The following is a 135,212-nucleotide window of genomic DNA, read 5'->3' as shown; positions in this document are numbered from 1 at the left end:
CTTTGCCATCACCAAGAGAGCTGCTATAACTATTTTAGAACATATAGGCTCTTTTCCTTTTTCCCTGATCTCTTTGAGAAACAGACCCAGATAAGAATACACACAGATTTATAGCTCTCTGGGCAAAATTCCAAATTGATCTCTAAAATGGTAAGATATCAATCCACAATTCTACCAATGGTGTGTTAGTGTCCCCATTTTTCCATCCCCTCCAACATTTGTCATTTTAGCCAATCCAGTGGGTATGAGATGAAATCTCAGAATTCTTTGTTTTTATTTCCCTAATCAATAGTGATTTAGAGCATGTTTTCATATACCTATATATGATTTTGACTCCTTCATCTGAAAACTGTTCATATCTTTTGCCCTTTTATAAAATAGGTGATGACTCTTATTCCCATAAATTTTACAAAGTTCTCTATAGATCTTAGGTATGAAATTCTATCTGAGAGACTATGAAAAATTTCCCCCTATTATCTGATTTCCTTATAATCTTTTTTTGTACAAAACTTAAATTAATGTACTCAAAATTATCTATTTTACATCTCACAATGCTCTCTGTCTCATTTACTCATACATTCCTCTTCTATCCATAAATCTGATAAGTAATATGCTCCCTCTTCTAATTTGCTTGTAATATCTCCTTTTATGCCTAGATCATGTATCCATTTTTACTTTTTCTTAGAGAATGGTATAAGATATCAGTCTCTACCTGGTTTCTGCCAAACTACTTTTCAGTTGCTCTAGCAATTTTTACCAAATAAGTTTACTATAATCTTTTACTACTGTTTGTAGTATATTTGTTCTATTCTACTGATCCACCTTTCTACTTCTTTGCCAGTACTAGATAGTTTGATAATTACTGCTTTATAATATGGTATAAAATCTGGTACTGTTAGGCCATTTCCTTTAGATTTTTTTCATTAATTCTCTTGATATTCTTGATCTTTTGTTCTTCCAAATGATTTTTGTTCTTATTTTTTCTAGCTCAATAAAATATATATTTTTAGTAATTCAATTGGAGTAGAATTGAATATGTAGATTAGTTTAGGTAGGAATGTCATTTTAATTATATTGGCTCTGCCCATTCATGATGTGACTCTCTTTTCTAAAGACAAACCCTATAACAAACTACCAAAAAAATTATTTTCTAGAACTAGAAAAATAATAACAAAATTCAGCTAGAAGAACAAAAGATCAAAAATATCAAGGGAATTAATGAAAAAAAAATGTAAAGGACAGTGGTCAAGCAGTACCAGATCTCAAACTGTACTATAAAACAGTAATCATCAAAACATCTGGTACTAAGGAATAGAATGGTAGATCAATGTAATAAATTAGATACACAATATACAGGATAAATGACCTTATTGACCTAGTGTTGGATAAACCCAAAGATCCCAGCTTTTGGGATAAGAACTTGCTATTTGACAAAAGTTGCTGGGAAAACTAGAAAACAGTATTGCAGAAACTAGGTATAGATCAATATCCATGATAAGCTCAAAATGGACATATTATTTAGACATAAAGTATAATATCATAAGTAAATTAGGGGAATATCAAATAGTTTGCTTGTTATATCAGTGGAGAAGGGAAGAATTTATTACCAAATAAGAGATAGAGAACATTAAGAGGTATTAAATCAATAATTTTGATTATATTAAATTTTAAAATTTCTGTACAAACAAAACCAACATAACCAAAATTAGAAGGGAAATAGCAAACTGGAAAATTTTTATAGCAAATTTTTCATAAAGGTATCATTTTCCACATATATAGAGAACTAAGTCAAATGTATTAAAATGCAAATTATTCCCCAACTGACAAGTAGTCAAAGGATATGATAATCAGTTTTCAGATGAAGAAATCAAAGCAATCAATAATCATATGAAAACATGTTCTAAATCATTCTTGATTAGAGAAATGCAAATTAAAGAACTCTGAGGTATCACCTTATACCTTTCAGATTAGTCAATGTGACAGTAAAGAAAAGTGATAAATGTTGGAGGGGATGTAGCAAAATTGAGACACTAATGGTTGGTAGAGTTTTGAACTGATCCAACCATTGGAGCTTTACCCAAAAGGCTATAAAACTGTTCATACCCTTTGATCCCATAATACCACTACTAGGTCTGTATCCCAAAGAGATTTCTAGAGAGGGGATGGTGGGGTGGTAGAAGAAGCTACTTGTACAAAAATATTCATAGCAGCTCTTTTTGTGGTAGCAAAGAATTGGAAATTGAGGAGACATCCATCAACTGGGGAACAGCTGAACAAACTGTGGTATAATATTATGCCATAAAAAATGATAGAGGGCATCTGGGAGGCTTAGTGGATTGAGAGCCAGGCTTAGAGATGGGAGGTCCTAGGTTCAAATCTAGCCTCAGACACTTCCTAGCTGTGTGACCCTGGGTAAGTCATTTCATCCCCATTGCCTATTGATTCTGAGGCAGAAGGTAAAGGTTTATTAAAAATTTTTTATAAAATGAAATGAAAGACAAGATTTTTCAGAAAAAGCTGGACCTACATGAACTGATGCAGAATGAAATAGATGGAACCAAAAGCACACTGTACATAGTAACAGCAGTATTGTATGATGATCAACTATGAAGAACTTAGTTACTCTCAGCAATACAATGGTCCAAGACAATTGTGAAAGACTTATGACAAAGAATGCTATCCACTTCCAGAGAAAGAACTGTTGGAGTCAGAATGTAGATCAAAGCATACTATTTTTCACTTTAGTTTGTGTTTCCATTTTGGGGTTTTGGTTTTATATTAATATTCTCTTACAACAATGACCAATATGGAAGTATGTTTTTGCATGATAATCCATGTAGAACCTAGATCAAATTGTTTACCTTCTCTGGAAGGGGAGAGGAAAGGGAAGGTGGGAAATAATTTGGTTTTTATAGTCCAGAAAACATTTCTGTAAAATTGTCATTACATGTAATTGGGAAAATAAAATGTATTAAAAAAAATTTAACCTATCCTCTGATTTATATCACCAGATCTGCCATAGTCCTTTCTGGTCACTGTTTATGACTTCACACTTACAAGAGGTTTACAATCCAGATGCTATGGCTATTGAATTAGTACTATGTATTGGTTCTGAGGCAGAAGAGTAGTAAGGACTAGGCAATGAGGGTTAAGTGACTTGCCCAGGGTCACACAGCTGAGGAATTTAAGCAATGCTGCCAACATGATCCATCAGAGAGGTTAAGTGATTTGACCTAGTTTATACATAACAGATTTTAAAGCCTTCTTATATAATGTTGGTCCCGCATATGGATTACTATCCAGATAGATACTGATTCACTATCTAGATCAGCTGGCCCATGTGTGGCATGGATAGATATCTGATTTAGAATCTGGCCCATCTTTGATTTCCACTTCTTTGGGAAATACGAAGACTGCATTGACTTTGGTAGGAAAAACCTTTTTTAACTTAATACAATTAAAATTATCCATTTTATAATCCTTCCTATTTCTTGTTTAGGCATAAATTCTTCCTTTTTCCTTAGATCTGACAGGTAAAATTTTCCATGCTCTCTTAATTTCCTTATGATATTACCCTTTATGTCTAAATCATGTGCCCATTTTTTACCTTATCTTAGCAGTGTGAAATATTGACCTATACATAGTTTCTGTCAATTTTTGTCAAATAGTCAATTAACCAGAAAGTTATTGCGATAATCCAACCATGAGGACATGAGAGCCTGTACTAAGGTGACTGCAGTATTAGAAGAGAGAAAGGGATACATTTTGAACTTTTGTACTTTTTTGATAATTCTGTACTTTTTTCCTATGTAAATATTGGGCTTTTTGGAGCCTTATTAAAAATAATAATTACAAAAAAATGTTACAAAGGAAAAATCCACAGTCATTGACAACACATTTGGATTATGAAGGGTGAAAGTAAGATGATCCAGGGGAACTGGGAGGATAGTAGCATCCTTAACAATAACAGGAAAGTCTGGAAACATGGAGGGCTTGGAGAAAAAGATCATGAGTTCAGCTTTGGACATGCTAAGTTTAAGATTTTTAAGACATCTAATAAACAATTGGAGATAGAAGGCAAGGTCTTTTAGGGGTTTAAAAAAATTAATTTTCCCTGTTTATCCCTCAAGGGAAAGGCTAATAGTTACCTTAGTCTCACCAGTTTAACTCCCTCCAACCAAATGATTGTTACACAAAAGACAAACACTAATAGTGAATAACATACTTATCAAAATTAGTAGGAAACAGGGCAGCTAGGTGGTTCAGTAGATAGAGAGTCAGGGCTAAAGATGGAAGGTTTTGGGTTCAAATGTGATCTCAGACACTTCCTACCTGTATGATCCTGAGCAAATCACTTAACCCCAACTGCCTAGCCCTTACCACTCTTTTGTCTTGGAATCAATACTCAGTATTGATTCTAAGATGAATGGTAGGGTTTTAAAAAAAAACTAGTAGTAAGCCAGAAACTAGGAAAGACAATAAGATTCATAAAAATAAATGAGCTCGACTCATTAAAACAAAATCCTAGCTCAACCAACTTCTCCATGTTAGTGGTTCTGGAAGTTCCCCATTCAAAAGTTAACATCTTCTTTCTCCTTCATGTCTCTCTTGAACCCCATTTCTCTATTTCTTCAAAGTTTCTTTTCCTATTTTGGGCTCGACTAATCAAAAGTCATGTCTCAGTATCACAAGGTTGTCCCTCAGGCAACCATCCTACCTCCTGAGATAAGGGGATGATACAGAATGATGCAGAAAATGCATACATCAAAACACTGGTTAATAAATATGCCTAGCCCCTTGGAATTGATTCTAACCCCAGAAATAATTTAAAGGTATATTGTACATTTCACTATTTCATTCTGTCAATATGCAATTCACTTCCCAATTCCTGGTTCTTAGTTTTCTCTTTTGTAAAATGAAGAGGATGGACTAAAAATGTATAAGGACTTAATTTTCTATATCTGTAAGATCTATGTAACAAAGATGCATATGAAAAGGACTAAATTCCATAGCATACCTGATCCCAAAGCACATCCACTCATTGGGGACATTACTGTGACTTCATTTCTTATAAGACTCTGCCTAGATGTAGGAAGATTAGCTCACAGTTTGTAGAAGAGGAGAAAGCTTGTCAAAAGCTACAATCAATTAGGGAATAACTAAACGGATTTTATTGTATTGCTATATGGAATGGTATTTTTGTTGTAAGAAATGATGGAAGAATTGGTTTTCAGAGAAAAAAGGAAGACTTGTATGAACTGATGCAGAGTAAAATGAGCAGAAACAAAAACATTTTATAAGAAAAACATTGTAAAAATGAACAATTTTGAAAAAACTTAGTTTGATCAGCAGGAAGTAAGGAAGTTTTTTAAACTTTGATCTACATTCAGATTCCATCATTTCTTTCTCTGGAGGTGGATAACATTTTTCATTTCATTTCAAATCCTTCAGAATTGCCTTGGATCATTGTATTGCTGAGAATAGCCAAATCATTCACAGTTAGTTGATCATTCTACAATATTGCTGTTACTGCATCAGTTCATGTAAATCTTTTCTGGTTTTTCTGAAAGCACCCTGCTCATCATTTCTTATAGCACAATAGTATTGACTATAATTGCTAATTTTAAAAAAATACAAAGACCCTTGACCTCAAGCAGGGCATCATGACAATGAACATGGCCATGGATAGTTTCATGGCCCTTTGAGCCTAGTTCTATATTGCTTTCCAGAATGGTTGTTTCATTTCACAACTCCACCAACAGTGTATTAGTGTCATGGAGACTAGTTTTTTTTTGAGCATTGATGTCTCAAGGTTGTTTGCATTAAAAAGTCCAAACCCCACCCTGATCATACAAAAGATTGTTTCCCAATACTCTGGAGGGAAAGGGAGGAGATATAATCAGGAATGCATTTAATCTTTTTTTTTCTCTATGATTTCATTATTTGTTTCTAGCCTGTTGAAAAGCTTTACTCAGCCAATTCATGTCCCTTGCCTGACCTGTTAGTAGAAGAAAACCAAATTTAGAAAACACTGAAAATTCCCACTTGAACTGGATGGGGGCAATGAATGAAAACAGATGAATGACCTGCACAAATAAATAACTTGATTCTCTACAGCTTTTGATACTATGAATCAGCCTCTCCTTCTAGATATTTTCTCCTATCACTATTTTTATAACAGTATTTCTCTCTCATCTCCCCTCCTACCCATATGACCTCTCCTTCTCAGTCTCCTTTGCTAGAGCATCATACTTGCCCTGCTCCCAAATCTTATATTGCCCAAGGTTCTCTGTTGAGCCATCTTCCCTTTTCTTTATATTCTCTCCTTTGTTAATTTCAACAGCTCCTGTGAACCCCTGGTTATTACCATCTTTGTGCAAATCACTTTCAAATCTATATATTCAGGCTAACTCTCCAGTTTTATTTCTTATTAATCCCCTTTGCAAACTCTCCTGTGAGCTATCCTCCATGCATGACCTCCATCTCCCACGTAGAGAAGAATAATGATATAAAAAAGAAAGCCTTTTATTTCAGGAAGAAATCTGAGGTGCTTAAAAGAACTTTGCAATTTTCCAAAGGCAATCCAGGCTGCTATCTTGCTTCTGTTTAGTTCTGGGCCTAATTCATTGCCTCTTTTCAGTATTTGTCTAATACACACACACACACACACACACACCCACACACATATATATATACATATACACAAAGTCTGCAGTTTCCCCTTCCAACTAAGTATCAATGCCTTTGATGTAGACATTTTTCATCCATTCATTTTTTAAAATTGTTATATCAATTCAAAGCTCCACCAATGACGTATTGGTGTGCCTGTTGGCCCATGATCATGCCATTTTTTTGGCCATCATTGTCAATTTGAGGAGTATGAGGTCAAACATGGGAGGTTTTGTTTTTTTTTTAAACCTTTACCTTCAGTTATCAATTTTAAGATTTGGGTTAGGTGAGTTGCCCAGAGTCACACACCTAGGAAGTATCTGAGGTCAAATTTGAACCCATATCCTCCTGACTCCAGACCAGTTACTCTATCTACGATGCTATCTAGCTTCCCCCCATGGTTATTTTTATTTGTGTTTCTCTTATTATTAGTGTTTTGAAGCAATCTTTCATGTAGTTAATACTTTGCAATTCTTATTCTTTTTTTTTTAATCTTTACCTTCCATCTTAGAATTAATGCTGTGTATTGGCTCCAAGGCAGAAGAGTGGGCTAGGCAATGGGGGTCAAGTGACTTGCCCAGGGTCACACAGCTGGGAAGTGTGTGAGGTCAGATTTGAACCCAGGACCTCCCATCTCTAGGCCTGGCTCTCAATCCACTGAGCTACCTAGCTGCTCCCTTGCAATTCTTCTTTTAAGAGTTATTTGTTCATATCCTTTGTCCACTTATCTATTGGCTCAGTCAATTAGTGATTAGATCTGAGATTTCCCCTCTGTGGCTTTGGTGTTTCTCCTTCCTTCATATATGCTGAGAAATGTATACTTCAGTGTCATTACAATTACACTGCCCCTATCATGGCCTGCTTCTGTGTAAACATTTGGTCTAGTCCAGCTGCTTTACCTATCTTTGTTCTTTTCAGTGCTTTTTCTATTTCCTTGATAGGCAAATCTAGTACTGTGATGTAAGCATTCCAATATAATGACTCCATTTTTCTTGCTAGTGAAAAACATTTTTTTTTAATCTCTACAGAACTTTTCCCTATTTTGTATGGGCAGCTGGGTGGCCCAGTGAAATAAGAGCCAGGCCTAGAGAGGGGAGGTCCTGAGTTCAAATCTGGCCTCAGACACTTCCTAACTGTGTGATCCTGGGTAAGTCAATTAAACCCCCATTGTCTAGCCTTTACTACTCTTCTGTCTTGGAACCAATGCACAGCATTGATCCTAAGATGGAAGGTAATGGTTTAAAAAAAAGACATGTTTTGTATGTTTGTTGTCCTCTTCCTATTTCTACCTTAAATTTCCTTGAGATGACTGAACCAAAAAGGAAACAATTGTCCATATTTTACAAATGAAGAAACTGAGGCTCAGTTTGAGAGAATTGTCTAGATTATATAGCTAGTCTATATAAGTCAGTATTTGAACTCAGATTTTTTTTTACACTAAGTCTAGCAATCTTTCCACTACCCTTTGAAAACTTGCCTCAATTGCCCTTACCCCAACATAAGGACTTGGAAGACAATTCAAAATGTAGTCTGAATTCTGTTTTGTCTGCCTTTCACTCACTTTTATTACAAGAGCCAGCTAGGAATTATCTGCACCCTTACATACATGACTTTTTTTCATGAAGGAAGTATCTGTGATGGTTTGAGAATTTCTCAAAGCTAAAGCTGGTGTGAAGACGTGAAGAAGACAGAATTAATATTTCATACATAGTCAAAAACAACCCTGGTACTCAACACACTGAGCATGAAAAATTGTGAATGAATTCTTTGCTCAAAATCAGTCCTTTTTGACTACTGCTAGCTAATTCAGGATTGTATTTGCTACTTGCTTCTTTGAGTTTGTTAATACTAAATTGCTAACCCATTTCTGTTCTTGCTTCTACTTCTTACTTCTACTTCTACTCCCTGTTTGCTTAGTGTTTTCCTATTTATTTCACAAGATTCTATTACCAACTATTCAGGATTGTTGAGATAAAAGCAACTTGTAAATTATAATTATTATATTGTCATAATTGACAATTGTTAGTGCTGTTATATGCCAGTAACTGATCTGTCTCATCCATAAGAAACACCTAATTAGGGCCCCTCATATGCTGAAACTTTACTGTTGTGGACTTCCCTGCCCTGACTGACCTGGCCCCATTAGTCTCATATCCCCTGTACCTCAGTTAGTGCCATGGAGAGCTCTAGACTACAGTTCCTGGCTAACATCAATCACAGCCTGTGATTCTACTCTGGGTGGAACTGGGTGGAACACAGAAAATGTGGACCAGAGCCCAGGTTTTCTGGAATAATTCCTATATCAAATATTTTGGCCCATAAACCACACCAGAAATTCCCAAATTTCAATAAATAATAACTGAATGGATCCTTGGTGAAAATTGTAATAAAAATACACATATTACAAAAGATTGTGCTGTACATGGAAATCTTCTCCTGAGAAGCTGATAATGAATCTCTGGAGACATGAGCTTGCCAATGCAGCCCAAATGGAAAGATACTGAAAATACACTTGCCTAACCTCATTCTGGCAGATTTCCTCCAGAAATTCTTGTCAAGCAGGCTCAAAATATGATGGCCTTCTAAGGAGACTCTATGAGCTCCCTGGATACATTTATGTGTTTTCTGTATCTGTTTTTGAGTACTTGTACCTTAGATGATACCTCTATCAGTTGTTGGACTTCTAGGGATCCTTCATATCTTCTGTATCGTTTGTGGGATGAAATAAAAGTTATCCTACTATGACACCTATATTATTTCCTTTGGGTGCTTTACAGAAGCCAATCCCTTTTATCCATGTGAAAGGACAAATTACCTTCCACTCATCTTTTCTGAGGCTGTTTCTTTCTCACACGTACAACTTATTTGGCCCCAGCTTCCTGATCTAGGAACATTAAAAAATCCCAGTCACCTGAAGACTTGGACTTTCACAGACTTGTGATGCACCTGAAACAATGAGACCACAAGTGGTCATACCCTGATGACTTAATTGATGAGGTGGGAGGGCTGAGACCGGAGAAGAGAAGTATTACTGAATCCTTTTTGTATATTATTGCTGTTAGAGTAAAGTAAACTTTGACATAAAAATTGTCCAAGGATTCATTGATAAGTACTACTGCCAATCATACCTATCAACAAGCAGGGAAATTTTAATAACTGGCTTATTATATACTCTGAACCCAATCCCATAGTACACAAAAATCAATGGGTCTGGATCATTTTAGTAATCTTTTATAGATTTTAATTACAAGGCAGGATGGACACAATTGGAATTTTATGAAGGGCAAAAAGAGTAGGTAAAAATATCTGTATCAGAAAATAGATAGCAAAAAAGGGAAGATCTATATCAGGTGAAGCAGGAAAATAGCCAGTAAAAAGGAGGAAACTAAAGTTGATATCCCAAACTAGAATTCTGCAGAGAAGGAACAGATAGCACTAGAGCTAAAGTTGATATCTCAGTTTTATTTTTTTCTTCCCCATGAATATTTTATTGTATTTTTTCCTAATTCCACATAGAAACAATTTTTAACATTTGTTTTCTGATAATCTGTGATCCAAAATCTATCCCTCCTTCCCTCTCATGCTCCCTCCTCAAGACAGCAAGTAATCTGATATAGGTTATACATGTGCTATCAGGTAATACATATTTCCATATTCATCATATTGTAAAAGAAGTCACATATCACACATATGAGAAAAAACTCATGAAGGAAATCAAGTGAAAAAATGGAATGTCCATCAATTCCTTCTATGGTAGTGGATAACATTTTTCATCTTGAGTTCTTTGGAGTTTCCTTGGATTCTTGCATTGCTGATAGTATTTCAGTCTTTCACTATTGAACACCATACAATATTGCTGTTATTGTGTACATTGTTCTCCTGGTTCTCCTTATTTCACTTTGTGTCAGTTGCACCTTTCATTTAGCTTCAACTTCCTTTTGTCTTCTGGTTTCAGTTATGACAACAAGTATAATCTGTTTCGGGACTTGCAGTACCTGGACAGTTTATTGCTTGTTAGGCAGGCAGATCTGTGTGTATGTGTGTGTGTGTGTGTGTGTATGTTTCTCTCCCCCAATGTGCAATGTTTCCCAACAAAAACCTCCATTAGCATGGGCTCAGCTGTTACTGAACTTGGAAATCTCAAAACTTAATAGTAAGACTTTGAAGAGCAAAAAAAAAAAAACTTCCTCTCAGTTTCCAATTCTTTGCCACCACAAAAAGAGCTGCTAGAAATATTTTTGTACAAATAGGTCCTTTTCCCCTTTCTTTGATCTCTTTAGGATACAGACCTAGTAGTGGTATTGCTGGGTCAAAGGGTATGTACAGTTTTATAGTCCTTTGGGCATGATTCTGAATTGCTCCATAGAAGGCTTATATCAGTTTACAACTCCACCAACAGTGTATTAGTATCCCACTTTTCCCACGTCCCTCCAAAACTGATCATTTTCCTTTTTAGTCATATTAACTAGTCTCAGCTTGATTTTGCAGATTCTAGCTAGTTGCTTTAACCTTTTCATCTTAAGTAAATAGAGATAATAAAGCAGAGCCAGAAATTCTTTTGAATTGGGGGAAGACTCTTGTAAATAACAAGAAAGTGGTATGATCTGATGGTGGGACAATGCCTGGCTCCCTATCACTACATTCCTCCTGATGGTGTATGAGGAGTCCTCTCTGTGGGACCTGGAACAATTACAAGCTCCTACTCAGGAAGAGGGAGTATTAGTTCAATAGATGCTGAAGGGTGCTACCTAGGAGGGCAAAGAAAGCACTAGGGGCAGCCAGATGGAATAGTGAATAGAGTGCCAGGCCTGGAGTTAGGAAGGCTCATCTTCCAGAGTTCAAATCTGACTTGAGACACTTATTAGATGAGTGACTCTGAGGTAGAGTGACTCTAACCTCGTTTGCCTCAGTTCCCTCACCTGTAAAAATGAGCTAGTGAAGGAAATGGCAAATCATTCCACTGTCTTTGCCAAGAAAACCCCAAATGGGATCATGAAGAGTCAGATGTGACTGAACAACAGCAACAAAAGTTTGGTGTTGCAATTAAATTCAAGTTCTAGTAATGTGACTTACTGTCTTAAGCACATGGTGGCAATACTAAAAATTTCCTGACAATCTCTTTAAACTGTTCAGTGACTTACAAAATTCCTCATTTCATGCCAACATTAAACCTGAAGTAAGAGGGTACTGGCATTAGAGTTAAACCTCCAACACTTGTTCTTGGTGGGTTGGGACAAGAGATCTGGCTTCATGGCTCACATGGTGGTTGAATTGGGGGAAGACTCTTGTAAATAACAAGAAAGTGGTATGATCTGATGGTGGGACAATGCCTGGCTCCCTATCACTACATTCCTCCTGATGGTGTATGAGGAGTCCTCTCTGTGGGACCTGGAACAATTACAAGCTCCTACTCAGGAAGAGGGAGTATTAGTTCAGTAGATGCTGGAGGGTGCTACCTAGGAGGGCAAAGAAAGCACCAGGGTCATCATTTAAGATGTCATTGACTGTACTACATAAATTGGTCACATAGAAAAGAAACTGATCTGGCATAAACAAGTTACAGCACTGGCTTTCAGAAATCATAAAATGAAAGCTTGAGGGACATCTAATGGAACTGGTGACAATTCAAGTGAAGTGCTTGCTCTCTTCTGATAGGGTTGGACACTGAGGGGCCCCAGCTAAGAGGATCCTATGGTCTCTCACCCAGAGGTTCAGGTTCCTACAGAGATAGGAGTTCTGAGACTAGAAAAGCGCATACCTGGGGCAGAGACTAGGGAACTCCCACTTGTGGTAAGAAGGCTTCAAATATATCACTTTAATTTGGAGAAGGACAGACTTTACTACCTGAGGGATAGAGGCTGGGTCAAACCTCTCCATCAAGGACTAGGGATGTCTACAGAATTTCAGACAGAAACCTGAGAAGTCCCTGGAGAAATTACTCCCGAAAAAGTGTTCTAATAGAGCCAATGAGGAGATATTCTCTGTGATGAATTTTCATAGACTAAAAACTCTCTGATGATGTACTTTTACAAAGCCAGCTAACTTTATTGACACTTCCTGAAAGTGAATGCTCTGTTACTTATTTAGGTGATGGTGTTGGGTAGTCATTTGCACGGCCTTGTAAAGAAGAATCTCCCCTTGTTTGTGGGTGGAAATCTGCAAGGAAGGGGATGGAATTGCTAAAAGAAAAAAGTCTAGATAGATTGGACTTATGCTGCCCCTTTCTATAGCTGGCCAGTCTGAGGGGGAATTAGATCCTGCCTTTAGATGGAATATAGAGCTAGGTGGTACAGTAGAGTGCCAAGTTTGGAGATAGGAATATTCATCTTCCTGAATTCTAATCTAACCCCAGACATTTACTATCTGTGTGAGTCACTAGTTGGGTGAGTCACCTAACTGGGCAAGTCACTTAAATCTGTTTGCCTCCGTTTCCTAATCTGTAAAATGAGCTGGAGAAGAAAATGGCAAACCATCCCAATATCTTTGCCAAGAAAACCCCAAATGGAGTCATGAAGAGTCAGAAACAACTGAAAAAGACAAAATAACAACAAATCTAGGTGGAATTCAACCAGAATGGTTTCAGACTTTAGCTATGGGTCTACTCCACCCCCAAACATACAGATGTGGACTAATCAATCAGTGAAATTTGAGCCGGAGGTTGAGATAGTTGTGGTTTAGGGAAGTAATACTGTCAGTGCAAACTGACCATCTGGAAATAGAAGAAGTCAGAATTCACCTCTGTCCTACTAAGTGGGAAGAGGTAGAAGACACCTTCCCTAGGAGGGAGATTTGAGAGTGACTCCTGAAACACAGGACTGAAAGGAAAGTAACCAATGGCCAGTCCCTAAGGGTGCTAGTAAAATTGTGCAAGGAAATTATACATCTGGGCACTAGGGCCCATTCAACCCCTTTCAAGCCTGAGATATCCTCTAGCTAGTTATATGACCCATTTAGATGGTTCAAGGGAGATTACAGAAGACATTCCCTAGAGGAAAGGGGTACTATGGGCTTAGTATCTGTGCAGTCTCTTTCTGTTACTGTGGGTAAGGCCAAATGGGAACCCTTAAGAGTTACATGAACCACCCAATGGAGAAAATACCATACAATCTGGGGTCTCCAAGGCAGTGAAAGATATTTCTTCTTTAGTGATGGAGATGAAGGAAGTTGGAGTACTCTGTTATACTACATCCTCTCACCACAACCCTGTGTTACCTTTGAGGAAGGCGGATGGTACCTGGCAGTTTACTGTGGACAACAGGAAGCTGAACAAGTCATCATACTTATTTCTACAGTTGTTCTCAATCTTGTCAATGTTGAAGACCAAGTAGCCCAGATCCAGAGTGAGTGCAATGGGGCTATCAACAACATTGCTGATATTTTTCACTATTCCTGTGCTGAGATTAGTCAGGAAGTTTGCTTTCACCTGGGAAAAAGTCCAATATATCTTCACCATCCTTCCCTAGGACTCACTCCTAAACTCTCCTTCATATTGACATTACAGTGAACAGAAATCCAAAAGGGATCTCCCTTCCTGAGAGGATTGATGACTATCATTATATTGATGACATAATGTTGATGGGGGTCACATAAAGCCACAGTGGCAAAGGTCCTAGATCACATGAAAGAGAAGGGGTAGAAAATGAAAAATTAACCTTAAGAGAATTTAGATTTCAGTCTGTTCAGACAAGTTTTAGAGAACACAATGAGCAGGAAAAGCCCAGGATTCTAGGCACAGTCTGGAATAAGCCAGCGAGACTTGTTTCCCCATGATCTAAGAAGAAAATCCACAGACTTGGGAGTGGTATATGTATGTGCAGGCTATATGCCTTCTGGTGGCCAGTTGGGGTACAACAGCTTTTTAGGAGGTTACCCCACATTTATAAAAGAACTCAGATGGGTTCAACAACAGCTCCTACATCATAGGATTGTGGTGAGAATCAAAAGCAAAATGCTTCCAATTTTTCAAGTGCTATACACTAATTATTATTATTAGGATGACGACCAAATGGAAGAGATGATCTCTAAGGGCCTTGACAGTAAAATCTTATAATCATGTTGTCCTATAAGTGAGATATAGGAAGTACATGGGGTTCAAAACCTTTGAAACCTAATCTAAATAAAGGATATTATTTATTGAAGCCTTACCTTCCATCTTGGAATCAATACTGTGTATTGCCCAGGGTCACACAGCTGGGAAGTGTCTGAGGCCAGATTTGAACCTAGGACCTCCCATGTCTAGGTCTGGCTCTCCATCCACTGAGTTACTGTATATCCTGTGTTACCCTAAAGGGGAACTACATTTCCAGGGAGCCCACTGACTTCCTGTCATTATGTACTTCCTGTAGACAGGGGATAAAGGGAGTGGACATTGAGGCTCCTGGCTCTTTGGGGATGATACAGCAATCAGCAGTGATGGTGGTAAATGGGGATTTTGAAAATGGCTAACCAGCCATGGACACGTGGTTTTTATTTTGTATTCTCTTTATTCCTTGATTTCTAATGATCATTTAATAAACCTCATAAAACATAATATTTTCATTATTAGAGATTATAATTTAATTTTTATACTATCTAGCTGCCCCCAAGGATGGTATTTATTATTAATATTTTGTGAACACCTATTTTGTGACTCTGCTGGGCCTAATGGGATGCAAATATGCTTACAGAAGAAAAATTAGGGATGTTTCTGCCTTACAAAAAGAAGCCCGAGACATAACCCAGCCCTTAGGAGTTTATAATTTCATCTTGGTGCATCAGGTTTGAACCTGATCATAGTTCTCTTTGAGGAAATGCAGGGGGGGTTTGGAAATACGAGGGAAGTGGTACTGACAAAGGGAATATGTTTGTGTGGGTGATGTTTGCTGCAGTCTAATCTTGCACAGTTCTAGGAGCTCTTTCTGCAGAAATGTGAAATCACTAAATCCATTATTAAGCAAGGGGGTGCAATAGCTAAACTGTCCAACAAGTGGCACTATACTTGGACCACTAGCCATCTAAAGTCTTGTAAATGTGGGGTAACCTCCTAAAAAGCTGTTGTAGCCCAACTGGCCACCAGAAGGCATATAACCTGCACATACATACACCACTCCCGACCCCCCCATCCCACCCCACCAAGTCAGTCCTGGGCTTCAGCAGAAGTGCAGTGCAGTTGGAGTCAAACCCATGTCAGCTGGGTCCAGAATTAATCTGCAATATAAAATGGAACATTGCTCAAAATACTTAAAATGTAAAAATGTATGGTCAGCCTCCAACTTGTTTTAGCTCCAGGCCTCTCTGGCCATAACCTCCACCCTGCTGCCCCCATGTTCCTGAATTAAGGGTATATTAGCATTCTATGACCTCCTTCATCTTCATCGTACCTAGTGGAAAAGGAAAGAAACAGATCAAGATCAAGATAGGGAAACATTGGTCTCTAGTCACCTCTTAAATTTCCTCCCACTCGCCTACCTCCAGGGATCTTTGGGTGGACAGACAGAAATTCCTGAGTTACCTGTGTTCTTGACTCAAGGAAAGGAAGAGAAGAAAGGCATGTCCTCCACCCCCACCCCATCCCACCCCCATCAGGGTCATGGAATAGAAATGCAGAAATATAATGAGAGGACTCACTTTCCCCATCCAGCTCACTGACCCAAAGGAATCAACAATAGCTAGCAGTTTCAACAACTCAGGACCCTCTTGTCTCTGGATCTGCTTTGGAATCTGGATTTCTCTTGTGGTGCTAGTTCCTGATTAGTTCCCTCACTAGGCACAGTGCTGGATTCTTCCCCATTAAGTCCTGGAAGCCTAGCTGTCCAAAAGCAGTGGCAATAAGCAATCATCCCAAACACCATCCTGATAGTTATGACATTTCAATCCAAGTTCCATGCAAGGAAGATGAGAAGTCAACACTATACACATCAATATATATATTGGAACTGCCTCTTTTTCCCTTGCAGGAGCTGCCTGTCCATTCCAAGAACATGCTCCTCAAGATCCCTGACAAAAGGAGAGAACCAATCATCATCTTGTAAACCAGGATCATAACACCGACAGTCTGCCCTCTCCAAATCATCACTCATGATCCAGGGGAAAATAAAAATTCAAAAAGATAAGAAGGAAGGGCAGGAGGGCAAAAATTACATATGTGTCAACTTTGGTGGGGTTAGCACCCCCAATAGCCTGGAAGAGGCAGACAAGAAGACACTTCCTCTCTTCATTTACTATTCTCTGCTCTCTGTTATCACCCCAAATTTGTTCAGTCTCTGGGCAGTTGTAGTTATTTGGGATGGAAGGAAAAATAGAATGGAATATACCTTTAAGGGGTTTAGAAATCTCACAACCCCTCCTCACCCTAGACTTTTTTTTTAACTCTTACCTTCCATCTTAGAATCCATACTGTGTATTGGTTTGAAGGCAAAAGAGTGGTAGGCAGTTGGGGTTAAAAGATTTGCCCAGGGTCACACAACTAGGAAATGTTTGAGGTCACATTTGAACCCAGGAACTCCCATCTCTAAGTCCAGCTCTCAATCCACTGAGCCACACAGCTGCCCCCTAGATACTTAATCAACAAACAAAAAACATTATGTACCTCCTAAATTCCACACAAAAAAAGAAATCGTCCTTGCCCTCAGAGAACTTATATAGACCTTCCTGGATATCCAATTTAATGTACACTAGAAGGGAGTTTAAAAATACCAAAACTAACTGTGGCAACTAAACAGATTCCAAAGCATATAGGATCCTTGACAGTAGAACTTGGTGGTTAAAATTGTTAATATAGCATGTCCCTCTAGACTTATTCTTCCAATTACATTGGAGTAACAGGTTAGCTTCCCAGAGGCCTACCAACTACTTCTCCCTCAAGGTTCTAAGGGTAAAAATGAAGGGTTGGGGTTTCTATTATAGATATTGATAAGGCTTCACCCTATATATTTTCATATCAGTTGATACCATTTAGCTTTTTGTTGCTGTTTAGTTGTATCTGCCTCTGTGACCCCATTTGGGATTTTCTTGGCAAAGATACTAGAGTGGTTTTTCATTTCCTTCTTTAGCTCATTTTACAAATGAAGAAACTAAGGACAATAGAATTAAGTGACTTGTCCAGGGTCATCCAGCTAGTAAGTATCTAAGGTCAGATTTGAACTCAGGGAAGATAAGTTTCAGCACTCTGTCCAGTGTACCTTCTAGCTGCCCTAATTAGTTTTTTTAAGTATAAAAAAAATTTATATAAGTATAAATATTTACAAGTAGGTTTTTACCTTAAGGTAGAGTCCAAACAGAAATTACAAAAGAATCCCTCCAAACTAAAGGGTACAAACTCCTCTCACACCAGGTCCTGAAGAGAGTGGGTTCAATCTTAAAATTATCAGGTGCCCATGTGGAGATTGGTCTGGGGGATACCTAGTGATTCTCAGCCCTGGGAGTCCTGAAAAAAGTTTGTTTCAAGATATTTTATCAATGAAGAGCAAATCACTCCTGTGTTTAGCTAGACTGGGATCCTTACTGATCGTGGTGTGTTGGTTAATGGGACAATCTTCTGCTGGACTGGCTCAAGCAATTTACTCACAGTTGGTCAGACTTGGCTGCTGCTAACAACTCTGATTGGCTTTGATGACTGTCCCAGCTTCATTATTCCTCTTCTGAAAAACTCATTAACTTAAGATCAGGAAAAAAAACACAAAAGAAACAGAAATAACATGGGTTCACAGACCCATGGCACAGGACAGGGGAGAAGGCAGCCACTGCCCCTTCCCAACCCAAGTGGCTCTCAAAAGTTCTTGTCTGTCTCCCTCTTACCACCAAGAAATAAAATCACAGAAAAGGGCTGAGGGAGGAAAATAGGGAATCTTTTGTACACAAACTCCATTAGGGTTGCCTGCCTTTCTAGCTCCTCTGCCAACCTGAAGACTCTGGAAGTTGCAACTTCCCAGACACTCATGGCAGGAAATAAGTTTGCCAAACTTCCATGTGTTGAATAAGAATCAGGTAAGGAATATTCCATCTACTCTGTATAACACACTCGGCAATTCTAAGGACTAGGTCTCATCAGCTAGTTATCTCATGATGCCATTAAGGACATAGAGAACCAGTCTTGACAAAGCCATATAGAGGAATAGAATGCCTTGTAGAAGGAAGTGGGGCTGTAAGAATAACATGTATAACCCAGATTGAATTGCTTGTTATAACGATCGTCCAGCGATTGCTATATACTATTTACCTGTGAGTGAGAACTTGAGAAGGAGAAGGGAGCCTGAGGGAAATGAGTGAATAATAATGACTCAAAGACAAGTTAAAAGATATGGGGAGAGGCGCTTTTCTCCTTAATATTTTCCTTTGGATATTTAATTAAAGGAAAATATGAGAAATAAGAAAACACGTGGGAGTAAGAACTCCTAGATAGGAAGCATGGGGGCGACAGTGAGGAAAGATAAAGAAGAGATTAGAACAGAGGATTCTGAGGATCCAGGAGATAAGAGAGAGATTAGCGCTTCTTCCCAGTATTTATTGAGGCATGTGGATTGGGAGGTGTTCAATGAATACGTAACATAGCATAGGTCTTAACAGTGGCTGAATAGACAATGACAAGATCCAAGAGGCGGAGATTAATGGAACCAGCGGCTGAGGCAGCGTGGCTCATCAAGAGGTCTGACCATGTGTCTGGTAACACATTATCAATACATCAATCATACTTCCCAGATGCTAATATGCCTGGCATGCTACACTTGTCAGCTTTGGGAAAGGGAAGAAAAGAAGGGAGGGAGACAATATGGATCATATAACTTCGGAAAATTCATGTGAAACTTTATTATTAAAAGAATAAAAGAGGGGGCATCTGGGTAGCTCAGTGGATTGAGAGCCAGGCCTAGAGATGGGAGGTCCTAGGTTCAAATCTGGCCTCAGACACTTCCCAGCTGTGTGACCCTGGGCAAGTTACTTGACCCCCATTGCCTAGCCCTTACCACTCTTCTGACTTGGAGCCAATACACAGTATTGACTCCAAGACGGAAGATAAGGGTTTAAAAAAAAAGAATAAAAAAGGAAAAAAAAAGAATAATACAGTTGCTCACAGTGTCCTGCCTCCTAACCCTAACAAGATAAGCATCACTGAATCCCCAATCCAAGAGGAGATCACAGGCTTATGACACATACACAAATAGCTATCCCACAAAATGAGCCATAATTTTCTCCATCAATGTTCATATCAGCCCTGGGGCTGGAGAGGTCTTATGTCTATAAGATGGGAAGGAAGGAAGGAAATAAGCATTTATTATGTGCCAGACACTGTGCTAAGCACTTTACAAATATTATCTCATTTGATCTGCACAATAACATTGGGAATAAGGTGCAATTATTATCCCCATTTCATAATTGAGGAAGATGAGGCAGATAGAGGTTAATTGACTTGTCTGGGATTACACAGTAACTGAGGTGGCTTTGAACTGAGTCCTGACTCCAAGCCTAGAGCTCTATCCACTGTGCCACTATAGATGCTTAGGTATTACCCAAAGATGAACATAGAACATAGATGATCCAACTGGGATAGGACCATTATTTACCAAGGTCTTCCCTCCCCAACAAGTTGTTTAGGCTGGTTTTTTTCCCCTGAAGGGAGATGAAAATATACCCAGGATTTTCATTGAACCAGGGGGCTAAGGCTTAAGTTGTACCTCTCTTAAGGCAATTTCCTGATAGCTTCTGGTCATGTTGGCAAGGCTTCCTGGTCATATAAGGTCATAAAAAGCTGATTCCACATGGAGTTGGGACCCTTCAGACTTGGTAGATATCTCAATATGGGACAAGTCATCAAACCCTGCCCTGATAACTCAATACATTTCTATTTTGGGATATGGAGGAGGTCTATACCTACCCAAGCTAAACCCTAGTATATTCTTATTCTTGTTAAATATCCTTTCTGTTGTTTTTTGTTGTTGTTGTTGTTGATTTGTTTTTTTTTTCAATCATTTTCTACTCTCTTGACCCCATTTGGGTTTGTTTGTTTTTTTTTGGGGGGGGGGTTGGCAAAGAGTAGAGTAGTTTGCCATTTCCTTCTTCAGCTCATTTTACAGATAAGGAAACTGAGGCAAATGGGGTTAAATAACTTGTCCACTATCACAGCACTAGTAAATGGTGTGATATCACCTATCTATCTAAGGGCACCACAATCTAAGGGCAGATTTGAACTGGAAGATGGGTTTAAGACCCAGCACTCTATCCATTGTACCACCTAGCTGTCCCCATAATATCCTTTGGCTAAGTAAATCTCTTATTGTTAACTGTTGAATGACCTATGAGAATCTCATTTCCTTTCAGCACTGAATCTAAATTGCCAGCAGACCAGCCTATGCCCAGCCTTCCTATTTCACCAAGATTATGAAAATAAGAAGCAAGGTAAATGGCGGTGCTACAAAGAAATATAGTGAAGGCACACAGAAGAATAAGCTTAAGTGAGAAAGATAATGAATTCAATTCTTAACAAACTGAGTTTGAGGTACCAGAGGACACCAGGTAAGAGATGCAAACCAAATGCTTTCCAAGGTCTAAGTGAGGAATGATCTTTACTGAATAGAAGGCTTCCTATTTTGTCTATTCGGTAGGCAAACAGGAGACACAGGAGGGAAGGAAATAAGCACTTATATAGCATTTACTATGTGCCAGGCAATGTAAGTGCTTTTACAAATATTATTTCATTTGATTCTCACAATAATAACCCTTCCAGGTAGGTGCTATTATTATCCCTATTTTTTAAATAATATTTTATTTTCCACAATTACTATTAGCCCCCATTTAATTTTTAAAAAATATTTTTCCATGTTTACATAATTCATTTCTTTCCCTCCCCTTTTCCTTAGCACTCCCAGAGCCGATAAGCAATTTCACTGGGTTACACAAATGTTATCACTTAATACCTATTTCCATATAGCTCCATTTTAAAGATAAGGAATTGAAGCAAACAGAGGCTAATAATCAATTACTGAAATTGGTTTTGAAAACAGCCCTTTTTGATTCTAGGCCTAGCACTCTATCCACTATGGCACCAGTTGCTTCTGGGTTTTGAGACATGATTAGACCTATATATAAGGAAGTTTGGTTTGATTTAAGGAAAACCCCAATGTTTACCTCTCTGCCTGGTCTCCCCTCCATCAATTAATTCCCTCATCATCAAATTCCTATTCTGACAGTTTGGGACAAACCAAGCTATAAAAACTAATGGGAAAGGCATCTAGGTGACTCAGTGGATAGAAAGCCAGACTTAGAGATGGGAGGTCATGAATTCAAATCTGACTTCAAACCACTTTCTAGTTGCATGACCCAGGACAAGTCAATTGATTTCCACTGCCTAGTTCTTACTGTTCTTTTGCCTTGGAACCAATATTTAGTATCATTTCCAAGATAGAAGGTAAGGGTTTCAAAAAAAAAGAAGAGAACAGAAAAGAGAAGGGAAAAAAAGAAAAGAAAGAAAGAAAAAGAAAAGAAAAGGCTAATGGATTGCTGAGCCATTGTCAGTGATCTCTGAAACATCTTGAAGAATGAGAAAAGAGAACTTTGTAGACTTCTGGCCAAGTTGGTTGCCTAAACAGAGGCAGACTACCCAGTTTCCACTCCAGCAAAAACATAAAACTTGTTCCAGACTGAATAATGCTCAAAAAATCCAAAGAGAAACTACAATATATTGTACAATTGTCTTGTACTGTAGAATTACACATGTGCGCACACACACAAACATACACATAAAACATTCAGAAGCTTGTGGGAAACAGGAAGTGAGGTTGCTAACACAACCAGTGTAGACATAGGCAATCAAGCATGCAAAGGTCCAAGGCAACCAGAGATATATGTGGCCAGTAAAGTTCTGTCCTTAGGCAGCAAGAATGGAAAGTATTTCCTGGAAATGTAAAATGTAAAAAATGTATTTACATTTACAAAAATGTAAAAAAAGCTGTCTGGTGGAGACTTTGGAAGCCTTGAGGAATAGCAGAGACTAGTGTGGCATCTCAATGCATAATCAGAACATCAGGGGCCCATGGACTATGAGGTCCCTAGTTCTTGGTCCTGAAATAACAGTGAGGGCCTTGAAAATTCAGCACTCTAAAACTCAAAGATCCAAGGTGCCCTAACCTTGAGATGTAGAGATCAGCTCTGGAACTTAGTTGACCAAAGGTAAGACCAGGCAAGGCTAACCATCTCACCCTAAGGTATAGCAGGAAGCAGAGTCCCAATTTGGGTATTAAAGCTGGAGAAATGAATAAACCAAAGTATTAAAATTATTAATTCCAACATTATGAATTATTCCCAATAAATTAACATATATCTAGAGAATGTAGGACAGAATAACTCCATAATAACTATAGGTAAAGACCAAAGGAAAAATTTATTTTCTACAAAAATTATATCAGTAATAAGAAAAAATAAAGATAAAAATAAAGACTTAGAAAGAGAAAAAAATAGCTTAGAAAGAAAGTGGTAAGCCTTATCCAAATGATGGACTTCTTGAAAATTAGAACAGACCAAACAGAAACTGACAAGTCCATGAGACAGCAAGAGTAATTAGGACAAAATCAAAAGTTTGAAAAAATAGAAGTAAATATAAGATATCTGATTTTCTTAACTAACTCAAAAAACAGGTCAAGAAGACTTAAATATTTAAGATCATTGGACTTTCCCAAAACTATAATTTTTTAAATAAATAAAAGCTTGCATATCATATAAAAAAAATTCTCAGATCTATTGGAACCAGAGGAAAAATCAAAGATGGAATCTACTGATAACTTCCTGAAAGAAACCACAAAACTAATAGAGATACATTAAACTCAACAGCGAGACAAATGAGGAAAGGGAGAAAATTTAGAAGGATAATGATACCAGGAACTGAAATAGTCACAAGCAAAACAAACTTCTTAATCCTGAAAGAAATATTAAAAATGAAGGGGGTGGAGCAAAGCACCAAAATATAATTGGGGGGGGGGAGTAGATTCCTATCAATTAGGAAATCTGAAACAAATGGCTATATACGAATACAATGTTGTTTCATCATGAAAAATTATGAAAGCAGATATAAGAGAATCATGGGTAGTATGAGTTGATACAGAGGGAGCAAATCCAGAACAGTTTATACAATAATGGCAACGCTATAAAGACAAATAACTTTGAAACACTTAAAAACTCATCAATGCAATGACTAATCACGTCTCCAGATTACATAAAGAATGTTACCCATTTTCTGATGAAGATGATGGACACAAGGTGCAGAAAGGAATATATATTTGTTGGAAATGGCCACTATGTGCATATTTTTTTGCTTGATTCTGCTTATTTGTTATAAGGATTTTATCCTGTTTTTAAGTGGGAGGGAAGGAGAAGAAAAGAAATATTAGCAATAAGGAGGCCCAAAAAGGAGGGTCAACTAGAGCATTTCAAAAAACAGAAGACAGATAGAAGACAACCAAAGGAAGTTCAGAAAAAAGTCCTGACAAGCAGGATAGTTTTAAAAGCAAGATGTAATTTGTTATATACTTTTTTTTTTAAGTGAGCAGCTAGGTGGTTCAGTGGAGAGATCCCTGGAGATGGGAGGTTCTGGGAACAAATCTGACCATAGAAACTTCCTAGCTAGCGCTCTTTGTGGTGGCCAAAAATTGGAAAATGAGGGGATGCCCTTCAATTGGGGAATGGCTGAACAAATTATGGTATATGTTGGTGATGGAATACTATTGTGCTAAAAGGAATAGTAAAGTGAAGGAATTCCATGGAGACTGGAACAACCTCCAGGAAGTGATGCAGAGCGAGAGGAGCAGAACCAGGAAAAAATTGTACACAGAGTCTGAAACACTGTGGTACAATCGAACATAATGGACTTCTCCATTGCAATGTCCCTGAACAATCTGCAGGGACTTGGAAAAAAAACACCATCCACAAGCAGAGGACAAATTGTGGGAGTAAAAACACTGAGGAAAAGCAACTGCTGGACTACAGGGGTTAAGGGGACATGACTGAGGAGAGAGCTAAATGAACACCCTAATGCAAAGACCAACAACATGGAAATGGGTTCAAATCAAGAACACATGTGATTCCCAGTGGAATTGCCCATTGGCTATGGGAGGGGTGGTGGGAAGGGGGGAGGAAAAGAAAATAATCTTTGTTTGTTTCCAAGGAATAATGTTTGAAAATGAACAAATAAAATAATGTTTAAAAGTAAAAAAAAAAAAGAAACTTCCTAGCTGTATGACCCTGGGTAAGTCATTTAATTCTAATTGCCTAACTCTTACTATTCTTCTACTTTGGAACTGTTAACTCAGTATGGATTCTAAGACAGAAGATAAGGATTTTAAAAAATAAAAAGAATAAAGTAGTGCTATGAAATGGAGATTCACAATTCACAAAAAAGATTTACAATCTTTCCATTCCACTGTGTATATGAAGATGCTCATTTTTAAAAATATTATCTTCAAAATTAAAATTAAAAATTTTTAAGAGAATAGAAACAGAGTAAAGCAAATGCGTAATTTTTTTTTTAACCCTTACCTTCTGTCTTGGAGTCAATACTGTGTATTGGCTCCAAGGCAGAAGAGTGGTAAGGGCTAGGCAATGGGGGTCAAGTGACTTGCCCAGGGTCACACAGCTGAGAAGTGTCTGAGGTAGGATTTGAACCCAGGACCTCCCATCTCTAGGCCTGACTCTCAATCCACTGAGCTACCCAGCTGCCCCCGCATAATTTTTACAAAGAGTAAAATTAGTAAAGTCCACTGACTCTAGTGAGCCTTGACTTCAATTCCTGACAAAATTTTAGAATATATAACTTAAGAGAATTAGTGACGATTCCTAAAAACTAGTATTACTTGATTAAGAACAAGTCATACTGTAGTAACCTCATTTCCTCTTTGACAGAGTTGCTAGACTGGTAGTTCAGGTGAAAACTATAGATACAATTTTGCTAAATTTAAGCAAAACATTTGACAAAATATCTCAATCTATTTTATGGACAAGGCAGAGTATTGTGTTGCTAGATCAGTGTTCTCCAATTTTTTTCCCCTCTTACCTATCTGGCTGGCTCCTCTCAGTATCCTGCTTCCTAACCATGGATGCCCTACCCCAAGTTTCTGTACCCAAGTCTCTGTCATGGGGTCTCTTATAGTCTAACTTTCAGTGATGCTGTCTGTTCCCATGAATTCAATTATCATTTCTGCAAATGGCTTCCACATTTATGTATTTAGGTCCATTTCTCTTTTGAGCTCAAGTCCTGAATCACCAGCTACCTGCTAAACAACTCTTCCTGGATATAAGCATCACAAATTCAACATATACGAAGAAGAATTCATTATCCTGTCCCTAAACCCAAACCTCCAAAATTCCCAATTTCTGTTGAGGGTTCCACCAGCCATTTTGTCATCCAAGTTTGAAACTCCAAAATCAACCTCAATGCTTGCTCCTTCTTTCTCTTTCCTACCATATTTATCACTTTTCAAGACTAAGCCAATTTTATATATACAATTTTCATATTTCTTCAATAGTAAAAAGAATATCTACCAGAGTCCTTACCATGTGAACTAAGCTATCTTTTCCTTAAAAAGTATCAAAACCATTCTTAATTGGCAGGCACAGTAATATTGCTATTACTGTGTTCAATGTCCTGGTTCTGCTTATTTCACTCTGTATCAGTTCATGTAGGTCTTTCCATCAATATTCTATCACCATCATATTTATTCAGACATTCTCCAACTGGTAGACATCCCTTCAAATTATCACAAAAAGAACAGCTATAAATATTTTTGTACAAGTAAGTCCTTTACCCCTTTTTAAAAAATCTCTTTTGAATACAGACCTAGTAGCAGTATTACTGGCCAAAGAATATGCACTAACTTTCTTATTTTTGTCAATAGTCCTTATCCTTCCAGCTACCCAGGATCACAACCTTAGAGTCATCCTGAACTCTCCCTAATTTCCTTCCTCTAGATCCAATCAGTTTGCCAAGATTTGGGCAATTCCATCTCCAAAATATGTTTTATGACTATCCCATCCTCTCTGTCAACACAAGACCAACACTGTTCACCTGAATTTCAGCAAACACCCTCTTTTTAAAAAAAATACATTTATTTCATTAAATATTTCCCAATTATGTATAAATTTTATTTAAATAATCAAATGTTGAGTTCCAAATTCTCTCCCTCCCTCTTATCCCTCACCCTTCCTTAAGAAAGCAAATAATTTTATTTTAATTATACATGTGAATTCATGAAAAATATTTCCATGTTAGCCATGTTATAAAACACAAACAAAATAAATCAATAAAATAAAGAAAGGTTTTAGAAGTATATTTCAGTCTGCATTTAAAGTTCATCAGTTCCTTCTCTGGAGGTAGAGAGCATTTTTCATCATGGATTCTTTGGAATTATCTGGAGTCATTGTCTTGATCAAAATACCCATAACTTTCACCGTAGGTCATCCTTATGATATTGCTATTATTGTGTATACTTCTCTCCTGTTTCTGCTCACTTCACTTTGTACCAGTTCATATAATTATTCCTAAATTTTTCTGAAACTATTTTTATAGCACAATAGTATTCCATCATAATTGTATACTACAACTTGCTTAGCCATTTCCCGATTGATGGGCATACCTTCAATATCCAATTCTTTGCTACAACAGCAACAACAAAAAACTACTATAAATAATTTTATACATATAGGTCTTTTTTTATTTCTTTGGGTTAAAGATATATTGAAAAATTATCACACAGTCTCCAAGCTAAATGACAGGTTTATTGAGAGGTGGCCAGTGTCACAATAAAGCCAGATTCTAGTCAATGCCAAGACCAAAGGAGACCAGAGTCTTAGGAGATAGCCTTTTTTATGCCAAGAAGTAACAGAACATACTATCTAAATTAAAATAGAATGGATGCAAAAATCTTTCACATAGGCTGGTCCTAACCAATGAAGCAAGTGCTAAATAAGCTGGAAAGTATAAAAAAAATCACTATGGCAGGTAGCTTATGTCTATTATTATAGTTGACCTTTCCAAGTCCTCTGCAATAATCAATCAGAGTCAAGTTTTTTTGCTGACAATTATGGTGTAATATTAGGAGTTAGCAGTTGGGTGACTGATATTTGTACCCAAAAACAGCCCTCCACCTCCTGTCTGACTCTCCTGTCATATACAGAGGGGAGTGTGGTGAGCTAAATAGAAGCTTTTGGGTTACAGGCTTAAGGTCAAAATGCCTGTCAGCAAGATTTGGTATCGCCCTTAACTGTATTTTTCTTAGCTAATACTTATAATCCATATAAAACAAATTATATTATTTGACTACTAATGATTGTGTTATAGAAATAATCATAAAGGCTAATATTATTATAATCATAAAAGGCAGTAAGGGGTTTCACACTCACAGAGACCTAGTAGTAGTGTTGCTAAATCAAAGAGCATACAGGTTTTAAAGCCCGTTGAGCAAAATTCCAAATTGTTCTCCAGATTGGTGAGACCTATTCACAACTCCACCAACAATGTATTAGTGTGCCTATTTTCTCACAGTCCCTCCAGCATTTGTTATTTCCTTTTCTATCATCTTAGTCAATATGAGCAAGGTATTATCTGAGTTGTTTTAATTTGCATTGCTTCTGCCAAAGCCTTCTAATTGACTTCTAACTTCTTCCCTCTACAATCTATCCTCCACATGTCTAGCCATATCACTTCTAAAATACCTCAGGAACCACTGCTCATAAAGTTTCAGTGGCTCCCTATTGTCTCTAAGAAAAAATGAAAAGGTGGATTTTTTGTTGTTGTTGTTGTTTTCTCATTTAAAGACCTGAAAAATGTTATTCCAGACTATATTTCCAGACTGTTTTCATATTACTCCAGCCTCCCTTGCAGAATGTTTCCCAAGTAGAATGCCTCATCTCTTACCTTTGTGCTGCCACATGATTCAGGTATTCTAGCCTTAAAAGGCCTTTCTAGATTCCCCCAATTATTAGTGTTCCTCCTTCCTTGAAATTTCTTCATCTTTTTACATACATTTTACATTTCTTTATCTCCATAACTTTTGTTTCTCCCCACTTCAAGCAGGATGTAAGCTCCTTTTGGGTTGTTGTTATTCAGTGATTACCTCTAATTCTTCCTGATCCTAATTAGGGTTTTCTTGGCAAAGATACTGGAATGGCTTGCCATTTTCTTTTCCAGTTCATTTTATAGATGAGGAAACTGAGGCAAACAGGGTTTAGCCAAGGGCACAGTCTTGAGGTCAGATTTGAACTAAAGAAAGGAAAGTCTTCCTGATTCTAGGCCTGGCACTCTATCCACAGCACCACCTAGCTGCTCTTCCTGGAAAATGACTGCTTGATTTTTGACTGTAGCCTTAGGTTCCAGCATATTGTCTTTAGTATTTAGTAGGTGCCAAATAAATGCTTGTTTCATTAAATCAAATTGAATTGGGAAAAGCACATGAATCATTAGTTTCTGGTGGTCCTTCAATTGCTTTCATTCAATATTACTCCTGTCTATGATTTTTGCAATCACTTGCTAGCTTCCCCTCTTTCATATATGTTGAGAATCAACCCTAACTTAGGCTTTCCTCAAAATTGCCACCTCCAGCATAGACCTCCTCTATGTATTTTTTTTGGTCAGGTCCTACCACTCTGTCATTTTCATTTCCTCCTGATGTACACGGAGTCCAAAGCAAATGTCTAATGAAGAAAAATGTGTCCTAGAAATTTGGCACTAGCAAGAGAATTAGCAACTCCCTCGACCTGGCCCCTACTGAATCTGTTTTAGATTTGCCTCAGGTCAACTGAGGCAATAATTACAGAGGCTCAGAAAGAACTTCTCAGTGAGCCTTCTTCCCACCAGAATATGAATGATTAGCTCATTCAGTGTCTAGGACTGGATTCAATTGGGCTTCTTTGGGGGGAACTAAATAATATGTTTCCCATAAGAATCTCTTTACTTTGTTTTGAGCCCCTGAGGGAAAATTCCAGAAATTTGTGAAAGTATCTCCCCCTATTTCCTGAGGAGATCAGTCAAATTTAATTACTTTTAGCTTCCTTTAGGAAACACACACACACACACACACACACACACACACAGAGTGAACAGTACGTTGAAGGGAATGATTTATTTAAAGATGAATGACAGGGGACAGCTGGGTGGCTTGGCTGGGTGGCTCAGTGGATTGAGAGATAGGAGGTCCTAAGTTCAAATCTGGTCTCAGATACTTCCTAGCTGTGTGACCCTGGGCAAGTGCCAATACACAGTATTGACTCCAAGATGGAAGGTAAGGGTTTAAAAAATTTTTTTTTATTTTTTTAATTTTTAAAAATAAGTAAAAATGAATGACAGGAGAATAGAAAGCCAGGTCCTTGGTTCAATGTCCTGGGCTCAGACATTTCCTAGCTGTGTGACCCTAGGCAAGTCACTTAACCCCAGTTGCCTAGCCCTTACCACTCTTTTGCCTTAGAACAGATACTTGGTATCAATTCTAAGACAGAAGGAAGGGGCTTTAAAAAATCAATAAATAAAATGCATGCCTGATACATATTCCAAAAAGGTCATTAATAACTCCCTGTTACCAATCCAAAAATTTCAGTTACACTTTTTGTAATAGCAAAGTAGAAACAAAGTAGATGTTCATTAATGGCTCTGTGGATGTCACTCTCCTCTACATGAGAGAGAATGTCTACCTCAGCCAGAGTACAGTTGCAGAGTCGTGGCAATAGGAGTAAATCAGGACAGATCCTGGAGAACACCTCCCATGTTTCAGTGGTGAGAGAGATCAGGAATACCATGATTCACCAACATGGTGAACAAACCAACCAACAAAGGGTTAGGCTAAAGGCTTGTCATGAAACCTTAGCCACTGTTGAAGTCAGTACAGAAGTATTCCAACGCCTGGCACCCTCTCCCACTTCCTTCCAGTTGTTTATATACCCCATCCTATAGGTTACTACAATGTAACTGTCCTTAAACCTTTCTCTCTATTACCTAGGAATGATGGAGAAGGCATAGGGGAGATTGTCAAGAAAGATAATATACTTACAATTTTGCTAAGAACAACTGTTCTACTGTGTTTTAGTGAACCATATGCCACTAAAAAGTTAATTTTATGCATCTGTGAATTAGGTTGGACAGTGAAAAGCAGATTTCCTAAATACAGAGTGGGAATGAAAGTTCCCCCTTTTTTTCCCCCCACACTGAAAGTCAGATCAAGATTTTAATAATTCTCAATTTCAGAGAGATATTTAATCTCTTTTCCCCAAGGTTAAAATTTGAATTGGTTTAACATAGGCAGTCCTAGCTGTGTGAACTGGAGCGATAGTCTGGCAAACTGTAGATTGAGTTCCTTCTGGTTGAGCAGTGAGGATGGAAGCCTTTGGGAAAATCAGCACAGATCCACAGAATATTTGCTGAGGAAGCCATAGTGCCAAGATTAGATAGATAGATAGATAGATAGATAGATAGATAGATAGATAGATAGATAGATATCTTCCTTTGCTATTCTCTGCACTCTGTTCGCCTCCCCAAATTCATTCAGTCTCTGGGCAGCTTTAGCTATTTGGGATGGAAGAAAAAATAAAAGGGTACATGCCTTTAAGGGGTTGAGAAGTCTCACAACCCCCCCTCGCCCTAGACTTTTTTTTTTTAAACCCTTACCTTCCTTCTTAAAATCAATACTATGTATTGGTTCTAAGGCAGAAGAGCAGTAAGAGCTAGGCAACAGGGATTAAGTTCCTTGCCCTGTGTCATATGGCTAGGAAGTGTCTGAGTTCCGATTTGAATCTATGGCCTCCCATCTTTAAACCTTTAAACTTATATATTGCTTTCCATTTGGTTTATTAGTTATGTAATAGGTGGCAAAGTAAATAGAGTGCTTGGACTGTGGTTGGGAAGACCTGAGTTCAAATGTGACCTCAGACACTTATTAGATGTGTGACCCTAGGCAAGTCACTTAACCCTATTTGTTTCAGTTTCCTCATTTGTAAGAAATGGTAAACCATTCCAGAAAATCACAAATTGGGTCAGTCAGACATGACTGAAAATGACTGAGCCTGCTCTTTAAAAAAAATATTTATTTATTATATATACTTCTTTAAATGTAGATTGAAGAAAGCAGGGAAACAAGGCTAGTATGGGTAGCTATTACTACAGCAGCATTCACCAAATATAAAACTAGCTCTTGTCACATATATTTAAATGCATGTTATGATCTTGTTTCATTAGGTTACTTTCAGGGAACTCCTGCTCCCTTCCACAATTTTTTGCTATATTCCAATACAATTATATCTATCCAATCCAATACAATCATAATCTAGATGGCATAAACAAAGCAGCTAGGTGGCAAAGTGGGCCTGGATCAGGAAGATCTGATTTCAAATCTGGTCTCAAACATTTGCAAACTATGTGATCTAGCCAAGGGAAAAGAGAAGGGAATGACTATTTACATAGTAACTACTAAAAGTGTCAGGTCTGGAGTCAGAAAGGCTCATTTTCCTGAGTTCAAATCACTCTTAGATACTTACTAGCTGTGTATCCCTGGGCAAGTCACTTAACTGTTTGCCTCAGTTTGTCTGTAAAATGGCAAACCATTCCAGTATCTTTGTCAAAAGAACCCCAAAGGGGTTATACAAAGATATACAACATGAGCACTTTACAATTATTAATTCATTTTGTCCTCAAACAACTCTGTGTTGTTTGAGTGAAACATACCTGAGAGGTAGGGGTTGTTATTATCTCCATTTTATAGGCAACAAAACCAAGGCAAACAGTGGTTAAGTGACTTGCCCAAGATCATATAGCTAGCATCTGAAACTAGATATGAATTCCTGACTCTGGGACCAGATACACTATGCTATCAAACTGTCCATTGACAAGTCTCTTAACCTGCTTTAGTTTCCTCATCTGTAAAATGAAGATGATAATTTTACTACATCCCAGGGTTGTTGTGTGAGGATAAAATGAGATATGTGTTTAAGTGTTTTGCAAACTTTAAAGTGCTACCTTAAAGCATTAACTATAATTACTTTCCACTAGTTTCTTTTAAAAGGTTTTGCAAATGATTTTCTATTTTAAACTAGTATTCCTTTTGGCCACCATACTTTTCAACTTGGCAAATGGGACCAAGGTTTCCCACTACTTCTGGAATTCACTACCTTCTCATCTCTGCCTTTTAGATTCAGCTCTGGATAATACAGTGCTGAAGTCAGAAAAACCTAGTTCAGATTTTGCTTCCGAAACTTACTTTTGATGTAATCCTGACAAGTAATTCACTCCAACATAGATTTTCACGTCAGGAAAAGAAATATAATTCTAGTACCTATCTCATAGGGTTGCATTGACGTTCAAATGAAATTATATATATATATATATATATATATATATATATAAGTGTTTATTACTGTTATGATGAGAATCCCTAGTTTCTTCCTATCTATCCACCCTGGACATCTTGCTCTATACTCTGCTTTTTCCCCACTCTTTTCTCATCTGACACTGCACCCCCAACTGCTACCCCAATTTTCCAATCCTCTCTGGAGAAGTAGAAAGAAATATATTCACTAGGGTTATGAAGCCCTGACTAATGAGTGAAAATTCATCTAGCTGCTATATCTAACTGGTCCCAAATCACATTTCATGTCAGCATTGGTTCTGGAATTTCTATTTTAAAACTAATTCTTTGTTATACAGGATGGCTTTCTAGGAGAAGGTAAAGAGGTAGGATATAGGGGGAAATTTAGGTAATTTTTAAAAAATAGATAACATTTGGGTTTTTTTTTAAAGAGTGACCCATCAGACTGTCACACCCCCACCACCATTTTCCAAATTGAAGCAATAAATAGTAATAAAAGTAATTTGTCCAATATTACATAGGAAGTAAGAATCAAGATTTAAGCCCAAGTCCTTTAACTTTAAATTGAATCTTTAAATTTAAATTCATTGCTTTATGTGTTTAATTTTAATAAATTATTATTTTCTTCTTTTTTCGTTGTTTTAAAAATAGCTCTCAGGGACAGAATATTGGGAATTGTAGTTAATATAAAAACAATATATTAATAAAATTCTATTTGGAAAAAATTGGAGTTGGGAGTCTTGCTTCTGATGCTTATGTGACTGGCTCTGGGCAAGTCACTTAACTTTTCTTGGGCCTTAGTTTCTTGATCTGCAAAAAGATGGGGCTGAACTAATGACTTCAGGTCCCTTCCACTCTGTAACACAATCTGCCAGGTCCAGGACAACCCCTCCCTAACTCCCATTTCTTTCACAGGCTCTGGGAAGAGAATCAAATTTGTAGGAGGACGGTTCTGGAAAGGGTGTGACAATCACCTGCACAATAGTTCCCTGAATGACTCACCAGATCAAAAATCCTTTTCTGGCCACTCTCGATATCTCGACTAATTAGGGGGCTGCCTCCTTTGTATTTGTATGCTGTATACTGAACTATAGAGGGAGGTCAATACAGTATTTAATAAATCTCAGTGTAGGTGCTAACTCTCAAGAAAAGCCATTCCTGATCTTCCCAACAATTAAAAGCTTTCTCCTTATTCATATTTTTAGAGTTATTATATGTTGTATCGCCACCCCATCCCCAAACCAATATTGGCTGTTGTCTTCATGGTCTGGACGGGTGAGAAAAAAAAGATCTTTGCCTAAAAGACATACCTGCTCCCATATTCTCCACTGAGTATAAATTGTACGAATATGGTTCACTTTGTTCAGTTCCTAGTATACTGCCTGGCTCACAGACTCTGAACATGATTTTTAGTTTAATCGAATGCTATCCCGGGCCCCATTCCCCCCCACCCCCCCACAAATTCCACTTGGCCACCAGGGGTGGCAGCTTTTTCTGGAAAGAGGGAGCAAAGAACCACCTTACAGTTCATTCTCTGCAAAGATTGTGCACCGGGTTCCGCGCTACCCTAACTCAGCTAGCACGCATGCGTAACCCTATTCCAGAGGGAGGGGAGGCAACCCGAGTGAGTCGGGAAGAAGTGCGGGCGTAGAAAGAAAAGAAGGAGGGAGGAGGGAAGACGGACGTATTTCCGCTCCAGCGGACAAATAATACTGGCCAAAGGGGAGGAGGCCAGTACTCCTGGCTCCTTTAACAGAGTGGGGAACGGGTGGAAAAAAGTGGGAAGGAAAGGGAGGATCGGACCCCTTTAATCATACACACAGCCCACTTTTTTTTTTCCTTCTAGCCTCCTCTCCGAGCTGCAGCCGCCGCAGTAGCCAAAGCCGCGCGCGCGGGGCCCAGGCGGCCCGGCACGAGCCGCCCCCGCCCCGGCCCCTCCCCCCACAGCCCGCCCACGCGGAGCCGGAGTCGCGCGTCGGAGCGCGCGCTCAGGCGCGCACGTCCTTGCGCCTGCGCGTCACTCAGGCCTGCCAGTGCGTGGTGGGTGCCGCCGGCCCCCGGGGGGGGTGGGGTGGGGGAAATTAAGGAAAAAAAAACTGCGCGTGGAACCGAGCCAGGTGAGAGGCGCGCGTGCCAATGGGGTCATGGGGTTCAGGGGGGGCAGGTTCTGCGGAGCAATTGGGTCCTAAGTGTTGGGGAGCTAGGGAGGAAGGTGCTGGGGGAGGGGGCCTGCGCGGCGCGTACGGGGGGGGCGGGAACGGCGCGTGTAAACGTGCCCAGGGGGGCGGGGAAAGGCGCGAGCGTGCCCCAGTGTGGGGAACCCTCAAACCTCGTCCCCTCCCCCACACACTCCACCAGCATACCTAGCCCACCCCTCCTTGCCCTGGCCCCCATATCGTGGGCGGGACGCTTGGGGAAGAAAGTATGCGACCCCGCCCCTCAAGGGACTGCGCTTCTTCCCCCCCACCCCCTCGGATGGGATGAAGCAAAAACTGGGGGGGAAGGGGGTTTGGGTACGGAAATTGCAGTTCTGCCTTAGGGGAGGGGGTAGAGGAGGGGGCCGAGGTTGGGGAAGGGGTGAGGAACCGGCTTCCTAACTAATTCATCCTCCACCAAACACAGGAAACACTCTCCATCACACCCAGCACCATGGCATCTGGAGTGGAAGTCTTGCGATTCCAGCTCCCAGGGCATGAGGCTGCCACCCTTCGAAATATGAACCAGCTCCGGGCAGAGGAGCGCTTCTGCGATGTCACCATCGTAGCTGATAGCCTCAAGTTTCGGGGCCACAAGGTAATCTTGGCGGCCTGCTCCCCGTTTCTTCGTGACCAGTTTCTCCTCAATCCCAGTTCAGAACTACAAGTGTCACTAATGCACAGTGCCAGAATCGTGGCTGACCTCCTCCTCTCCTGCTATACTGGAGCTCTAGAGTTTGCTGTCCGTGACATTGTCAACTACCTGACTGCAGCGTCCTACCTCCAAATGGAGCATGTGGTAGAAAAATGTAGAAATGCCTTGAGCCAATTCATTGAGCCCAAGATTGGCCTAAAAGAGGATGGAATTGGTGGAGGGATTGGATTGACTGGACTCACTTCTACCAAGTCACTCCTCCCACCTGCCCGAACCCCAAAGCCAGCTCCCAAGCCCCCACCTCCACCTCCTCCACCTCCTCTTCTCCGACCAGTGAAGCTGGAATTCCCCCTAGATGAGGACCTTGAACTAAAGGCAGAAGAGGAGGAAGAAGATGAAGAAGAGGATGTATCAGATATCTGTATTGTCAAAGTGGAATCAGCATTGGAGGTGGCACAGAGGCTTAAGCCTCCTGGAGGCATTGGAGGGAGCCTTGGTCTTGGAGGGAGCCTTGGTCTTGGGGGGAACCTTAACCTTGGAGGGGGTCTTGGCCTTGGAGGGAGCAGTGGACTCCTCATCAACGAAGTTGGAGAAACTATTGATGCCCCTGATGATAGCACAGCACCTCAGGGGGTAGTGAAGGCCTGCTACAGTCTGACAGAAGACACAGAGGGGGAGGGTCTTTTGCTGTTTCCTGGAGGTCGTGTGGGTGAGGGCATAACCCTCGGGTTGGGAGATGAAGCCCTGGCAGCAGCCACTATGTCTCGAAGCAGTGGAGTTAGTGGGAGTTATGGGGGCATCAGGAGCCCTATACCAGGGGGCTCCCCAGTGGGCAACCCACTGAAGAACATCAAGTGTACCAAGTGCCCAGAAGTATTTCAGGGTGTGGAAAAACTTGTGTTCCACATGAGAGCTCAACACTTCATCTTTATGTGCCCTCGATGTGGGAAGCAGTTCAACCATAGCAGCAACCTCAACCGTCACATGAACGTCCACCGAGGTGTTAAATCACACTCCTGTGGTATTTGTGGCAAGTGCTTCACGCAGAAGTCTACCCTACATGACCACCTCAATCTGCACTCTGGGGCTCGGCCATACCGTTGCTCTTACTGTGATGTGCGCTTTGCCCATAAACCTGCCATTCGACGCCACCTCAAGGAGCAGCATGGCAAGACCACAGCAGAGAACGTCCTTGATGCCAGTGTGTCTGAGCTCAATGCCCTCCTCCACTAGTTGGAGGAGGGATAACTAGGGGAGGGAAAGGGGTGAGGTGAGGAGATTGCTGGTAGAAGGGGGTGTGACCTCTCCCCAAGGGAAGGAAACTGAAGGGGAGAAAGGGCTTTTCTGTTTGCCAGAGGGTTAACATACATGCTGTAGTTAAAGGTAGAGGCACACAAAGGTCAGGGCTTCCTTGGGGAATAAGAAAGGGTTAGACCTAGCTGAGGGGATTATCAAACCTTTCCTTTTGATGAGAAAAGAAAAAGTTCCTGTATTTTAGGATAAAAGCACAGGTTGGGAGGGAAGACTTTTTCTGGAAGAGGTAGATTTTATTGTCATGAGGACGTGAGTAGTAAAAAGAAAAATGGCGGACAAGATGGTTTTATCATAGGGTAAGAAAGCTATAGAGAAGACTATCAACTCAGTTGGGATAGGGTGGGTGGGAATTGGGAGGGAATCTTACCAAAGGTATTCCTGTCTTTTGGTGGGAATAGAGCAGAGGAAACCTCTTAAATTTTTAGAAGGGCAACCGTTAGGAAAAGTTTATTTAGTCCCTTGGGAGGAAGGGTTAGAGAATTTTTTTTGCATGCTGGGGAAGAGGGGAGGACAGGATTTTTGTCTATGGAGACAAAAAAGAAAGAAAAGGTGAGATGGACAAGTAGAATAGAAAACAAATAGAGGCAAAAAGAGGATGAAAGAAGTTAGTAAGGGTTGGGGAGGGGGAAGGAGGAAAATACCTAGAAAAGGGCTCTTGGGGAGAGGGAAGGAGGGAGGGAGGGAGGGAAACAAAGGGGAGGGAAGGGGAGGATGTGGTAGAGACTTATACAGTATTTTTTAAGGAAACAAAGACATATTTTTCAGGAGTTTTCTGGAATCTGGGGTCTCAGTTTCTGCTTTTATTTTCCACAAAATAAATTTTTTTTCTTTATATTTTGTTGTATGTAAATCCAAGTGTTCCCTTCCCCAGTTTTCCAGTATGGGCATCCTGGTACAGTTCAGCTAATAATTCTTCCCCAGAGTACCCACAGCACCCCAGCTTCTGCTCCCAGTGTTGTGCCTATCCAGTATTTTTAGTCCCCTCTTTTTCTCTTTCGCCATGAGGCAAAAGACCATACTTGTTGCAGCAGCACTTTGCAAAATTCCAAGTACTCTTCTTATCCGATGAAGTCGGTAAATCGTTGTTTCCGTCCAAGCCCTGTCACTATCTAGCTGTAGGAAGTCACATCAGAGCTTTCTTCCCTCCACTACAAAATAAGGGAGAGTTAGACCAGATCAGGGTTCTCAAATGGGGGTGCTTGGGATTGGGGGTGGGGGGTGGGGAGCCATGCATGTATCTTTTTCACTAAACTCAAACAAACGGCATTTCCTGTAATTACGAATTTTTAAAATGATTGAGAAGGGATCCATTGCCTCACTAGACTGCCAAAAGGGGAGGGGGTATTCAAAACACCCACACAAAAGGTTAAGGTTCCTCAGACTAGATACTTCCTGGGGCCCTCTCCAATATTACTTTGTTTGCGGATAGGAAGAAAGCTTTAGAAGCCACTCATCCTGTGTAAACTACAGCTCCCAGGAGGCCTCGGAGTCGGCCCCGGGTGCCCAGTCCCAACCCACAGGACCTGGGGCTGTCGAGTCGGCCGGGTTCGAGGGCAGTGGTTCAGGAGGCTGAGGCGGGGCGTCTGTGAGTGCTGGGACTGCGGCGTCGGCGCTTCTGGTCGTGATGTCATTAGCGAACTTGTGATTGTGTTAAGTTCTCGGAGGTACCCGATGCCGGCAGGGCGTGATTGGAGTGGTCTTTAATTAAGCCCTAGTTACTCACAATAAGAGCCGAGAGTAAAAGCCCTAGGTAAAGGGGAGGAGCGTCTCGGAGCACCCCCATCCCCACCTCCAGGGGCAAAGGCTTCTCTCCAGCTCTAGCCCGAACCGAGACCAGAGGCAGAGGCACGGTCCTGCCCCTTCCCGGGACGTCCGGACCTGAAGAACCGCGGCCCCCGGGGTTATTGAGCAATAGACTGGCACCACAGCGGAGGCCCCCAACCCCAGTCCCGGCACTCCAGCGGAGCGCCCGCGCCCGCCACCCATGGGGAGGGCCAAGACGGCCAAACAGAGGTGGCCTCCGGGCCTCCCCCACCAGCCCCATCCCGGGCGTCCTGCGCAGCCCTCCGAGCTCCTATCCCGGGAAAATGGCAATGGAATAGGCCACGGCTCCTTTAAGGGTTCTCTTCCTCCTCCCTCCTTCCACAACCCCCCCATCCCCCTAGGCCCACGTGACCCGGGCGGCCGCGCGCCTCCTGGGCCCCCCGCGCAAGCGGCTATGGCGGCGGCGGCGGGAGCTGCAGCGGCGGCGGCCGCCGAGGTGCGGAAGGGGAGGGGGGGGAGGCGGGTGCATGCCCGCCCGCGCGCGCGCCCGGGGGAAGCGCGCACTCGTGCAATGCTCCGGGGGTGCAACGGGGCCGGGGGGCCCGAGCTGGGCTTGCAACAAGCCGGGGGGCCAGCGCCGGGGGCCGGGGAGGGGACCAGGGGATGGGAGGCGGGGGAAGTGGGCACGGAGGTGCGCGTGCAGCCGCTGGCCACCCCCGAATGGGTGGACGGAGCCGGGGTCCCAGGGGCACGCGCACGGGGTGCGCGGGGCAGGCCGCCAAGCTGGGGGGGAGTGGGAGCTGGAGGGGGTGTCGCTCGGGGCCCCCGCGGCCCCGGGGACAAAGGGGGAGCGTCTCGTGCACCCGGGAGGAGGGGGCGGGGCCGGGGCGCTTTGGCCACGCCCCCTCCCCTCCTTTCTGCTCCCGGGATGCGGGGGCTACCGAGGGGGAGGGGGTCCCTCCGGGCCCGGGGGAGAGGGCGAGGGCCACTTCCTGGGAGCCGAGGGAGAGGGCGAGGGGCAACCCATCGGGGCCGGGGGAGGGGGCGAAGCCTGCTCTCTTCCGCCCGGACCCAGGCGTCCTGGGCTCCTCTGTCTCCAGCCGGGTTGACCAGTCCCCCTACCCCTTGTCTCCCCTCGCAGGGGGAGGCCCCTGGTGAGATGGGGGGGGCGCTGCTGCTGGAGAAAGAACCTCGGGGAACTACAGAGAGAGGTAAGCATGAAGTGCATGTAGGATGTCTGACCCCAAGCTCCTTCCTCTTTCCTATTGAGAAAGCACTTTTATTCCCACCACCTCCTTTTTTTCCCCTACCTGGAAAGGACCCTTTCCCATAACCTGGCAAGAAGGTAAGCTACCTTTTTCCTTTAGACTTCTTCCCTTCTTCCTTACTGGAAGATATCCTGTGTTTCTTAGGGATTTTGGTGTTTGTGACACCCTTTCTTACTTCCTAACCTTTCTTTTATCTTTTCAGGTCTTAGCTCCTCAGGAGATAAATCTCCTGGAGAGGAGACCCCACCTCAGGACCATCCAGAGCCTGTAGAACCCACTGGTCCCTCATCTCCTGTCTCAGTCACAGTGACTGTAGGGGATGAGGGTGCTGACACCCCAGTGGGGGCCACACCCCTCATTGGTGATGAGCCAGAGAGTCCAGAGGGAGAGGAGGGCATTCACAGTGGTAGGATGTTATTAGGTAAGGAGGCTGAGGGGGCTTGAGACTGGGGAATTCAAGGAACAGGGAGAATTGGGCTTTCAGGTCATACATTTTTCCCTCCTCTCTCTCCCAACCATGTTGTCCAGGCCATGCCACTAAGTCCTTTCCCTCGTCCCCCAGCAAAGGGGGCAGCGTCTGCCCAAGCCGGGCGAAGATTACCATGACAGGGGCCGGGAAATCACCTCCCTCAGTCCAGAGTTTAGCCATGCGGCTGTTGAGCATGCCTGGGGCACAAGGGGCTGGAGCTGGGCCTGAGCCTGCCCCTACCCCTGCCCCTACCCCCACCCCTACCAGCCCTGAAGGGAAGCCCAAGGTCCACCGAGCTCGAAAAACCATGTCCAAACCAGGGAATGGACAGGTAAAGGGCCTATACAGGGAAGGGAAGAAGTATCTCTTGTAATAGGGAGAGGGAACTAGGGAGGGGGAGAAGAATCTTATTTTCCTTTCTGTGTGTTCCTCAGCCTCCAGTTCCTGAGAAACGACCCCCCGAAGTTCAGCATTTTCGAATGAGTGATGATCTTCACTCAATGGGGGATATAGGAACAGGTACATCTTTCAACCATAGATTTTAACTTCTTTTTCATTCACACCATTGGGACATCAGTTAATTTTGGTGTGGAACATCAAAAAGCTTCCTGAGATTGAGAAGAAAAATCTCACTTGATCTCTTTACCTCTAGATGTTGCCAAAAGGAGGAAGCTGGATGTGGGAAGTGGAGGCCCCCACAAGAGAGGACCCCATGCCTTGGTAAGGATGCATCAGGGACAGGACCAGGGGACCATAAGGAAGCTAAGAACAGAATGACAGCTCCTTTGAGGGGAAAATAAGACATAAAAAAGAATGGAACAAAAGAAGGCAAGTGTGGAGGTTGAATATTTTAGTCCCATAGAGAAAGGCAAGACAATTCAGGGATCCACTTAGTTGAAGCAAGGCAGGAGAAGGGAAATTTTGGGGTGGTTCAGATCTCTACACTTGGGTCTCTTTTATGGGTAGAGTACACTAGGTGATACAAATAAGAAGGATAGTTTCTGTCATCAAGAAAACTTTACTATGTTAATCAATCAGTCAACATTAAGTTCCTACTATGTACTGTGCTAAATGCCAAGCACAGAAAAAGAGACAAAATATAGCCCTTGCTCTCAAGCAACTTGCATTCTAATGAAAAATGTCATGTATATAAATATATCCAAAGCAAGCTATATACAGGACAAATAGGAAATAATTAATAGTGGTAAGGCTAAGAGGGGTCAGGAAAAGGCTTCTAGTAAAAACTGGGGTTTTAGTTGGTATTTAAATCAGGCAGGTCATTAGACAGTTGAGGAGGAAGAGCATTCTTGGACTAGAAGACAACCAGGGAAAAAACCTGGAGCCTGCAGATGAATTTCTTGTCTATAGAATAGCCGGGAGGCCAGTGTCACTGGATTGAAGAATACATGTTCAGAAATAAGGAATAAGAAGACAGAAGGCTAGTTTATGAAGGGCTTTGAATGCCAAACAGCATTTTGAATTTGAATTTGGAGGCAATAGAAAGCCACTGGGATTTATGAAGTAGAGGAAATGATCAGACATGAGCATTTTTGAAAAATCACTTCATTGGCTAAAGGTATAATAGAGAGAAGTGGGGAGAAATTTGAGGTTGGCAGATGCACTAATAGGCTAGTGCAATAGTCTAAGCAAGAAATGACAAGGACCTGTATTGGAGTGGTGACAGTATCAGAGAAGAGGTAATATACGGAAGATGTTGCAAAGGTGAAATTGACAGACCTTGGCAGCAGAATGGATATGGGGAGTGAGAAGATGAGCAGTTGTGGATGACTTCCTAGTTGTCAGCATGAAGGACTGGGAAGATGATGTTGCCTTCTTCAGGAAAGGTTAGGGCTCTGGGGGAGAAATATGATGAGTTCCATTTTGGACAAAGTGAGTATAAGATGTCTACTCGACATCCAGTTCAAGATGCCTAAAAGACAGTTGTAGATAAGAGATTGGAAATCAGAGAGAGATTGGGGACAGGATAGATTTGAGAATGACATGGTAATTAAATCCACAGGAGCTAATAAGATCATTAAGTACAATAGATATATAGAGAGAGAGGGAAGAGGGCCCAGGACAGAACCCTGAGGGATATCTTAGACTTAGACTGTTATCTGGAAGAGAATCCAAATAGATGGAACAAGAACCAAAAGAGAGGGGTACCCTGAAGAGCCAGAGAGATGAGAGTATCAAGGAGAAGGGGGTGATGACCAACAATGTTACAAAAGCTACAGAGAGGCCAAGAAGTACAAGGGGAAAAGGCGACAGATCATAGTAACTTTGGAAGAATAGATTCAGTGGAATAAGGTCCTAAATTAGATTTTAAGGGTTGAAGAAGACATTGAAAAGAGAGAAAGTAGAGGAACCTCTTATAGATGATTTTTTAAAAGAGTTTAGACACAAAGGGCAGAAAAGGGAGAGGAGGATAGTAGGGATAGAAGGGTCAAGTGAGGATTTTTTTCAGGATTGGGAAGACATGGGCATTTTTGTGGTCAGTAGGGAAGGAGACAGCAGTCTAGGGAGAGATTGAAGAGAAGTGAAAGAGTGGGGATGACGGGCAATCTGTTGAAGAGACAGGATGCAATAGGTTCACTTGAACAAGTAGAAGAGCTAGCCTTGGTCAGATAGCCACTTCATGCAAGATGAGTGAAAGAGAAGGAAGTCATCTTATTAATACTGTACCTGTACTCGGCAAACTCCAGTGGCTCCCTATTGCCTTTAGGATAAAATAAACACTCTTCAGTTTTTAAAGTCTGGCCCTTTAGATATATCTAATATAAATAATATTTATATTTAATATTTAGTTAAATTTAATATTTACACTTAACATAAAATAAATATAAATTTTATTTATATATGTATATATAAAGCCTGGCCCTTATTTGCCTTCTGTAATGTATAATGAGGCTTCCTTTCCACTCTGAGATACAAACAGGCCTTTTCTCTGCTCTTCACTCTTGGCACTCCATCTCTAAACTCCTTACTTTGCTTTGAAATCAATTTCCTCACCTTCACTCTTTCTGATTTACCCAATTGCCAGTACTCTTTGTCAGATTACTTTGTGTTTATTCTGCATGTGTGTGCTTATGTATATTTGTCCCCTCCAGGTAAAATGAGTTTCTTTAGAAATAGTTTCATTCTTCATATTCTCAGCACCTGGTACAGTGCCTGGAATTTTATAAGCTTGCTTGCTTGCTTTTTAATTAAAACTCTTAACCTTCTCCCTTAGAATGGATACTAACTATCTATTTCAAGGCAGAAGTTGGGGAAGGGCCAGGCAATAGGGATTAAGTAACTTGCCATGAGTTATAGAGCTAGGAACTGTGAAGCCACATTTGATCCCAGGTGATCCTGACTTCAGGGGGGGGCCTGGCACTCTATCCATTGTGCTACCTAGTTGCACCTTAATAAGCACTTTTTTTTTAACCTTTACCTTATGTTTTAGGATTGATACAAAATATCCATTCCAAGGCAGAAGAGTTATAAAAGCTAGGCAATTGGGGTTAAGAGACTTGCCCAGAATCACACTAGGAAGTGTCTGCTGCCAGGTTTGAGCCCAGGACGTCCTGTCCCTGGGTCTGGCTCTTTTATTCACTGAACTACCCTTAGTAAGTTCTTAGTAAATGTTGGTTAGTTAATTGTTCGACATACACATCAATAGAATTAAGGTAGAAATTGATAAAGGCAGAGGAGACATCTTGACAAAATATAAGAATGTGGAAGAAGGGAACTGATGGGATCAGGAAATCTTCATGGAAGGGGACCTCTTTATTTTCCAGTTGGAAGAACTGGGGCCTGCTGGGGGATCTGAGGACATGACCCTAGAGAAAGAAAACCAGGAGGCCATGGAAGACTGGGATACAGATGTAGGAGAAGGCTTCAGTTTGTACTACGATTCCTACTCTGTGGATGAGCGAATTGACTCAGACAGTAAGGTAAGAAGCCCCTGGGTCTGAGGTGAGGTGGCCTCCCTGTTACCAACTTCATGTTAACCTTTATGATGCTCCTTCCAGCCTTTAGAGTGTCTGTCCCCCTGCTTCTCTGTATACCTCCTGATGCTTAATGATTAATCTTTCTCTACTGACTACCTCTTGTCCTTCCAAACATCCTTTCACAGTTACCTACCTGGAATCCTTCCATGATTTACCTTACAAAACTGCTCACACACACACAGACACAGAAGAGAGAGAGAGAGGAGGGGGAGAGAGAGAGAGTGGAGAGGGAGAGAGAGGAGAGGAGGGGGAGAGAGAGAGGAGGAGAGAGAGAGAGAGGAGGGGAGAGAGAGAGGAGAGGAGGGAGAGGAGAGGAGAGGAGAGAGAGAGAGAGAGAGAGAGAGAGAGAGAGAGAGAGAGAGAGAGAGAGAGAGAGAGAGAGAGAGAGAGGAGAGAGAGAGAGAGAGAGAGAGAGAGAGAGAGAGAGAGAGAGAGAGAGAGAGAGAGAGAGAGAGAAGGAGAGGTTTCTGCATGCTTCCCTGAAACTTGAGACCACAGTTGTCCTGTCTTGAGTTTTTCAAGACTCCCCACCAGATCAGCCAAAGGACAGAGCCTTTGACCCTCATGAGGGTCACCTTCCCAAACAGCCTCAGCCTCTCCTCCCTTTTCTAGTCTGAGGCAGAGGTCTTGGCAGAACAGTTGAGTGAGGAAGAAGAGGAGGAGGAAGAGGAGGAGGAGGAGGAAGAGGAAGAAGAAGAGGAGGAAGAGGAGGAAGAAGAAGAGGAAGAAGATGAGGAGTCTGGCAATCAGTCGGATAGGGTAAGGATTTGCTATCTGGGTCCAGTAAGGAAGTCTAGGCTTAGGAACAGAGAAGACAAGTCCACATACCCAGGTTCCGATTCTTCCCCCTCCCCTTCATCAGAGTGGCTCTAGTGGTCGACGAAAAGCCAAGAAGAAATGGCGGAAGGACAGCCCTTGGGTGAAGCCCACAAGGAAACGTCGAAAGCGGGAAACACCTCGTGCCAAGGAGCAGCGAGGTAAGAATCTGGAATTCAGTTCCTGTTCCCTTAGGGCAGCAGATGCCCAGATCTTTGTTCTCCTCACACACACACCATCTCATGCTCTTTCTCTGTAAGGGGTGAATGGTGTTGGTCCCTCCGGCCCCAGCGAGTACATAGAGGTGCCTCTGGGGTCCCTGGAGCTACCCAACGAGGGAAACCTTTCTCCCAACCATGCTGGTAATTGAGGAAATGGGGAGCATTCCCTGATACAGGGAGCCTGTGGGGGGAGGAGTTGAGGATAAGAATAATAATAACTCACCTGTGGAAGGAGTAACTATTGTTGACAGAAGGAAAGGGTTCTTGTTATTGGAGGGGATGGGGTTAGGAGCAATTTTGATCTATGACCCAGTAGACTAGAGAAAGGGAAGAGTATTTCATTGATTCTAACTGAATCAGAGAACTAGCCAATAAGATGAAAGGATTTGGGTAGAAGTAGTATCTGGGTCTTCCTGTGACTTCCCTCTTTCTGCATCTCCTTACCCCAAGGGGTGTCAAATGACACATCATCCCTGGAGACAGAGCGGGGGTTTGAGGAATTACCCCTCTGCAGCTGCCGTATGGAAGCTCCAAAAATTGATCGGATCAGCGAGAGGGCCGGTCATAAGTGCATGGCTACTGAGAGTGTGGATGGAGAGGTAGGGGGAAGAGGATGAACTCACAGAGAATACAGAAGGAAAACTGGGGAAGTGGGGAAGATCCAATATCATCTAATATGAGTTGAACTCTCGAAGTTCCTTCTAACTAAGGTTTGGTGGGTGACCAGTGGATGGAAGGGAAAGGATTATGGTGGAGGGGAAAAACTAGGGAAGAGTAACGGGGACTGCCTCACCTTTCCTTGTCTTCCTTCTTTCTTCTCCTTGGTTCACATCTTATCCTCCTAGCTGTCAGGCTGCAGTGCAGGAATCCAAAAGCGGGAAACAATGAGGCCTTCCAGCAGAGTAGCTCTGATGGTACTCTGTGAAATGCATCGAGCGCGGATGGTTAAGCATCACTGCTGCCCAGGCTGTGGCTATTTTTGCACAGCGGTGAGAAGGGATATTGGTAGGGCTATGCAAATCCCCAGGATCGGGTAGGGGAGGGAAGTTGTTGGGCAAACAACCAGGCCTCCATGGGGAGGGAGGAATTGGAGGGAACCGTGAAGCTGGGTCATTTATTTGGGTCCTAATGCCATTGCCCCCAATCCCCCCCCCCAACAAGGGCACATTCTTGGAGTGTCACCCTGATTTCCGAGTGGCCCATCGATTCCACAAAGCCTGCGTGTCCCAGCTGAATGGGATGGTTTTCTGCCCCCACTGTGGGGAAGACGCTTCTGAGGCCCAGGAGGTGACAATTGCCCGGAGTGATGGGGTGGCCCCACCTCCTGGCACTGCTGCTCCTGTCCCCCCACCCCCTGCCCAGGATGCCCCTGGACGGGCCGACACTTCCCAGCCCAGGTACCCCTCTCCCCCAGAAAAGAAGAGCCCTTTGTAGGCTCTTCTTCACCTATTTTTCTTCACTTCCATTTCTACTTGAACCTATTATCTCTTTATCTCACTTTCTCTTACTGTCCTCTTCCTGTTCCCTCCCACTGTTCTTTCATACCTTCTCTGACTTTTCAGTGCTCACTTCTCTGTCTTTTCTGCTGGCTTTCTTCCCCCCTCCCTCCCCTTTCTCTTTTCCCCTTTCTTCTCTTCCTTCCCTCCCTCTTTCTCTTCCTTTATTTTAACTTTCTTTATATCTCTCTTTCCTGCCTTCTTCCCTTCTTTCCTCCTTCCTTCTCATCCTTTCCTTGGGATATGAGAGTCTTTCCCTTTCCCTAGTCTTTTTTTTTCCCTCCCCAGAACACAAGAGCCCTCTCCCCACACTCTTTGTTTTCTCAGTGCCAGGATGCGGGGTCATGGAGAACCAAGGCGCCCCCTCTGCGATCCCCTGGCTGACACCATCGATAGCTCAGGCCCTTCTCTGGCATTGCCCAATGGCAATATCCTCTCAGCTGTAGGCCTAGGGGCTGGGCCGGGCCGAGAAGCCCTGGAGAAGGCACTCGTCATCCAAGAGTCCGAGCGGTAAAAGAAACTAATGGCTAGAGAGTAGATGAATATCTTGTCTCTTAAGGGAAAGGGATCTGTTTGTAATAGGTTCAAACTTAGGGAGGAGCAAAGGTTGGTGTCTGAGGGAAGAGTCCTTACACCGTCCCTATTCCATTCCTCTCCCGGCAGGCGGAAGAAGCTTCGCTTCCATCCCCGTCAGTTGTACCTGTCAGTGAAACAGGGGGAGCTGCAGAAAGTCGTCCTGATGCTCTGTGAGTGTCCAGCCCAACCTGGGTTCTTTCTCCATACATCTGTCCCTCTCCCTCAGTCTCTGTAAATTACATTCTTCCCCACCCCCCTCCATAGTGGACAACCTGGACCCCAATTTTCAAAGTGACCAGCAGAGCAAGCGTACACCCCTGCATGCAGCTGCACAGAAGGGCTCTGTTGAGATCTGCCATGTGCTCCTGCAGGTAAGAGCAAACCAAGTTCTCAGTATCTGGTAATTCCTTCTCCTTGACCCCAGAATCTATAGTCTAAGCTCTTTTCTCCTACCCTCTCCCTTTATCCTAGTCACTGAAGGAGACTCCCACCCTTATCTGATCATCTTTTCCAACCTTCAGCCCTTATTTCCCTGGCCCATCTCCCTGTTCTTGCCTCCTCTTTCCTGGAATACATACATACATACATACATTCTCTCTCTCACTCTCTCACTCTCCTCTCCTTCCTCTGTCTCCCTCTCTGCTCTCCCTCCCCTCCCCCCTCTCCTTTTCCCCCCTCTCCTCTCTTTCTGTATCCCCCACTCTGTCTCTCTCCTTTTCCTCTCCCCACTCCTTTCTCTTTCTCTCTCTCTCCTCTCCCTCTTTCCCCTCTCTCGCCTTCTTTTCCCCTCTCCCCTCTCTCTCCTTTCTGTCTCTCCCACTCTGTCTTTCCTTTCCCTCTCTCTCCCCACTCCTTTCTCTCTTTCCCTCCTCCTCTCCTCTCCTTTCTCTCTCCTCTCCCTCTTTCCCCCTCTTTCTCCTTCTTTTCCCCTCTCCTCTCTCTGTCTCTCCCACTCTCTATCTGTCTCACTCCTTTCCTTCTCTCCCCACTCCTTTCTCTTTCTCCTCTCTCCCTCCTTCCCTTTCATTCTCTCTCCCTCCCTCTCTTTCTCTCTCCCTTTCCCTCTCTCCTCCCCCTGCCTCCCTCCCTCCCTCTTTTCCTCTCCCCCTTTATCTCCTCTCTGTTCTTTCTCACATATTGTCATTTCTACCTTAACATCACCTCTTTTGTGCATCCCCTTTCTTGCCCTTCTCATCACTCACACAGCCACCATCCTAGTTCAAGCTCTCACTACCTCTCACCTGGACTCTTACAATGGCCGACTTCTTGGTCTTCCTGCCTCAAGTCTCTTCTCACTACAATCTATCCTCCATTCAGTGCCAGAGCGATCTTCCTGAGCCACAGCTCTGATCATGTCAGCCCAGTAGCTCCAGAATCAACCATAAGGTCCTCGCTTTCTCATTTAAAGCCATCCCCCAGTCTGGTCCCTTTCTGTCGTCTTTCCCTCCTCACAGCATACTCCCTTCTACCCACTGTATAATGAGACTCTCCTGTCTGATTTGCTGTTCTTCACACATGACACTCCAGCCCCAGTTCCTCGTGTCCTGGCTGTCCCTGTGTGTACTTGTCGCCTCCATACAGAATACTCTTCCCCCTCATCTCCACTTCTTAGCTTCCCCAGCTTCCTTCCAGACTCGGCTCAACTCCCACCTTCTCTCCAGGAGTCCCTTCCTGGTCCCTCCAGAGGCTAATTCCTTCCCTCTTTACCTTTCATCTTCCCTGCATTTAGCCAATTTGTCCCTAGTTGTTTGCATGGTGCCTTCCCCCATTAGAAGAGGAACTCTTTGCAGGCAGGGATCCTAATTTTTGTCTTTCTTTGGGTCCTCAGTTCCTGGCATATAGTTATTGCTTAATAGGTGCTTGTTGATGGACTGACTAACCCTTTTTCCCCATCTCCCAGGCTGGAGCAAATATTAATGCTGTGGATAAGCTGCAGCGGACCCCTCTGATGGAGGCTGTGGCCAACAATCATGTGGAGGCCGCTCGATACATGGTGCAGCGAGGAGGCTGTGTCTATAGCAAGGTGGGGGCCACTGCTGGGGAAGCTGGTGGGCACAAGAGAAACTGGACCAAGCAGAGAAGTGGGAGGGATGGCAAGGGGTTATATCTAATGAAGGGAAAAAATCAGGAGGTAATTATGGATGTCCCTTGAGGGCAAAGGGTTCTGTAAATTTGGATGAGGAAGAAAAATTATTCCTTAAAGTAGCCTCTAACTAAAAGTGAGGACAAGTAGGTGGACAATTTATAGATGCAGGGTCTGGAATAAAGAAAGACCATAAGTGTGACTTTGGTCAAGTCACTTAACCCTTTTTGCCTTGGTTTCTTCATCTGTCAAATGGGCTGGAGAAGGAAATGGCAAACCACTCTAGTATCTCCCAAGAAAAACCCAAATGGGGTAAGAGTCGTCAGACAGCTGAAAACAACTAAAGAACAACAAAAATTGAAGTTTAACATTTCCTTCAGATATTTAAAAACATTTTCCTGAGGGAGTCTATAGGTTTCACTGGATAGCCAAAGGTGGGGTCCAAGCCTTCCCCCCACCCCACCCCCGGCTTCAGGTCTTAAAGGTCCCCTGTCTCCCCAGGAGGAAGATGGTTCCACTTGTCTTCACCATGCAGCTAAGATTGGCAACCTGGAGATGGTGAGCCTGCTGCTTAGCACTGGCCAAGTGGACGTTAATGCTCAGGTCAGTGACTATCCCTTCTCCCCCTTGCCTCAGTTCCCCAGGCTCTTCCCCCCAACTTTGTCTTTTAAGTGTTCTAAGTATTCTCTGCCTTTCTCCTCCCCCCCCCCCCCTTTTATGTTCTTGTGCCGTCTCTCCTCTCCTTTGTCTCTGTATGGCTGTGACTTGTGCTGTGTCTCTGCTTGTCCCTGTCTGCCCTCTGGTGCCACTTACTGCCCCAGCCCGGGCTCTAACCCATGTAGCTCCTGCTCCCTCCTTGGATCACTTTCTGTCTTTGCCCTTCACTGCTCTGTCCCTTCCTATCCCATTCTCCCTCCGCACTGTTCCCCTTCCCTTGTGTATATCTCTTGCTCTCTTCTCTCTATGTCTCTCCCTGTGCTTTGCTGTGTCTCTTGTCTCTGAGTTGGATGGAAGGAGAAACCTATGTCTCCCCTTCTAACTGGATACAGCTATAGGAAGAGTCCACCCTCACCTGCCTCCTTTCCCTCCTCCCAGGATAATGGGGGCTGGACACCCATCATCTGGGCAGCGGAACATAAACATATTGAAGTCATTCGAATGCTACTGACCCGAGGAGCAGATGTCACCCTCACTGACAACGTAAGTGACAGCATGTGGCATCTTAGGGGTGGAGAAAGGGTGATACCTTAGTATCCTTAGACAGCACTTCATTTTGTATCTCTCGGATTTATTAATGTACTGATTTTTTTAGTCCTTGCCTTCTGTCTTAGAATTGATACTAAGTAGCCGTTCTAAGTCAGAGGAGTAGTAAAGGCTAGATAATTGAGGTTTAAGTGATTTTCCCAGGATCTGAAGCCAGATTTAAATTCCTGACTCCAGGCCTGGTGCTCTATCCGCTGGCTACCTAGCTGCCCCATCATCATTTTGTTTGTTTCTTTGTTAAACTAAGACCTTCTGAAAAATAAATAAATAAAAATAAAGTAAGACCTTCTGGAAAAATATGAAGAAATAAAAATAAACTAAAACCTTCTGAAAAAATATAAATAAAAACAAACTAAGACCTTCTGGGAAAAAAATCAGCTAAGACCCTCTACCTTAGAATAGATACTAAGTACCAGTTCCAAGATAGAAGAGCAGTAAGGACTAGGGGGATTTGCCCTGTAATACACAGCCAGGAAATGTCCGAGACCACATTTGAATTCAGGTCCTCCCAGTTCCAGGCCTTGCACTGTATCCCCTATGTTGTTTAGCTGCCCCTTATTAATTATTGTACTATTATGTGTCATTTTTACCTTCATCCAAACCATCTACTACACCAAAAGCCCCTTGGTGACAGGAACCATGTGTTATTTAATCTCTGGAGCTTCCCTGGTGTCTGGCATGTTCATTGAATTTAACTGAGCCTTGGCCACCAGATATCCTGACCCGATTCCTGTATCTTTGTTCTCAGGAAGAGAACATCTGTCTGCACTGGGCATCCTTCACAGGCAGTGCTGCCATTGCTGAGGTCCTCCTGAACGCCCGCTGTGACCTCCATGCAGTCAACTACCACGGAGACACGCCCTTGCATATCGCCGCTCGAGAGAGTTACCACGACTGTGTGCTGTGAGCAGCTCCGACCCCCAAAGCCTCGGCCCCGGCTCCCAGCTTCGGCCTCCTCCCTTACCTTCTATCCATCCCTCTCCCGTGTCTTGGCTCCTCCATTCCATAGCACTTTGTGCTTTCTTTCTCCCACCCCTTCAGGCTTTTCCTGTCCAGGGGGGCAGATCCAGAGTTAAGGAACAAAGAAGGAGACACTGCCTGGGACCTGACCCCCGAGCGCTCTGATGTCTGGGTGGCCTTGCAGCTCAACCGAAAGCTTCGCCTCGGTGTGGGGAACCGAGCCCTGCGGACGGAGAAGATCATTTGCAGGTGGGCATTCCCAAAGCCCCCTGACCCTTTACCCCTCCCCCCTGTGACCCCCCAGGGGTCTGGGTGTCTCATCTCCTCAGCCGTATTTGCTTCTCTTCCCACAGAGATGTAGCTCGGGGTTATGAGAATGTGCCGATCCCCTGCGTCAATGGGGTGGATGGGGAGCCATGCCCTGAAGATTACAAGTACATCTCCGAGAACTGTGAAACTTCCACTATGAATATTGACCGAAACATCACACACCTGCAGGTAAGTAGGGTGGGAAAAGGACCCCTAGAGCTATTGATTTCCCTATTTATCTGAGAAAGGTCAGCATGTACCCTTACCATCCACACCCCAATAGCTTTGCCCAAAGTGTTATTCCCCTCCTGGGTAGACAAAAGCCTGAAGGAATGGGGGCTCTGGGCCATGGAGGGATGGGAGACTGGAGGGCAGGATACCGGGGTCCTGGGCTTGGAGGATATGACCCCAGTGTCTTCACCCCCTAGCACTGCACCTGTGTGGATGACTGCTCAAGTTCCAACTGTCTCTGTGGCCAACTCAGTATACGGTGCTGGTATGACAAGGTGGGTGAGCTTCCCAGGCCCCTCGTTTTCCATTCAAAAGATCCCTTTTCCTCTAGAGTCCTCAGGTCATGGGATTTGTTCCCCCACCTGCTAGTATTCATACTCTATCCCTGCCCAGGGAGGAAGAAATATTGAGGACACAGTGGAGCTCAGAGAGAAGGAAGCCTTCTCTTTATAGTTCTTTTCTCCCTTTATAGTTCTTTTCTCTCCCTTCCCCTTGATCCTGAACCAAGGGCAACAGAGAACATTTCTTGGGAAACCTGCCAAGAAAGTGGCTTCAACATTTTTGTTGCTATATGCAAATAACCTTCAAATGGCCCTGTGTTTGTCCTGCTTCCTGTACAAACATGCTCTCCTCCTCCCCCTCAAGACTCCTTCCTTCCCACAGGATGGAACAAAACAAAGGGGGGATTTGGAAAGGGAAAACACTAAGTAGAGTCCCAGAAACATCACTATCTCTTCTAACTTTACCCCTTTTTCTCTGGAACCAGGATGGACGTTTGCTTCAGGAGTTTAATAAGATTGAGCCTCCCCTGATCTTTGAGTGTAACCAGGCCTGTGCCTGCTGGAGAAGCTGCAAGAATCGAGTGGTCCAGAGTGGTATCAAGTGAGGGCACCTTCCTTTTAGCCTCCCACCTGGCCCAGACCCTTGGGGACATCCTTAATTTCCTCCTGAAGTTTTAGCCTCTTTTTTAAAGTGAAGTATGGATAGTCAGATACCCTTTGGTCCTAGGGCACTCTCTTCTTTCTCCATTCCGCAGCTGATGCTGACCGTTTCCCATATTTTTTTCCCCCTCTGGAGGTCCCTCTGAGAGGTATAGTGGAAGGAATACTGAATTGGATATGTCTGAGGATTTGGGTTCAACTCCCATCTCCAAGTGGGATTTGTTTCTTAGTGACCTTGGGCAAAACATTTAACTTTTTGTCTAAACCCTTACTTCCTGCCTTCATAACAGCTCTTAAAACAGAAAAGCAAGGGCTAGGCAAATGGGGCTAAGTGACTTCCCTAGGATCATACAGCTAGGATCTGTCTGAGGTCAGATTTGGACCCAGAACCTCCTGGCTCTAAGCCTGGCTCTCTATCTGCTGGGCCTGACACTCAACTTTTCTGGGGCCCCATTTTCCTCATCTTTTAATGACAAGAGAGTACTCTAGATAAGCCCACAAAATCCCTTCGAGCTCTAAATCTAGAATCCTTTTTCTTTTCCCTGGTTGTTATCCTGTCCATACTCCTAGAATAACTCCATCTCTTCTCTCTTCATCCACATCTTCTAGGGTTCGGCTACAGCTCTACCGTACTGCCAAGATGGGTTGGGGTGTCCGTGCATTACAGACCATTCCCCAGGGTACCTTCATCTGCGAGTGAGTCTACTGGGGCCTTCCCACAAGGGAACATGGAAGGGTTTGAGGAGGGTAAGGGATGGGACTTCCTGGTGGAATAAAAGAGAGAGAGGCAGTCTGATGTGTGGATAGACAGCCAGTTTGAGGCAAGCTGGCCTGGGTTTGAGTTATACCCCTTGACACATGCTAACTTTCTGATCCTAGACAAATCACTTCAACCTTTCAGTGCCCTCAGGCACCATTTAGAAAACTAAATTACAGAATTAATTGCTGTAGCGGGCAATAGTGGGGGGAAATTTTTGCAGAAGGCATTCCCCAAACCAGCGAAAAAAAACAGAAATTTATCCTAGCTTTAGATTGAGGTGAGTGACCTTCCAGATCATGTTATCCAACCCTTTCATTTTAAAGATAAGGAAACGGGCTCAAAGATTCAATGACTTGGTCACCGTCACAAAAATAATAAGTTGTCAGGGAAGGAAGGTTGAGGTTTGAACTCAAGTCCTCTAATTCCATATCAGGAGCCTAAATATGTGTCTCTACATATACTAGACTCCAGGAGAAACCTACCCACTAGGAATTTAAGCTGAGTTTGAGCTCTTTTAATGGTGCTTATCTGTCCTGTTATTCACCTACAAAAGTGAAATAATCCCCTAGCACACTTTTCACTCTTGTTATTACAATCCCCAGTCCCCCTCTTTCTCCAAACAGATGATTTCACTAACTGCTTTAATCATCAAGTCAAAAGCATCCTGTTCTGAGCTGCTTCATCTTCCTAACTTCCCTCCACAGGTCTCTTCACCCACCCTCTCATGTCTCAAAAGAAGCGCTGTCTTTACTCCTTTCCAAATTTAATCTGTCTAAATTAATAATCTCCTATCTCCCACCTCCCTTTACCTGGTGCCTTCTCTACCTTGACACTTCAACTATGCTTTCAGTCTCTGGTTCAATTCCTCCCACTCCGTTTCAAAATATTTGAATAGCACTTTCAAACTACTGCACTATTTCTTTTTTAAAAAATTATATGTTTTAATCAGCCAAGATTCAACTTCTTATCCTTCTTCCCCCAATTGAGAAAATGAAAAAATAAAAAAAACTATCCATTACATGTATAGTCAGTTAAAACAAACTTTTCACACTGACCATGTCCCAAAAAAGAATGTCTCATTCTGCATTTTGAGTCCTTCACCCCTCTTTCAGGAGACAGGTATTATATTTCTTCAAATCCTCTGGAATCCCTGTTGGTCTTGTGCTGATGAGAATTCACACAGTAGTGTTCAGTCATTTATATATCCTAACTTAGCCATTCCCCAATTTGTGATTACTTCCTCATATTCCCATCCATTCCCACCTCAAAAAAAAAAAAGCTATAAATGTTTTTTGTTGTTGTTTTATAAACCCTTATCCTCCGTCTTGGAGTCAATACTGTTTATTGGCTCCAAGGCAGAAGAGTGGTAAGGGCTAGGCAATGGGGGTCAAGTGACTTGCCCAGGGTCACACAGCTGGGAAGTGGCTGAGGTCAGATTTGAACCCAGGACCTCCTATCTCTGGACCTGACTCTAAATCCACTGAGCTACCCAGCTGCCCCCTAAATGTTTGTTTTTGTATATCCTTAAGAGTCTGTTTTGCTTAGGACTCATTGCCTCACTTAATCTATACTCCCTCTAATTCTCCTCCCCCTTCCTATTTTCTTATTGTTTGAAATGAATTTTTTGTGCTCCACTGTGTGTGTGTGTGTATTTCCTTCTTTTGATCAGTTCAGATGACAGTGAGGTTCTAGTATCAGCCACTCCCCCTCTCCACCTCTTCCTCCTTTTTTGTTTTGATGTCTACTTGTGTGTCCTGATTATAGGAGATAATTTTCCATAACCTTCTTTCCCTTTCTCCCCTTGCATATTCCTTTTCTCCATTCTTTACTTGAGATCATCAGGACACAATAGAACCATTCCCAGGGTGTGTCTGATTGTACTCTTTCTTGGAACCCTGATGATGATAAGATTTAGAGGGGTCACATGTACCATCTCCCCATATTTGAATGTGAGCACCTTGTCTTTGTTTTGTCCCTTTAACATTGTTCATTCGTGTTTACATTTTTATGCTTCTCTTCACATGTTTGAACTATCAAGTTTCTTTTCAGCTCTAGTCTTCCTTAGGAATGCTTGGAAATCTTATTAAAGGTCTATTTTTTTCCCCCTATAGAATTTTACTCAGTTCTGGGCAAATTATTTTTGGTTGTAAACCCATATCCTTCCCTTTCCGTGATATTGTATTCTAAATTTGCTGCTTTTATAGTGGTGGCTGCTAGAAGTCATGTGATTCTGACTGTCACTCCTCAGCATTTTAATTCTTTGACTGCTTCCAGTATTTTATCTTTGACCTAAAGCTCAGGATTTTGGCCATGATGTTCTTAGGAATTTTCATTTTGGGTTTTCTTTCAGGAGGTGTCTGGATTCTTTCTATTTCCATTTTGCCTTTTGGTTCTAAGAGATACAGGCAGTTTGAAGATTTCTTTGAAATAGGATATGTAGGTCTTTTTTTGGTCACTGTGTTCAGATAGTCCAGTAATTGTTTTTAAACCCTACCCTTCCATCTTAGCATCAATACTGTGTCTTGGTTCCAAGACAGAAAGGCAGTAAGGGCTAGCCAATGAGGGATTAAATGACTTGCACTGGATCACAGAGCTAGGAAGTTTCTGAAGTGAGATTTGAACCCAGGACCTCCTATCTCTGGACCTGGCTTTCAGTCCACTGATCTATCTAGCTGCCAAGTATAGCAATTCTTTTTTTTTTTTTTAATAAATTTCCACATAAGTTTTCCAAAATTATATGATTGATATTGTCTCCCTCCCTCCCTCCCTCCCCCTCTTCCAGAGCTGGCAAACAATTCAATCTGGGTTATACATGTATTATCATGCAAAATTTATTTCCATATTATTCATTTTTGTAAGTGAATAATCTTATAAAACCAAAACCCCAAGACATACCCAGATAAACAAGTGATAAGTCATATGTTTTTGTCTGCATTTCTATCCCAACAGTTCTTTCTCTGGAGATAGATTGCATTCTTTTCATAAGTCCCACAGATTTGTCCTGGATCATTGTATTGCTATTAGTAGCAAAGTCTATCATTGTTGATCATCCCACAATATGTCAGTTACTATGTACAATGTTCTCCTGGTTCTATATATTCCACTCTGCATCAGTTCCTGTAGGTCTTTCCAGCTCTTTCTGAAATCATCCTGTTCATCATTCCTTACAGCACAATGGTATTCCTTCACCATTTTATACCATAATTTGGTCAGCCATTCCCCCATCAAGGGACATCTCTTTAGTTTCCAATTCTTTGCTACCACAAAAAGAGCTGCTATAAATATTTTTCTACAAACAGATCCTTTCCCATTTTAAAATGTTTTTTTCCTCTTTGTGTTGTCCAAATCAGTTATTTTTGCTATGAGATTTTTTAAATTTTCTTCCATTTTTTCAGTCTTGTCTGTGTTTTTTTTTGTGTTTTCTTTTGTCTTAGAATTGATACATGTCTGTTTCAAGGCAGAAAAGCAGAAAGGGCTAGGTAATTGAAGTTAAGTGACTTGCCCAGGGCCATACAGCTAGGAAGGGTCTGAGGCCAGCTTTAAACCCAGGACCTCCCATCTCCACCTACCTCTCAGTCCACTGAGTCACCTAGCTTCTCCTTATCTATATTTTAAGAAGTTACTGGCTTCTAATTGGTCCATTTGAATTTTCAGGGAGTTTGTTGCTTGGGATAGTTTTGTACTTCTTATGCCAAGCTGTTAATTCCCTTTCAAATTCTTTTCTTAATAGCTCTCACTTTTTCCAATTTTTTTCCTCAAGTATTCTAATTCCATTTATAATTTTTTTTTACACTTACATTAAATTTGCTTTATCTGACACATCATAATAACTTTATTATGGTATTCTTTTTTTATTTGTTCTTCCAGCCCATGACCTAACTTTGAATTTGCTGTTAAGGGCTGGACTCTGCCACACTTCTGGAAGAAAGATCTGGGCTGATCCAATAAAGCTATCAGTTGGCACCCATCCCTGTTATAGTACCCTAGTATGGGTGTGCATACTCCTTTTGTGGGTGGTGCATAACTTGTCCCTGGTGCAAGAGTCTTCTGTATGTACCAAGTAACCCTGTTCTGACTGTTCCCACTGTTTGCACCTCACTTTCTGTCGTCTTTTGACCTGGACAAGACAGAGGTCTTCCTGTGATTTTTCTGCCTTTCTCCCTCAGGATTCAGGCTGGTACATTTCATAGATCTGTTTGAATCAAGGAGTTCTGACAAGAGCTCAGGTGTCTTATTTCCTGATACTTCCTCCATGTTGGTTCCACTCCCCCTCATTCCCTCTTTTCTCTTTTTTTTAAACCCTTACCTTTCAGGGCAGAAGAGTGGTAAAGGCTAGGCAATAGGGGTTAAGTGACTTGCCCAGGGTCACACAGCTAGGAAGTGCCTGAAGTCATATTTGAACCCAGGACCTCCATCTCTAGGCCTGATTCAATCCACTGAGCTACCCAGCTGTTCCACCTCATTTCTTTTCCATCATTTAGTGGTCCGCCTTTTCCAAAGATCCATCTTCATAACCAGTGCCTCCACCTCTTTAATCACCTGTAGCCAGATTTTTGCTCCAACCCAAAAAACCAACCTACTCCCTCAGAGGCCACCTAAATAATCTATTACCACATTCACTAGCCTTTTTAAAAGCCTTTATCCTGTGGCAGCTAGGAGACTTAGAGCCAGGCTTGGGGACAGGAGGTCCTGGGTTCAAAGTTGGCCTCGTTCCTTTTCTAGTTATGTCACCCTGGGCAAGTCCCTTAACCCTCATTGCCTAGCCCTTATCTCTCTTCTACCTTGGAACCAATACATAGTATTGGTTCTAAGATGGAAGGTAAGGGTTTAAAAAATAAATAAAATAAGTGATCTCCTACTTGCCCAGACCCAGAACCTCCACCATCTTGGAGTCTCACCTTCTCTCTTGCCTCTTGAGTTGACATTTACAAACTGTCCTTAAGTCTCTTACACCACCTTATTCTTTTCTGTCTCTGCTGCCTCCAGCCTTGTCCAGCTTCTGGATGTAGCACACTCATAGAAGAGTACCACCATCTTCCTCCAATCTCTCCCATGACTCAAACCCATTCTAAACATACTATTAGATGAATTCCATTAATTCATCCTAAAGCATCATTAGTAACATGATCATATATCACTGTCTTGCTCAGAAATATTCGGGAACTCCTCACTTAGTGTGGCATTCAAGACTGCTATAGTCTTATTTTAAGCCCCTCCTTCCTGTGTTCTACTTCCTTGTTCTAACTACACTATCAACAAATTCAGTTAACATTTATTACACATTTACTGTGTACCAAGTACTGTGCTTAGGTAAATGTTGGGGGAGATGATGAGATACAGCCTGCTCCTTCATGGATCCTAAAGTCTGGCAAGGGGGTAGGTACAAACATGAAATTCTAATTCACTGTATTATAGATGCAGTGCATTTTTGGGATGCTAGATAGCGTAGTGGACAGTGTCAGACCTGGGCTCAGGAGGGCCTGGGTTCAAATATGACCTCAGATTTTAATTTATTATTTTTTGTAAATCCTTCAGTCTTAGAAGCAATACTGTGTATTGGCTCCAAGGCAGAAGAGTGGTAAGGGCTACGCAATGGGGGTTAAGTGACTTGCCCAGGGTCACACAGCTGGGAAGTGTCTGAGGTCAGATTTGAACCTAGGACCTCCCATCTCTGGGCCTGACTCTAAATCCTTTGAGCCACCCAGCTTCCCCGTAGGTTTTTTTTGTTTTGTTTTGTTTTTTAATGAAGAAGAAAAAATGCATCTAGAGAATCACAAAGACTTATTTAGGGTCACTATTGACCAGAGAGATCAAGGAAAGTTTCATAGAAGTAGGTAATATTTGAGTTGAAAGGATAGGTAAATGCTGCCATGTGATGGACTCAAGATGCACAATGAGATGCATTTGGTAGTTTGTTTTGTTTAACTACAACTATTTGTTAACATGGGTTTTGCTTTTTTTCCCCCTCCAATGGGAAAGAAAGTGTTAACTGAGAAAATACAATTTTAAAAAATAATGAGGAAAAGCCCATCAGGAGGCAGTGTGGTCTAGTGGACAAAGCCAGCATTAGAATCCGGAAGTGAGTGTTTATTAGTTTGTGACCCCAATTAGGGCAAAGATACTGAGGTGGTTTGCTTTTTCCTCCCACACCTCATCATACAGATAGGAAACTTGAGGCAAATAGGGTTAAGTGACTTGCTTAGGGTCACACAGCTAGTTTCTGAGGCTGAAGTTACACTCAGGTCTTCCTGGCTCCATTCCTGGCATTCTGCCAGCTACTTCTCATATGAAATCATAAGTCTGGTCAAAAGAGTTGAGTAGGCAGTCTATTGGTAGGAGGACATTTCCCTTTGCAGGAAATAGCATGAGCAAAATTATGATAACAATTTACTGGATAGAGTAGTTTGGGATTGCCTGAAATGTGGACATGTACAAAGGTGTAAAGGGGGACGGGGATGTAGATTGTTTGTGAAAAGGCCATAAAGGTAGGGTGGTACCAGATTGTAAAGGACCTTGATTAGTCATTCAGCAAGTATCCAGGAAGATAATTCCTGGCACTCTTCTGAGTTCTAGAGATCCAGGTACAAAAAATGAAGCCAGTACTTAGTTCTAAAGTGACTCAGTGTGTGTGTACTCACTGAATGCCAGAGGAACTTAAACTTTATTTATTAGGCAGGAAGGGGCCCCTGGGAGCTCTCGACCAGATCTGTGTGTAATAAAGGGAGCAGCTAGGTGGCACAGTGGATAGAGAGCCCAGCCTCAGTCAGAAAGACTCATCTTCCTTCCTCTGAGTTCAAACCTGGCCTCGGATACTAGCTGGACAAGTCTTTGGACCCTCTCTCAGTTCCTCATCTGTCAAAGGAGCTGGAGAAGAAAATGGGAAAGCCCTCCAATATCTTTGCCAAGAAAACCCCCACGGGGTCACAAAGAGTTGGGCACAAGGATATTCTGGCAACATTGGATTGAGAACCCAGAGACTCTGGGAAGCTTTTGGAGTTCTCCAGGCTGATGGTCATGAGGTCTGTTGGGTTTGAAGCTCCTCAAAGGCAAGGATGGTCTTTTGACCTTCTTTGTATCCCCAGCACAGTACCTGGCACATAGAAAGCACTTGATAAAAGTTTATTCACTAGTAGGTTAGTGACAGTGTAAATGAATTGAGAGAGAAAAGAGATAGGAGATTAGCCTACTTGTACCCTAAGTGTACTCTACCTGAAATACTCTCCCACTTCCCCCACACCTGTCCAATCTTACCCATTTCAGTGATCCGGCACAAATGTCCCAATCCTAGTAGCCCACAGTGATCTCTTCTGGACTCCAGTATCTGGCCCTCAGCATGAATGGGGTGGCCTAGGGAGGATGATAAGAACTTTGAGGGAGGGACTGAGTTCTTTGGAGAAATAGAAAAGGATAGTGCAGGAGTAAGTCATAGGTGGCTCCATGGATACAGAGCTAGGCCAGGAGAGAGGAAGGAGGTCCTGGGTTCAAATCTAGATTCAGATGCTTCCTAGCTCTGTGACCCTGAATAAATCATTTAACTCCAGTAGCTTACTTAGCCACTCTTCTGCTTTGGAACCAATACTTATCATCAATTCTAAGACAGAAGGTAAGGATTTTTTAAAAATAGAATAAGTCACAGACGTTTGGGGCAGGGGGGTAGAAGAGGGTGTTATGTGGGACCCTCCTCAGAACTCCTCTCGACTCCCTGCTGGATTAGGTATGTTGGAGAACTGATCTCAGATGCAGAGGCAGATGTTCGAGAAGATGACTCCTATCTCTTTGACCTCGACAATAAAGTGAGTAGGCTGGGGTGAGGGAGGGGAACGGCGCCTGATTTCCTCCCCAGGGCCCCCCTTAAATCCTGAGGTGGGTCAGTAAGAGGTGATACAGCCTCAGTGAGATGCTGAGGGCACCTGCCCCAGCCGGGTGTGATAGAGAAGTAACCAGTCCGGTTTTTCTCCAGGATGGAGAGGTGTACTGCATCGATGCCCGATACTATGGCAACATCAGTCGTTTTATCAATCACTTGTGTGACCCCAACATCATCCCCGTCCGAGTCTTTATGCTGCACCAAGACCTCAGGTTCCCCCGAATCGCCTTCTTCAGTTCTCGAGACATCCGGACCGGCGAGGAGCTAGGGTGAGGGGGGATGCAAGGGCCAGAGTCTAGGGAGGAGGCAGTGTGAGAAAGGGGAATCACGGGCCCAGGAGACTGGGTTCCAGGGGTAGCAGCCCGGTCCCAGAATAAGGTCTATTTGTCTACTCCTATGACTTCGGGAAAGTTGTTGTCTCTTTTGTTTATTCCTGAGCTCTAAAATAAGGAGGGGGCAGCTAGGTGGCTCAGTGGATGGAGAACCAGGCCTAGAGACAGGAGATCCTGGTTCAAATCTGGCCTCAGACATTTCCTAGCTATGTGGCCTTGGGCAAGTCACTTAACCTCATTGCCTAGCCCTTACTGCACTTCTGCTCTGGAACCAATTCACTCTAGTGATTCTAAGATGGAAGGTAAGGGTTTAAGAAAAAAATGAAAGAACTAGGCTTGGAGATTGAGAGGTCCTGGGTTCAAATTTGGCCTCAGACATTTCCTAGCTTTCTTGCACTTAAACCCAATTGCCTAGCCCTTATCATTCTTTTGCCTTGGAACTGATACTTAGTATTAATTTTAAGGCAGAAGGTAAAGTTGTTATTTTATATATAAATATATATTCAATGTATTAAATTACATGTAATTTTTTAAAAAACACTTCACCAGACTATCAAATTTGTCCATGACACAAAATAATTTAAGAACCCCTAGACTAAATTATCTATGAGGTCCTTTTGAACCCTAAATCTTAGGATTCTATGGCCTCTCTCCTAGCCCTTGGAGAGTTCCTCAGGTGCTCTGGGATGCTGTTCCCTAGCCCCTAAGGATCCCTCAGGGAACTGGCAAAGAGTTCCCTTTCATACCCTGCTCCTTGCCCCCACAGGTCTATATTTATTTGCTCCCCTTCCAATTTTTTTTTTAACTCATTACCTTCCATCTTAAAATCCTTACTGTGTGTTGGTTCTAAGGCAGAAGAGTGGTCAAGGCTAGCAGTGGGGGTTAAGGGACTTGCCCAGGATCACACAGTTAGGAAGTGTCTGAGATCAGATTTGAACCCAGAACCTTTCATCTCTAGGCCTGCTCTCCATCCACTGAGCTACCTAGCTGCTCCTTCCCCTCCTATCTTGGTTTGGGTTTGACATGAAGCTTGGACCTACGTTCCAAAAAAGCAGTCAAAGTGGATGAGAGCTGGGAAATGCCTCTGGGGTTGGGAGGGAGATAGACTGAAAGTCCTGGAGATTCTGAGGTCTGGACCCCAAGTTCTTTTCATCTTCCTGGCAGGTTCGACTATGGCGACCGGTTCTGGGACATTAAGAGCAAGTATTTCACCTGTCAATGTGGCTCTGAAAAGTGTAAGCATTCAGCAGAGGCCATCGCCCTGGAGCAGAGTCGGCTGGCCCGCCTGGACCCCCACCCAGAACTGATTCCTGAGCTTGGGCCCTTAAGCTCCTTCGGTTCCTGACCCCATATACTCTGACTTCTGGGGGCTGCCCCACAGTTTCTTCTCATGGGAATTGTTCTCATCCCCAGAGCTAGCTGCTTTTTTCCCACCCACACACTGTCCCAAGCCATTCCTGTTTCCTTGTCAACTGTTTTGAAAGTGGGATTCTCTCACCCTCACCAGGAGTTGAATGTGGAGAGATGGAGTCCTATTCTGCCATGATGATTGCTTCCCAGACCCACTTCCCCACCTTGGGACAAAAGTGACCTCCTTTCTATTCCTTCACACCACACACACACACACACACACACACACACACACACACACACAACATGCCAGACACCCATCTCACATACATGCACCTGAAGTTGGAATTGAATTAAACAAAGGGCACCTTTGGGGACCTGAACACCCGAATGGAGTGTGTATACAGCAGCATCCTGACCTCCCCAGAAAGCCCAGGACCATCTATGTTCCCCCACCCTAAATATCGCCTCTTCCCCCAAATTATCACTTGACAACACCCCACCCCAGGCTCCAGACCTCCCTGGAGATTTTTTTTTCCTCAATAAATGTCTTGGTTTGGTTATAAACTGTCTTGGTCTTGGTGGGGAGAAGGTACTGGCAAAGATCTTAGGGATGCCTGCTGGGAAAAGGAGGAAGCAGAGTGGTCAGGTGTCAGCTAGGGCCCAGTCCAAGAAAGGGGAGGGAGTATCAAGCTGTGGTTAAAGTCCTGTGGGACAGAAGGTGACCCTTGTTCTTGGAGACAGACTCCAAACTCTCACCAGAAAATGGTATTAATTTACATACATTTCAGAAAAGCCCTGAGTATTGTTTCAGGTCAGATTGCCCCAGCCCAGCCCCAGTTGCAGTCACCTCCCTAACCCCCAATCAGGTTCTTGATTGGGTCATGCAAAGACCTGGACAAGGAAAGTTGGTAGGCCAGTACAGGACCACAGGTGAGAGGCAGGGGTGGGGATGATGACGGCAGCAGGGAAGGAGGTGGAGCTTGGAGGCTGGCACCAGGTAAGAAGCTAGCTCCCTAGAGAAGGCGCCAATTCCTCTGGAGCCTTCCAGTAGTCATGGGGAAGGAAAAAGATGAGGACGAGGCTTATGGTAAGGCTTGGGGCCAGCCGCGTAGGACCCTGAAATGGTGGGTCTGGTTAAGGGACTGCAAGGGCTTCAGGGATGCTGGGAAGGGCCAGAGTCCTGGGACTCCAGAGGAAGTACAGGGAAATGAGCTTGCATTACTGAGGGGGTCAGATCTCCGGGATTCTTAAGAGGAGCAGAAGGAAAAAAGAGGCTGCATAGACTGGGTGGAGGAGATAAGGAGAAGAACCTAGGGAGGAGGATTTAGGGAGCTGGACCCGGAGGTGTAAACTACTGAGTCCTTGGAGGTAGGAGGAAACCAGATGGTGCAGGAGTTAAAAGGATGGAGTCTCAAAGAACTGTGAGCTTGGGTCCTTGTGAGGTGGATGGGAGGACTGAGCTTGTGGATTCCTCTCAGCTAGAGGGGAGAAAGAACTCCTGGGGCCCTCTGGAGCTTAGAGAAAGAATCCCTCAAGAGACTGGACACTCAGGTTCCTGATGGCTAGGGAAGATTGGATTCTTGATCCTGTGGAGAAAGGACTGGGAAACTGAACCACTGAGCACCATCTGAGTTACTAAAGTGAGAGGGGGAACTAGAGGGAAGAGGCCACTGCGAGAGCTGAATGCCTGTACCCCTCTGAGGAATCAGGAAGGCAGAGGGTGAGTCCTTATGGACTTCCTGGAGACGGCTACCGGTCAATGATTGACCTGCCTAAGAACGGACAGAGTCCAGGGTAATTGGGGAAAACAGACACCCCCTCTCCTGACCTTGCCAACCTCTTTTCCCTTACCCCTGGCCCTTTCCAATACCTTCCTCCCCTCTCCTAATCCTTCCAGAGGATTCTTTTTCACCTCCCCTGGGTGTGCTCTAAGTTCAGGTGTTTCACAGTTTGTCCATAATCCGAGCAATACGGCTCCACTTAAATTCAGGCATCACTCTAGCTTTCTTCACTTCCTCACCACTGGAACCAAGGAGCTGAGGAAGAAAGAACCAGAGGCCCCGAGAGGGATGAGAGGCTAAAGGCAGCCCAAGGGTTAATTCTTTGTGTTTCTACAATCTGGAGTCCCCAGACAAAACCGATGCCCGCCTCCCAGTCTCCCTCCCAGCTGCTGCTCCTCATGCCCTAAGGGAAGGAGTGAGGAATTCATACTGGAAATTCTGGCCCTGAAGGCTAATAGAGAAATTAAAACTACCTAGGAGGAGGCGAATGGGGGAGGCTTGAGGACCAGAGAGATTAATGGAGCCTGGAGAGAAGATGTATAAACCGAGAATGACAAAGGCCCAAATAGGAAGAAGAGAGACTCCTGACTGGGGGAGGGAGAAAGGTGAAGGCTATTTCCTGGGCTCAAGGCCATGGCGGTGTGAACCGGAAAAAATGGTCTGATAAGCATATAGATGCAAGGTGGGGCTGGGGAGGAGTTCCCGCTGCCAGGTAACCTGGCGTTCCCAACCCTTTACTGAGTCCTGCATTCCTTCTGCACTCTTGTCTCTGTCTCCCTCCCAAACCCATCTCTCTGGTTTTCTTTGTCCCTCTTGCTCACCTTTTGTCCAACTAACTCTCTCTCTCTGTCTATCTCTCCATCTCTTTTTGTCCAACTCCCTCTCTCTGTCTCTTTTTGTCTGTCTCCCTCACTCTTTGTTTCTGTCTCTGGCTGCTTCTCTTGTCTATCTCTGTCTTTCTCTCTTTGTCTATTTTTCTATCTTTTTGTCCAATTCCTTCTCTCTTGTCTCCTCTGTTTCTATTTTTGTCTCTTTGTCTGTCTCCCTCACTCTGTCTCTCTGTCTCTGTCCTGTTTCTGGTTGTCTCTGTCTAACTGTCTTTTTGGTCATCTTTCTCTTTCTCTCTTGTCCACCTATCTCTGACTATTTCTCTTGATCAATCCTTTTTGTCCAACTGCTCTGTCTCCTCTGTTTCTATGTCTGTCTATCTCTCTGGTTCCCGGTCTCTCTCCTGTCTGGCTGTCTTTCTTTGTCTATCTCTATCTCTTTTTGTGTGTGTGTGTGTCTCTCTCTAGGATTGTCTTTCTGTCTCTGCCTTTCTGTCTCCATCTGTCTCTCCTAGTCTTTCTTTTCCTTTACCCTGCAAGTAAAGTTTGACACCTGTGAAAGAAGCCTCTGAGGCAGCAGCAGGGGAAGGATAAAAGGGCTTGGGCTAGCCCTTAAGAAAAGGGAAGAGGGCATCTAGGTGACTCGGTGGATTTAGAGACAAGGAGGTCCTAGGTTCAAATTTGGCCTCAGACACTTTCCAGTTGTGTGACCCTGGACAAGTCACTTAACCCCCATTGCCTATCCCTTACCACTCTTCTGCCTTGGAACCAATTCATAGTATTGATTCCAAGATAGAAGGTAAAGGTTTAAAAAAAAAGAAGAAGAAAGGGAAGGAATTTGTTCTGAAGAAGACAAGGCTGACCCACAAAATGACAGCCATTAAATGCTAATGTATGTAGTTTTGAGTCTGCCTTCCTTCATTCTCCCCCTCAGGGAAGCCTGTCGAATATGATCCATCTTTCAGAGGTCCCATCAAGAACAGGTAACATTTCCCACACCACAACTCCTATCCCTGATGTACACACACACACACACATACACACACCCCTAAACAATGATCTTTCCAAGTCTCCAGCATTTATCCCCTTCCTCACTGCTTTGGTTGGGGGGGATCTCTTTTCCACCCTTCGTTCTCCCTAGGAGCTGCACTGATGTCATCTGTTGTGTCCTCTTCCTGGTGTTCATTGCAGGCTACATTGTTGTGGGGATTGTTGGTGAGCTTTTCCCTTCCTAGAATCTGAAGGTGGAGGGAGAAGGATGTGTCACAAAGAGATTAAGATCTGAATGTCCTTTACCTCTCCATTTCTTTGTCCCTCAGCCTGGTTATATGGAGATCCTCGTCAAGTTCTTTATCCCAGGAACTCTACAGGGGCCTATTGTGGGATTGGAGAGAATGAGTAAGAGAACCTGAATGCTGGGTCCCTGAGAGAGGGAGGCACTGAGGATGGATCTTCTTCCACTAGAAATTAGTTCCCTCCTACCTTGGAGAATCCTCCCCCAACCTTCAAGATCCACCTTGAGTCTGACCTTCTCCATCAAGCCCCCCTGATTTGTCTAACCCACAGAGCTCTGTCCCTGCTCCGGCCCCTGTTGTTTGGAAAGTCAGCACTGTATCATTTGGCTTACAGTTGTTATCTGTTTTGTTTAGGTCTATGTGTCTGGTTACGCCCTAGATTATAAGCTCCTTAAGAGTAAAGGCTCCAATAGCTCAGGGCTTGGAACCAAACAGTTAATCATTTTGTCTTCTATAAAATAAGAGTTTATAGTGGATCTTTAAGGTGCCTACCATCCTGGGTCCTGTGGGTTCAAATCAGTTCCACAAATACTTCTTAAGTGGTCAACTTACTATATAGACAATACAAAAAAAAAAAGAAAAGAAAACTAGCCCAACCCTTGCTCCCAAGGAAGTTTCTAACCATCTAGAAAATCTATAGTATAATATGTTAGAGTTTAAACCTTATCACCTGAGAGATTCAAAGAAGGAGGACATAGTACCTAGTAGGAAGTACTGACTCCAGACTCAGAGAACCTGAGTTCATATCCTACCTCCAAGGTTTAATGCCAGTATTGCCCTCAGCAAGTCATCTGAACTCCCTGGGTCTCTGTTTGGCCATCTGTAAAACCAAGGAGGTGAAGTAGATTTTTTGTTGCTGTCACTTGAGTTGTATTGGACTCTTCGTGACCCCATTCGGGGTTTTCTTGGCAAAGATACTGGAGTGGTTTGCCATTTCCTTCTGCAGCTCATTTTCCAGTTGAGGAACTGAGGCAAACAGGGTGAAGTGACTTGTCCAGTGTCACACCTCTAGTAAGTGTCTGAGGCCAGATTTGCCTTCAGTGAGTTGAATCTTTCTGACTCAGGCACTGGACTTTATGTACTATGGTGCCATCTAGCTGCCCCTTGGAGTAGACAAGCCTTTGCAAAATCCAAATCCCCTCAAGACCCAAAAGCTTCTGAACCTCTGAGTCTGTAGCTACCTGACCCAGGCTTGTGGTCCTGACCTCTCTCCTTACAGAAAGAAGCCATACCTCTATTACTTCAATATCGTGAGCTGTATCACAGCTACTAATATTATTACAGCTACTATGAATGGACTTCAGTGCCCTACTACCCAGGTCAGAGCCTGAACATAGGGGGGCCTCTTAGGGAATCCCACGTCCTCTCCCAGCCCCTAAGGAACCCAAAGAGAGCCCTGGATTAGAAACCAGGAGACCTGGATTCAAATCCCAGCTCTGTTACTTAACCTAAGTGACCTTGGAAAAATTACCTAGCCTCTCTGGTCCTTCCCTCAACTCCTCTAACAGAGGGAAGTTAGAATAAATGGTCTTTAAGGTCCTCTCCAACTCTGACCTTCATCTTTGCCCTCAGGGTCCTCTTCCCCAACCCTCTTAGAGTTCCTCAGGATCCTGGTATTCTCTCACTTAGCCCCTTTGAGACTCTGGCAAATAGTTGCCTATTGTATGTAGCCTTCCTCTCTACCCTGTGCAGGTCTGTGTTTCTTCCTGCCCTGAGTCCTTCTGGATGGTAAACCCTGATCAGTTGTATCAGACTGTGGAGGATGTCTTCAATTCATCCATGATCTTCTGTCAGCCTGGGGTTAATCCCAAAATGGTAAGACTTCTTTCCACTAACACATAGATACACACATACACACACACATACATGCATACATACATACACAAGCTATGATCCCAAGTCCTGCCAAACAACAACCAAAGCCTTCCTGGGAAAAATATAGACTAAAGGAGATCAACCAGAGATTGAATCTTCTCCATATCACTCCTCCTCTAGTGGGGCGTACGTGTAAGTACATGTATGTAACTGCAACCTTCTCCTTTTTTCCAGGAAGTGATTTCAAGTCTGCAGTTGGAGATCTGCCCTGCTTTCCTCCTCCCCTCTACTCCAGGTTAGTAAATGATTTGTCCTTTCACAAAACTACACAGATAGAAGGAGCTTTAGAGTCTCTAAGCCAAGTGCTTCAGAGTAGGAAATTGAGGCCCAGAGAAAAGGGACCTGTCCAAGGTCACTCAACAAGTTAGAGGCGATCAGAACCCAGGTATTCTACTTCTCTCTGTCCAGGACTGTTTCCCTTGCACTTGACTTCATTTAGCACCAATTTATTTGCCATTGTGCATCCAATGTGACTCAGTGGATTGAAAAGTAGGCCTGGGCAAATCACTTAATCCCCTTTGCCCAGTCCCTACTGCTCTTCTGCCTCGAACCAATACACAAGATTAATAATTAATAAGATGGAAAGTAAGGGGTTTTTAACTAGACTGAAAGGCCCAGTTCAAAGTTCAAACTCAGTATGTCTAAAATAATTTTCTTTATCTTTCCCCTTAAACTCCCCATTTCTCCTAATTAACTTCCCTCTTTCCATTTAGGGCACTACCATTCCTCCAGGCATTCAAGTTTAATGCCTTAGTCACTCACTCAATTCAAACCCCCCCCTGGACTCTCCAGCCCCCCCATCCACTCTGCCTACCCCAAATCCAATCGGTTGTCAAGTCTTGTCCAGTTTACTTGCTCAGTGTCTCTACTAAATGAGACAATCATCGTAGTGTAGGCCTTTGTCACGTCTCACCTGGGTCATTATCATAGCCTCCTAGTTGGTCTCCTCAGATCCAGGCACTCGCAGCCCTCTCTGTTTGCTATTTGACAGAACCACTTTAGAGTGTGCCTCCAGACTATTCTTTCAGGTTCACTACCCTTGAGCACACTGCATTACAATTAAATTATGCTACTTTAGCTGTTCCCTTTCCACCTTTACCCCCCTACACTTGAAATGCTTTCTCTCCTCACCTATACCCCATTGGGATCCCTAACTTACTAAAGGGATTCACCCACTTTAAAAGACTTTTCCTGATTCTCCTAGCTATGACATGGTAGGAGTGGAATGAAAATTTGGTATTCCTGTGTAAAATGGATTGGTAAGAGGGAAGACTGAATGCAGAGACCAATTAGAATACTGTTGCAGGGGGGCAGCTAGGTGGCTCAGTGGATTGAGAGTCAAGTCTGATCATGAAAGGGCCTGGGTTCAAATCTGACCTCAGACACTTCTGAGTAGGTGACCCTGGACAAGTCACTTAACCCCCATTGCCTAGCCCTTACTATTCTTCTGCCTTGGAATTAAAAAAAAAAAAAGAAAGACTGCAGTGGTCCAGGCAAGAGATGATAAAGGGCCTGAACTATATGGTGGTTGGGATACAAATAGAGGTGAGAAGGTAAAATTAATTGAAGATGGGAAGGGGTGAGGAAAGGAAGAGTGAGAATGAAAAGTCCAAGTTGACTCCTAAGTGATTGGGAGAATGATTAAGTTTGGAAGAGGAATAGATTTAAGGGGAAAGATAATGATGTCTATTTTAGACCTGTTCCTATCTATGGAACATCCCCAAGTATTAGGCACTTTATCATCTGAGAATGGGATTAATCAGAAGAGATCATCAGGAGAGGGAGGGCTTATATATATATATATATATATATATATATATATATATATATATATATATATATATATATATATATATATATATATATATTGATTTTGGAGTCACTTGATTGGTCAATTCCATGGAAGATGATGAGATCACTTAAGAGAAAGTTTAGAGATGGGAGCAGCTAGGTGGCTCTGTGGATTGGGAGTCATACCTAGGTTCAAACTGACCTCAGACACTTCCCAGCTGTGTGACCCTGAGCAAGTCATTTAACTCCCATTGCTCAGCCCTTACTACTCTTCTGCCTTGGAACCATTACACAGTATTGATTCTAAGGTGGAAGGGAAAGAGAGACAGAGACAGACAGAGACACAAGAGGGCTGAGGGTAAGCAAGAGATAGGGGACAAAACATGATGATGAACCTACAAAGGAGACTGAGATCTCTGAAGTATTAGAGTAGGACAAGCCCATACTTTAGGAAGGTTTTTGTTGGCTTCCCAAGGAGGAGCAGGAGCTAAACATCCTTACATGCAGCAAGCATTTATTAACCAGGGAGCTGGGAGCCAGGTACCACATGAATCTGACCTTCACCAAATTCTCCCTTTCCAGCTCTGGGCCGATGTTTTCCTTCCAACATTAACTCCATGGCTCTTCCTGATTCAAACACATTGAATGCAACCAATATTACTCAAGGCATCAAGTGAGATATTCTTCTTCTCTTTCCTCCCTTATCCTAGTTCTTTCTTCCACCCACACTTTGGCCCTCATATTTAGTTTGACCCTCATTCTTTACTTCAGTGGTCTCCTGAAAACCCTTAATGCCCGAGAAATTAGCACCAAGATTTTTGAAGATATTGCACGGTCCTGGTACTGGATCCTCATGTGAGTTGCCATATTTATCCAGAATCCCCCATTCTTTCCTCAGTCTCTTTAGGAAGCACCCCAAGAACCAATGGGGATATTGACTTAGAAATAGAGGATGAGAAAAATAAGAGAGTGGAAGAGCAACTTGGGGTCATTGAACTGAGTAGGCTTCGAAAGACTGGGAGAGAGAAATAGTACATTATGGGCCAAGGAAGGCAGCATCAGGAACAGGGTGAAGAACACAAAAACTTTGGGATCATCCATCCCTCATTCCATCCCTTCCTATCCTCAGTGCCCTGGCTATATCTCTGGTCTTGAGCTTGTTATTTTTGCTGTTACTTCGCCTTATGGTGGGGCCCTTGGTGCTGGTGCTGATTTTGGGGGTGCTAGGGGTTCTCGCATATGGGATCTACCACTGTTGGATGGAATACAAGACACTTCGGGATAAAGGAGCCCCCACCATTTCCCAGCTGGGCTTTACTACCAACTTCGCCGCCTACAAAAACGTTCAAGAGACCTGGCTAGCTGCCTGTGAGTCATACCCTACCCCCTCAATACCCCCAGATCCCCAAGCCCTCTAAAACCCAGCAAAGGCCTATCCCTATAATTTGAGCCCCCATCCACAAAACCGCTTACCGATTCCCCCATACTTGTTGCCAAATACTGGATATATTGCTGACCTTTCCCAAGGGTCTTTAGGGCTGGTGGCTGTACTCCCGATTATACTAACTCCATATCTTCTCTACCATTTCTATACTTTCCCCACTCCTCCCCATTTCTCTCATAGTGATTGTGGTCTCGGTGCTGGAAGGGATCCTCCTGCTGCTTTTGATCTTCCTCAGACAGAGGATCCGGATAGCCATTGCTCTCCTGGAAGAAGCCAGCAAGTTAGTGGGGAAGAGAATGGTGAATGATTTGAGATGTGTGAGGAAGGAGCATGGGGCTGGGAGTGGGACAGAAATGAGTCAAACAGGAATGGGTGTTAAGAGAGTTGAGACTTGCCTAGGATCACACAGCTTGGAAGTGTCTGAGTTCAGATTTGAATGTAGGACTCCCAGTTTCTAGGCCTGGCTCTCAATCTACTGAGCTAACTATAACTAGTTGCTCCTATTCTCCCCTTTTTCTTAAATAAAGGAGCATAAGGCTTTATAAGCTTTATAAACCTAAGGAATTTTATGCATTTTAAAGCTTAAAACTGCAACAAAACTTTTAAGTATAAATTATATTTAGATATTTCGATTTTTAAATTTATTTCATTGTTGTGAGTGCTACTTACAAACCTGTTTCTCCATGTAATTCTCATCCAAGTCTTCATAAACCCTCTGCAAAAGAATTTATCCTGCACCCTGTGGCCCTTTTAGAATCACAGTAATACCAGTGTACCCCTCAAACTCCATTTGTTGTTTCAATCTACCTTCTGTGGTTGATCCACATTTTTCTAGGCATACATTGGATTTTTTTTTTAAATAACCCTTACCTTCTATCCAAGACAGAAGAGTGATAAGGGCTAGGCAATTGGGGTTAAATGACTTGCCCAGGGTCCCAGAGCTAGGAAGTGTCTGAGGCCAAATTTGAACTCAGGACCTCTCATCTCCAGGCCTGGTTCTCTATCCAATGAGCCACCTAGCTACTCCTAGATAATAGGATTTGGAGCTAGAAGGGACCTTAGAGATTGTCAAGTCCAACCTCTCATTTTACAGGTGAGGAAACTGTCCTCAGTGTCTTTTACTCCACTTCTGGCATACAATTCATTTTATTAATCATGACTTTCATGGGACCTATATTCTAACTGTATAAAAAATATGGTGGAAGGGAGAGCATGTTTGGGAAGAGGAACAAAGGGATGGGAGTGGTAGGGTAATAATGTATATAAATAATGCTGAGAGACCCAGAGCAATAACTGGGAGATTAAAAGAAATGCATCCTGGTCTATGAGTGAATGTCTCTTCTGCAGGGCTGTGGGACACATGATGTCCACCATGTTCTACCCGCTCCTGACATTTGTCCTCCTGCTCATCTGTGTGGCTTATTGGGCCATGACAGCTCTGTATCCTCTGTCCCAGCTCCCCTATGCACTAAACTCCTGACCCTTGTGCCCCCAGGGAGCCCCAGACTATAGCAGGGAATTGTGTGTCTCCCTTTGAGTTAAGGGAGCCTTGTTGATAATGGGGAAGCTGTTTCCTCTTGACAGGGTCTGAAGAAGCATCTTTTCCTAGTCCCAATATGTTCACTACTATCAAAGGATGATAGGATTTAGAGTTGGAAATAGTTCATTCCTTTTACAGATGAGGAAATAGGCTGTGAGATGGTCAAATCATATGTAAGTGCCTGGCACATTTGTTGTTGTGCAGTCATTTCAGTTGTAGCTGATTCTTCATGACCCCATTTGGGGTTTTCCTGGCAAAGATACTGGTGTGGTTCTCCATTTCCTTCTCCAGCTCATTTTACAGATGATGAAACTGAGGCCAACAGGGTTAAGTGACTTGTCTAGGGTCACACAGCTAATAAATATCTAAGGCTAGATTTGAACTTGGGAAGATAAGTCTTCCTGACTCCTGGTCCAGCATTCTATACTGTCTCCCCTAGCTGCCTGTCTATAGGCACTTAATAAAGGCTTGCCCAATAAAGGTTTCCTCAAAGTCACATAGGTAGTAAGTAATAGAACCAGGATTCCAACCCAGGTCCCCTGACCCCCAAATCCATCCCTTCTTCTACTATCCCATGCTTCCTTGACTCCTTCCCTGGGTATCTGGCCACATCTGGACAACCTCAATATGGATGGTGGGCTCCCAATTCCAGTGACCCAGGATGTCAGGATGTCAGGATCAATGAGACATGTCAGCCCCTGGTAAGGAAACTTTGGGACAAGAAGGCTATTTGGGAGAGAGAAACTAGAGGACAGGATGGAGATTCTTTGGTGCTCCCTAAGGAGGGTGACCTCACAATGAGTTGGGAGATAAAAGGAAGGGAGGTCTAGGATGGAACTCGAATTAGAATGAGATTATTCTCCATTCCCCTTTCCTAGCACAGTGCTGACACAAGGACTAATTAATAGCCCTTTCCTATTTTTTCTTTTCCCTTTCAGGTCAATTTTTCCAGTCAACTCAATTTCTCCATCGACAAGTGCCCCGGTCTAACTTGCCAGTTCCTCGGTTACTCCTCTTCCGGGCCAGCTCAGCGTACACTATTTAACCTGCAGATCTATGGGGTCCTAGGATTGTTTTGGACGGTCAACTGGGTGCTGGCCTTTGGGCAGTGTGTCCTGGCTGGAGCCTTTGCTTCCTTCTACTGGGCCTTCAACAAGCCCAAGGATATCCCGACCTGGCCCTTGGGAGCTGCTTTCATAAGGACTCTATGGTCGGTGTAGCTCAGGGACATGAATGCTTGATACTTTCAGAGAAATCAGAAGGATTGAAACCCGGGATTCTTAGGGGAGGGACCTGGGGACTGGAGGAAGGGGGATGGAGGACAAGGAAGGCTTGGATTTCAAGTGAGTTTAGCCCCTAACAACTGGTCTCATCCCCTCAGTTACCACACAGGGTCCCTGGCCTTCGGAGCCTTGATCTTGACTATAGTCCAATTGGTGAGGGTTATCTTGGAGTACTTGGATCATAAACTAAAAGGTGGGAGCAGATCGATCAGGTACCTGAGGTTTGGTGGGGGGTGGGGAGTGGGGGGAGGCAGATAAGAGCTAGGCCTCATGCTTCCATTCTGTGGAGAGGGGAGGGTTGGCATCTTAGGGGACTCCTGATGAGAGAACCTGTGACCAGACACTTAGATCTTCCTCTCCTCTCTACCCCACATCACTCCCACCTGCAGGAGCCCAGAACTCCCTAACCCGATGTCTTATGTGTTGTCTTAAATGCTGTTTCTGGTGTCTGGAGAAATTCATCAAATTCTTAAACCGAAATGCATACATCATGGTGAGGCCTCTGGGACTCTGTGCCCCCACCCCAATAGCACCCCCAATAGCAGATAGTATAACTACTGAGAAAGCAAATATCTTAGGAATCTTCCCTTCTCATTTCTCTTCTCCCAGATTGCTATCTATGGCAAGAATTTCTGCGTGTCTGCTAAGAATGCCTTCATGCTGCTCATGAGGAACATTGTCAGGTCAGGGTGTCAAATCCTCAGCCTCACGCCTTCAAACCTCCCAAGATCCATCCCCTGCCTCCTGATCTTAAGGAAATTCCTATGCAGAGAGATCCATCCTCCATCCTGCTTTTCCTCCGAACCCCTAATCATTCACCTCACCCCACCATCCCATCTCTGTAGTTGCTTTGTTCTTAACTTTCCCCTTCTCCAATGATAACTCCCCAAATTCTGCCAACAGAGTGGTCGTCCTTGATAAAGTTACAGATTTGCTGCTTTTCTTTGGGAAACTGCTGGTGGTGGCAGGAGTTGGTGAGTAAGGGCAGGGAATTTAGAAATAGAAGACACTAGGGACTTAAGAGCCAGGCCTAGAGATAGGATCAAATCAGACCTCAGAAACTTCTAGCTGTGTGACCCTGGGCAAGTCAATTCCATTGCCTAGCCTTTACTACTCTTCTGCCTTGGAACTAATACATAATATTGATTCTAAAATGGAAGGTAAGGGTTTAAGAAAAAAAGAAATTGAAGACATTACATAGAGATTACTTAATCCAACCAATACTCTCTTCCCCCTCATTTCAGAGGAGAAATCAAAACCCAGAGGTAGAACACTTCATAGGATCCACAATTTAAAGAGAGATTAGAATTTTGATTAGTAATTTAAGGCCATGGAAGTTAATTACCTTATCTACAGATACATAGGCATACATAGACATAGAAGCAGTAGGAAAAAAGAGATCCTGTTCCAAAACCATTCATTTTGTCACACCACCTCAGTGGAGTCTGGAGGGGCCCTAATAAAGGCAATTGTGTGTGTGAAAGAGGGGCAAAAAGTCCAGAACTAGAAGAGATGAGCCTATTGGGGTGGGAATGGAAGAGGATGATAGAGCTGCTTCACACCCTCTACATGACTTTTTTCTCCTCTCTCCAGGTGTCCTCTCTTTCTTTTTCTTTACTGGCCGAATCCCAGCCCCAAAGGAGGAATTTCGTTCCCCCAACCTCAATTACTACTGGCTTCCCATCATGGTGAGTCACTTGCCTCTATCCTTATTTCTTTGGACCTGAGTGTTCCCACCACCTTAATTTTCCCTCCTCCAAGGGTCCTTACCTTTCCAAGTTCCTGTTATCCTCTATATTCCAGATCTCCATCTTTGGTGCCTATGTTATTGCTTCTGGCTTCTTCAGTACCTTCAGCATGTGTGTAGATACTCTCTTCCTCTGTTTCTGTAAGTATTTCCTCCTCCTAGAAACATGATTTTGCACCTCCCTGTTGAAGGCATGAATATGTGCCTTCAACAGACTGGCATATCAACCCTCATCATGTACCCCTAGAGGAGATTTGGAAGGGGAAAACTCTTGACAAAAATGGTGGACAGAAGCCAAAAGACAAGAGCTTGGGGGGGGGGGGGGGGATTTGGATTCCAGCCTGAATCTCAAACCAATTTGACAAATATTTATGAAGCATTGGCTATGGGATAGACACTGTGCAAAAAGTAAGAAAGTCTCTTGGGAGGTCCTAGGTTCAAATCTGGCCTCAGACACTTCCTAGCTATGTGACCCTGGTGTAAGTCACTTGACCCCCATTGCCTAGCCCTTACCACTCCTCTGCCTTGGAACCAATATACGATATCGATTCCAAGATGGAAGGTAAGGGTTTTAAAAAAAAGTCTCTGACCTCAAGGAATTTATATTCTACTGGGGGAATACAACACATAGGGACAAATAACCCAAGGAACACTAAAAATTGGGGTAGGAAAGGCATCCACACATGGAAGTCTTTCCTAAAAAAGATGGCACCTGAGCTAAGCCCTGAAGAAAGAAAAGGATTCTGGAAGACAGAGATAAGTAAAGTGTTCATTCCAGTCATGGAGACAAAGACAACTTCTGCAAATGCAAGGAGATGGGAAATGGATTACTAAGGTCTGGGGAAAGTTAGTAATCCATTTTAGATGAAACAGAGAGTACTCAAAAGGGAATAGTAATATTATAAAAGACATGAAAAGTGAAGAGTTTTAAACTTCCAGATAGAGAAGTTTGTGTCTTTTCCTGAAGGTGATAGACATGAAAATTCTCTCTTTTTTAAACCCTTACTTTCTGTCTTAGAATCCATACAGAATATTGGTTCCTAAGCAGAAGAGCAGTAAGGACTAGGATTAAGTGATTTGCCCAGGGTCACCCAGGTAAGAAGAATCTGAGGCCAAATTTGAACCCAGGACTTCCCATCTCTAAGCCTGGATCTCATTCAACTGAACCACCTAGCTGCTCCTAACACCATGAAAATTCTTGACCAAAAGAATGACTAGGTCAGACCTGTACCTTAAGAAAATTATTTTGACAGCTATATGAAGAGATGGATTAGGAAGGAAAGAGACAAACCAAGGAAAGCAATTAAAAAACTATTATAATAGTTCATATGAAAGGTGATAAGACCCTAAATAAGGATGGAGTTAAGATTGTCAGAATTTAGCAACTGTTCAGATATGGAAGGTGGAGAAAGAAAAGTCAAAGATAACCTTAAGGTTTCAAACATAGATTACTGGGCATATGATGGTGCCAAAAATAGAAATAAGTCAAAGAGGAGGTTTGGGGCTTGGTAAGATAATGAGTTCCATTTTGGACATATTCAATCCAAAATACCGATAGGACATTTGGAAATGTCTAGCATGCAACTAGAAATGTGGAACTCAGTAGAAAAATTAGGGCTGGATATATAGATTTTTGCTAGGGGATGAAGGATGTTAGAAAACAGGGCCTTCAGGGACACCAGAGGGAATAGAAGGTAAAGGGACAGGATTAATAATGATCCAACAAAGGAGACAAAGAGCTAAATCTTAGATTTAAAGGCAATTCTCAGGAGGAAGGCTCTCTGAGAAAATGGGCTTTAAATTCAGTTCTACAAATATTTGTTAAAGTTACTACTGTGAACAGTACACTGGGATAAGATGCTGGGAGAGATACAAGTTTAGGCAGAGCACTTCTGTGTTCTCATTGAGCCTTATTTTCTTTTTTCTTTTTTTTTAAACCCTTACTTTCTATCTTGGAATCAATACTGTTTATTGGTTCCAAGGCAGAAGAGTGGTAAGGGCTAGGCAATGGGGGTTAAGTGACTAGTTCAGGGTTACATAGCTGGGAAGTGTCTGAGGCCAGATTTGAACCTAGGACCTCCCATCTCTAAGCCTGGCTCTCAAGACACTGAGCTACCCTGCTGCCCCGGAGCCTTATTTTCTAAGAAGGGTATGGGAATATGGTATACATATGAAATTTAGGGAAGTAAATGTTACATATGTAAAATACACATAGATCTTAACCCTAGGAGAGTTCAGAGTCCAAAGTTTGTGGTCACTTTATGAACCTCTTTCCTCATAACAATGCAAGCATCATTCATCTCCATTTCACAGATAATCGCAACAATTATAGCTTGAATTTATATGGCACTTTAAGGTTTGCAAAGTATTGCCTCATTTTATTCTCATAACTCTGGAAGGTAGGTGCTGCTGTTAGCCTCATTTCACAGATGTGGAATCAAATCAGTCACACAAAGATTTAAATGATTTGCTCAGGATCAAAAAGCTATGAAGTGTCAGGCCAAATTGGAATTCAGTCTTCAGAACTCTAGGTCTGGTGCTCTACACCTTGCATCACCTAACTACCCAGTTTTCTAAATGAGAAATCTGAGACTCAAAGGGAGGAAAGTGACTTTGGGCACACTAAATTATAAAGTGGCACACCTAAGATGAACAATGCTGGGCAATACCACCGGAGAAAGGAAATATGCTTGTTGGGAACCTAGAAATGGTTTCATGCAGGCAGTGGCATTTGAGCTAGGTTTGAAGGAGAGGTGGGCTTTCAAAAAGATGAAGAATTAATAGAATGGAAAGATATAATTAGACATCAGAACTGTGAATGAGAATGGGATGAACACAACCATTAGAAGAGGATAGCAAAATGAATTAGAAGCCAAAAAGTCAAGGTGGGGGGGGGGGGGTTGGAGGGTTTTTAGGCCTTATTATCGGTTTCATGATAACAATGCGATAAGGACTAGGCAATTGGGTTTAAGTGACTTGCCCAGGGTCATAGAGCTAAAAAGTGTTTGGGGCCCTATCTGGACCCAGGACCTCCCATTTAACGGTCTGGTTCTATCCACCCAGCTGCCCCAGGGGGTAGTGTTCTGAAAGAGATTATATTATACTAAGTGAGCGAGGGAGGGCCAACCCCTAGAGGGCCTGGGAGAGGGTAGAATTCACGGGGTGCTTCTGGCTCCCGGCTCAGTGGAAGACCAGGAACGGAACGATGGCTCCCCGGAGAAACCCTACTACATGCCCAAGAACCTCATGAAGATTTTGGGGAAGAAGAACAGGCGCCCCTCTGGGGAAAAGAAGAAACGGAAGAAATAAACAGACCTGGCCTCAGAAGCTTTCTCCCCCGCCCCAATTCCCATCCCCATCCTCGCCCCCGGGCTTCCAGATAAAGATTTTGTAATCTGCAGATTTTATTAAAAACTGATTCTTTTTTCACAAAATTCACCATCTCATTCATTCCAAGCCCTCTGCGGCTTTAAATTGGCCCCCATCGGTTCCTCAAGGTCCAGGTTCTGGAGCCAATCAGAAGACTCGGAGAGCTTTTCCCTATTTGCTTCAGCCAATGAGTTCTTGCTAGCCCTGTGACTCTCATAGAGTCGACCAGGCCAATCGGAAACGCCGTTTCCTAAAGCTAGCCAGTGAATCATTAGAAGGGTAAGAGGGAGGCAGGAGGTGGAGCTCTCTGTCCAATCAGGGACGCCTCGGTGAAGTCCGTCACAGGGGAAAGGAAGCGCCCATGTCCGAGCACAGGACACTGTCCAATCAGGAAGGAAAGGGCGGGTTTCTTTTTTTAAAGGGCAAGGGAGCGGGATCAGCTGACTCCCGGTTTCCTCCGCTCCCCTGCAGCTCCCAGTCTGTGTCTTGGGTCATGGAGAAGGGACCAGATCCCCAGGAGACCCAGTCGCCGGGGTCGTACCGAGTCCGCGGGGTCTGGGTTTCCCTGGTGAGCCTTCTGCTGCTGCCGCCGGGTGCAGCATCGTGGATGCCCGATGACTTCAGCCTGGTGAGTGTCAAGTTCGAATCTCCTTGCCTTGGGGACCCAGGCTTCCGAGCGCTGCGCCCCGAGCCCTCCCTTCAGCTCTGCAACTTTCCATGCCAACTTCTCTCCCAAGTAGTGCCCCTGCCCAGCTCAGGATCTAGGCTTTCCTAGTGTCACCCCATAGGGTACTCGATCCCATCCCCGTTTTCTCGTGCTTACTTCTGCCTCTCGCCCAGCTTCTTCCAGACCTCCCACAATTCCTTCTGGGAACACAGGTATCGGAGATCCACACTCCGGTAATACCCCTTCCATGTGGATTATACCCCTGCCACTCACATACATTAGGGACCCAGGCATCAGAGACACCCCTCCCCTCAAAACTTTTCATAAACATTATAAAAAGGTTTCCCGGCTCTCATTTAATTAGGACCATATATGCCCTAGTTTTGCTCCCGGGGACCCAGACATTAGAGTCCCACATTCCCACCTTCCCCCAATCCAAGCCACTAAAACTTCTCATCACCCCCTTAAGGACCTAGGTATCAACAGCAGTCTCTAGGGACTTGAAAGTCTTAGGTTCTCCTTTTTCACAAGGACCCAGGCAACCAACCCCACTTTCTATCCCCAACTGCCCCCTGGTCACCCCCCACCATAAGCTTTCTAAGTTATCTCTGTTTTACCCCCAGGTATCCAAGCTCTCCATCCTTAGGTACTTGATCACAGAGATCTCTATCTTCCTCCCCTACCTCAGCCCCAAGGCTACAATTCAGCTCTCTTTAAGGACTGAAGCCTAAGTTTCTGAACTCCTAGCTCTCCAAGGACCTAACTTAGCCCTTCCAACCCACTGGGCCCAGATATCAGAGCCCTATCCCCAGCTCTCCTGGGGAATCAGCCATCCATAAAGATAGCAACTCTGAGTTCATATCCCGATCCTTATCTGTCTCTGTGATTCCCTAGAACTGAGTTTTTTATCCTCAGCTTCTCCTATAAGTCTTCTCTTTCCCTTTTATCTAGTCATATAAGGTATTGCAAATGGAATTTAACAAAAGGGTAAACTGTGGCAAATCTCTGCACAGGATAACCGTTTATTAGTAGGGTCATGCCGCCTGTCAAGAAATGGGACATTGTCTTGCCTCCATTTAAGCAAAAAAAAACACAAAAAACCCCTAGCTCCATTTTTGTAGATTTTGGGGAGATCAAAGATTTTGTATCAAAGGACAGAAGGGAGTTGATGGAATTAAGGACTAGTTACAAAGCCAAAGCACAGAGAAACCATGATTGGCAATGAAGGGCTAGCAACAGTACCCCTTCTCCCATGAGACTAAGAAGTACTCAATTATTGGAATCCAAAAGATAACCAGCCAGTTCTTTTGGACAGCAAACCAGACATCTTTGATTTCCCCAACAGTAGCAAAATTTCTTGAGGCAAGAAGAGCTGCTTTTTTTAAAAACTTAATTCAGGCCAGCTGAACTCTGAACTGAGCTCAGAGACAAAGCAATTGTTTTAAGAGTTATAAGACAAAAGTAGTTGGGGGTGGGGGGAAGGTAATAAAAACTCTCACCTTCTGTCTTAGAATCAACTTTGTGTGTATTGGTTCCTAGGCAGAAGAGCACCAAGGGCTAGGCAATGGGGGTTAAGAAACTTGCCCAGAGGGGGCAGCTGTGTAACTCAGTGTCTTGAGAGCCAGGCCTAGAGATGAGAGGTCCTAGGTTCAAATTTGACCTCAGTTACTTCCCAGCTGTGTGACCCTGAGCAAGTCACTTAACTTCCATTGCCTAGCCCTTACAACTCTTCTGCCTTGGAACCAATACACAGTATTGATTCCAAGATAGAAGGTAAGGGTTTAAAAAAAAAAGAAAGAAAAGAAACTTGCCCAGGTTCACACAGCTAGGAAGTATCTGAGGTGTGTCTAGGACTGGCTCTTAATCCACTGAGCCACCTAGCTACCACCTAACTAAATTAGTTGTTAATAGGATCAATAGGAAAATGATACTAGATCAATCTTAATCTTCTCAAACATATACTCACTATTATTGGGATTAATACATAGGACTTGGAGGCACAGAAAGACTTGGACTTGAATCCCATCTCAGACATTTACTAGCTATAACCATGGCCAAGTCTAATAATCTCTCTATGCCTTAATTTCCTTTTCTGTAAAATTTTGAGGGACAAGTTTGAAGGTCTGTAAGGTTCTTTCTAGCTCTAAATTTGTGATCCAGTGATAATTCTCCCTTAATCAGACCCAGATATCTGACTGTAGTACCTACTCCTCTCAAGAACTAGATGGTAAGAGAACCTCAGCTCCAGCCCCTACTTTGACTTCCTTCCCCTGTTATTACAGGTACAACCATTGGTGACTTTGGAGCAACTCCTTTGGGTGAGTGGGAAACGAATTGGGAGCGTAGACACTTTCAGAATACCTCTGATCTCAGCCACTCCCAGAGGGACCCTTCTTGCCTTTGCAGAGGCCCGGAAGATGTCATCCTCTGATGAAGGGGCTAAGTTCATTGCCATGCGGAGGTCAACAGATGGAGGTGCCTGGATTCTGGGGGACAGAGGGTTGAGGGAGTATCTAGCCTGGGAACCCAAACAACTGAATCATTTATTTAGCAAATGTTTATTAAGTGCCTAATATGTGTAAATCCCCATTCTCAGCATTAGAGATATGTATAACACAGCTTTTACTGAGAAGTTTATTGGTGGGAGACAGAGAATTGAGGGGAGGGAGGTAAAAAATTCATATTGATATACCTAGGAGACAAGGAGGAAGGAGAAGACTAGGCAAAGTGTCCTGATAAATCTGAGATGAGATTCTAGGCAAAAGGAAGAAGAGGTAAATAGGATAGGAGCTGAGAATCTGATTTCTATAGCTTGATCTTTATGTTTTTTATCAGGTGCCACATGGTCTCCCACATCATTTATAGTGGATGATGGGGATATTCCAGATGGACTGAACTTGGGGGCTGTGGTTGGGGATGTTGAAACGGGTACCGTGTTCCTCTTCTATTCTCTCTGTGCGCATTATGTTGGATGTTCCGTGGCTTCCACCATGCTGGTGTGGAGCAAGGATGATGGCATCACTTGGAGCCCACCCAGAAACCTCTCTTTGGATATTGGAACTGAAATGTTTGCTCCAGGACCAGGCTCTGGCATTCAGGTCATTGGGGAGAGCTGGAAAGGGGAGGGGGACTTCCTAAAATGAACATTTATTATATAAATATGAACTATTATGGGCCACATTATGAGGTAGTGAGCTCCCTACTTTCCACTGAACATCTTCAAACAGTTTGGATGATTGTTGTCAGGGATTAATTGCAGAGAAAATTCCTGCTCAGTTATGGTTTAGACTACAAGACTCTTGAGGTCTCCTTCTAATGAATGCTACAATTTTATAATTATTATTATGGTAACAGAAATTGAGACTTTGTAAAAAGAAAGTTCTCTTAAAAGACAAGATTTACTTACCCAGTGATGACCTAAAAGAAAAAAAGTTGTGGTAGAGTTGTGACTCCTTCCTGAGTAAGATTTCCTAGAAGGAAATTTTTAGAGGGAATCTGATTCTGAATCATAGTAGAGCCAGGAGATCTGACTTAAAACTCATCCAATCTTTCTAGAAAGACATCTTACCAGAAAGGATGTGTTTTGTTGTTTGTTTTTTTTCTTAATGAGCTTCCCATTTGGAAAATGGAAAAATTTATTGTCACAGAAGTTTGTTCTAAGGAGAAACTGCTTATTTAGCACTTGGAAGGGGCCTTTGGAGATATGGGAGCATAACTTCCTTTTTTTTTTTTAACTCTTACCTTCTGTATTAAAAAGCAATACTGTGTATTGGTTCCAAGGCAAAAGAGTGGTAAGGGCTAGGCAACAAGAGTTAAATGACTTGCCCTGGGTCACATAGCTAGGAAGTGTCTGAATCCAGATTTGAACCCAAAACCTTCCATATCTAGGCCTTGCTCTCAATCCATTGAGCCACCTAGCTACCCCCCTGAAACATATCTTCCTTAACAAAGCCTGGTGGAGACTAAAGGTTGAAGCTTTTCAATATTGGACAAAAGGGAGACTAGAGAAAAACTGGAAGGAGTTTCAAAGAATGTGAAACTTTCTCTGATTGGTTTTATGTAAGTGGGGATGCCTCTTTTCTGCCTTAGAGTCTTAGGTTTAGAGATTCCCATGGATCTCACTCCATGACGTTCTGTTTTCCCAATAGAAGCGGCATGAGCCACATAAGGGCCGGCTCATTGTCTGTGGCCATGGAACCCTGAAGCGTGATGGGGTCTCCTGCCTCATTAGTGATGACAAAGGAGCATCCTGGCACTATGGTGGTAGTATCAGTGGGATTCCCTTTGGGGAACCCAAGAAGCCAAATGACTTCAATCCTGATGAATGCCAGGTTAGAAACTTTAGAGTACAAAACTCCTTACTTCCCCATCCATTCCACTAATGTCACCCCCCCTTATACACCCAAATGTCTGTTCTTCTCCCTGTCCCCAACCACTGACTTTCACCTCTCAGGCTCTGCTTCCCACAGAGACCTATGTATCCGATACCCTAGCTTTCTTCAAGCTCATTTCCACATTTCCACCTCCCCATTGAATGAGCCTTCTCCCCTGAAGCCTCTGACTTGCTGCCCCCTCAGCCCTACGAACTCCCTGATGGCTCCGTCGTTATTAATACCCGAAACCAGAATAACTATCATTGTCACTGCCGCATCATTCTCCGAAGTTATGATGCTTGTGAAACCCTCCGGCTCCAAGATGTGACCTTCGACAAAGAGCTCATCGACCCCGTTGTGGCTGCAGGAGCTGTGGCCACCAGCACTGGTCTGGTCTTCTTCTCGAATCCAGCTCATCCAGAATATCGTAAGTCCCTGGGATGCTTGCACCGGGGGGAGGGGAGGGGGGAGGATGCTTTCCCTTTCCTCAGAGTACTTTTTGACCCTTTTCTTTCCCTCTTCACCCCTCCCCCACATACAATTTCATCTCCAAAATCTCTTATCCCTGTTCTTTATTCACATTGCCATTATCCTGATTCTAGTCTTATTCTACTCTTATTACTCTCATTGTAATTGCTTCCTAATAGGTCTTGTTTCCATTTTTTTTCAGCAATCACTCTTTTTTTGTTTTTCAAACCCTTACCTTCAGTCCTAGAAATGATACTAGTTATCAGTTCCAAGGCAGAAGAGCTGTAAGGGCTAGACAATTGGAATTAAGTTATTTTCCCAGGGTCACACAGCTAGAAAGGGTCTACAGTCAGATTTGAACCCAGGACCTCTCGTCTCTAGACCTGGCTATCTGCCCCTGCAATCTACCCTTTACAAAGTTTTAAAAATAATTTTCATAATGTATACCTTTAAAGAGAGATAATATGGTATAGTGAATAGAGCTGGCCAAGGAGTCGATAATATCCCTGAATTAAAGTCCTGCCTTTGATACATACTGACTAGACAAATCACTGAAACTGGCAACTTTCTTTTTTTTTTATTAATAAAATTTATTTCTAAGTATCTTAACCCTTCCCTCCCCTCCCCACACCATAGAAGACATCATCTGGCTAACAGATATGAAAATATAAATATATCCTTTGTGTTTCCACTTTTCAGTTCATTTTGGGGGGGGTGAATATTCACAAGTTATTCTTCAAATACTAAATCTGTAATTGTATATAATGTTCTTTTGGTTCTATGTGGTTCACTCTTCATTATTGCATGTAACATTTTCCAAGTTTTTTTCAAAGTTAGTCTGGACATTGTTTCCCACAATGCTACCGCATTTCCAACACAATTTGTTTAGCCATTTTCCTATTAATGGACATCCCCTCGATTTCCAGATCTTTGTCACCACAAAGAGAGCTTCTATAAATATTTTGGAACATATAGGTTCTTTTTCTTTTTCCCTTATCTCCCCAGGAAATAGACTGGCAATTTTCTAAGACTTTTAAGTAGCATAGGAATCGCTGATTTTCATTGATAAAGGAGGTTTCCTCAGCAACAGTTACCCCCTCTTTTCTCCCTCCTCCCCCACCCCCTGGCTGAAAATAAAAAAATAAAAAGAGCATCTCCCTACATTATTGGAAGCAGCCAGGTGGTATACAGTTGTTAGACGTTAGACCTAAAGTCAGGAAGTTCAGAGTTCAAATCCACTCTTAAACATTTACTAGCTATATGACCCTGGGCAAGTCAGTTTCTTCATCTGTGAAAAGAGGGTAATAGTAGCACTTACCAGAGTTGTTGTTTTGTGGATAAAATGAGTTAATATTTGTAAAGTACCTTGCAGTCTTTATTATTATTATTGTCCTTCTTATTTCAATTTCATCCAACGCATTGTGACCCCATTTAGGGTTTCCTTGGCAAAAATACTGGAGTGGTTTGCCATTTCCTTTTCCAGTTCATTTTATAGGAAACTGAAGCAAAGAAGGTTAAGTGATTTGCCCAGGGTCACACCACTAGAAGGCTGGATTTGAACTCAGGTCTTCCAGACTTTAGGCCCAGCATTCTGTCTACTGTGTCTCCTAGCTGCCTTTGGTTTCCCATTGTTTACCAAGTAAAATATGAACTCCTTGCTTGAGGGCCCTTCTCAATCTAGTAACAATTTACCTTTATAGCTTTTTCTCCTATAGTTCCCCCTTTATCCAGAAAGACCATACTACTTAACATTTCCCAGTTTCAGGCTTTTCTTGGCTCTACATTCACAGAAACCTATTATGAATTTCTCAGACATCTCTACCTATTGACATTCTCCTCTTCCTTAAACATCTAGCTCAAACACCACCCATTCCATGAAGTCTGTCTTCATTTCCCTAGGCCCTTAGTCACCCAGTTGAAAGTGATCCTTCCCTCCCCATTTTCTTATCTCTTTGTCTTGACCTCTCCTTTCCCCTTTCCCATTCTACCTTTTATTGTCTTATTTTAGATAAATTATGTTATAGCCTTTTTATTAGATGGTATGTTCCCTGAGATGAAGGACTGGCATTTTTCTTTTTTGTATCTCTTATGCTTTCTAGTTCAACAGTCATTTATTATATTCTACCATGTACATTTCCTGATTTCATCTTTCTCTCTAGGGGTAAATCTGACTTTACGCTGGAGTTTCAGCAATGGTACTACATGGTGGAAAGACACACTTCAGCTGTGGCCAGGTCCCAGTGGTTACTCATCTTTGACAGTTGTGGAGGGAGATCGAACTTGGGGAGATGGGACCCCACAGGTCTATGTCCTATATGAAAAGGGTCGAAATGATTACCTCGAGAGTATCTCTCTAGCCAAGATCAGTGTCTATGGCACTCTTAGCACTACCCTCCAGCAGGAGAGAGAAGATAAAGTGCCAGGTGCACCTTAGACTTCACCTTTTAGAAACATGTTGATCCATCATCGTTGGACATTTATGACTTTTTCCTAAGAAGTCAGGACTTTTGGAATAGTCATCTTCCCTTTGATAGGGAGATATCTCCTTTAAGACTTTTTGTCTTATCTCCTCTAACAAACACTAAGGTCCTCTTTCCCCCTGAGCCTTCCTTTCTTCGCCAATCATAATGTCTTTTTTTTGCTAAAGAGATGAGACCCTACTTCTCTGCATTCTCTAGATTCTAATAATATCTCTCTTAGGGCAATAGATTGTCCCTGCTCCTGACTCTTCTGATCCTTGCTTTCCTATCCCACTGTGCTTCAGAGTGGGGAATGAATTTGCACAAACCTGAACTCAGGGACTTCTAATTGGAATGGGTGCTGGAATTTAGAGTGGGATATATTTGTTGGGGGAGGAATTTTGGATGAGGAAAAGATACCTTGGGACTGTTTACATACAGATCAATAAGTTAATCGGTTAAATTAGTGGTTTTAATGAAGGAAAATGAGAATTTGCCAATGACTATTTATTAAAGCAATGATTTGAATCTCTTTGTGTCTTCGAGTTTCCTAAATACAGCCGTGAAAAAGAAAATTAGATTAGAGGAAAGGGACCTGTCATAGTGCAGGGGAAAGAGCAGAAAACTGGAAGCTGGAGACTTTGAGTCTTGACTACAATTTATAAGCTGTGGTTCTTAGGCAAGTCCCTTAATTAGAATCATGAAATCCTATAGTTTGAAACCACAGAGGTCATCTGGTCCAACCCCTATCTAAAATAAAAATCCCCTCTCTGACATTCCTGATAAATGATAACACAACCCAATTACCATTTTTTAAAATATCACCTTCATTTCCAAATGTATCTCTTTTCCTTGGGGTGTATAGAGTGTGCAGGGAGGACTAGCACCTCTGGTGTGAGGGTTTGCTGAGCCCTTTTTGGGACTGCTCATCTACCTTTGATGTCCACTTTTCACCAACTCTCACCTGTGGTTCCAAGAAACCATGGCATACACAGCCATCTCAGCAGATAGGCTAAGATGGGTTGAGAGTAACCAACAGGCCTCAAACCTGTTGCTGAGTTAGGGGCATGTCTATCCCAAGCACATGAAGACTTTTGGGTGGAATGGATAGAAAAGAATTCATTCCAACAGAGTCATGAAGGCAACTGAAGCAGACTCTGTGGAGCTTGGTTAGACATTGAAGATGCCAAGGTCATCTAATGCATCCTGAGCCATCACCAGTCATCCTGTCTTGTCTTCCACTGACTCTAGAAGAGAAAAATGAAGCAGAAGACTTTGCCTCACTTAAATCCCATTCATAAGCAGGTTGAGAACATCACCCTCATGATGTCATTGGTCCTCTTCAAAGAAAAAGGACAAACAAGAGCACAGTGTTCTACCCCTATAAAAAATTCTCTACCTCTGGAAAGTGAGGAAGATGCACATTCTCACATCTTCTCCAGGGCTAAGTTTGGTCATTATAATTACACAGCACTATTTTCCATATTTTGGGGGGGTTTTCATTCACATTGTTATAGTCAGGGCATATGTTATTTTCCTGAATCTGCTACTCTACCTGTTTAGTGTTCAGTTCTCGGAATTCTTGAATTTTTCTGAATTTCTTATGGCAGAGTAATATTCCAATATGTTCACGTACCATAATTTATTTAGTCATTTTCTGATTGATGTTTATTTTGCTCCCAGTTTGTCTCTAACCAGAAACAGTGTCACTGAACATCCTGGTATATGTTGGATCTTTTGTTTTTTCTTTAACTTTGCAGTAAAAGCCTTGCAATGGGATCTTTAGTTCCCAGAATGTGGCATTGTAATAAGATTCTAGTTTGTTGTTTCATCCAAATTGTTCTTTCAAATTTTGTTGTCGAAAGGTCTTTTTCAATTGTGTCCGGTCTTTCAATTACATATGAAAAATGATGAAACATGGTTAACAGAACATCTGGTCAAAATTCAGTTAATAGTTTGCATCATCAAGTAGAACAGGAGTCATTTAAATTTTATTATACCCTGGGAGAATCATCTTCCAAAATCATTCAGTCCCCCTGACCATTTACTTCAAAGATTCTCCTTTTAGCTGGTCAATACTGCCCTAAACACTGCCTTAATTCAAGGAAAGAATCTCTCCTAGGCCAATTGGGGGGGTGAGGGGGGAGACAGAGTAGGACATTGTTTCAGATTTGATAGTTTTTTCTTTTAAATTAAGTTTAAAGTGCTTTCTCATATTTCCAAAAGAGGAAGCAGGGTTTGAGTGCTTTTACATACGGTTGTTAATAATTTTCAATTCTTTTGAGAACTATTTGTTCATATCTTTTGATCAACCACTTATCTGTTGATGAATAGCTCTTGATTTTTATACATTTGTGTTTTCTCTTTTTCTGGAAAGCAGATATTTGATGCAAATATTTTTTTCTCCTAATCAACAGCTTTTCTTCTTATCTAATTGCTAAGATTTTTTTGATGCAAAAGCTTTTCAATTGCATGTGTTCAAAATTATATTTTGTGATTGCCTCTTTCCCTTATTTGATTAACCTTCCATTAGCCATAGCTATGAATGGTATCCTATCTCATTCTCTTCTTAAGTTTTTGGTTCTTTTTTTTTTTTAACCCTTACCTTCTGTCTTGGAGTCAGTACTGTGTGTTGGCTCCAAGGCAGAAGAGTGGTAAGGGCTAGGCAATGGGGGTTAAGTACTTGCCCAGGGTCAGACAGCTGGGAAGTGTCTGCGGTCACATTTGAACCCAGGACCTCCCATCTCTAGGTCTGGCTCTCAATCCACTGAGCTACCCAGCTGCCCCCTTGGTTCTTTTTTTAATGATGTGACCTTTAGTTTTCAAGTCATGAATCCATTTTGAACCTACTGTGGTATGTTGTATATGATGTTAATCTAAACCTAATTTCTGCCATATAACTTTGCAGTTTTCTTAGCAATTCCTGTCAAACCTGAAGTTCTTCCTCAACTAGTTTAAGTTCTCAGGTTTATCACACATTGGGTTTTGTTGAATTCAATTATTTCTGATTCTTCCTTATCTAGTCTGTTCTCATCTACTTTGCTTTTTTTAAAAAGTGCAAATAGCTTTGACGATTATTGTAGAAAGTTAATTTTTTTAACATTGTATTGAAATTTGTTTATCTGTACCCTCTACCTATTGCTTCTTCTTTTTTTTTTTTTAAACCTTTACCTTCTGTCTTAGAATTCATACCAAGTATAGGTTCTGAGGCAGAAGCACAGTAAAGGCTAGGTAATGGAAGTTAAGTAATTTGCCCAGGGTCACACAACTAAGAAGTATCTGAGGCCATATTTGAACCCAGGACCTCCCACCGCTAGGCCTGGTTCTCAATCCACTGAGCCACTTAGCTGCCCCCTACCTATTGCTTCTAATTTAGCACTCTGGAGCCAAGCAAAATAAATCTAATCCCTCTTCTCTAAGACAGCCTTTTGCTTCTCTAGAGAATATATATTAATTTATATTAAATTCACACACTTTCAGAAACTAGAAAATAGCTACCATATCAGGAGGAATGTTCCCCAGTTCCTTCAACAGAACCTTTTTTGATTTCTCCAGTCCTTTTGACAAAATCCATTTTATCAGTGTGTCCCCTTAAAAGTATCCCCAGTAGTTAGCCAATGAAATGTTACATATCACAGGTACCTTTGTATACAGGTAACTGTTCAATTTCCAATTAACCATTTTTGTTCTATCATTTTCCTTAATAGAGAAACCAGAAGCAAACTAGAAATCCGCTTTCTCTCTATCATAAGCTGTCACCATCTAATTCATCCAGAGAAATGATTCTATCCCTTTTTAAAAAGCTTTCTACCAAGTTAGTTGAAGAAAATAACACAGCTTTTTATTTGTACTTAGGATTCCTTACAAGCCTAGCCTCTGACATTTCACACAGGATCATGGCTTTTGTTTTTATCTTTGGTTACTTGCCACATTGCTATTAACTTTTTAAAACCGAGTTCCTCACTATTAGCCCATGAAGGGCAGCTGGGTAACTCAGTGGATTGAGAGACAGAAGGTTCTAGGTTCAAATCTGGCCTCAAATAATTAGCTGTGTGACCCTGGGCAAGTCACTTAACCCTCATTGCCTAGCCCTTACCACTCTTCTGCCAATTCTAAGGCAGAAGGCAAGAGTTTAAAAAAAAGCCAACTATTAGCTCATGAAAGCATCAGAGATAGTGACAGTGTATAGGAAAGTGGTATCATTGGGGAAATCTTGATGGGCAGTGGCTTTAAAACTAAGCTACAAGGCTGATTTTTTTTTTTTAGTGGGGGGAGTAAGTGTTCGAACAGTCAACATTAAGTTCCTCCTTATGTGTCAGGCACTGCTAAACACTTTTGGGATACAAAGAGTCAAAAGAGAGTTCCTGCCTTCAAGGAGCTTATGTTCTAAAGGGGAGACAACATGCAAACAAACATATACAAAACAAGCTATATAAAAGATAAATAGGAAATCATTAAGAAAGGGAAGGCACTAAAATTAAGATTGGTTAGGACAGGCTTCCAGGAGGGAGAGCATTCCAGGAATGGGGGACAGCCAGAAGATGGAGTGTCTTGTTTATGAGGCAACCAGGAGGCTGGTGTCACCTGACAGAAGAGTACATTTTGGGAAGTAAGGTATAAGAAGACTAGAAAGGTAGGAGGATTCTAGGCCATGAAAGGCTTTAAATGCTAAACAGAACATTTTATATTTGATCCTAGAGGCGGTAGGGAGCCACTAAAGTCTACTAAGTAGGTAGGATGACATGTTTAGACCAACATTTTAGGAAAATCACATTAGTGACTGAATAGAGGATGGATTCAAGTATCGAGAGACTTGAGGAAGGTGGACCAACCAGCAGGTTCTTCATTATAATATTAACAATAATATATACACAAAGGTGAAAATGATGAAAGACTATACCAGAGTGATGATAATGCCCCAGGAGAAAAGCAGCTAAATTCAAGAGATGTTCCAAAGGTGAAATCTCCAGGCCTTGGCAACAGATTGGATGGGGGTGGGAGAGAGTGACAGAGATTGAGGGATTGGGGATGATTCATAGGTTGTGAGGGACTGGTAGTAGGTTGGTGTTGCCCTCTACTGTAACAGGGAAGGAGGGGAGGGAAGATTTAAAGGGGAAGATAATAAGTTCTATTTTGGAATATTGAGTTTAATATTTCTACTGGATGAGGTAGGTGTTACAGTGGATGGAGTTCCAGGCCTGGATTAAGGAGGACCTGGGTTCAAATCTGGCCACAGATGCTTCCTAGCTGTGTGATCCTTGGAAAGTCACTTAACTCTGTTTGCCTAGCTCTTGCCCTTCTGTCTTATAGTAACTGTTTTTTAAAAATATTTTTTTTCACTGGACATCCAGTTTGAGATATATGAAAGATAATTAGAGATAGGAGATTGGATGTCAGCAAAGAGATTTGTTGGATAAATAGATTTAAGAATAATCATCACAGAGGTGTAAATCCATTGTGAGATCACCAAGTGAAATAGTAGAAAGAGAAAAGGATTCAGGACAGAACCCTGAAAGACTTGTAGCAAAGGGAGCAGAGGAGTTAGGTAAGTAGGAAAATAACCAGGAGAGAATGGTATCCCCAAAACAGAGAAGAGTATGTCAAAGGGGGAGGGAGGACCAACAATGTCAAAGACTGCATAAAGGTCAAAGAGAATGAGGATTAAGAGAAGGCCATAGGATGCAATAACTAATAAATCATTAGTAACTTTAGAGAGAGCAGTTTCAGTGAAATGATAAAGTCCAAAGACAAACTATAAAGGGTTAAGAAGACAGGAGAGGAAAAAGTGGAAGCATCTTTTGCAGGCAAGTCTTTTCAAGTTTAGTTACAAAGGGCAGAAGAGATATAGGACTATGGTTAGTAGGGACGGAAGGATCTGGATGTGGGAGGTAGGGACATGTTTGTAGTCAGTAGGGAATGAGCCAGTAGATGGAGAAATTGACAACAGATGATAGGATGAGGAGATGGAGGCAGAGATCTGTTGGCCAAAGGATTGGGATGGGATGGAATCACTTGAACAAGTAGAAGAGGTAGCCTCAATAAGGAGTAAAGCCACTTCATCTTACCAGACAGAAGCAGAGGAGGAGAGAATGGCAGAAGGTACCTAAGTGAAAGGAAATTGGGAGGAGGGGAGAAGAGGCAGTACATGACAAATGGCCTCAACTTTTCCCATAAAATATGAGGCAAGGTTTCTTAGCTAAGAGGGTGAGGGCAGGAGAAGTCATGAGAATTTTCAGGAGGGATGAAAAGGTTTAGACTTGCTGCTGTGGAGAGTAAGATTATGAGTTAATAGGACAAGTGCAGAAGGATTGCCTAGCAGCAGTGAGGGTCCAGTTAGTAAATCTAATCAGAATGATTGCATACTTTCCTCTACTTCCATTCAGCTACATGTGTGTAAGAGCAAAGGTGATGAATGATGGGGAGTGACCTAAGGTCAAGATTTGGCTGACCATCATGGTCCCTATGATAAAGGGTCTGAGGATTCAAGAGAGGACAGTGTAGAATGGAATTCATTCACTACAGAGTCAAGAGAAGAGAAAAGAAAGTGCCTAGTGTAAGGAAAGAAGATCTGATTGAAAACTGAGAGGTCGAGTTGGTGGTCATTGGCAAAGAGTAGGGTTATATAAGGGAAGGTAGAGAAAGCTGGAGTGGTAAAAGGCCAATAGATTATTGTTGGATAAGGGGATTTCAGAATTCTTGCACCAAAGGTAATAGCTCTGTGCGCAACGACCCACATATCCAAGGGTATGACCATCTTTGTGTGTGGCTGAGATGAGATGGAGGAGTAGGTCTGTGAAGTGAGTGGGTTAGGGTATTTGAGTAAAAAGCTCGGTACTGGAGACAGGAACCAATGGGGACAGCTAGGTACTCCTGCAACCTCTCTTCTTCCCATCTTATCAAGCATCAACTTCCAGAGTCATATCTCCCCACCTCTGCTATCTTCCCCAGATTAGATTTTATTTCCCTTTGAGTTTACTCATCGTGATTAATTTACAGATTAATTTATACCTTATCTATAATGTAGAGATAGTAATGCTTATTACTTATTACCTGACCTCACCTATTTCTTGAATTTCTCAGGTTTGTTATATCTATCCCCTTTAATAGTAATGCTTGTCATTGCTCTCCCTCACAGGTTTGGGGTAAGAATTTCATGAGAAGAATTATACACATTAGAAGGCCATGTAAATGTGAACTATTGTTTTTATGTGCTCAACAGATGTTTTTCTCATGCAAATCAAACTTTAGTATTTGTGTTAACCTACTCACTTACCTATGTCAAAAACTCTCTAAGAAGTGGAAGTGATGGGAGTGCATGAAGCACTAGGCAGAAGCAGGGAGACAGGAGAGGGAGAAAAAGCAACATGGCCAGGTTGGCCTCATCACCTATTGCCTGAACTGTTTAAAAAAAATTTTTTTAAACCTTCCTCATTGGTCTAGGTGGCAAAGTGGATAAAGTCCTGGGGCCTAGAGTCAAGAAAATCTGAGTTCAAATGTGACCTTTCATACTTATTAGTTGAATGATCCTGAGCAAATCACTTAACTTGTCTGCCTCAGTTTCTTCCATTGTAAAACCAGGATTATAAGAGCCTCTATATCCCAGAATTGTTATGAGGATCAAGTGAGATATTATTTTAAAAACACTTAGCACAGAGCCTGACATATAATAAATTATTTATTAATACATTAATGTGTTGTTATCTTTATCTTTCCCAGATTGTATTTTATTGTATATATTTATAACATATAAATTATAATTATGTTATTGTAATAATGCTATTAATAAATGCTTGCTTGCTTCCTTTTTCCTGGCCTCCAGTCTCTTCCCTCTTTAATCTGTTTCACATACCTGCCCAAAGGATTCTCCTAAAACCTAGACACTCCCTATGTCAATAAGTCCAGTACTCCAGTGGTTTCCTTTTACCTCTAAGACAAATGCAAACTCTTCTGTTTGTTTAAAACCCTTCACAGCCTAGTTCCAACCTACCTTTCCTAGTTTGCTTTCTTTGGGGAAAAGCGTCCTGTGTCATTTCTGTATTATTACAGGCATTCATTTTTATAAGCTGCTTATTTTACTTTACATATGTATGCATAAAGGTACCCCCAAAGGTAAATACCTTTTTCATTTTTGTCTTTTTATGTTCAATATCTAGTACAATGTCTGGCACACAGAAAGAGGCAGAGTTGCATAATCAATAAGACACTGAACTTAGAGTTAGGCGGACCCAGAGTTTGAATCCTGCCTCAGACACTTACTAGCTGTGTAAACCCAGGCAAGTCACTTAACCTCTCTCAAATTTCCTCATCTACAAAATACCTACATCCTAAGGTTGTTGAAAGGATCAAACCTTCAAGTGGCATGTAATTAGCATTTATTATTAATAAATCCTTATTGAATTTAATTTAATTGAAAGCCAGAGCAATTTTCTATGTATTAATGAGAATAATCTTCAGACTAGAAGGAAGGAAAATAGTGATCACTAAGAGCCAGTATTGGTTCAAGAAGCAAGTCCATGCCAAGCACTCTTCTTTTTCATTTTTAACAAAGTTACTAGATTGATGAATTAAAGAAATTCTGAAGACATGAAATATCATTCATCTCCCATATACTTTTGTCATGTACCTTTCTAGATTTTAGTAAGGAATATGACAAAGTCTTTTATGATTTTCTGGTTTTAAAAATGGAATTTTTTTTAAAAAATGGAAAATTTGAGGAAAATTACAACAGGATAATATGAATTTTTAGCTAGATGGTCAATCCAAAGAGTTTATTTATTGATGTTAACCTGGAAGGATGTCTTTAGAGAATTGCTACAATGATGAAATCTCAGACTTTGTTCTATTTAATATGTTTTATAAATGAAAATGTACTTATAATGCTACAAAGCCTTATTCATTAATACAATTTGGTATTAGTTAAAAAAAAAAAGAAGTGGATCAACAGAACAAATTAAGTTCACAACATACCAAAGAAAATATACACAATAGTATTATGTTCAAAAAAGACCAAGGCCCCCAGTTACAGAAGGAAAGAATTGCTATTTGACAAAAATTGCTGAGAAAGAAGTCTAGCAGAAATTAGATTTAGATCAACATCTCATACTATACACCAAGATAACCTCCAAATAAATATGTGACCTAGTTATGAAAGATAATATCATTAAAAATTTCAGAAAAGGAAAAGAGTATTACCTTTCAGATCTATGGAGAGAGTAAAAGTTCATGACTAAACATAAGTGATGAAGGAGCACTCATACAAGGTAAATGGACAACTTTTATTTTGTAAAATTAAAAAGGTTTTATTCAAATCAAATGAAGGAAATATTAGAAGGGAAAATGGGTACTTGGGAGGATAAATTTGCAACAAGTTTCTCCGATTAAAGTCTCATTCATCTATATAAGGAACTGATTCAAATTTATAAGAATAAGAGGCATTCATTCCCCAAATGGATAGCTGGGTGGCTCAATGGATAGAGAAACAGGCCTAGAGACAGGAGGTCCTGGGTTCAAAAATGACCTCAGATACTTCCAAACTGTGTGATCCTGGACAAGTCACTTAAACCTCAATTGTCTAGTCCTTGCCACTTTTCTGCCTTGGAATCTATGCTTCTAAGAAAGGATTACTTAAAAAAAAATAAAAGGTATTCATTCACCAAATGATAATTGGTCAGACCATCTGAGTAGGCAATTTGCAGAAGAAATTCAAAATACCAGCAATATGAAAAAAGTGCTCAAGATCACTGATAATTACAGAAATATAAATTAAAGCATTTGCAAATTAAAGAAGAAATGCAAATTTAAGCATCAATTAATAAAACTTTTACCTTTATCTCAAACATATTAAAATGTCAACAAGAACAAAAAAAAATTACAAATGTTAAAGGGGCTATGGGAAAACAAGTACATTAGTACCATGTTATTGGAATTCTGAATGAGTCTAATAATTCTGGAAAACAATTTAGACTGATGCCCAGAAACATAACCAACATTATGTTCATACTCTTTGACCCAGCTATATTACTACTACCTGGACCCCAATGAAATCAAAGAAAGACAAGGCTTTATATGTACAAAAATATTTAAAACAGCTTTTTTTCATCTTAGCCAAAAATTGGAAATTAAGGGAATGTCATCCTATTGGGGAATGAACAAATAAAATGTGGTATATAAATTGATGGAACTTTATTGTGCCATGAGAAATGATGAAATGGGAAAATACAGAGGAAACCAGGAAGACCTTTTTGAACTGATGAAGAATGAAGTGAGCAGAACTAGGAAACAGTTTATCCAATGATAACAATGAAAAACAACTTTGAAAGGCTTTGGAATTGGATTCAATACAATGATAAACTATGAATTCCAAAGAATGAAGATGAGGCATCTCACCTAACAGAAAGAGGTAATGAATTTAAAATGTAGAAAGACACATTTTTAGACATGGCTAATGTGGGAATTTGTTTTGCTGGATTATGCAATTATCTGTCAGGAGAATTTTGTGGCATGCATGTATATGTTTATGTTTTCACTTTTGGGGTGGGGAGCAAGAGGGAAAAATTAATTTTTAAAAATATTTCCCACATGAGAAATAAAAATTTTTTAAACTTTAAATATGCTTGAAAATTTTTCAGTTAATATAACTGGGAGATATGAGCTGGAATGATGAAGTAAATATGTCATGATCTCACAAAGGTTGATTCAAGCACACCCTGGACAATAGGAAAAGATTCAGAAGGTGGCGTCAAGGAAATAGCTCTCACTGATCTTGTGACCCAAAGTCATTATGACCTAGGCTTGTGGGCTTAAGCAAAGGTCTTATGCAGACTGGTCATCTAGCGTCTTCCTGAGGCCTCCCCAGGCAAAGGAACCTAGAACTTGCCTGTCAAATCTGTCCAGGGTTTATCATCTCTCAAACCCTAACCTCTACCAGGACCACTACTCATTGTCTCTACCCAACAAAAGTTTACCACTTGTCAGAGATTTTCGAACCACAGATTACTATTCACATGCAGAACATTTTCAGTTCTGAGATTCTGTGAGTCTGTGGCTGCCAATATCCCATGATCTCTTTGACAAAGATTCCTAAGAAAATAGAAAAAGTGCTTTGAAGATGTCAAAATTAGGCTGCCAGCAATATTGTGGAATGATCAACTGTGATAGACTCAGCTGCTCTCAGCAATGCAATGATCCAGAACAATTCTAAGGGATTTAAGAAAAAGAATGCTATCCACCTCCAGAGAAAGAGCTTTTGGAGTAGAAATGCAGATGAAAACACTTGATTTATCACTTGTTTATTTGGGTATGTGATTTGGAGTTTGGGGTTTTATAAGATTATTCACTTATAAAAATTAATATGGAAATAAAAAACAGATTAAATGACAATAAACAATTAAAAAAAAGAATTATGCTGTCAGGGGGCAGCTGGGTGGCTTGAGTGGATTGAGTGAATTGAGAGCTAGGCTTTAGGGTTCAAATCGGGCCTCAGACACTTCCCAGCTGTGTGACCCTGAGCAAGTCACTTAACCCCCATTGCCTTGGGACTTACCAGTCTTTTGCCTTGGGACCAACACACAGTATTGATTGTAAGATGGAAAGTAAGAGTTTAATAAAGTTATGCTGTCACAGATCTTTGACATAGAGAGTTATCATCACCCAGTCCTTTGGTATTTAAGATCTCAGCCAACTTTCCAAATAGCCTGATGCCTAATACCTTCCCGGTGATACATGTGACATGAGGGAAAAACAAGGAAAGCCACCTAGGCAACCAGACTCCCCAGAGCCATCCTGCTCTGTCTCTCTGATTCTGTCTCTCTCTCTCACATAAACACATCTTTTTTTTTTTAAACCCTTACTTTCCATCTTAGAATCCATACTGTGTATTAGTTCCAAGGCAGAAGAGTGGCAAGGGCTAGGCAATGGAGTTAAGTGACTTGCCCAGCATCACAGAGTTAGACAATGTTTAAGGCCAAATTTGAACCCAACCCCTCCAGTCTCTAGGTTTGGCTTTCTATCCACCGAGTCACCCAGCTGATACACATATCTTTTTAAGACCAAAAATTTGTCAGGGCTATTTGGCTATAAATGATAGAATATAGCAATTTGAATAATCAAAATCATAGGTAACTCAAAGGATAATGGAGAGATTCATGGAATATAAAGAGATTGCATCTCATTACCAAAGATAACTGATATGCAAATGTTTGTAAAAACAAATCATTAACAAATTTAATATAAAAAGGAGAAAAATTAATTGATAAAATTACCAACGATAAAGAAGAGACCACAACAAAGACCAAACAATTAATGTTATTAGGGAATATTACTCCTCTTTCTCCTTTGCTAGCTTCTCCTCTAGATCACACCTTCTAACCATAGATGTCCAGAATTCTGTCCTCTTCTTTCTGCATACTATTTCATATGGTAATTTCATCAGCTGCAATGAATTTCATGACCATTTCTATGACAATGATTTTTTTTTTAACTCTTCCCTTCCATCTTGGAATCAATACTGTATATTGGTTCCAAGGCAAAAGAGTGGTAAGGGCTAGGCAATGGGGGTTAAATGACTTGCCCAGGGTCACACAGCTGGGAAGTGTCTGAGGCCAGATTTGAACCTAGGATCTCCCATCTCTAGGCTTGGCTCTCAATCCACTAAGCTACCCAGCTGCCCTCAATGATTATTTTTTAAGGTAAAATATTATTTTTATTTTTGCCACTGGTATTATAGCAGATTTTTTTAAAAGGTTTGCCAGAGGGTTATTTAATGCAGCAGTATAACAAGAAAGTAAATTATAAAACATTCTCTTACACACATCTAGGGAGACACTCTCCCCTAAGTTCCTTTAGCTCCTCAGGACAATGGAGTGAAACTTAAAATATTTGCTACAAGACATTCACAAAACCAGTTCCACTTCCTAATGGGGTATAGTCACTAGATAAGTCAGCTACCACAGAGCTAGGTATGATGAGGATTCTTAAATCTATTCATCCCAACCCTTTCTCTCTGCTGACATCCAATTTTTCATCTACAACAATGTTTCAGACACTTCAAATTGGATGTCTGGTAGACATTTTAAAAACAATATGTCCAAAATGTAATTTAATATCTTCCCCCTCTAAACTCTTCCAACCACCCTGCTTCTATACCTTCTCTATTACTTTATCCAGCAACCCCATCCTCCCAGTCCCTCAAGGTCACAACCTAGGAGTCCTCCTGAATTCTTCCCTCTCTTACCCATCAGATACAATCTACTGCCAAGGTCTATCAGTTTCACCTTGAACAGATAAAAAAATATCTCTCAAATATGCCCCCTTCTCTGAGTGCCACAATTCTAGGGCCATTTTACCACTGCATGTCTGGATTGTTGCAAAAGCCTGCTGCTGAATTAAAACAACTCTGAGGTACCACCTCAGACCTAGCAGATTGGCAAATATGGCAGCAAAGGAAAATAATAACTGTTGGAGAGGATGTGGCAGAATTGGGACACAAATGCATTGTTGGTGGAGTTGTGAATTGATTCAACCATTCTGAAAGGCAATTTGGAACTATGTCCAAAGGGTGATAAAAGACTGCCTGCCCTTTGATCCAGCCATAGCACTGCTGGGTTTGTACCCCAAAGAGATCATAAGGAAAAATGTACAAAAATATTTATAGCCACACTTTTTATAGGGGCAAAAAACTGGAAAATGAGGGGGTGTCCATTGATGGGGCAATGGCTGAACAAATTGTGGTATCTGATGGTGATGGAATACTATTATGCTGAAAGGAATGATGAACTGCTTGATTTCTATATGAACTAGAAAGACCTCCAGGAATTGATGTGGAGTGAAATGAACAGAACCAGGAGAACATTGTACAAAGAAAGTAAAACACTGTGGAACAATCATATGTAACAGACTTCTCTGCTGGCAGCAATGATCCAGGACAATTCTGAGGGACTTATGAGAAAGAACACTATCCACATTCAGAGGAAGAACTGTGGGAGTAGAAAAGCAGAAGAAAAATATATGATTGATCAGGTAGTTTGATTGGGGTTTGGGCTTTAAAAGTTCACTATATTGCAAATATGAATAATATGGAAATAGGTTTTGAACAATGATACAAGTAAAACCCAAGTGGAATTGCTTGTCAGCTCCAGGAGAGGGGAGGGAAGAGGAAGGCGAAAAACATGAATCATGTAACCATGGAAAAATATTCTAAATAGACATATAATTTTTTTTAATACTCTAAAAAAAGACCTGCTGCTAAGATCAGCCTGCCTCAAGTCTCCCCTTACTCCTATCATCCTCCATTCAGTCACTAAAGTGATTTTCCTAAAGCACATGTCTAATCAAATCATCACTCCCACCACCACCTGGACTCAATAAACTGCAAAGCTCCTTTTACCTCCAAGAGCAGATACAAAATGCTGTCTGGCACTCAAAGCCCTTCATAACCCAGTCCCTTCCTACCTTTCTAGTCTTCTTAAATCTTACACTTAAGCAAATATTTTCTGATGCAATGGCACAGGCCTCCTGGCTATTTCACAAACAAGACTCCATTGCTCAGCTTCAGGAATTTTCTCTGACTGTCCCCCATTCGGGGAATGCTCTTCTTTCTCCTCTCTGACTACTGACCTCCCTGGCTTCCTTTAAGTCCCAGCTAAAGTCTCCTCTTCCACAGTTAGCCTTCCCCAACCCCTCTTAATTTCAGTGCTTTCCTGCTATTAATTATTTTATATTTATCTAGTATATAGTTTGCTTTGTATGTATTTGTTTGCTTGCTGTCTCCAATTGTAAATTCCTTGAGGGAAGAGATGTCTCTTTGACTCTTTCTTTTTTCCTTTTGTATCCCAGGATTTAGCAGAGTGCCTGGCACTCTTAATTAATTAAATACTTAATACATATTGATTGATTGAATACTGTATGAATAGTTATATGAAACAAATTGGAAAATATGAATTAAGGGATAAATAAAATGAAAATACATTAATGTCAAAGTATAGATTTTAAACCAAAATAAACATATACGATAAAAGGAAGCTCGCTTGAAGAAAAAAGTACTTGTTTTCTCCACTTATGTTTGACATAGGTTTCCTTGTTTTTGGTATTGTTTTCCTTTCTTCATATCTCCTGCACTCAGTAGTGTGATAATTAAAATGTCTTGGGAGCAAGGGAAATATATAACAATTATGACCACTGAAATATGTTTTCTACTGTGTCTTGGGTTTATATAAATATAAGATGGTCGCCAGGGAATATATTCCCAATTTATGAATATGCCCAAGCCAACTGGGTTTTATAGAGAAATTTAATTTATAATACACTGATTAATCAATAGAAAAAGAGAGAAAGTAAGAAAGGAATAAGAATGAAGGGCCTCAAGCCAATAAGGCCTAGACCTCAGTCCTAAGAGATAAATCAGTCAGTTGGTTTTATCACTCACCCAAGATCTCTCTAGGTAAGGCTTCTCATGCCAACCTCAGGCTCCACCTTCAAGAGAGCCTCCTTTCAAGAAATGTTTCCAGAGAATTCTCCTCCTTCAGAGCCAGCCTTCTCTCCTGGTCCTCCCACAGAGCAACCTCCTCAGTCCTCCTTCAGAGCCACCTCGATCAGAGCAAAACCTCCTTCAGAGCAAAACCTCCAACTCTCAGAGCAAAAAAAAACTCTCCTCCTCCTGTCCTCAGACCCTGCTATCTTTAAGGAAACCACCTAAGTTCCCTCCCCTCAGTTCTCCCATCTACCAATCACTGTTGATGTCTCCCCTGTGCCAATGGTGGCTCTAGTTTAACCCAGGACCGCCCAGAGGTCTGTGGCTTTGCACATGTCTGTTGAAGGTCATATTCTCAAATAATTAAATCTTGATCCTTTGCTGCAGCCCTTCCTAAATCCTGTTACTCTGAGTAGGGTGGAGATTGGAAGTTCCAAGACCTCTGTCATTCCAAGTATCTCTATTGTATCAATTCTAAAATCAATCATGACTCAAAGAACTTCCTGTTCTATGCTTAAGCATAGGTCAAAGCCCTTTCCATTGTTTAGCAAAAGGTTTCTGTCCTAAAGTAGTCTTAAGTAGGGAGGAGAAGGATCCTCCCATGCCAAGGGGGTTCACATTCCAATAGAGTTCTTACTATCAGTAGGAAATTTTTTCCAAGTATGAAATTTCCCAATGGTGAAATTTCCAACATTCATAAGTCTAAGAAATTTTAAGGTTTACAGTAGGCACATAAAAGACAATAAATGCTTGTTGACCAACTGGCAGAGAAATGAAAATTCTCCAAATTCTAGCAATTACCCAGTCAAGAAAAAAAAAACATTACAGTGATTAGCAGCACCTCCCAGACATCTTTATCTCTATGCTGATGATTCTCAAATCTACCTTTCCTACTCCAGTCTCTGTGCTGATATTCACCCATGTATCAGGCCATCATCTTCACTCCATCCCCCATCAGAAAATTAAACTCCAAACTGGAATTGCCCTGGGCCCTGATAAGCCAGCTTTGGCCTTATCTTGCTCCATTCTAGGCCTCCACAGCACTTTCTGGAAATATCCAGGCATTTTACCTTATGTATACCATCCAACCCCATACCCCTATACATGACTTCCCCATTAAGAGTTAAGCTCCTCAAGGATAGGGACTGTCTAGCTTACTTTTATTTTTATATCTAGTGGTTAGCACAATGCCTACCACACAGTAAACACTTAAAATGCTTTCTGTCTGTCTAGCTATCTATCTACAATGGAAGTGAAGAAGCCAAAATGTTAAACTTGTAAAAGACAAGATAGGACTCTTAAAAAATCCAACTGTCTCAACCAAAATAATTAATAAAATAAATAAATTTAAGCACTAAATTAACCCACTAAAATAATTCTCTCTCTTTTTTTTTTTTGGCCCAGTCTTGAAATTTCATTGATTTAGGAAGCTCCTGGCAAATTAATTCCTCTCCGAAGGCAGACTGGCATCCTTATATACTAGCAATAACAAGCAAGAGCATGAAGGGGTGCATGGAGGTATTCAGTAAAGACTAGTAACTCTGGTGTGAGGATTTGCCAAGTCTTTTTCAAGGCTGCTTGCTTCCTTTGGTGTCTACCTACCACCCAGTTCTCACCCATGGCTCTAGGAAGCTGTAGTATGCACATTGGCCACACCTGGATAAACCTTCTTGGCAATCTCAAACCCATTTCTGAGTTAGAGGGGATGTTAACCCAAAGCATGTGAAGACATTCCCTGGCAGAAGAAGCAGGTGGAAACAATCTGTTCTAATATCCATGATGGTACCTGAAGCAGGTACTGTGAAGTGCTTAGAGCTTGGTTAGGCATCAGAAAAGCCAAGGTCATCCACTGCATCCTTAGCCATCACCAGTCATCTTGACTTTTGTCCCACCACCGGACTTCAGTGACTCCAGAAGAGAGAGCGGGGCTGATGACTTTGTGCAACCCTGTGTCACTTAAATCCAATTTGTGTTCTAGTCAAAAGATGCCACCCATGGGGGCAGCTGGGTAGTTCAGTGGATTGAGAGCCAGGCCTAGAGATGGGAGGTCCTAGGTTCAAATCTGGCCTCAGACACTTCCCAACTGAGTGACCCTGGGCAAGTCACTTGACCCCCATTGCCTAGCCCTTACCACTCTTCTGCCTTGGAGCCAATACACAGTATTGACTCCAAGATGGAAGGTAAGGGTTTAAAAAAAAAAAGATGCCACCCATACCATTTTAAAGGTTATTATTTTACTTTCTTATTATTCTATTATTTTACTTCTACCTCAAAGTCCTGTAACAACAAGCAAGTAAGGAAGCAACAGATGCAGATATACTGAGAGCTGTGATCACAATTCTGCACACAGGCTACCCAGGGCACAGGATCATCTTCTCACTGGACCAAAGCAGCAGTGGGATTCAGCAGGCCTTTGTGTTTGGGTGTGGGAAGGGGTTAGAAAAGGTGCCCTAAAAATCATCTGATTCACCTACCCATAACCTTCTTGACTAGGCAAGGTCCCTACTGTAAAGATAATTTTAGCGCTGTGACCTAAACTATATTTAATATATATATTATTATCACCATGGGATATCCCAAATAAAATACCCAAGTCAGCTGGAAATTTATGATGATTTTAATTAATATAGTGAGAAGGAATTAAGGAGAAGAGAGTGAAAGAGGAAAAGAGTTCATTTAAATTGCTCCGGCTCAGGCTGAGTCAGGCAGGAGTTTGTAAATCTTGAAATCTAATGTTAAAAATTTCCCCATCAGGGAATTCTTAATTGGAACAAATTCCCTACTGAGAAACATTTCCCATTTTGATGTGAGAACTCACCAGGATCAGAAATGGGAAGACCTCTACTCCACCCATACTTAAGACTGCTTTAGGGGAGAAAACTCATTGCTAAACAAAGAAAGTACTTGGATCCATGCTTATGGTGGGGCAAGGAGTTCTTTGAGCCAGGTCTGTTTTTACATACAATGAGATGCTAGGTACCTAAAAGGGTCGGGCAAGTTTTGTCTTAATAAGATTAGTTGACTCAGCTGTGTTTTTCTCTAGTTCAGACTTACTGAGGATCTTGGTCGACTTAGCAGGAATTTAGATGGGCAGTCCTTTGGAAAGTGTCTACAGTGATTGGTAGATGTAGGGACTTAGGGGAGGTGACATGGGAGAAAAACCCCTATATAAGAAAAAGCAGAATCTCTTGAGGAGATATATTCCTTTTGGAGAAAGCCTTTTGGAGGATCTCTGATGAGGACCGCTTGGGAAGAATCTCTTGAGAGAGGCTCTGGAGAAGGGAAGCTCTTGGAGGACAATCTCTAAGGAGGTCTCCCTAGAGTTCCTCTAAGGGGACTCTGTCCCTCTGGAGGCTCTGGAGAGAGGCCCTTTGGAACAGTCTCTGGCTGGAAGGCTCTCTGGTGAAGCCAGCTGAGATGGAACTGGCCTGGTGTTACTAGAATCCTTGTTTAGTCAGACCTTGTGGTGAGTGTAAAAAAACTGACTGATTTCTCTCTTAAGACTCAGGTCTAGGCCATATTGGCTTGAGGCCCTTCATACTTATTCCTTTCTTACTCTCTCTCTCTTTCTTTGATTACTCATTGTATTGTTAATTAAAATCTCTATAAAGCCCAATTGACTTGGATATTTGAATAATTGGGAATATTTCCCTGGCGACCACCTTATATTTGATTTAAAAACCAAGACACTGTAGTGAAACATATTTTCTGCAGTCAAATTTACTCACCCTCTCTTATATCTATCACAATTTATATCTTCCACCATTTTAACTCACTACAGTTTAAGACCTCAACCATTTTAAATCTCACAAGTTCAAGGCCTTGGCCAAGGGGGCCTCCCCTGAGAGCCAAGGGAAAAGGGAGTCAGTCTTATCACTCACCATGTGACCGTCTTAAGGAAGCTGTCTGAGGGAGCTCCTCCAGGCTCAAGTTCCAGGATCGAACTGGTGCCCAGGTCTGCTCACAGGAAGTCACCAGAACCACCTCTCCAGGGAAAGACACTGAAGAGAAGAAGTGACGCAAAATATATGGACGGTTTTACATCACTTACCTGCGTCTCATCTGTACCAATGGTAGCTTAGCATAATTTAGGACAGCCCAGGGGTCTGTCAGCTGTTTCTGCACATGTCTGTTAAAGGCCATCCTCCTGAATACTTAATCTTTAAGTATGGATATAGACATTCCTGATTTTGTCAGACTAAGTATCTTCATTGTTACAATCAGGAGATAGATAAATGCAATATCCACACTACCTTGCCATCAAATCACAAAAAAATGTACAAAAACTTCACGATGACAATTGTTCTCATCATTGGTACATGGAATGTGCACATACTTATGAACAACATGAAATCCAGTAGGCTTGAAAGATAAAGAGTTCTTATTGCAAGAGAACTCATGAGGTACCATCTCCAAATAGCATCTTTAAGTGAAGTCAGAAGTGAGTACCCATTTTTCTGGAGTGGTCAAAGTAATGAGGAGCACCATGAAGTTGGAATAGGTTTTGAAATCAAATCTAATTTAGTCAGCAGTTTGTTTGTTTGTTGCCTCCCCAAAAGAGTGGATAATATGTTTATTATAATGCAATTGCCACTTGCAGGGAAGTGCTATGCCACCATTATCAGTAAGGATGTTCCCACTGTGAAGAACTCTGATGAGGTCAAAGAAAAATTGTATGAAGACCTGGAGACTCTCATCAACAGTGTGCCAAGAAAAGGAAAAGCTTGTAATTGTGGGTGGCATTAATGCCCAAGACGGCATGGACTATCAGATATGGCAGGGAATCCTTGGAAGGAATGAGTTAGAAATAGCAACAGTAATTGTCATTATTTAAGACTTGTATATCTCATGACCTTCTCATCGCCAGCACTGTCTTCCATTTACCTAAATATAATAAAACTTCCTGGAGGCATCCTCAAAGAAAACAATGGCATTTAATAGACTATGTCATTGTAAGGAGGAGAGGCAGGGCAGATATGAGAGTGATTGAGGTGGAACAGTGCTGGAGGGATCATAAATTTATCCTCTCCAAACTTGTCAGAGGTTGATAACTTGGAGCTCATCTAGATATAGATCTGAGTGCCCTCTGTCAAGAGGTTGAAATTCAGAGTCTGTCTGAGAGTGAGCCCAAGTACCCTCTCCCTCCCCTTCTTTAGGCCTCTCTGTTGCTGGCAAAGACATGCTGTTGCTGACCGTTCCATGAATCTTGGATGGAGTTTGAGTCATAATCTTACCCCAAGTGCCTATCTGCATTTCTTGAAAATATTCTCTCACCCCAATTCCTGGAATCCTTATCCTGCACCAGGTGTCATATCTACCATCCTTGTTGTACTTTCCCAAGGACTGCCTCAGGCTTTACCAAGGACCCGCCTCAATGGTATGGCTTCATTCTTTGTGATCTGTACCTTTAAAAACCCTTAGTTGCCTGCAATAAACTGTATTTTGTCTGCCATCAGTGGGTAAAAACCCTTCTGACTCCACACTGTGTCTGTTATTATTTGGATTCTTATCTTTTCCCTTGCCCTTACTTTCAGGCAAGGTCCCTAAAATTTCCATCTTTGATATTCCTCTATTATTTTCTTCATTCCTTACCTGTGGAACCCTGGTCTCAGTCCTGCCCCTCCTTGGGAGCATTAACACAAACTAAACATTTGCATTCAACAAAAGCAGCGGTCCCAAAGCAAGATGATTATAAGAAGACTTAATGTTAACAGATTAGAGCACTGAAGAACAGTTTGTTGCTGACTTGGAGGGAAAGCTAAGCTAACACAGGATTGGCCGCAGTGCAACAGAAAAGATGTGGGCAGTTTTCAGAGAATGAACGTACAGCACTTCATTTACTCATCTGGGCCGGAATACTCAAAGATATCAGAAAAATTTTAATGAAAATGATGGCTAAATTCAGAAGCTACAAAATAAAAAATGAGTACTATCACAATAAATCTGTAATAGGGAGCAGCTGGGTGGCTCAGTGGATTGAGAGCCAGTCCCAGAGACAGGAGGTCCTTGTTTCAGATCTGGCCTCAGACACTTCCTAGCTATGTGACCCTGGGCAAGTCACTTGACCCCCATTGCCTAGCTCTTATCACTCTAATGCCTTGGAACCAATACATAGTATTGATTCTAAGACAGAAGATAGGGTTTTAAAAAAATAATAAATCTGTGGGGTGTATGGGGTGCTCAGAGAGGAGTAATATCTTTGGTATGGAGGGCTTGTCGTGCCCTCCTAGGGCAGCTCTCCAGCCTCTGACCCTCACCTGACACCCAGCTCTCACTTGTGGCTCCTAGTTGCTGCTAGCATGGGGCAGCGGCCACACCCCGGGCAACGGCTTCGACAAGCCGGCTAAACCTTGTGAGAGTAGCCATCGGGTCATCGACCCCTGGTGAACCAGGGCTTTGCTCACCCAGCATGTGAAGACTTGTCTCAGCTGAACAGATGGAAGAAATCAATAAGAAGGTTCAACGGCTGAGAGGGCAATACAGCAAGGCACTGTGGAGTGTTGGAGCACAAGTGTCTTTGTGCACACTCATCTATCCATAGATGAAAACGCACAAAGACAATCATCATCCTCGGTTACCGAGAGACTACTACTATACTACTGAATAAATCTGTAATAATGGGAGACTGAAGCATAAAAGGTCTGAGATTATCTATTTATCAACTAAAAGTTGTCAATAATAGAAGGCATTAGTTTCTCAGTAACCAAAGATCCTTGATACAGTTAGAAGAGCTTTTTTTTTTTTAACACTTCAGTGTTAAACTCCAGAAACTCTCCCCAAACTAAGACTGTGATTAGTTCTTAATTATATTATCTGACCACCTGACCCTAGGCTTCATCCATCATGGTGACTGGGAAACATAAATTAGGCCAGCATCTTCTTGTAAGGACCAACCCCACAGTGCCCTCCTAGATCAAGGACTTTCAGGTCAAGGTGTTATGGAGAAGGATATAGAATGATTCTTCTCCCAGAACATTCTCCAGAAGGTCTCTTATCTACCACTCCCTGTACCAACAGAATCCAACACTAGGAAAACATCTTGTGACCAGGCTGAATCATCTTTCATCCATCTTATCTCTTTCAACTGGCATGTTGCTTTGCTCACTTACTGTAGACTGGAAGTAGATCTGCACAATAAACTCTAAGGCTCAAAACCTTAAAACTTGGTTATAATAAAGCATGATTATAATGGTTACTATTATGATTAACAAAACATTAACTATAAATTAATAATCAGTAGTTGGGGGTAGCCAAGCAGCTCAGTGGATAAGAGAGCCCAGGGCTAGAGATAGGAGGTCCTGGGTTCAAATGTGTCCTCATACACTTCCTAGATGTATGACCCTGGGTAAGTCACTTAATCCCAGTTGCCTAGCTCTTACAGCTCTTCTGCCTTGGAACCAATACACTATATTGAGTCTAAGCCAGAAGATAAGGATTTTAAAAAATAATCAATTTTACACTCTACAGAGTTTATCAGCAAGACAGGTTATCTGTCTCTAAGAAGGCATCAGTAAATTATTTAACTTGAAAAGGCTACAAAAGCCAAAACTAAACTGGAAAGACAATTAGTATATGACTTTCTATTTGCAGATGATTTTGCATTCATTGCAGCTTCTGAGACCAGGATACAACAGAGCATTGATCAATTCTCTAACACTATTTGGGCTTGACAAATAACAAAGAAAACGAGGGTTTTCCACCAGCCAGCATCACACCATCCATATTTAGAACCATTGATTACAGCAAATAGAGAAACTTTGAATGTTGTGGATGAGTTCACTTATGTTGGCAATATGCTTGCCAGAAATGTCCACATAAATGATGAGGTTGACCCATGCATTGTCAGAGCTAGCTCAGTATTTGGGAGGCTCTCTAGGAAAGTGTGGGAGAGAAGAGATATTAGGTTGCCTACTAAACTGAAAGCCTACAGAGCCATTTCAGGAAACCGGGCCACCTCCATTTGATTTGTCTTAGGTAGATTCTGAAGAACACCTGGCAAGATAAGATACAGGACACTGAAGTCCTTTCTTGACTGAATTGTCAAACATTCAAACTCTGCCACAATTCCAATGGACTGGCCACATTGTTCAAAGGCCAAATATGCATTTGCCTAAAAGACTATTTTATGGGCAACTCACACAAGGCAAGTACTCATACAGAAGTCAGAAGAAGTGTGTCTCTGAAGAACTTTGGTATTAATGGTGAGACATGAGAGACACTGATACAGGACTGCCCAGAATGGCATGCCCAAATAAAAGAAGGTGCTGTTCTCTATGAGCAAAGTAGAATTGCAGTAGCTCAAAAGAAATATAAGATTCACAAATTTAGAAATATCTCCATGCCAGATGACTATTTGTGCCCAACCTGTTTTAGAGCATTCTAAGCCCATATTTTGGTCTGATCAGCCATAGTTGGACACACTGTACATTAACTCCAACATAGTAATATTATTTTGGTTTTCTTTGAATAGGAAGGACAACAACTAACCAAGAGCAAGAAAATAATAAAAAAGAAACTATGTTTGTAATAACAAAAAGAAATTATAACATCCCAGGCATGGAAGTATGATTGATGTATTAAATACTTGATCAGATCAGTTAATGCTAAGGGCAGGAGAATTCCTGGGCCTAAGTCACAAAGGCTTAGCCCTCACCTGGTCAAACCTCATTCCTCTGAAAAGCACATGTCAGGTGAATACCCACCTACTCTGATCGTGTCATTGTCTATTCAACCAATGTTAAGACCTACATACTATGTTACATATTCATTGATCACCTCTCAATCCACAATAAATGCTGGGGTGAGAGATGCTGCTCTTCCTCTTGATTCCGACAACCTTGGAGCTCTTTCTTCTATCTCTCTTTATCTTTCCCAGCACCACTCTTGGCCACGTGCTTTCTATCTCGGAATTCTTACTTCCACATGTTCTCTTATTTCTCATATTTTCCTTTAATTGATTTACAAAGGAAAATATCATTAGAAGCAAGCACCGCTTCCCATATCAATTAACTTGTCTTTGAGTCTTTATTTATCACCCATCTTCCTCAGGCTCCTTCCTCCTTCTCAAGTTATATCCCACAAAGAAAAATTATATAGCAACTGCTGGACGGACTGCTATAGAAATTATTTGGTTTAGCTAAACAAATTATAGCATATGTATGTAATAGAACATTATTGTACCATAAGGAATAATGAAATCAGCAATTTCAGAAAAAACTGGGAAGACACATGAACTGATTCAGAGTGAAATGAGCAGAATCAGAATAACTTATACAAAGATAGCATTTATAGAGAAAAACAATTTTTGAAAGGAGCAGAGCCAAAATGGAAGAGAAAAGGCAGGAATCTGCCTGAAATTCCCCAAATTACCCTCCAAACAACTTTAAAATAACGTTTAAAACAAATTCTGGAGCAGCAGAACCTACAAAAAGATAGGGAAAACAATTTCTCCATTCCAAGACAATTTAAAAGGTGTCAGGAAAGGTCTGTCAGTCTGAGGTAGGAATAGAATACAGACCAGTGCACTAGAGGTAATCCCACAACAGCAAGATCTGGGGGGAAACTTGAATCAGCAGCAATGACTTCCTGAGTCCACAGATACTAAGGGGATCAGACAACTAGTCAAAGGGTGGTTATAGTGGTCCCTTTGCTGGCACTGGGTACAGTGTACATATATGAGTCCCACTCCTGGGTCACAATCCCAGGGCGAGGAGGATCACTAACATAACAATACTTGTTGCCACAGCAGACCTGGGACCCTAGTCACAGATCCAGGAAGGAAAAGAATGTTTCTGGTTGCTCACAGACCAGGAGAATAGTAAACATTCCTCTTCTTAGATCATACCACCATGGAAGAACTAAAAACTTCCAGATACTCAGAACTAGCTCTGAAAACAGCAAAATAAAAACCCTAAAGTTTAGGATAGTGTTCCCTCCACTACAGGAGCAGAGCCCAACTTTAACAGCTTTTTAAAGTTTAAAGTCAAGAAATAGGCTGAAAATGAGCAAACAACAAACAAAGAAATTGACCATAGAAAATTTTAGTGACAGGTAGGATTAAAACACAAACTCAGAAGAAGACAACAAAGTCAAAACTGCTGCCTTCAAGCCCCAAAGAAAAATGTAAGTTGGTCTCAAGGCCAAAAACAACTCCTGGAAGAACTTAAAAAGGATTTAAAAATCAAACAAGACAGATAGAGAAAAAATGGGAAAAGAATTGAGAACGATGCAAGAAAATCTTTTACAAAGAGTCAACAGCTTGGTAAAGAAGCTACTAAAAACATTGCAATGAAAAATTCCTTAAGAAGAATTGACCAAATGGAAAAATATGTACAAAAATTCACTGAAGAAAAGAACTACCTAACAAGTAGAATTGATCCAATGGAAGAGGTACAAAAGTTCACTGAAGAAAATAATTCTCTAAAAATTAGAATTGGGCAAATAGAAACTAATTACTTCAGGAGACATCAGGAAACAATAAAAAATGGAAAAAATGGAAAAAATATAAATTGTTAAATATGTCACTGGAAAAACAACTGGCCTGAAAAATAGATCCAGGAAAAATAATTTAAGAATTACTGGACTACCTGAAAGGCATGATCAAAAATAGAGCCTAGAAATCATCTTTCAAGAAATTATCAAGGAAAATTGCCCTCATGTTCTGGAACCAGAGGGTAAAATAGAAATCAAAAGAATCTACCAAACACCTCTTGCAAGAGATCCCAAAATGTAAATTCTCAGTAATATTATAGACAAAGTCTAGAATTCCCATGTAAAGGAGAAAATATTATAAAAGAAAAAAGAAAACAATTCAAATATTGTGGAGCAATAATCAGGATAGCACAAGATTTAGCAGCTTCTTTTTTTTTTCAACCCTTACCTTCCATCTTAGAATCAATACTATATATTGGTTCCAAGACAGAACTGTGGTAAGGGCTAAGCAATGGAGGTTAAGTGACTTGATAATAGTTATACAGGTCGGAAGTGTCTAAGACCAAATTTGAACCTAGGACCTCCCATATCTAGGCCTGGTTCTCAATCCACTGAGCTACTCAGCTGCCCCCTTTAACAGCTTCTTCAGTGGATTTGGAATATGATATTCCAGAGAGCAAAGGAACTAAGACTACAATAAAGAATCACATACTCAGCAAAACTGAGTATGATCCTTTCAGGGGAAAAATGGATATTCAATAAAATAGAGGACTTTAAAGCATTCTTGATGAAAAGACCAGATCTGAATAGAAAATTTGACTCTCAAATACAAAATGCAAAAGAAATGTAAAAAGTTAAACAGGAAAGGGATTCAATAAAGTTTAACTGTTTACATTCCTATTTGTGAAGTTGATACTTGTAACACCTAAGAATTTTATCATTATTCTTGCAGCAGGAATATAAATACATAGACAGAGGACATGCATTTGAATTGAATATGATGGAATGATATCTAAAAAAAAGAAAATTAAGGGATGAGAAAGAGGAATGCACTGGGAGAAGAAGGAAGGGAGAGGTAGAATGAGGTAAATTAACTCACATAAAATGTATGAAAGAACTTTTACAGTGGAGAGGAAGGTGGGGAAGGGGGCACTGAACCTTATTCTCATAAGAATTGCTTAAAGAGGAAAAAAAAATATATATATATATATTTCTCAGTTGGGTATAGAAATCTACCTTACTCTATAGGAAACTACCAAAAGAAGGGGTAAAGAGAAGTGGGGGCAAGGCTGATAGAAAGAAGGGAAAATGGGGAAGACAACTATCAGAAGAAAAATACTTTTGAGGAATGATAAGGTGAAAAGACAGAGAGTAGGATAAATAGGAAAATAAGATGAAGGAAAATACATAGTAATCATAACTAAGAAAAAAAATTTACAGCAAGTTTCTCTAATATAGGCCTCATTTCTCAAATACATAGAGAAATGGGTCAATTATTTAAGAATACAAGTTATTTCCCAACTGATAAGTGGTCAAAAGATAAACAGGTAGTTTTCAGATGAAGTAATCAAAACTATCTATAGTCATGTGAAAAAAATGCTCTAAATCACTACTGATTAGAGAAATGCAAATTAAAACAATTCTTAGGTCCAATTCACCCATATCAGATTGAGAAAGGGAAAATGACAAAGGTTGGAGAAGATATGGGAAAATTAAAACACTAATGTATTTTGGGGAGGAGCTGTGAACCATTTCAACCATTCTGGAGAGTAATTTGGAACTATTCTCAAAGGGCTATAAAAACTCTTTGACCTAGCAATATGTATCCCAATAAGATCAAAGAAAAAAGAAAAGAACCTATTTGTACAAAAATATTTCTAGCAGCCATTTTTGTGGTGGCAAAGAATTGGAAATCGAGGAGACAACTGTCAAATGGGGAATGGCAGAACAAATTGTGGCATATGATTGTGATGGAATATGGAAATGATGCTATAAGAAATGATGAGCAAATGCTTTCAGAAAAATCTGGAAAGACATGAATTAATGCAAAGTGAAATAAGCAGTACCAGGAAAACCAGTAAAACAGTAAAGCAGTACCAGGAAAACATTGTATATAGTAACAACAATACTGTGCAATAATCAATTGTGAATAACTTAGCTATTCTCAGCAATACAATGATCCAAAACAATTCCAAAGGACTGATGATGATGAAAAATGCTATCTGCCTCTAGAGAAAAAACTGATGGAGACTGAATGTAGATCAAAACATATTTTTTCCTAGTCTTTTTTAAAAATCTATTTTATTCCAGTAACAAATCTACACATAAGTTTTCTAAGGTGACACGATTCATGTCTCCTTCCCCTCTTTCCCCCTCTTTCCCATAATTCAAAACATATTTTTAAAAACTTTTTAAATTGTTCCTGTGTTTTTAAAGTGTGTTTTCTTTTATATGACTAATGTGAAAATATGTTTTGCATGTATACACATGTATACACATGTATAATTTATAGAAAATTGCTTACCATCTCAGGGGAGGGAGTGGGAAGGGAAGGAGAGAATTTTTAACTCAAATAAAAAACAAGAACTATTAAAAAGTATATATGTAATTTGGATAACATAAATATTTATTGCAATAAGAAAAAACATTTTGAAATATTTTAAACTTATTTACAAAGTAATAAACCATGAGTCAAAAAGAATGAAAATGAAACACTAAACCACCCCATTTCTGATAAGAGAAGTAATGAACTTAAAATGCAGAAATAGATATATTATTAGATATATTTAGGAGCATGGCTAATGTGAGAATTTGTTTTGTTAAACAATGGAGTGATGTATTGAGGGCTTTATTTTTTAGGTTTTTGCTAGAGGCCATCATACCCTCACTGGCTGGGGAAAAGAGGTCTGCAAGGCAGCCCCCAGAGAATGAGGCCCCCACTGATCCCCTTCTGTGACTTCTCTCTCTCCAACTTTCCCTACTAATGGACTTCTCATGATTATTGTTTCCTCCCCAATACAGGAGAAATAATATGAGAGCAAATACTTATAGGATCCATATATAGATATAGGTATAGATATATACCACTTTAATACCCCTCGGTTTTTATCCCCAAAAGATTGCATTTACAGAATTAAAGCCCAAAGATTATTGCCTATTACCCCACTCCTTTCCCTCTTCATAGAGCCACATTCACTTCCATTCCAAGCCAGGCAAGCCAAGAACATCAATCATCTTCAAGACACACTCCATTGAATTCTGTTCATGGACAAAAACCAAGCAACATTAACAAGTGTTTTAAAGTAACACAAGAAAAATAGAACTTGTAAATTGAGGAAAACCCCAAATCCAGTCTGTCATTAAATTGCTCTCTAACCTTGTACCTAGCTACAAAATGTTTTGTTACCCATCTCCTAAGTAATTGTGATTGATTGTGAAAGCTGAACAAAAGTAACAATGATTCTCCTAGGTCAGGGAGAACTAACATCTAGATCACTCTGTCTATGTCATTCATCTATAGCAACAATGTTTTGTTGACTACCTCCTTAGGCTATGCAACTTGTTGTTAAGTTCTATGGAAACATATGTGTGGAAAAGAGATTGTGTGCCAAAGAAGTATATACTTGAAACCCTATATAATAAACGAACCTCCATGCTATGGCAGAACACTGTGTGACACCTATGCACATGGGCCTGAGCACAGTGCTTCTCATCTCCATTATTCGACTGAATCCTCACATCTAGACAACAAGCCCTCACCCTCAGGGAGACCACTGGACAGCTCCCAAAGAGTTTTATTCATTTTTTAATTTGCTAAATAGGGATAGGAAGAGAGGATAGGGAGTAAGACAGATTGATTTGTTGTTTTGTTTTGTTTTGTTTTGTTTTTAGCCAGCAGTGCTGGCTATCTTGTAGGTATTCACTATTGATGAAATTACAAAATGGTGAAATCTTTTTACAAAGTAGTCTGGTAGTACTCTGCCAAAGTTTTAAAAATGAGCATTTCCTTTGATCTGATAATTTCATATTGGGAATATGTCTTAAGAATATTGGTTTGGTTGTGTTTTTTTTAAGTTATTTGTTCAAAGATATTTCTAACAAAACTTGTTGTAACTGCAAAACCTGAAGCAATATAAATATCTAACAGTAACAGAATGGCTAAATTAATTATAATGTATTTATAAATCAGAAGCAGGTAGGTGGCATAGCAGACAGAGTACAGGGCCTGGAATCAGGAACACTCTTCTTCCTGAGTTCAAATCTGACCTCAGATACCTACTAGTTGTGTGATTCTGGGCAAGTGACTTTACCCTATTTGCTTCTGTTTCCTCATCTGTAAAATGAGCTGGAGGAGGAAATGGCAAACCCTCCCATATCTTTGCCAAGAAAATTCCAAATAGAGACACAAAGCATGAGACATCTGAAAAACAACTGAACAACAACAATTTATAGAATGGAAGAGAGCCTGGCACAGTCACTTAACTTTTCAGTTCTCTAGGCAACCCTCTTAGTCTGTAAGTTAAATAATAAGAATAATAGCTAGCATTTTTTTAGTGCATTACAAATAACTCATTTTATCCTCACAACAATCTTGAGAGGTAGATGCTATTATTATCTTCATTTTGTAGATGAGGAAACTGAGGAAGATAGTGATGATGTGATTTGCCTAGGGTCATACCACCAGATGATGAGGCAGGATTTGAGTTTTATTCTTCCTGACTCCATGTCCAGAGCTCTGTGGGCTGAGCTACTTTGTTTATGTTGTTAAATATTTCCCACCTTTTTTTGAGGGGTTAAGTGATTTGTCCAGGAGTCACACAACAAGGAGGTATCTGAGACCAAATCTGAACCCAGGACCTCTCTACAAGTTTGGCTTTTTATCCAATGAGCAACCTAGCTGCTCCTCCCAATTATATTTTAATATGACTCAGTCAGTACTCAAGAATGTCACAAATAAATAAAATTAAATTAAATAAATTTTAAAGAGTGTTGCAGCCAGTGGACAGGGTTTTTGACAACTCTGTCCTTTACCCTGAAATCATAGATCCCCACCCCAACCAAACATAATGAAATACTATAAATGCAATTAAGACAGACAAGTATGACAAACATAAAGAAGTTGTTATTTTTTTTAAAAACCCTTACCTTCCATCTTAGAATCAATACTGTGTATTGGTTCTAAGGCAGAAGAGTGGTAAGGACTAGGCAACACAGCTAAAAGTATCTGAGGTCACGTTTGAACCCAGGACCTCCTATCTTTAGGCCTGGCTCTCTATCCACTGAACCACCCAGCTGCCCCCAATAAAGAAGTTTATAAATAACATTATGAAAATACAAAGTGCACACACACACACACACACACACACAAAAGCAGAACCAAGAGAATGTACATACAAGAACCACATAAAAAGAAAAATTAGCAAGAACAAATGGACAAAAAACTGATGAATATTTAAATGAATAGGACACTTTATGTATTAACATTAATTCAAATAAGCATAAATAAATCTGAAGGAAAGGAGCATAAAAGATATCAAGGAAATTTATGATCAGGAAGATGAGCCCATTATGAATCGAGAGTGAGGAATGATATGAATTAGATGAATTCAGTTATGGTAATTGTAAAATAGCAGAAGACCTATCAGAAAGCCTCAGATTCCCAGGTTGGTACTCTTTGGATGACTTATATGAGGACATTGACAAGAAAGACATGAAAGGAGATCAATACGGGTTGAGATGTGCACTAGTGAAGGGAATACCCATAGCTATGCTATCAGTTTTTGGATCCAACCAAATAGTGAACTATGAATCCAAATCTGGCCTGACACTTCCTAGTTGCGTGACCCCTGGGCAAATCACTTAACCCTATTTACCTCAGTTTCCTCATCTGTAAAATGAGCCGGAAAAGAAAGTGACAAACCACATGCAGCTCCCTGAAGCCATTTATCCAGCCCCCACTGCACTTCTGGAAGGGGCACCGCTTTCATTGGTGGTCAGTGAGAGGAGCATTCTGTGCGCCCCAAAGCGCAGCATCGCCCAGGTACAGCACTACTCCCGGTGACATAATCCTTTGCATGGCACCTTGTTCTGAGATTAACTGAATGAAAACGAGGCGCCATGCAAAGGATTATGTGGCTGCACAATGAAAGACGTCAGCATGGTGAGCAGCGGTCACTGGGGGAGAGGATTCCACACTGTGTATACTGCTGCCCAGTGTAGTGGTGGTGGCAGTGATGCGCCTGTGCAAGGTGTAGCAGGCCCATCACAGCCAGCGCTGTAGCCTCTGCTATCCCAGACAGTGGTATACAGTGTCACAGGCCCAGTACCACCTCCAGTAGTGTGCATAGGGATTTGTTCATAGTTTTTTTTTAATAGTCCAGCCCTCCAACAGTCTGAGGGACAGTGAACTCACCCCCTGTGTAAAAAGTTTGGGGACCCCTGGTCTAGGACAAATATTTCTTTCTTTCACCAAAGAAGAAATGCTTAAAACAAAAAAAAAATTTCAAGTGACAGCTGACAAATATTTAAAACATGATTAAGTAACTCATCACTCCTATGATATATTCTCCCAATCAATTAATCTTGTTAACTATCTATTACATACCAGGCCCAGTACTCAGTGGGGAGGGAACAAAAGGAGACAAAAGATATTCCCTGCTTTCTAGGAGTTTACAGTCTAAGGTGGGAAGGGGTCAGAGACAATATACAAACTAACAGATACAAAGCAAGCTTTTGCTGCAGACTAGGATACTGTCCAATTGTATCCCTACAATTCTGAGGAAAGTGGCACCCAAAGGCAGAAGAATCAGTTCAAGCTTTATTAGATTTACTTAGAAGAGTCCCATCAATGACACTTTGTGTTGGAGAAGATAATTCTGTTCCAGGGATCAGTCCTTAAGCCATTTATATATATTTTTACTGAAACTGCTGGGGAGGGCTACAATATGGTAGAAGTAGCAGGACATGGGGGAAGCTGGGTGGCTCAGTGGATTGAGAGCCAGGCCTAGAGATGGGAGGTCCTGGGTTCAAATGGACCTCAGACACTTCCTAGCTGTGTGACCCTGGGCAAGTCACTTAACCCCCGTTGCTGTGTGATTGGAGGTGCAGAGAAAATGGGACAAAAAAGATTTAAGAATCATCAGCATAAAGATGGTAATTAAATCCATAGGAGCTGTTTACCTCGCAGGAAGTAAATACTCCTGGGAGAATTGAACTGCTAAACAAATATTTCATAGTCACCTCTGTCTTATGATGTCTGTATAATTCACAAAGCCAAATCTCCTGGCAAGAAGCCAATGTTTTAGACTTTTTTAGTCCTTTCATCATCCTTGTGATTGTCATCTCCTTCTCTGAGACATTTTTGCAGAAATATCTCTTGCACAGCAGAAGCTCCTGACCTATGAAACTCACATTATTGTGGTAAAGTCCAGAAACAGCTATCTCAGGATTGATAATTTACTCAGAAATAAACAGAGCAGAAAAGGCATCCAGAAATTTGGAGTCCATTTTCAGATCCATGCCATATGCTCATGTTCACCATGGCTGCTGGGGTTGGAATATGAGAGGGAGATTTTCCTTCCCCATTTTTCAGGAGCTGAAGTTCCACATTACATGCTCCAAAAAAAATTATTACTCTCATTTTTTCAGCTCACACAAGTGTGCTATTTTCTTTTTGTTTAAAAAAAGAAGAAGAAGAAGGGTATAGAGAGTTAGCTTTAATATATCAAATTCAACACATAGTCTCATGCTTTACAATTTTGCTCCTAGGTCTCAGATTGATATTAAATTCATCTGGGTTCTCAGTATAAAGATCTCCTAATATGTGTATTGTGGTAAACATCAATAAAATATCAAAACAGAATATCATATTGCTAAAAGCAGCCATTCCTGCTTGTGCTTTTAGACTACTAGTTGCAGATATTTACTAATTAAATAAACAAATAAATAAATGAATGAATGAATGAATAAACACCTAAAGGTTTGCTAGGTGGCTGAGTGAATTGAGAGCCAGGCCTAGAGTAGGGAGATCCTGGGTTCAAATCTGACCTCAAACACTTCCTAGCTATGTGAGCCTGGGTAAGTCAATTAATTCTCATTACCTAGTCCTTAGCACTCTTCTGCCTCAATATTGATTCTAAGACAGAAGGTAGAGGTTTAAAAAAAAAAAGACACCTAGAGAAGTTGTGCCATCACTGAATTAGTCACTATCCTGAGGAAGAGAGTAGCTAAATTATTTTCTGCTTTATGAGAAAATCCTTATATAATCAGATTATGCAAAATTATTCATAATATTTTCTGGAAAAGAGAAAAAACATTTTAGTAGGATACAGATATGCCAACATTACATTTAGCATTCTAAAGGCACGTTTAGGTAGTACAACAATGATTCTGGTAAGATCAGTTACTTGCACACACACACACACACACACACACACATGCACACACACATACACAGAGTTTTTAGAAAAAACACATGCAGGGCATTTTCAGCAATATTACTGCCACAGCTCTGATTACTCAGTCCAAACAGAAGTAGTAGTTTCCTCACATATTGATATGGTTTCTCCTCTTATCAGGCCAAAAAATGTCAGGGCAGATTTAGTAAAGACTGAATTGTTGAGGCAGCTAGGTGATTCAATAGGTTGCCTAACCTGGACTGCTCTTCTGCCTTAAAACTGATATGGATTCTAAAACAGAAGGTAAAGGTTTTTTAAAAAAGACTTTTTAAAAATCTACTAAGAAGGTGATTCTTCCTCCAAGGAATGGCCTCAGAAGCCATTCCTATTTGGCACAGGCAAGGGAGCATACATTTATTAAACCCTTATCATGTGCTAAACACTGAGGTTAAAAACACAAAGGGGGCATCTGGGTGGCTTAATGGATTGAGAACCAGGCCTAGAGACAGAAGGTCCTAGGTTCAAATCTGGCCTCAGACACTTTCTAGCTGTGTGATCCTGGGCAAGTCACTTGACTCCCATTGCCTAGCCCTTACCACTCTTCTGCCTTGGAACCAATACAGAGTATTGATTCTAAAATGGAATGTAAGGGTTTCAAACAAACAAAAATAAAGTTCCTGTCCTCAAGGAGCTTCTTTTCTAATGAGGGAAGAACATATGAAAAAGAATGCTATCTACTTCCAGAGAAAGAACTATTTATTGGAGTAGGAATGCAAATGAAAACATGATTCATCACTTATTTATTTGAGTATATGATTTGGGGTTTTGGTTCTATAAGATTATTCATTATAAAAATGAATACTATGTGTGCTACAAGGAATGATGAACTGCTTGATTTCTATATGAACTGGAAAGACCTCCATGAACTGATGCAGAGTGAAACGAGCAGAACCAGAACCAGGAGAACATTGTACACAGAAAGTGAAACATTGTGGGACTATCAAATGTAATCAACTTTGTTACTAATAGCAATGCAATGATCCAGGACAATCTGGAGGGACTTCTGAGAAAGAATATTATCCACATCAAGAGAAAGAACCATAGGAGTAGAAACCCAGAAGAAAAGCATATGATTTATCACTTGTTTATATATGATTTGGGTTTTTTGTTTTAAAAGATTATTATAAAAAATGAATAATAAAAATAAATTAAAATTTAAAAAATGAATAATATGGAAATATGTTTTGCATGATAACCCAGATTGAATTGTTTGTCAGCTCTGGGAAGGGGAAGGGAAGAAGGGAGGAAGACAATATGGATCATATAATTTCAGAAAACTTATGTGGAAATTTGTTATTAAAATAAAAATATTATGCCAAAAATTTTTAATTAATCTGATGAGGGAAGACAAGACACCAAAAGGAAGCTGAAGGGAGTAGAGGGAAGGGAAGACCCTTGTGTATATCTCCGTAAAGTCAGGCAGAGATGGGAGAGAAATGAAGGTTGGCTATCTTGAGCCAATCCTTCCCCAAAAGGGGGGCCTTGAAGAATTTACCAAGTGGAGAAGGGAGCCAGAATGGTGGAGAGATGTGGTACTGAAACCCAGAATGTCAAAAGCAGAGTCATGAAGGAAATGAAGAAACAGAGTTCTCCTTCCCACCCCCTTCCGGGGGCCAACGCTTCAATCAGGAACCTCTGGTCATGTTTTACCTTTCTACAGGAGGCCAGAGTTTATGTTTTCCTGGAAGAGCCCAGAGCACATGCTCAGCATTCCCATATCACAGGGAACCAGAGAGCAGTCAGGAATTGGCCATCACCTCAAACCAGAAGCCCTTTAACACTAAGCACCCTTCTCTCAGGAAGTGGCCCAGGGTACAAGCAGCAGTCCAACAGATTAGGAGGGGTTCCCCGAGTCCCCCTCCCCCTGCCCAATCCATATATCTATATTTGAGGAGTTGGATATAAAAAGTCTATTTCCATGACGTGGAGGTAATCCTGGGTTCCTGATACTTTGAGAGCAGGAATCACTATGTCATCTCAGCACAAGCTTTGGCAGCTTCTACTAAATGAGGCTGTAAGGGCTATAAGGGCTGAAAGGGTCGCTAGAAGGTGCAATGGTTAGAGTGCTGAGCCTGGAGTCAGCAAGACTTATCTTTATGAGCTGAAATTTAGCCTCAAACACTTAGGAGCTATGTGATCCTGGGTCAGCCATTTAACCCTTTTTTGCCTCAGTTTCCTGATCTGTAAAATGACCTAGTGAGGGAAATGGCAAACCACTCCTGTATCATTGCCAAGAAAATCCCCAGAGGTGCAGACATCACCCTTCCTCCAGGAAAGCGAGCCAGCTGTGTCCGTGAGAAACCCAAAGATCATAACTGCTATCCCTGTCTTCTGTGGATCAGCTGAAGCCTAGAATATTCTGCTCCAGATACTCATCTTCAACTATATTAGGAGTCACTGACATTCAATGATGTGGCTGTGGACTTCACCCAGGAGGAATGGTGCCTCTTGGACCATTCTCAGAAAGAGCTGTACAAGGTGGTCATGCTGGAAAACTCCCAGAACCTGCTCTCCCTGGATGCAGAGACCAGGATTGGAATGAATGAGACTACGACAAGACTGAGCATTTCTGTAGAAGAATATCATGACCCAAGATTTATGAGTGATGGTCCCTGTGATTTTAATTTGAGAGAAATCCATGAATCAGTTATAAAAACAGAACAAAATTGAAATAGTCACTGTAAAGATAGAGAATGCTTTATTGAAAAGGTTAGCCTTATTCAGTCTAATGAGAAGCCTCCTGAAATGCAAATATATCAATATGATCAACAAGAAAAGGCCTTCAGCTTGAATTAAAACCTTATTACACATCAGAAAAAAAAAAGAAAATCCCCAGTGGGGTCAGCAAGAGTCAGACAGGACTGAAAACAAATCAAAAGACTTCCCCTAGGTAGAAATACAGAAGAAAAGCATATGATTTATCGTTTATTTATATGGGCATATGAGTTAGGGGTTTGGTTTTAAAAGATTACTCTTACAAAAATGAATAACATGGAAATAGGTTTTGAGAGATAATATATGTATAACCCAGTGGAATTGCTTGTTGGCTCTGGGAGGGGAGAGGGAGACAGCATGAATCATGTAACCATGGAAAAATATTTTTTAAAAATAATTCCTTTTTTTTAAAGGCTTCCTGGGGACAGTTGATGGATTGAGAGACAGGCCTAGAGACAGGAGGTCCTAGGTTCAAATCTGGCCTGGGCAAGTCACTTAATCCCCATTGCCTAGCCCTTACCACTCTTCTGCCTTTGAACCAATGAAAGGTAAGGGTTTTTTGTTTTGTTTTGTTTTTTATTTAGTCAATTTAGAACATTATTCCTTGGTTACAAGAATCATATTCTTTCCCTCCCCTCCCCCACCTCCACCCTTCCCACAGCTGACCCGAAATTCCACTGGGTTTTACATGTGCCCTTGATCAAAACCTATTTCCATGTTGTTGATGTTTGCACTAGGATGATCATTTAGGGTCTATATCCTCAAGCATATCCCCCTCATCCCATATGATCAAGCATTTGTTTTTCTTCAGTGTTTCTACTCCCACAGTTTTTCCTCTTTCTCATAGATCCCTCCAAATTGTTTAGGATCACTGCATTGCCACTAATGGAGAAGTCCATTACAAAAGGTAAGGGTTTTAAAAGAAAAAGAAAAAAATTCTTCCTCTAGTTCCCAGGCACAGCATCTACTGTCTAAGGACCAGCCTTGGGAAGTAGAGAAAGTTGAACAAAAAGTGATGAATTCTTTGGATTCAGCCATCGACAAAATAAGTAAATATATATGTGTGTGTGTGTGTGTGTGTGTAGATACATATACATATATGTGTATGTATATATATATATGTATATATATATATATAAATAAAACAACTGAAGATACTTTGTGTTGTTTCTCACTCCTGAAGCAAGCCTAACCCATCAGCCTTACCCTATGTAAAACAGACAACCCCTGGAAGTTCTTTCAGAGAGAGCATTTCCTAGAGAGCCTCCTGAAGAAGTTCTTCCTTTCCAAAGGAAGTCTTCTCTCACCTTTTTTATCCTAATTCAGTTAGAAATCATTGCAGGGGACAGATATTCCAGAAACAATCTCACAGTGATGTGCTAGATTTTTATGGCACCTCAAACTAACAAAAAGTTTCCAGGGGGGGGGCAGCTGGGTAGCTCAGTGGATTGAGAACCAGGCCTAGAGATGGGAGGTCCTAGGTTCAAATTTGGCCTCAGCCACTTCCTAGCTGTGTGACCCTGGGCAAGTCACTTGACCCCCATTGCCTAGCCCTTACCACTCTTCTGCCTTGGAGCCAATACACAGTATTGACTCCAAGACGGAAGGTAAGGGTTTTTAAAAAATAAAAAAATAAATTAAAAAAAAGTTTCCAGGAAACTTTTTTTAATCAGGAAATATTCCAAATTCCTGCAAAATTATCCACCTGAATAATAGGGAGTTCATACCAAATACATATGTAAAATTGGTATGTGGTTGGGAGGAGGGTGTGTGTGTGTGTAAGGAAGAGGCAGGCAAAAACAATCATCCTGAACATGCAAAGATTTCTTAGAGGACAAGAGTGGGTCTACAAACCCTATTATGACTTGAGTTACAGATAAAGTTCATTCAATAGAGGGAGGGGACCCTAGTCACAAGAGCTCAGGGTCCAAAGGTGGGTCAGCACTAGGCAAATGCTTGGACTGAACCTTGATGTCAAATTCCTCCAAGCCTCTGTTCTGTTTAATTCTCCTGCCATAAAAAAATGTTATAAAAATGTAGTGACTCAGTTCTGTTTATCCATACCTGGTGACGAAAGTAGGATTTGGGTCCCGTGGAGGACTTGGTTAAATGTCTTACTTATCTTGTGTTTCTCACCTGAGGAGGTTCAAGGAAAGAGGAAGATTGGCTTCAAATCCGGAAATTCTAAAAAAAAAAATTATCTCAAATGAAGTTATTTGCCCACCTCTTCTGTGACTCAACTTTGAAACTAGAATTCAGAAATATAGTAAGAAAATGGGATATGATTCCAGGGAGAATTCTTTTTTCTTTTCTATTTCAAGTTTTAGTTAGAGCTTCCTTAAAAGAATTGCAAAGAAGCTTGGTTTCTCCCTTTGGCCATTGGTGGCTAAAAAGAGAAAGGTTATCTTTGCTTTCATAAGCTCCATCTTCCAGGCTTTGAACCCCCTCTTTTATCACCTGTATCTTCTGTGATGTCCACAACTTCAGTTTCGTCCAGCTCTAGGCTGACTTCTGGTTCCCCACACTGGAAGAGATCTGAGTCTTAATGTTGAATGAGGAGAGACCTTTTATTTGGGGAGGAAAGCTGGAGGTGGAAGATGTCACTTGGGAGGTAAAATAAACTGGGATTACGGTTAGGGTTAGGGTCAATCTAAAGAAGCTTCTTAAAGGATAGGGATGGGTTGATGGTAATATGAAAAGTATTCCTGGTAAGGAAAGAAGACTAGGGAAAGCAAGCATGATCTTAGAAAATGGAAGGACAGTAGGAAGATAAAGCTGGATAGGCAGCAAAGATCCAGACTATGAAGAAACTTAAAAGTCAATAAGAAATTTGGTTTCAAGGAGAAAGGAGTCTTTGTAGTTTTCTTGATGGAAAAGCAACTAACCAAGTAAGAGTCCAGAGGATATGGGAGAGGAAAAAAAGAGGCAAGATGGCCCTTGCAATACTGTAGGTTTTAAATTAAAAGATCTGGATTAAGGAGGTGGCCATCAAAACAGAAAGAAATAGGGTATATTAATTGGAAAGAAAAGAGAATTAATGATGACTAGATGTGAGTCAGGGGCAGTAAGTGGCACAGTATATAGAGTGCCTAATATAGAGTAAGAAAGACTCATCTTTCTGAATTCAAATTTGACCTTAGACACTAGTTGTGTGACCCTGGATGTCACTTAATCCTGTTTGCCTCAGTTCCCTTCATGTATAAAATGAACTAGAGAAGGAAATAACAAACCATTCCAGTATCTTTGCTAAGAAAACCCCAAATAAGGTCACAAAGAGTCAGACATGACTGATATGACTGAACAACAGCAAAGATAAGGGCTGTGAAAGGTGACAGACTTGTTTTATGAAATCTCAAATTTATCCTTCCCATGGAAACTTGCCTTCAAGAAAAATCACTGACTGACCTTTGTACCATGCTAAACAATAAACCATCAAGTACTCATTTGAGCATGGTTATAATTAAATAAGCAATTTGTTCATGTTAATGTTATGTTAAATGTTTAAATAATCAGTTAAAGTGAATTAAAAGATGATGGGGGGTGTTTGTTTGGGGGGGCTAGGTTTGTGTTCTGTTTTGTTTTTTTTTAATTTGGTCAATTTCAAACATTATTCCTTGGTTACAAAAATCATTTTCTATTCCTCCCTTTCCTTCCCCCTCCCCTCCCATAGCCAATGCACAATTCCACTGGGTATTACATGTGTCCTTGATCAGAATCCATTTCCATAGTGTTGGTATTTGCACTAGGATGTTCATTTAGAGTCTACATCCCCAATCATATCCCCTTCAACCCATGTCATTAAGCAGTTGTTTTTCTTCAGTGTTTTTACTCCCACAGTGTTTCTTCTGAATGTGGATAGTGTTCTTTCTCATACATCCCTCCAGGTTGTTCAGGATCACTGAATTGCCACTATTGGAGAAGTCCATTACATTCGATTGTACCACAGTGTATCAGTCTCTGTGTATAATGTTCTCCTGGTTCTGCTCCTTTCGCTCTGCATCACTTCCTGGAGGTTGTTCCAGTTCCCATGGAATTCCTCCCCTTTATTATTCCTTTGAGCACAATAGTATTCCATCATCAAGAGATACCACAATTTGTTCAGTCATTCCCCAATTAAAGGGCATCCCCTCATTTTCCAGTTTTTTGCCACCACAAAGAGCACAGCTGTGAATATTCTTGTACAAGTCTTATTCCTTATTATCTCTTTGGGGTACAAACCCAGCAGTGCTATGGTTATTTCAAAAGGCAGACAGTCTGTTATCGCCCTTTGGGCATAGTTCCAAATTGCCCTCCAGAATGGTTGGATCAATTTACAACTCCACCAGCAATGCATTAATGTCCCCACTTGGCCACATCCCCTCCAGCATTCATTACTTTCCTTTGCTGTCATGTTAGCCAATCTGCTAGGTGTGAGGTGGTACCCAGAGTTGTTTTGATTTGCATCTCTCTGATTATAAGAGATTTAGAGTACTTTTTCATGTGCTTATTAATAGTTTTGATTTCTTTGACTGAAACTTGCCAATTCATGTCCCTTGCCCATTTATCAATTGGAGAATGGCTTGATTTTTTTGTACAACTGATTTAGCTCTTTATAAATTTGAGCAATTAAACCTTTGTCAGAGGTTTTTGTTATGAAGATTGTTTCCCAGTTTATTTCCCTTCTGATTTTGGTTACATTGGTTTTGTTTGTACAAAAACTTTTTAATTTGATGTAGTCAAAATTATTTATTTTACATTTTGTGATTCTTTCTAAGTCTTGTTTGGTTTTAAAATCTTTTCCTTCCCAAAGGTCTGACATGTATACTATTCTGTGTTCACATAATTTACTTATGATTTCCTTCTTTATGTTCAGGTCATTCACCCATTCTGAGTTTATCTTGGTGTAGTGTGTGAATTGTTGATCCAAACATAATCTCTCCCATACTGTCTTCCAATTTTCCCAGCAGTTTTTATCAAATAGTGAATTTTTGTCCCAAAAGTTGGGGTCTTTAGGCTTGCCATAGACTGTCTTGCTGAGGTCACTTCCCTCAAGTCTATTCCATTGATCCTTCCTTCTATCTCTTAGCCAGTACCATATTGTTTTGATGACCACTGCTTTATAGTATAGTTTGAGATCCAGGACTGCAAGGCCACCTTCCTTTGTATTTTTTTTTCATTCTTTCCCTGGATATACTTGATCTTTTGTTCTTCCAAATGAACTTTGATATTTTTTTTTCTAATTCAGTAAAAAACTTTTTTGGAAGTTCAAAGTATATGGCACTAAATAGATAGATAAGATGGTAGTTTTTATTATGTTATCTCTTCCTATCCATGAGCAGTTAATGTTTTTTCCAATTGCTCAGATCTAGTTTTAGTTGTGTGGAAAGTGTTTTGTAGTTGTGTTCATATAGTTCCTGTGTTTGCCTCGGCAGATAGATTCTTAAGTATTTTATTTTCTCTAAGGTGATTTTGAATGAAATTTCTCTTTCTAATTCCTGCTGCTGAGATTTGTTGGAGATAAATAGAAATGCTGATGACTTATGTGGGTTTATTTTGTATCCTGCAACTTTGCTAAAGTTGTTGATTATTTTAACTAGTTTTTTTAGTTGATTCTCTAGGATTCTTTAAGTAGACCATCATATCATCTGCAAAGAGTGATACCTTGGTCTCCTTATTGCTAATTTTAATACGTTCAATTTCTTTTTCTTCTCTAATTGCTACTGCTAGTGTTTCTAGTACAATGTTAAATAATAGAAGTGATAATGGGCATCCTTGTTTCACTCCTGATCTTATTGGGAAGGCTTCTAGTTTATCCCCATTGCAGATGATGTTGGCTGATGGTTTGAGATAGATACTGTTTATTATTTTTAGGAAAGACCCTTCTATTCCTCTACTTTCTAGTGTTTTCAATAGGAATGAGTGTTGTATTTTGTCAAAGGCTTTTTCTGCATCTATTGAGATAATCATGTGATTTTTTTGTTGGTTTGCTTGTTGATATGGTCAATTATGTGGATAGTTTTCCTGATATTGAACCATTCTTTCATTCCTGGTATAAATTCCACCTGATCATAGGGAATAACCCTTGTGATGACTTGCTGGAGTCTTTTGCTAGTATCCTATTTAAGATTTTTGCATCGATGTTCATTAAGGAGATTGGTCTGTAGTTTTCTTTCTCCATTTTTGTCCTGCCTGGCTTTGGAATCAGTACCATATTAGTGTCATAAAAGGAATTTGGTAGAACTCCCTCTTTGCTTATTATGTCAAATAGTTTGTATAGTATTGGGATTAGCTGTTCTTTGAATGTTTGATAGAATTCACTTGTGAATCCATCTGGCCCTGGGGGTTTTTTTCTTAGGGAGTTCTTTGATGGCCTGTTCAATTTCTTTTTCTGATATGGGATTATTTTAAAATTCTATTTCTTCTTCTGTTAATCTAGGCAATTTATATTTTTGTAGATATTCATCCATATCACCTAGATTGACATATTTATTGCCATAGAACTGGGCAAAATAATTTTTCATGATTGCCTTAATTTCCTCTTCATTGGAGGTGAGTTCTCCCTTTTCATCTATGATACTGTTAATTTGCTTTTCTTCTTTCCTTTTTTTATTGACCAGTACTTTGTCTATTTTGTTTGTTTTTTCAAAATACCAGCTTCTAGTCTTATTTATTAGTTCAATAGTTCTATCACTTTCAATTTTATTAATTTCTCCCTTCATTTTTAGGATCTCTAATTTGATTTTCTTCTGAGGATTTTTAATTTGTTTGCTTTCAAGTTTTTTGATTTGCATGTCCAAATCATTGACCTCTGCCCTCCCTAATTTGTTAATATATGAACTCAAGGATATAAATTTTCCCTGGGTACTGCTTTGGCTGCATCCCATAGAGTTTGAAATGATGTCTCATCATTGTCATTTTCTTCAATGAAATTATTGTTTCTATTATTTGTTCTCTAACCAATTTTGGAGAATCATATTGTTTAGTTTCCAATTAATTTTTGATTTCACTCTCCTTGTACCCTTACTGATCATTATTTTTATTGCCTTATGATCTGAAAAGATGCCATGTTTTTATGACCTAGTATATGGTCAATCTTTGTGAATGTACCATGTGCTGCTGAAAAGAAAATGTGTTCTTTTTTGTCCCTATTTATTTTTCTCCATGTCTATTAACTCTAATTTTTCTAAGATTTAATTTACCCCTTTTACCTCTTTCTTATTTATTTTTTTTATTTGATTTATCTAAATTTGATAATGGTAGGTTCCAGTCTCCCACTAGTATAGCTTTACTATCCATTTCCTCCTTCAATTCTACTAGTTTCTCCATTAGAAATTTGAGTGCTATACCATTTGGTACATACATGTTGTGATATTTCCTCATTGTCTATACTCCCTTTTATCAGGATGTATTTACCTTCTCTATCCCTTTTAATCTGGTCTATTTTTACTTTGGCTTTGTCAGATATCATGATTGCAACTCCTGACTTCTTTCTATCAGCTGAGGCCCAATACGTCTTGCTCCAACCTTTAATTTGGACCTTGTGAGTATCTACCTGCCACATGTGTGTTTCTTGTAGATAACATATGGTAGGATTTTGTATTCTAATCTACTCTCCTATTCGTCTACATTTTATGAGTGAGTTCATCCCATTCATGTTCAAAGTTATGACTGTCACTTGTGAATTCCCTAGCATTTTGATATCCTCTCCTTGTTCTGTACTTTCTTCTTTTGCTATATCCTTTTAAACCAGTGGTTTACTTTTAGTCAGTCCCCCTAATCCCCTCCCTTGATATGCTTCCCTTTCTGGTCCCTCCCTTTTTGTTCCTTTCTTGTTTTATTTTTTAGGGTCTGTTAAGTTCTCTCCCCCCTCTCATTCCCTCATTTTTTGTACTCCCTCCTCCCTACCCCCCTTAGTTTTCCCTTCTCCCTTACCCTGTAGGATAAGATAGAATTCAAGATCCCAATGGATCTAGATGCTCTTCCCTCTCAGAGTTGATTTCACTGAGAGTAAGATTTAAGTATTACCTATTAACACTCTCTTCCTGTCCTTCTTATAAAAGTATTCTTCCCCTCCCCTTCCCATGTGTATCTTTAGGTGAAAAAGATTATTCTATTTATTTAATTTCTTCAAGTATCTCTTGGTACCATCTTCAATTCCCCTGAACCTTTTTCTTTTTCTTTTTTTTTGCATATCATCTTATAGCCCTTAATGCCCCAATCTTTTCCTATGAGTGATTCTTCTAATTACTATAATAATGAATAAAATTTTTAAGATTTACAAATAATATTTCCCCATATATTAATATATATAATTTGGTCTAATTGTAGTGCTTAAAGAAGAGAGTTTGAATACCAAAAAAAAAACCAAAAACATTTTTCTCCTTTTCCCTCTTTTTCTTATTTATCTTTTCATATTTCTCTTGATCTTTGTGTTTGGATGTCAAACTTTCCACTTAGTTCTGGTCTTTTCTTTACAAATACTTGGAAATCTTCTATTTTGTTGAGTACCCATACTTTCCCCTAGAAGTATATAGTCAGTTATAATGGATAGGTGATTCTTGGTTGAAGACCCATTTCTCTTGCCTTTCTGAATATCGTGTTCCAGGCCTTGCAGTCCTTTAGTGTGGAAGCTTCCAGGTCTTGTGTGATCTTGATTGGTGCTCCTTGGTATCTGAATTGTCTCTTTTTGGCTTCTTGTAGAATTTCCTCCTTAGCTTGAAAGCTCTGGAATTTGGCAATTACATTCCTGGGAGTTGTCTTTTGGATGATTTCTTGTAGTATGATGTCAAGATTTCTGTTTGTTTCTGATTTTTCAGGTAGACCAATGATTCTCAAATTGTCTCTCCTTCCTCTGTTTTCCTGGTCTGTCACCTTGTCAGTGAGATATTTCATGTTTTCTTCTATTTTGTCAGTCTTCTGACTTCGCTTTATTAATTCTTGCTGTTTTGCAAGATCATTGGTTTCCAGTTGCTCAATTCTGGTCCTTAAAACCTGGTTTTCTGCTTTAACCTTTTGATTTTCTGCTATAATTTTTTGGTTCTCTGCTATAATTTTTTGGTTTTCTGCTATAATTTTTTTTATGTTCTTTTTGAACCATTTCCCACTTATCTTGCCAGAAGACATCCATCTTTTTGATAAGCTCCAATTTAAATTCTTCCAGAGCTTGTGGACAGTTTCCATTTTTTTTTAGAATGTTTTATCTTTGTTTGAATCTCCTCCTGTGTTTTTTCTGTAGCCTGGGTTTTTCCTCTGTGAAAATTTTTGAGGGTTACTGCCTTTTTTTTGCTTTTCTTGGAGGAAGTTTGGAGTTCCTGTGTGCAATCAGCCATCCCTATTGGAGGATTTACCTTCTCTTTTTAGTAAGAAATCTGAGAGAGCTGGGCAGGTTCTCTGTGTATGGAGTTAAGGA

The 135,212-nt window shown here is 41.3% G+C and overlaps 4 protein-coding genes and 3 long non-coding RNA genes across 14 annotated transcripts; 4 read left to right on the top strand and 3 right to left on the bottom strand.

Moving 5' to 3' along the window:
• The first annotated feature begins 34,619 nt into the window (after positions 1-34,619).
• Positions 34,620-37,967, top strand: ZBTB12 (zinc finger and BTB domain containing 12). 2 transcript variants are annotated; one of them, XM_007483567.2, is made up of 2 exons: positions 34,620-35,086; positions 35,592-37,967. In XM_007483567.2, the coding sequence occupies exon 2, from the start codon at positions 35,619-35,621 to the stop codon at positions 37,050-37,052; it is 1,434 nt and encodes a 477-aa protein (XP_007483629.1). In that variant the 5' UTR covers positions 34,620-35,086; positions 35,592-35,618; the 3' UTR covers positions 37,053-37,967. The 2 variants fall into 2 exon arrangements, with proteins under 2 accessions (XP_007483629.1, XP_001376349.2); XM_001376312.4 differs by lacking the exon at positions 34,620-35,086 and adding an exon at positions 35,293-35,482.
• On the bottom strand, positions 37,902-38,795 carry LOC103106431 (uncharacterized). Its single transcript, XR_008916501.1, has 2 exons — positions 38,657-38,795; positions 37,902-38,281 (listed from the first exon to the last, which is right to left on the bottom strand). It is a non-coding gene; the product is annotated as an uncharacterized LOC103106431 (long non-coding RNA).
• Positions 38,277-64,401, top strand: EHMT2 (euchromatic histone lysine methyltransferase 2). 6 transcript variants are annotated; one of them, XM_056817917.1, is made up of 28 exons: positions 38,277-39,393; positions 40,039-40,108; positions 40,368-40,586; positions 40,694-40,965; positions 41,069-41,153; positions 41,287-41,354; positions 44,417-44,572; positions 45,242-45,388; positions 45,492-45,606; positions 45,706-45,807; positions 46,117-46,265; positions 46,512-46,655; positions 46,828-47,063; positions 47,490-47,672; positions 47,826-47,908; positions 48,003-48,109; positions 49,639-49,761; positions 50,323-50,424; positions 50,917-51,021; positions 51,833-51,987; positions 52,126-52,293; positions 52,398-52,542; positions 52,782-52,859; positions 53,351-53,466; positions 54,135-54,221; positions 62,000-62,078; positions 62,246-62,421; positions 63,649-64,401. In XM_056817917.1, exons 1-28 carry the CDS (start codon positions 39,118-39,120, stop codon positions 63,827-63,829), a joined length of 3,927 nt encoding a protein of 1,308 aa, XP_056673895.1. In that variant the 5' UTR covers positions 38,277-39,117; the 3' UTR covers positions 63,830-64,401. The 6 variants fall into 6 exon arrangements, with proteins under 6 accessions (XP_056673895.1, XP_056673894.1, XP_056673896.1 ...); XM_056817916.1 differs by having other exon boundaries at positions 45,462-45,606; XM_056817918.1 differs by lacking the exon at positions 45,706-45,807.
• LOC130457321 (uncharacterized) lies at positions 60,352-61,848 on the bottom strand. Its single transcript, XR_008916502.1, has 2 exons — positions 61,537-61,848; positions 60,352-61,375 (listed from the first exon to the last, which is right to left on the bottom strand). It is a non-coding gene; the product is annotated as an uncharacterized LOC130457321 (long non-coding RNA).
• A 421-nt stretch (positions 64,402-64,822) lies between the features above and the next one.
• Positions 64,823-80,854, top strand: SLC44A4 (solute carrier family 44 member 4). Of its 2 annotated transcripts, XM_056817919.1 has the most exons (21): positions 64,823-64,924; positions 67,380-67,428; positions 67,587-67,660; positions 67,765-67,843; positions 68,960-69,059; positions 69,433-69,555; positions 69,790-69,850; positions 71,989-72,079; positions 72,178-72,261; positions 72,536-72,774; positions 73,031-73,130; positions 74,198-74,295; positions 74,994-75,091; positions 75,329-75,600; positions 75,772-75,866; positions 76,063-76,166; positions 76,283-76,356; positions 76,577-76,647; positions 77,267-77,361; positions 77,477-77,561; positions 80,605-80,854. In XM_056817919.1, exons 1-21 carry the CDS (start codon positions 64,891-64,893, stop codon positions 80,727-80,729), a joined length of 2,151 nt encoding a protein of 716 aa, XP_056673897.1. In that variant the 5' UTR covers positions 64,823-64,890; the 3' UTR covers positions 80,730-80,854. The 2 variants fall into 2 exon arrangements, with proteins under 2 accessions (XP_056673897.1, XP_056673898.1); XM_056817920.1 differs by lacking the exon at positions 67,587-67,660 and having other exon boundaries at positions 64,825-64,924.
• A 281-nt stretch (positions 80,855-81,135) lies between these two features.
• On the top strand, positions 81,136-89,288 carry NEU1 (neuraminidase 1). The gene is made up of 6 exons (XM_001376258.3): positions 81,136-81,417; positions 83,739-83,931; positions 84,292-84,554; positions 85,605-85,787; positions 86,034-86,256; positions 88,457-89,288. The coding sequence occupies exons 1-6, from the start codon at positions 81,151-81,153 to the stop codon at positions 88,729-88,731; spliced, it is 1,404 nt and encodes a 467-aa protein (XP_001376295.1). The 5' UTR covers positions 81,136-81,150; the 3' UTR covers positions 88,732-89,288.
• A 1,095-nt stretch (positions 89,289-90,383) lies between these two features.
• Positions 90,384-114,052, bottom strand: LOC130457320 (uncharacterized). Its single transcript, XR_008916500.1, has 3 exons — positions 113,740-114,052; positions 108,104-108,223; positions 90,384-90,643 (listed from the first exon to the last, which is right to left on the bottom strand). It is a non-coding gene; the product is annotated as an uncharacterized LOC130457320 (long non-coding RNA).
• Positions 114,053-135,212: the final 21,160 nt, after the last annotated feature.

The sequence above is a fragment of the Monodelphis domestica genome, chromosome 2, assembly GCF_027887165.1.
Source record: "Monodelphis domestica isolate mMonDom1 chromosome 2, mMonDom1.pri, whole genome shotgun sequence".
Classification (NCBI taxonomy): domain Eukaryota; kingdom Metazoa; phylum Chordata; class Mammalia; order Didelphimorphia; family Didelphidae; genus Monodelphis; species Monodelphis domestica.
This window is presented reverse-complemented; position numbering and strand designations above follow the sequence as displayed.

What these genes read in the sequence shown, in the direction of transcription:
- SLC44A4 (XM_056817919.1), top strand. Translation starts at nt 64,891, where the DNA reads ATGGGGAAGGAAAAAGATGAGGACGAGGCTTATG. An exon ending in CTCATGAGGAACATTGTCAG is followed by an intron (nt 76,357 to 76,576) that starts GTCAGGGTGTCA and finishes TTCTGCCAACAG; the next exon opens with AGTGGTCGTCCTTGATAAAG. An exon ending in GCTGGTGGTGGCAGGAGTTG is followed by an intron (nt 76,648 to 77,266) that starts GTGAGTAAGGGC and finishes TCCTCTCTCCAG; the next exon opens with GTGTCCTCTCTTTCTTTTTC.
- NEU1 (XM_001376258.3), top strand. Translation starts at nt 81,151, where the DNA reads ATGTCCGAGCACAGGACACTGTCCAATCAGGAAGGAAAGGGCGGGTTT. An exon ending in TCAATCCTGATGAATGCCAG is followed by an intron (nt 85,788 to 86,033) that starts GTTAGAAACTTT and finishes CTGCCCCCTCAG; the next exon opens with CCCTACGAACTCCCTGATGG. An exon ending in TCCAGCTCATCCAGAATATC is followed by an intron (nt 86,257 to 88,456) that starts GTAAGTCCCTGG and finishes CTTTCTCTCTAG; the next exon opens with GGGTAAATCTGACTTTACGC.
- ZBTB12 (XM_001376312.4), top strand. Translation starts at nt 35,450, where the DNA reads ATGAAGCAAAAACTGGGGGGGAAGGGGGTTTGG. An exon ending in TGGGGGGGAAGGGGGTTTGG is followed by an intron (nt 35,483 to 35,591) that starts GTACGGAAATTG and finishes CACCAAACACAG; the next exon opens with GAAACACTCTCCATCACACC.
- EHMT2 (XM_056817916.1), top strand. Translation starts at nt 39,118, where the DNA reads ATGGGGAGGGCCAAGACGGCCAAACAGAGGTGGCCTCCGGGCCTCCCC. An exon ending in GAATTGACTCAGACAGTAAG is followed by an intron (nt 44,573 to 45,241) that starts GTAAGAAGCCCC and finishes TCCCTTTTCTAG; the next exon opens with TCTGAGGCAGAGGTCTTGGC. An exon ending in CGGACCGGCGAGGAGCTAGG is followed by an intron (nt 62,422 to 63,648) that starts GTGAGGGGGGAT and finishes TCTTCCTGGCAG; the next exon opens with GTTCGACTATGGCGACCGGT.